This window comes from Micropterus salmoides, unplaced genomic scaffold (assembly GCF_014851395.1).
Source record: "Micropterus salmoides isolate LMB-PRFRI ecotype aquatic unplaced genomic scaffold, ASM1485139v1 Ms_hic_scaffold_1, whole genome shotgun sequence".
NCBI lineage: Eukaryota > Metazoa > Chordata > Actinopteri > Centrarchiformes > Centrarchidae > Micropterus > Micropterus salmoides.
Genome location: NW_024040040.1, coordinates 1909305 through 2053483, shown reverse-complemented (window position 1 = coordinate 2053483; position 144179 = coordinate 1909305). Strand labels below are relative to the sequence as shown.

Genomic DNA, 144179 nt, shown 5'->3' with positions numbered 1-144179 from the left:
CAACACATTAAAAAGCAAGACATGCTTCTCAGAGCAACACAGCACTTTGTTGATCTGCCGCCATCTTGGATTGCCAGGGAAGTTTGAGTCCCTCGACTGTGATTTTTTTCCCCCTGAGAGGATATGTGATCCTAGAGGACTTCAGAGGTGGTTGCAAAGCACCAACAGGCCAGAAAGCCTGCATCCGCTTATCTGTTAGAGGCAAACCAACAGTTGCAATGGAGATGGACTTTCGTTTGGCACAGAGGAGTGTCTGGAAAACTGGCCGCCACCCCAGGGGGGGGAAACTGAGGAGGTAATTGGACGATGGAAGGAACACTTTGAGGAACTCCTGTATCCCATTAACCTGCCCTCTTTGATAGAGGCAGAGCTGGAAGCTGATGGGGGATCATCATCAATTTCCCTGGAGGAAGTCACTGAGGTAGTCAAACAACTCCACAGTGGCAAAGCCCCGGGGATTGATGAGGTCCGTCCAGAAATGGATGAGGAGGGGATGCCTTAGATGACACACTTCTTCAACACTTTGTGGAAATCAGTGCTTAAAGAGTGGCAGACTGGGGTAGCCTCCCTAGGGAGGGGTTTCAGGCACGTCCAGCTGGGAGGAGTCCTCGGGGAAGACTCAGGACTAGGTGGAGAGATTATATCTCCACACTGGCCTGGGAACGCCTCGGGATCCCCCAGTCAGAGCTGGTTAATGTGGCTTAGGAAAGAGAAGTTTGGGGTCCCCTGCTGGAGCTGCTGCCCCCGCGACCCAACACCAGATAAGCAGATGAAGAAGGATGGATGGATGGATGGACTATTTTAATTTTCAGAAATGTATCGTAGCATGATCATGATGTGATGATGAAGAATTTTTAAATTGGTCAAGAAAACTGATAAACTTTTCCCGAGGATCCTTAGCTGTCCCATGACCTTTGCAGGTCTCAAGAGGTCACTAATGGGAAAGTTGGAAGAAAATTTCTCAATGTACTATAGGCCTGCAATAACTCCTAGCACATGAAAAACAAGGGATTAAGTAACCTAAGTTTAGTAAATTACAATTGCTTAGCCTGACCATGTCATGAAGACACTCATACCCCATATTTTAAAGGACATCAAATGACCTCTGAGTTCACTTACGTGGAACTCGAATACAATTCTGACAACAAAGGACAGAAAGACTGACTCTGCAATGTCAATTTAAAATGCACTTAAATTTATAGATTAAGTGTCTAGGCAAACTGGTTATAAGGGGACTGGCTACATCTGTGTATAAGAGTTCATCAGTATTCAGTTTTCTATACATTGAAGCAGCAACACTCAGCAAACCCTTTGGAACAGGCACTGCACGATAGGGTTTTCAAATCCTGACCTGAGTTTTTCCAGTGTACAGTGTGGACTCTCCAATCCAGCAGACAGCAGATTTACTCCTGAATCTTGCAAGTTGTTGTTATTCAGATCCAGCTCTCTCAGACTAGAGGACTTGGAGTTTAGAACTAAGGACAGAGCTTCACAGCTTCTCTCTGAAAGGTTACAGCAGCTCAGTCTAATGAGGAAATAATGAACAAGGAAATATATCATTAGTGTTAAAATGTTGTGTAATTCAACATGTTGTAGATGTAACAATTAATCATGACTAAATCAGGAATTAACCGCTTTACCCAAACAAAAAGTAACTTGATTTGATCTGAGGGTTTCCAGTGTACAATGTGGACTCTCCAGCCCAGCAGACAGCAGCTTAAAACTTGAATCCTGCAGGTTGTTGTTACTCAGGTCCAGCTCTCTCAGACTAGAGGACTCTGAGCTGAGAACTGGGGACAGAACTTCAAGACTTCTCTCAGTGAGGTCACAGCCACTCATTCTGGAAAGAAAATAATGCACAAAATTGAAATAAACATGTGTTATAGGGTATACAGTAGGGCTGACTGTCAAAGCTCATAGACAACAGTTTTTATACACTGTGTCATGTTGTGTAAGAACTTTATTTTAACTTTTAGTTAATTTTTCCCCCTAAAGGTCATCTGGGAGTAATTCATTATGTTCATGTATAATCCTTACATTGTATTCAGTTTTTTTTTTGTCACATGATGCAGTCTGATCGGGAAATCCATTAGTAGTTACATGCCATGCGGTCAGCTTACAGCTCCAGTCACCTTATCCTTTCCCCACTCTGTGCTTTGGGAAAGCATCACTTTTAAGTTATATTTGAATTTATAGTTAAATATATTGGTTCACAAATGTCATGTAAGACATTCTGTGATGTTACTTGAATATGTAATGTGTTCACATGTGAATACTGCCAATGTTAAACTAGCTATTGTATAGCCTTTCTGCAAAGAAGTCATCCATAGTTTCTGTTGGTTATAGCTGTTGGGTTGCACTTACTAGCTATTTACAGATATAAATGTACCAGCTGTAATATGTTTATGTTACAACTTTGTAGCTGTCATTTACATTACTTTATGTATGTTGATGTGTTTGAATAGCATTCAGTGATTGGTGCTATATTTCTGTATAATTTTAGTTTTACAAAATTCCTTCATGAGAAGTATGACAACAGTAAAGAGCTTTGAACTTCATTCCACCCTCTGAATTTCTTGTAGCCACTTAGCTATCTGCCTAGGCCAGAATACACTGCATAACTTATCCTAGGGGATGGCAGACATTTCTTTTCAATTTAAACATGTTGGAGACATGGCAATTAATCAGGATGGAATCAGGAATAAACATGCAACCACTAATAAGTTACTAATTTTCTTCTCCAGTTAACCATGTGGTACAGCGGTTGTTTGTGTCAACACGTAAGAGCTACACAGACATGCAGGATATCAATCAATTTGTCTCTTCAATACGAAGAGAAACAGCCTTTGTAGGATGTTCTGTTCTCAAGCTGTGGCCTGTAAAGCATCGGAGTGCTTTTGGTCATAGGAATATTGACTGCTTTTATCAATATTTCAATGTTTTGGAAGCTTTATGTTATTTGGAAAGTAACTGTATGGAGAGAAATAACATTTTGAAGATGACTCCCAATAAAAGTGAACATATAAAGAGTAAATATGGCCAAAACATTCGCCTGGTATATTTTTGAAAGATTGTGTAACTGTTGTATATCAAATTTTTTAATTCATCAAATTTACCGTTACAGTTGTATTCCAGGTGTATTAGAAGATATTCTTTTGATGGTTTTGATGGTTTATTGCAGAGGTCACTAATAGGCGGACCGCGGTCCGGATCCGGACCCAGCCGCCGTCCTCTCCGGACCGCCGACCTACAGCACATTTATTATTGAGACTTACTACCTCGTGACGGAGCGTTTCTATTTTAACCCGCGCAGCTTTTCTAGCATTTACTGTACTGGTTTAGAGGACCAGGAAACTCTCAGACCAATCGCATGTGCTCCAATCGTCTCATGTGACGCTGCTCAGCCAATCAAATCTGTGCATACCGATGCTTGCGAGTCGAGTCCGCGAGATTCACCAGAGACGTTTTGGAAACACACCCGAATTGAGGAGACGAAAGATAAAAGAGATTTCACATGACTTTTAATCAAGAATGTACAGATTTTTACATGTACATTCCTCCCACGGGCAGTTCAAAACCAGAATATCTCATAGATCTCCAATATGCCAGCTGGAGCTCACGTTTCTCACTGAACAACAGAAAGTAGGAAAGTGGTAGCTCTGTAAGAGGAAATGAAAGAGAAGAGGAGGCATTACAGCTGTTCATTTGTGTGTTTATTATAAAATTGGTTAAGACTTCACTTCATCACTTCAAGCTACACTTTTTATTAAATTTTTTCTAAAAATTAGGCACTTTAATTTAGTTTACTTAAATTTAGAATTTATTATTTGAATAGTTATTATTTATTATCCTTCCAGTTTGATGTGAAAACTGGGAGTAATATTATTTGATTTGATAGTCCGTTGTTGACTAAAAACATGTGTTGATACAACTATAGGTTATGTTACTGAATGATAACGCAAGTTCATCGTTTTGATGTTCCGGACCTTTGCTTCGGGAAATTTTCTCTAACTAGACCTCTTTGAAATCTAATTGAATACCCCTGGTTTATTGCATTAAAATATAGCTTTTTTTTATTAGGTGAGGATGAAAATCTATTTTTTCTGTATTGCATCTCCATGTAGTCTGTAATGGTAAAATAAATATGTTAATGTACAATGGATTTATATTTCTTAGCTTCTGACCTTTCAAAGGAGACCAGAATTATGCATCTAGGCCTAATGGTTGAGGAGATATTACTGATTTATTTTGGGCGTCTTTCCTGGAAATAGGTGGCAGGTACCATGTGGTTAAAAAAAGATTATTAAAAAAGACATTTATTGATGAATAAATCCCACTTACAGAGCTTTCTTGGAGGCTTTGACCACTGGCAGCAGCCTCAGAAGAGCCTCCTCTGAAGCAGAGTATTTCTTCAGGTCAAACACGTCCAGATCTTTTTCTGATGACAGTAAGATGAAGACCAGAGCTGACCACTGAGCAGGAGAGAGTTTATCTGTGGAGAGACTTCCTGAACTCAGGGACTGTTGGATCTTCTCAACTAGAGAACGATCCTTCAGTTCATTCAGACAGTGGAACAGATTGATGCTTTTCTCTGCAGAGTGAGTCTCTTCGATCTTCTTCTTGATGTACTCGACTGCTACCTGGTTAGTTTCTGAGCCACTTCCTGTCTGTGTCAGCAGGCCTCTTAGGAGAGTCTGATTGGTCTGCAGTGAAAGTCCCAGGATGAAACGGACGAACAAGTCCAGGTGTCCATTTGGACTCTGTAAGGCCTTGTCCACAGCACTCTGGTAGAACTGTATCACTGCAGATTCATCATTTCTTGTTTCAGACTTCTGGGAGGTTGATTGTTCTTCTACCAACAGATTAACACCAGAGTTGATGAAGGTCAGATGGACATGAAGAGCAGCCAGAAACTCCTGAACGCTCAGATGGACGAAGCAGAACACCTTGTCCTGGTACAGCCCTCTCTCCTCTTTAAAGATCTGTGTGAACACTCCTGAGTACACTGAGGCTGCTCTGATATCGATGCCACACTCTGTCAGGTCTGATTCATAGAAGATCAGGTTTCCTTTCTGCAGCTGCTCAAAAGCCAGTTTTCCCAGAGACTCAATCATCTTCCTGCTCTCTGGACTCCAGTGTGGATCTGTCTCAGCTCCTCCATCATACTTGGTGTTCTTCAGTTTGGACTGAACCACCAGAAAGTGGATGTACATCTCAGTCAGGGTCTTGGGCAGCTCTCCTCCCTCTCTGGTCTTCAACACCTCCTCCAGAACTGTAGCAGTGATCCAGCAGAAGACTGGGATGTGGCACATGATGTGGAGGCTTCGTGATGTCTTGATGTGGGAGATGATTCTGCTGGCCTGCTCCTCATCTCTGAACCTCTTCCTGAAGTACTCCTCCTTCTGTGGGTCAGTGAACCCTCTGACCTCTGTCACCATGTCAACACACCCAGGAGGGATCTGATTGGCTGCTGCAGGTCGTGTGGTTATCCAGAGGCGAGCAGAGGGAAGCAGGTTCCCCCTGATGAGGTTTGTCAGCAGCACATCCACTGAGGTGGACTCTGTAACATCAGTCAGGACCTCATTGTTGTGGAAGTCCAGAGGAAGTCGACACTCATCCAGACCGTCAAAGATGAACACAACCTGGAACTCTTCAAAGCTGCAGATTCCTGCTTCTTTGGTTTCAGTAAAGAAGTGATGAACAAGTTCCACCAAGCTGTACTTTTCCTCTTTCAGCACATTCAGCTCTCTGAAAGTGAATGGAAATGTGAACTGGATGTCCTGGTTGGCTTTGCCTTCAGCCCAGTCCAGAGTGAACTTCTGTGTTAAGACTGTTTTCCCAATGCCAGCCACTCCCTTTGTCATCACTGTTCTGATTGGTTCATCTCTTCCAGGTGAGGCTTTAAAGATGTCTTCTTGTCTGATGGTTGTTTCTGGTCTGGCTGGTTTCCTGGATGCTGTTTCAATCTGTCTGACCTCATGTTCATCATTGACCTCTGCAGTCCCTCCCTCTGTGATGTAGAGCTCTGTGTAGATCTGGTTCAGAAGGGTTGGGTTTCCTGCTTTAGCAATCCCCTCAAACACACACTGGAACTTCTTCTGCAGCTTAGATTTAAGTTTACACTGACAGACTGCAGCAGGAGGTCTTGAATGAACACACAAAACATTTGATCAATTAATAAAACTAAATCACAAAGTCACTATTTCACCATTTCCTTACCCTCAACAATGCACATATTTACAAATTACGCTCCGTCCCTTGAGCCATCAGTAAATGTCCCGTTTATCCAGCAGCTTAAATCTTTAGAGAAATCCTCTTACTGCTCTGCAGACGCTCAGCCAGCTCCTCCTGCTTCATTCTCCTCAGGAAGTGCAGTGTGATCTTCAGAAATGCCTCTCTGCTGCTCCTCCTCTGCTCTTCCTCCTTACCCTCCAACACCTCCTCATCCTCCCTCTGACTCTTTAAGCATTCTGGGTAATCTGAACTCAGACCCTTCTGGATCTTCTTCAGCTCGTTCTTCACAAAAGTGACAATGTTCTCCTCCAGCAGCTGGAACAGAATATTATATGAAGGACACAATCAAAGTCAAATCATGGAACCAAACATCAGATCCATGTTGGACAGACTGACAATCCACTGGTCTAAAAAGTGCAGCGTGGAGATTATTGTGAACAGAATAGATGGAAAAGTAGTTGTTGTACATGTACAGACCATAAATATGGAGTCCAGGTGTGTTTGATCCTGCTGGGCAGACTGACCACTGGGAACCTCTGAGCTCTCCTGGTGGACTCTGTGGAGGAATCATGAAGAGTTAGCTCACATTATGTCTGTCCACACAGAGACAGACACAAGGTAAAGTCCTCTGAGTTAAATTGTTCATAACAACACTGCATAAGATGGTTTCCCCTGATATTAAAGCATTGGTGGTACTGTTGACACCACTATGACTGAACAGTCCAGTCTTCCTTTCTGTGCACTTTTCAGCTTGTCTGGTTTAGTTTAGCTCAACCGGCCCCCTTATAATTCTGTGGACAGATACGCACAACTCACACAAGCAAACAGGATTTTTTTCCAGCGCAAATTCGTAGTGAGTCACAATAATTAAACTTGTAGCAGATGAAGTCAGTTAAACATTAGGAAGATCAAAGAGAAAACCAGAGAATACTGGATCAAACCAAAAGTAACAATAATTTCACTCCCAACTCTGTGTCAAATAAAAGCTAGAATGTACTTCTCTGGGCTACATGTAAGCAAACAGGCACGGATGATGGTCATAGAAGTTGGTATGCCTGTTTTCTTTTCCACTTGTCTGACACGTTTTTGAGCTTTTTAGAGGTAACATTGCCTCCTCTCTGAGCGTCTGCAGCCTGTAGTTATCCATAACACCCACCTCTGCATTGTGAATGAAGAGCAGTGACAGGCAAGATAAGATAAGATAACTTTATTGTCTGTCACAAGTGACTGAAATTTGTCTTTGACAAGATAGGCTCAAAAGACATAAAAACACATATAAAGCATAGATACACTGAAGACAATTTAGCCACATTAGTTGTACAGACAATTCGTAATCCATAAAATCAGAATTGGGTGAACCTGAAGCTCAACTAGATGTTTCAGAAGTGTATATATGTGTACAGTATTAAAAGCAGATGAAAAGTCTATAAATAAAATCCTTGTGTGAGTGTGTAATGAGTCCAGCTGTCTGGTCACAGTCTCCAAGAAAGTTGCATCCTCCACTCCACATTTGGCTTCATAAGCAAACTGGAGTGGGTCCAGTCTTCCTGTCACAGAACTGTTACCTACCACTCTTTCCATACATTTGCAGAGTACCGATGTCAGGGCAACTGGCCTAAAATCCTTGGGGTCCTTGGCATGTGTCTTTTTAGGAATCGGGATGATGGTTGACTCTTTCCACTGGTGAGGAATACAGCTTGAATCCAGGAACATATGTTAAAATCTAGATCTATTCAGTGAATCACTACCTGATTGTGAAAAGTGGGACCATGCTGCATGGTGATTTTATACTGTAAATAAATATGATTTGTAACTACAGCCTTGCGACTTTGTCCTGTGACTGTTTTGTGAGATGGTAATGTAGGTATTCTTTAGTAGTATTCTCTGACATGACTGTTCTCTGGGATTTCCAGACTTGCAAATAGTTCCCAAGGGTCTTGAAAAGGTTCAGAGGTGACCGGAAAAACACTTGAAGAAAAACACTAGTGTAAGCTGGCCCAATTGATTAAATTTGGTTCGCTTTAGTAGAACGCAGCGTTGTTTGAGGAATGAGTCTCAATTGCAGGTATAACACAAAAGAGGACGGTGGGAATGGAGCAGGGTGGGACAGGGTACCATGTGGGGAGCATGTTAGGGTTGCATGGTCGAATTTGCCCCGGTATGGGAGGTCAGTGTAGTAGGTGTCAGTAAAAAGAACTCAAAATGCAGATCACTCACTGTTCTTACTAAAACAAATTTTAATTCATTTCAAAACATTATTATATTATAGCATTATTTATATATATATATACACAGTGGGTACGGAAAGTATTCAGACCCCTTTAAATTTTTCACTCTTTGTTTCATTGCAGCCATTTTCCAAAAATCAAAAAAGTTCATTTTATTTCTCAGTAATGTACACTCAGCACCCCATCTTGACAGAAAAAAACAGAAATGTAGAAATTTTTGCAAATTTATTAAAAAAGAAAAACTGAAATATCACATGGTCATAAGTATTCAGACCCTTTGCTCAGTATTTAGTAGAAGCACCCTTTTGATCTAATACAGCCATGAGTCGTTTTGGGAAAGATGCAACAAGTTTTTCACATCTGGATTTGGGTATCCTCTGCCATTCCTCCTTGCAGATCCTCTCCAGTTCTGTCAGGTTGGATGGTAAACGTTGGTGGACAGCCATTTTCAGGTCTCTCCAGAGATGCTCAATTGGGTTTAAGTCAGGGCTCTGGCTGGGCCATTCAAGAACAGCCACGGAGTTGTTGTGAAGCCACTCCTTCGTTATTTTAGCGGTGCGCTTAGGGTCATTGTCTTGTTGGAAGGTAAACCTTCGGCCCAGTCTGAGGTCCAGAGCACTCTGGAAAAGGTTTTCGTCCAGGATATCCCTGTACTTGGCCGCATTCATCTTTCCCTCGATTGCAACCAGTCGTCCTGTCCCTGCAGCTGAAAAACACCCCCAGCATGATGCTGCCACCACCATGCTTCACTGTTGAGACTGTATTGGACAGGTGATGAGCAGTGCCTGGTTTTCTCCACACATACCGCTTAGAATTAAGGCCAAAAAGTTCTATCTTGGTCTCATCAGACCAGAGGATCTTATTTATCACCATCTTGGAGTCCTTCAGGTGTTTTTTAGCAAACTCCATGCGGGCTTTCATGTGTCTTGCACTGAGGAGAGGCTTCCGTCGGGCCGCTCTGCCATAAAGCCCCGACTGGTGGATTGCTGCAGTGATGGTTGACTTACTACAACTTTCTCCCATCTCCCGACTGCATCTCTGGAGCTCAGCCACAGTGACCTTTGGGTTCTTCTTTACCTCTCTCACCAAGGCTCTTCTCCCCCGATAGCTCAGTTTGGCCGGACGGCCAGCTCTAGGAAGGGTTCTGGTCGTCCCAAACGTCTTCCATTTGAGGATTATGGAGGCCACTGTGCTCTTAGGAACCTTAAGTGCAGCAGAAGTTTTTTGTAACCTTGGCCAGATCTGTGCCTTGCCACAATTCTGTCTCTGAGCTCTTCAGGCAGTTCCTTTGACCTCATGATTCTCATTTGCTCTGACATGCACTGTGAGCTGTAAGGTCTTATATAGACAGGTGTGTGGCTTTCCTAATCAAGTCCAATCAGTATAATCAAACACAGCTGGACTCAAATGAAGGTGTAGAACCATCTCAAGGATGATCAGAAGAAATAGACAGCACCTGAGTTAAATATGAGTGTCACGGCAAAGGGTCTGAATACTTATGACCATGTGAAATTTCAGTTTTTCTTGTTTAATAAATTTGCAAAAATTTCTACATTTCTGTTTTTTTTTCTGTCAAGATGGGGTGCTGAGTGTACATTACTGAGAAATAAAATGAACTTTTTTGATTTTTGGAAAATGGCTGCAATGAAACAAAGAGTGAAAAATTTAAAGGGGTCTGAATACTTTCCGTACCCACTGTACATATATGAAATATTCTAAACAATTCAAGTTTGTTTAAAATAAAAAATATAAATGCAACTTAATTTTTTTTTTAACTTAAAGAACAAAAGATGTTTGCAGTTACACATTAATTAAGGATCACAGTCATGTTTATTTATTAAATACAAGTGTAACACAAAAAATCTAGCTTGTATTGTTGTGTTACTTTTGTCCCAGCTGACAGGGTCGAAACTAACAATGTGCCACATATGTTTAAAGTGAAATTATACGGAAGTAGTTCTATTATATATATTACATTTGTACAAAATACCACCTGATAATGATAGACCACACCTGTGAGTTAGTGACCACTGCAAAAATATATCACTGTCTGAAACATTATCTTTTCAAATCAGGTTTTTCTGAAAAATGGTACTTTCCCCCCCTCTCTCCCTACTTGAAACCAGTAGTATAGAAAACATGCACATTGTGACATAGTTTGCTTTGCTGTCGCCTGCTCCTGTGATAAACCCAGTGAATACTAAAGAAGACCGTGGTCTCTGTGTGAACTGATTATTTTGTAGAAAAGTATCATGATTGATTGTAGAGTTGAAGGCTAGCCAAATTAATCCTCAGCTGAAAATGTGAACACGTGTTTGTTGTTCTGTTGTTTGTTGTAGATAACTAAAATCATCATTAGCTGCTGTTTAAACAAAATGCCCTTTTTTTCACTTGAGCCTCTGCCTACCAAAATGTCTGTGCACGTCCCTGTTAATAATATTATATTTTATACAGCATTGCTCATTCATCATTTACCAGACTGGGATTTCCTTAATGAATGAAAAAGTGCCGGAATTCTCCTACAGCCCATTACATTCGTTTTAAATAGGAAGGCTATATTTAATAAGCTGTAACCTGACAGGACTAAATGCCAGTGGCAATAACTGAAGATGAAAATATTAATCAAACAGATTAGACATAGTTTAGGCTACTCACGGACCTGTAATTGTAAAGCCGCAGTCCGACTCAGAAGGTTAGCCAATTAATGATTTTTTGGCAATGGAATACTATGTATCAGGTATCTAGATACAAAAATCCCTTTTAAACTATCTACTACTAACTAATACTGACTAACTATTTGTTTCAGCTGCACCACAGTCATCCTCACTTTTTAACTATTGTTCTTTTTTTGCTTTAACAAGGCATTTAGTGTAAAAGCATTACAAAATTAACCTGCGATAACCAGCAACAAAGCACACAAAATATATACATACATACACACAAATACCTATAAGGAAATATATCCTTTAAGATAGAACAGAAGAGATGCTAGGCACGCACGCACAGAAAAACAAAACAAAGAAAAGAAAAGAAGTGCCTTTCACAGTAGTCTGAGCCATTAGGATAGATCTGATGGGAAAGGTGATAATTGGGACAACTTTCAGATGACCCACAGCATCATAAGACAGTCCAGTAACTCCCGCCTGCACCTCAAGCCAAGTAAATACGGCCAACCAGTGTCCCATTAATTAGCTAATATGTCACCCACCACACTTCGCTCAATCAAATCCAACAATGGTCCCCAAACCTTAGCAAAAGTGTTTTGTTTACCCTTAACCATGCATGTAATCTTTTCCATTGTTATACAGGAAGACATCTCTCTGAGCCAATGAGCAATGCTCGGCCTGTTCATACTTTTCCAGGCGAGAGCTATTAAGCATTTTGCTTGCAGTAAACACCTATTTATAAGTGTTAGTACCTGAGTATTCAAATGTAGGTTGGTTGAGTACAACCCCAAAATAAACACTTTTGGATGGAAAGGTAGCTTCACTGATACCATTTGGAATATCATATGTGATACCTCCTTCCAGAATTCTTTAATTTTTCCACAATTCCACAGGCAATGAAACATGGTCCCTTTAGAATGATTACATTTGTAGCAAGTATCTGGAATAATGTTATTAAATAAATTTAACTTGTAGCGGGCGCTACATATGTTCGCATTAACCAATTGTATTGTAGAAGCTTCAGCTGAGTATTAACAGTCTGAGTATGAGCTTTAGTTCAAATACTACTCCATTCTTCCAAGGAATTGGGAAAGACAAGGTAATTTGGGAAAGACTGAGGACATTTCAAGCTCCAGCCAGGAAGCTGTGCTGCCCGGTAGAACCACTGGATATTTGGCAGATGGGGACCCCCCCCCCCGTCATACGGTAGGTACAACAAGGACAAACGTATTATGGGACGTCTATTATTCCAAATAAAAGAAGTGAACGACTTATTGAGCCTTGCCAAAAGGGATGGTGGTGGTGGCAGAGGTAAACACTCAAACAGATACAACAGTTTTGGGAGGACGGTCATTTTCAGAATGTTTATCCGGCAAATTAAAGATATAGGTAGACATGACAATCTTTCAATCAATTGAAGTACTGAGTCTACAACAGGGTCATAGTTGGTTTAGACTATTCGATCGATCTCCAGCCAGATACGAATGCCGAGGTATGTAAAAAAATCTGTTACGTTAAAAACGGAAGTAAGAGATGTAGGCATACATCTTTAAATTTGTTAATTTGTCATTACAGATAACTGCTAACTGTCTGCTAAACATTTATTCATACAGTAATGTTGCCTAAGCACTCACACTTCTTTCCATCTTTTAGAGACTGCTGTTCAATCTCATAGTTGTTTTGGTAGCTGACGCTACAGTACTTTAGCTTAGCCGTTAGTGACTTTAGCTTAGCAGCTAGCGATGGCTTCTCCTTCTCGCTCTCCTACTTTCTACTGCTCGGTACGTGAGTGGTATGTGAGTGGTATAATGGTACCTTTAACAAAATGTAGTTTATTTATAGACATGGAGGCGAGGCTCAGTGATTTAGAAGTCCGGTTCCGCACCTTGGTAGATCAGTCTTTAGCTACTGTAGCTAGCCAGTCCCCGGTAGTCGGTGCGGAACGGCCTGAGTTAGCCTCTGGTAGACGTCCCCCGGCATCTCCTGAACAGCCAGGAAAGGGGGGCTGGGTGACTGTCCAAAGGAGGAATAGTCGTAAGCATTCAAAGCCCATCCTCTACAATTCCAGATTAGATTATCCCAATATGCCATATGCATAACAGACCATGTTAAAGAAAACTTTATATGTGGACTCTTCTTTAGCGTTGCTCCATTTTTACCCCTAGGTCAAGCTTCACAAGGAAGATCTCTGAATCAGCTGGTGTTTCAAAAACATAGGAACGATTGTCATGGGAGACCCTCAGGCGTGCTGGATACAGGATTCCATACAGAATAGCTTTAACACATAGCTGCTGCTTGACACTGTTGTAGCGTTTCTACTGCTTGTGCTTATGGGAAAAACATAACCTGCTGATTCTTGTAGAGTACTCCCCCTTTCGCCCTGGCTGCATTCATCACATGATCCTTGTCTTTATAGTTTAAGAACTTCATTATCAGAGCTCTCAGGGGTGCGTTGGGGTCGGACCTTGGGCCAGAAATGTGATGTGCTCTCTCAATAATCAAGGGAGAACGGAGTGGCTCCATCTCCAGAGCCTCAAGAAGCCACTGCACTGTTCGATCTCCTGCTGCGTCCCTCCAAATCCACATAGTCTAGCCGTAAGTGATTAGACCCTTTCTTCGAAGGTGGTGGTTGTGGCCTGTATGGCAACGTTGTTATCTTCAGCTCCAGATATACGTGCCTCAGCGTGAGCGATTCACCCAGCACAGTCCTTGACATCCTTTTTTACGTTGTCCACAGCAGCCAGCACATTTTCGAATTTTATAGAATATTCCACCTTCATATCATTGATGGCCTTGAGAATATCTTCAGGGCTAACTGCACTGCTTGTGTTCATCACCTCTACTCTGCTAGCACCACTAGTACATGGGGGCAACGTCAGCCCGGCACCTTGGTAACTCCGACTTTTTGATGTGATTCTTCTTTGGCGACATCGGGAAATTCCAAAGCTCATACGCTATTGTCAACTTTTCTGGTATAATAAGCACAATGATGAAATTATTTCAGGATTTATTCCAGGCTTGTGACGGAGCAGAAATAGACACAACCGCTCAGCACCGCACCATACCGGAAGCCCCCACTCATATTCACAACATATCCAGTTGATAACTATGATAGGAATGTTCCAGCCAGTGCGACTACAATATGAAAGGTTACTGTTCACTGATCTTGTTGTATTATACAGATTAGTTTAAACAGTAGGTATACTGCAGCACTGTAAGTGTTTTTGTGCAACTGTTGCCAACATGACAGCTGCCTTAATGTCCACAGAGTCACTGTGTTGTAAAGCTTATCGATTTTATTCTGTGCTGAGGATAAATCCAGGATGTCCAAAGATAACTCTCTGTCCTTACATCGATGACAGATTGATCATAAAAGTGGTCATGTTCAAGTTCATTTTTGGGTAAAAAAAACTAATTGCCTATTTAACTGTGATTTCGATGTTTCTAAAGACGTAACTGTGCCCAATATGTGGTTTGATATCGACAATATGAATGAAGAAATGTGAGACTGCCACTTCAGGCTCCACAGAAGGCGGGGTCAGAGAGAAACTCATCGTTTGTTGAAGTAAACCTCCTCCCGAGCAGGGTAGATTCACAGCGTAAGTTTCCGGGTTTACTAACCTAGAGCTTATCTGATTTCGCCCTCTGAAACCGAAAAGCCAGAGTCTTAACTTACTCAGAGTTTTCACTAAACCCGCATTCTGAAACAGGGCCCTGGTGCTGTAGTGTCTCAGTACCATTGTTTAGCTTTTCACACTGCCTTGCTAAACCTGTAATTTTTTTGCGCAAATCCACGGCGGTGAAGACACACAAGCACATTAGCTTTTCCCTCTTCTCCTGCGTTTCAGTGCATGAGCAAAAGTGAGAGCATCTTTGACCAGCATGCCCAATAATTACACTTTACAAACAAAACAAGACAAAACAACGTGGACCAAAATGTCCGTGCCATCTGTTTTATACTCAAGCAGACATTGCTACAGAAAACCTGGGTTCGAGTCTGTCCTGCAGCCCTTTTCTGTATGTTGTCCCCTCTCCCTTCCACATTTCCTGTCACTCTCCAGCTGTCCTATCATGAATGAAGCCAAGAGCTGAAGACTGGTTATACTGGGCAGCTTCACATGTGACAATATAAATGTATGGAAAGAATAACGATGATGAAAATAAACACACAGGTTTAATAAAAATTCCCACGAAAAATAATTCTCTTTGCAGCAGCCGGTAGTTATTTTTTTCTGTTTCCTTGTTCTCCACCTCCCATGCGGAGGAGAATGTGGATTACCATTCTAGGCATCTGGCATATCAAGTCACCTGAATCCAATCACCTCATCTACTTCCTTCTTTAATTCCCGTGTTTTCCTGCCACTCTGTCACGTTAAGCCTAGTCAACACATTCCTACCACGAACCCTGGATACTTCATCGTTGCCTAGTGCTTTTTTGCTTAGATGAGTTTTCTTGTGCTGCAGGATTCCTGTGCCTTTTGTTCACCACTCACCTCAAGCCACCTCTGCAAATACCTGCCATACCTTGGAATCTCCAACCTGCCTGCCTCCTGTCATCATCAGCTGTTTGTTCATTAAGGATTTTTATTTACACTACTACTGTTGTCTTCACTGTCCACATCTGAGTCTGCCCAAACTGAAATGTAACAACTTTCATGAATTCTATGCTGTGAAAGACACTGAATGCTGACGTGGAAAATTAGACGTGTGTTGGCTGTAAAGCTCACTGTGACATATTCAGAACATGCACCGCTGTAGCTACCACTGAGGTCTGGACCTCTCTATTGCTTTTGTAAATGGTCTGCATAGTGTTAGCATTCTCTCCAGAAGTTATTTCAGCTGTTACACAAACCAACAAACACAAGGTGAAATAGAAGTGACTTGTATTTGCTGCAGCGTCGACTGTTAGCTGACTTCTCTGTTAAAAAACAGCATTTGCTGTTCAAGTTGGCCCTAAAACTTTTCATGTAGTTTAGTCGATGAGCCCTCGCTATCCATGACAACCAGCACGCCAGACTGGTCCTCGCGACGCTTAGACTACTTTCTGAAGAGCAGAATGTGTTTTTAGTAGAATTCTTTCTTTGAGAGTGAACATGTGGAGGTGGATCACACTGAGATTATTCCTCTTGTTTTACTGACATATCGCTGCTGCTGCCACTCAGACAGCAATTGGCCATAGTCCTTGATTCTTGTTCAAATAAGCCAATGAGAAAGTAATGGGAAGTTTCAAATCCTGTGCTTCTTGTTAATAAGGAAGGAATTTGTTCCTCCAAATGTTCTGTAATGTTGGTGACATTATGAAGTTACGTGATGTTGACTTACTCTGTAAGTGATCCTTTGAAAATTAGTGGTGTGTGCATGGACTCGTCACTCTTGAAGGACACACAGCTGGGCTCTGGTCCAGGTCCAGGTCCAGGTCCAGCAGAGTCTGGTCCCTGCTGCTGCTCTGGGCTTCAACACAACACACACAGAGCTTTGAGAGTGAATAATGATGGTGGAGTGATTTGAGTCCTGGACAGTTAGAGATCCTCATCTCACCTCTGAGCTTTGGTCTGGCTGTCATGTTCCCCACACAGAGTGCTTTTAGAGGGAGGGACTCCCTCCTCTCTGTCCTCACACTGACTCATGCTGCTCAACTCACATCCACTTTCACCTGGAGAGGAAACACAAATCATTCATCTCACACAGACGCTAAACATAGCCTTTAGCTTCTGTGTGAGGTGAATATTAGATCAAATAACTATGCTTTGTCACTTTTTCTGAAAGCTTTGGTATTTGATGCCCTGAGATGAGAACCGTCTGGCATGGCAGACCAACACATTCTCACTCCCAACTTGTCATATATACACGATTGTTCAACACCCTTTACTGACTTTTTTCGACAGGTAGGGCTCTGCGGTCAAGTGAGCAACAAAATGCAACAGGGATTATACTTTCAAAATAAAACTACAATTTGGTTAGGTTTAGGAAACAAAACTACTTGGTCAGGGTTATGGCTTAACATTACATTTAACTGACGCTTTTATGCAAAGCGACTTACAATTGCTACACATATCAGAGGTCGCTTGCTTCTGGAGCAACGAGGGGTTAAGTGTCTTGCTCAGGGACACAATGGTGGATGGGTCACAGTGGGAATTAAACCCAGGTCTCCCACACCAAAGGCAGGCATTTTATCTATGCGCCATCACCACCCACTAAAGAGAGGAAACGTACCTCAAAGCCTGTTTCACACCACTTTAATAAAATTAGTTGCTTAACTCAGAAAGCGCTCTGTTTTTCAGAGTGAACATGCTCTGGATAACCCTCAGGGATAAGCTAGTTACTTACTGTTACTGTTAAGAGTCACCAGTTTATTCTACATCTCCTCCTCTATTGCTCCTCCACCCTCCTCTCTGCTCCTCTTTCAATCCTCCCCCTCTCTACCAGCAGCTGGCAGCAAACAGAGACCTGAAAATTGGTTTTCCTTCGTTCCACAGCTGATGACAAGTTAACAAACCTTTATCTGAAGCAGAGAGAGGCTTGGTTTGTTGGCACCTCTTAAGTTTTGACTTCAGTTGTTGTTTTTACAGTGAATGTGACTCAAAGTACACAAGGAAACATGCAGATTATCTGTATTAGTGTGCAAAGAGCAGATTTTGCATCTGAGTTTCGTAAAGTTATTCCAGAGCTGTTGCTGTTTATAAAGAGAAAACTGCTTAGCTGAGTTTGTCCTGAACCACAGCTCACCACCATATCATACCTCTTACACAGGGGGCGTCAAACAGGTAATTCATTTTCAAATAGTAATGTTACATTCAATGGTCCGATTCCTTTTATCAGCTCTTTGGTACAAATGAAGGAACCAAATCGTACTTGGTGAGAGACGTTCTTTTTATAAATGTGCCAAAATGTCCCTGCCTGTGCTAAAAACAGAGATTATGGTGACTTTTATCAAAGCATGCAGTCTGACTGACTGAAGGCAATGACAAGGAACATTTCTGCTAACATGTACTACTCTACAACAGGTGTGTCATACATTCCTTGTGTTGTCTCTCTGACGGAATCACTTCTGTAACCTGGTTACTTTTGTTCTTTGTCTTTCTTTTTACAGTGTATCGCGTTTTCTTTTGTTTTGTGTTTTTTTTACAGTGTATCACTTGTTGGGCAGCACAGTGGTGCAATGGTTAGCACTGTCGCCTCACAGCAAGAAGGTACACAGGACCCTGTACACAGGACAAGCAGTTGACGATGGATGAATGTATCGCTTGTTGTTTTTTATACACTCATCTCAGGTGGGAGATTGACCATGAAGGTGACTGTTGTTCTGAATGCACCAGCACTGGTGTCCTGGTGCATTCAGAACAACAGTCACCTTCATTTCAAACCACATTTCACAGAAAAATCAGGCCCTACCTCACTCAGTACGCCACCCAGCTTCTGGTACAGGCCGTGGTTATCTCTCTGCCCTCCTAGCAGGTCTTCTAGCTTGTGCGGTGAAACCCCTACAAATGGTTCAGAACGCAGCAGCGCGTCTGGTTTTTGATCAGCCCAAAAGGACTCATGTCACTCCATTACTCAGTGACCTCCACTGGCTCCCCGTGGCCTCCAGAATCAAATTCAAGTCACTAATGCTGCATACAGAGTGACTACTGGGTCTGCACCATCTACCTAAACTCCATAATACAAACTTACGTTCCTTCTCGGCCGCTACGCTCCTCCAACGAACGCCGCCTGGCTCTGCCGTCCCTTCACACAAAGCAATCCCAGTCCCTGTTCTCATCTGTGACACCATGATGGTGGAACGAGCTACCGCACGCCATCAGAGCAGGGGCGTCTTCTTCCTCTGATAACACCTCTAACTCCTAACCTCTAACATGCACTTCCTGTGCTCTTCTTCTTCTATCCCCTACAATGATCTTGTATTGATTGCACTTTTTGTTAACTCTTACTTCCTTCCCTCGGTATTTACCCCATTGATGTGATATGTACTGTGAGCTCTACTAGTATTTATTGCTGCTCTTACTAGTATGTTTTGTCAGTTGTAGATCTGTAGTTGATGCTCTGTTGATGCTTGTATGTTGTTCCTCAAATGTAAGTCGCTTTGGATAAAAGCGTCTGCCACATGAGGAAATGTAAATGACCTTACCTGCTGTTTGTTTGGAGTTTTGTTTTTGTAGTTCAGTTTGAAGGTTTGTCATGTACCTCAAGCAGAGCCGAGGTTTGAACACACGTCTCCAGGTCACCGGTCGGCGTCCTTCTCCACTGGATCTGTCACGCCCCCCCTGCTGTGACCTAACCCTGACTTGTGGAAGACTGCCTTGTGTTTGTGTGTTTTTTTCCCCCTGGGTGTGGCTGCAGTTTTGGTTTTGGGCCCTTTTGTCTTGGCTACCAGCTCGTTTGGTTAGGAATGTGGTGGGAATTGCGTGTTTAAATAAACAGCTCAGGCAAACACTTGTCTTTTTGTGAAATTTATTCAAGTCTTCTGCAGAAGGACTCACAGCAAAACAAATACGCCGTGTACATGTGTGCTGGAATGAGTGAGCAGAGCTCCGTGAGCCTGTTATTTATCCAGTTTTAGGGTCAATCTTATCATCCCACAGAGACACGTTGTCCCTGAAGTCTGGATACCACAGAGAACAGAGATATTTGACTGTTACGTTTACACAGATTCAGATGAGTCTCTGTGAGTCCAGGGTTACATGCAATATGTTTGGAATTCCCATTACAGGAACTATACCTGTACTCTGTTTGTTAAGCTGACAACTAACCTGTTTTTCCTGTGCTCAGGATCTCTACCGGACCCGTCTGTGACCAACTCACCTTCCCCGCCTCCTGGATCTCACTCTCCTGCCAGTTACCCGTCCGCCTCTCTGCCTGAACCCCATCAGCTTCCTCGCCTGCCAGCTCTGCCTGCCCCGATCCCCGCAGCCACCGCCAGCTCCTTGACTCAATAAATCTCTGAGAACCAGCTTTTGTCTCCAGTCTATTCCTGGGTCTTATCTGAAGCGTGACAGTATCATCTTCAGCACTGACGAAGATGAACAACCAGAGAGAGGAAGAAGATCAGACTGAGGAAGGAACCTGCAGAAACTTCACCTTCATCAGACTGAAGATGAAACTCTGGATGGATGAACTTTCTGACTCATTAGTTTATAATAAGTCTGTTGAGCAAAAATTAAGGTGTTTGAAAGACGAACCTGCCATTTATCGGTGTCTGCAGCAGAAATGACGGAGGTCTTGTTTGCACTACAGCGGATAGAGGAAGTCAAACCAATGAGAATGATCATTTGTTCAGATTCAAGCGCAGCTCTGGGTCGTCTCAAAAGTACAATGTCAAAATGTAGGGAGGATATATTGTTTGAAATATTGATATCTTTATACAGAGTGAGTAGTCTGGGGACCGATGTTCAGTTTCTATGGGTCCCGGCACACATTAGCTAAAAACAGGTAGAAAGTAAATCAGGCAGAGGCGGCAGGACCAGTTAGCAAAGAGGAGATCAAAGCAAAGTTAAGATGCAGCGCAGAGTTTATGGGATAATAGAAATAAAGGAAGATATTTAGATTCAGCAGAAAGTGAGGAGGAACAGTCAATTCAGCAGAACTGGGTCACACAAAGTTAAATGCATCTCTGCACCTTGTTGGAAAACATCCATCTGGAACTTGTGAGTGCTGCAGTCAAGACAGTAGGTGGCGATAATGCTGCTCCATCTGGGTACAAGTCGCCAGAAATAGAAGAAGAAGAAGAATCGTGGTCTCGGAGCGCCATTGATGAGCTTTGTTTCATCGCCACGCACGTGCTTCCATCAGGCTCAACATACTCAGAGTGAACTGGTTCTGATCAGCTGTTCTGGAACCGAAAACTCAGAGTTTCAGGTCAGAGTTTGTTAAACCTGCTTTCTGAAACAGCTAATGAAGTTAGAGTAGCTTGTTAGCAGGAAGTAGCCGGAGCTCAGTATTTTATCAGAGTGAGCTGCGTGTCTGTAACGGAGTGTGTCTGGAGGAAAAGCTGCTGTAAACATGTCTAAAGTCCAAACGCTGAGAGCTTTTGTCCAGCAGCGACTAAGTGCGGCTGCTGAAGAGATATTTGAGCTGTTTGAAAGAACGATAGCAGAGTACGAGGAGGAACTTTGTGGACAACGCAAACTACTGGACGCTGTTTTCAAGCCTGAAGCAGGTTTGTACACTTTACTGCTTATTCTCACTGTAAACTGCCTTTACTGCAGTAAAAGTACTCACAGTGCAGTAAAATGTTCCTGTAAGTGTTTCTCTGTTATATCTGATGTTTCTGGATTAATATTCCTGCTGCATTTTACTGTTGGACCGTGGTTTTTTGTAGTACTGTGATTTTTGTCCTCCCGTCCCAGAGGGACGTCCAGTAAGCAGCACTGCACTCAGTAATACATGCAGCAGGAGTTCCTTTGTGTTGAACAGTGGTGGGGACATTTCAGGGCTCAGATTAAAGTTGTGATTAAACACTTAGCATAAGCGATTGATAATCCAGAATATTGGGGTCACGAGAACAAGGCTGGAAGATATTTTTAATACTATTTAAAGAAATATTCGTGATTAAAATATACGATTGGGGGGCTGGGGCTCCTCCCCTGAAGATTTTGAGTTTTAAACACTTAATTTCCTGCATTCTGGAGACATTTTCTGCACCAATTTATGGAGGAAATGTCTTTATCTATACTGCACAATTAATCTAACAGCAATCGCGATGTCTCATGAATACATAACGTGCACGTTTTAATAAAACAGAGAAGGTGTGTGTGATGTGCTCAGTATCTCCGCCCATACAGATGAGCCTATGCACTAATTGTTTAAAACATAGTCAGTCGGACTCGCCACGGAGAGAAATGCAGCTGAAGGTCAGACAAAAGAGAACTGGGAGAAGATCAGGAAGGTTTGAGTTTGGCTCGCTGCCATTTAACCTTTGCTGTATCGGTGCCTTTTTTTTCACGGATGTGCATGTCACTCGCTTCAGTCAACAGACCAATCGCAGCCGATTATTTTTCAAGTCAATTAATCTAAGGACAATTTTGTGTATTCTACAGCAAAGAAAGTTGCCTGTTACGAGGTTGTTTATTACTCATTATACAGCATGGCGCTAAAAGTGCAGTGAAAATTTTTTTTTTACATTTTGTAGCGGTGCACCTAGATTTTTCATTTAGGCCAGTGCAACCAATGCAAGAAGTTAGTTGTAAGGAGTTAAAATAACCTTAAACATCTCCAGCAGCAGTGGTGTAGTCTATGTGAAATTGGCTAATTTAAATCACCTAAAGGGATATAAAAACTTTCGTTATATTACTGGCTTATCCAGGTAACTTCAGGACTAACTTTATGATGTCGGGTGTAACTTCCTGGTTAACCCGTACTACGAAAGGTGTTACCCGAGGTCTGTTGCCATGGCAATTTACACCGCATCTCTGAACTGCTCCAGGCAGGTTTTGTTCGTGGTTAACTTGAGGTTACCCTGCACGTGGACTACACACCACATCTGTACTCAGTGTTAATGATGAGAAGTAGATATTAATTCAATTAAATTTTTTTTTTATATAGCGCCAAATCACAACAACAGTTATCTCACAGCGCTTTTCATAAAAGAGCAGGTCTAGACCGTACTCTATGATGCTATTTACAGAAGCCCAACAATTCCCATTTTAGACAGCTGAACGCTCTGGCTCCTAGTCTACTTTTGGAGACTCTAGGAACCACAAGTAACCCTGCATTCTGGGAGCGCAGTGCTCTGGTGGGGTAGTAAGGTACTATGAGCTCTTTAAGATAAGATGGTGCCTGACCATTAAGAGCTTTGTAGGTGAGAAGAATGATTTTAAATTCTATTCTGGATTTTACTGGAAGCCAATGCAAAGAAGCTAAAACAGGAGAAAAGTGATCTCTTTTCCTGGTTCCTGTCAGAACACGTGCTGCAGCATTCTGGATCAGCTGAAGAGTCTTAATGGACTTTTTCGAGCAGCCTGATAATAAGGAATTGCAGTAATCCAGCCTAGAAGTAACAAATGCATGGACTAGTTTTTCTGCATCATTTTTAGACAGGATGTTCCTGATTTTCGCAATATTACGTAGGTGAAAAAAGGCGGTCCTTGAAATTTGCTTAATGTGAGACTTAAACGACATGTCCTGATCAAAGATAACTCCAAGATTCCTCACAGTGGTGCTGGAGGCCAGGCGATGCCATCAGGGAAACTATATCTTTAGATAATGCGTCACGGAGGTGCTTAGGCCCCGAGCAATAACTTCAGTTTTATCTGAGTTTAACATGAGAAAATTACAGGTCATCCAGGTTTTAACATCCTGAAGGCACATTTGAAGTTTAGCTAACTGATGAGTTTCATCTGGCTTGATCGATAGATATAACTGAGTATCATCTGCATAACAATGAAAGTTTATGGAGTGTTTCCTGATAATATTGCCTAAAGGAAGCATATATAAAGTGAAGAGGATTGGTCCGAGGACAGATCCTTGAGGAACTCCATGACTAACTTTGGCATGCATGGAGGACCCATCGTTAACATGTACAAACTGAAATCGATCTGATAAATAGGACTTAAACCAGCTTAGAGCGGTTCCTTTAATGCCAATGAAATGTTCCAGTCTCTGCAATAGGATCTGATGGTCAATGGTATCAAATGCAGCACTAAGATCTAATAAAACCAGTACAGAGACAAGTCCTTTGTCTGATGCAATAAGGAGGTTGTTAGTAATTTTCACCAGTGCTGTCTCTGTGCTATGATGAGCTCTAAATCCTGACTGAAAATCCTCAAATAAACTATTGCTCTGTAGAAAGTCACACAGCTGTTTAGCAACTGCTTTCTCCAGAACCTTAGAGAGAAATGGAAGGTTAGATATAGGTCTATAGTTGGCTAAAACATCCGGATCAAGTTTGGGCTTTTTCAGAAGAGGTTTAATTACAGCTACTTTAAAGTACTGTGGTACATAGCCTGTTGATAAGATAGATTGATCATATCTAGTATAGAAGTGCTGACTAAGGGTAAAACATCTTTAAGCAGCCTAGTCAGGATGGGGTCTAAGAGGCAGGTTGATGGTTTAGATGAAGAAATTATTGAAGTTAGTTGGTATAGATTGAGGGAAGCAAAACAGTCTAAACATGTATCTGGTTCTACAGCTGTTTCTAAGGTTCCTGAGTTTAGAGATAAGTTGGTGCCAGTTGAGGGCAGGTCTTGGTGAATTTTGTCTCTAATAGCTAGAATTTTATCATTAAAGAAGCTCATGAAGTCGTAACTACTGAGAGCTATGGGAATACTTGGCTCAATAGAGCTGTGACTCTCTGTCAGCCTGGCTACAGTGCTGAAAAGAAACTTTGGGTTGTTCCTATTTTCCTCTATTAATGACGAGTAGTACGCTGCTCTGGCATTACGGAGGGCCTTCCTATAAGTTTTAAGACTATCTTGCCAAATTAAACGAGAATTTTCCAGTTTGGTGGAACGCCAATTCCTCTCAAGTTTCCGTGATATTTGCTTTAATTTTCTTTTTTAGAGGGGCTACAGAGTCGAGTGTCATTCGCAGCGAACCTGCAGCACTTTCAACAAGATGATCGATTTTTGGAGGGACTGAAACTAGCATAGGAGTCCTCTGTTACTTTGTGACTAGATAATGAATACACACCGCTTCATAAAATATGTTTAGATTTCATCCTGATTTGTTCCACTGCGGCTGCAATGAAGTTCTGAACACAACAGCATCACGTTCAGACAGCGAGCCCTGCAGCCTCTGGGATTTTAGAGAGGATTCTTAATTAACAGGATCCTTTCTGTAGTCTATAACTGAATTCTCCAAAGTGTTTTCACATATTTAGATTATTTTATGTGTGGATTATGTGAGGGTTAATAACCAAGGAAAAAAAATCTAGATTAAAGTAGGAAATTTACAAGAAGAAAAATTGGAAATTTCCTGAAATTAATGTAATAAAAAATGGAAAATCACTGTTGTGAATACGTCCAATCCAAAGTCTCTAAGGTGCATGATGGTGATTGTGGGCTAAAGTATTTCCTCACTGCTAAATTCGATTGCAAAGTTTAATATAACTTTTCAGGGAGTGCATGTCGTCCGCCACGACATTAGATTCAGCCGTTAACGTGTCTTTACATTCACAATTTCCTGACACTACCAACGTGCGTTCCTCTGGAGAAATAAGGAGCATGCGGCGTTGCAAAAAACTGCCTGCACGGCCGAACACGCCGCTTTTACGCGAACGTGCACCAACACCGAGTTAACGCAAACTCAACTAACCAACATCTTATCCACCTTCGTAGTACCGTTTAACTCCAGTGTAGGCAGTCTGAGTTTGCCTGATGACCCCGAGTTAACTCTGAGTAGGTTGAACTCCTTTCGTAGTCCAGGCCACAGGTCTCTATAACGATGAGGGCACAACAGTCTCTGGTTTCTGTTATCTGGTCAGTATGAGTCCCATTTTACTATTACTCAGTTAACAAACCAATTTATCCAAAATAAATATCAAAAACATGTCTAATCAATAAATCGATATTTTATTTAATCATCCTGATGAAGCACATTAGAATAATGACAATAGCAGCAAATCTTAAATGAATCAAATTTCCACGTCACTGATGTTGTGACAATAACCGACATTAATTAGGCTACTTTACTTAAAGCTTTTAAATGTTTCTGATTTTATTTCATTATTGAGTAATGCAGTATGATCATCAGATGGATTTCTGCATCAGTGTGGAGCAAAGAAAACAACTCAAACGACTCTCAGACTGTGCTGCTGTTGGTTGTAATGTTACTGTCAGCTGTTTTCTCGCTCAGACGTGGCCGTTAAATAAACAGAAAATATGAAACGGCCGAATGTTAGATGACATGCGGCGTAGCGTTACGTTACCATGACAGCAGGGGGGCTGCAGCCCTACACCGGATGCAACGACGCTTTAACGCACTTAATGCGAGTCGACATTTTGCCACGCCCATGTGCGAAACTTGTAGAATACGAAATTTTTCACCGGTTCTGACATGTTTGCAAATTTTGGTGAGTTTTCGAGTATGTTTAGGCCATGTCAGTTGGCCTACTTTGCAGCAGAAAAAAAAAAAAAAAAAAGCAAATTCAATAGGGACCTCGCACGGTCGTGCTCGGGCCCTAAATATAATCCGAGCAAATTCAATAGGGACCTCGCACGGTCGTGCTCGGGCCCTAAATATAATCCGAGCAAATTCAATAGGGACCTCGCACGGTCGTGCTCGGGCCCTAAATATAATCCGAGCAAATTCAATAGGGACTTTCAGTGTGTAGTTTGAGTTTGCTCTCGTTTCATATCCCTTTTGGTGATTTACATTAGCCAATTTCACAGACTACACCACTGCTGCTGGAGATGTTTAAGGTTATTTTTAACTCCTCACAACTAACTTCTTGCATTGGTTGCACCGCTACAAAATGTAGGTGCAACCAAATTTTTCACTGCACCTTTGGTGCCACGACAGCATATTCTAAATATTATAATATTATATATATTCTGTATTCTATTCTGTCAAACTAAAAGCCTTTTCAGAGTCGTGTAATTACGACATTTCATACAATTCTGAAGCAGCGGCGGGAATAAGCAGCGGAAACCCTGTACGTAGATGTAAACTGCAAGAAACCCGTAAAAGTAGTATAAAGGTAAAGTGACCGTGAGGTGCAGTAAAGTGACATAGTGACGAGCTCAATGGTCTGAGAGATGAAGCTATTCTCGAGCCTGGTGGTGTGGGGACAGATGCTGCAGTACTGCTATTTAGGGCCCGAGCACGACCGTGCGCGGTCCCTATAGAATTTGCTCAGATTTTTATTTATTTTTTTAGGGCCCGAGCACGACCGTGCGAGGTCCCTATTGAATTTGCTCGGATTATTATAGGGCCCGAGCACGACCGTGCGAGGTCCCTATTGAATTTGCTCGGATTATTATTAGGGCCCGAGCACGACCGTGCGAGGTCCCTATTGAATTTGCTCGGATTATTATGAGGGCCCGAGCACGACCGTGCGAGGTCCCTATTGAATTTGCTTTTTTTTTTTTTTTTTTTTTTTTCTGCTGCAAAGTAGGCTCAAATGACATGGCCTAAACATACTCGAAAACTCACCAAAATTTGCAAACATGTCAGAACCGGTGAAAAATTTCGTATTCTACAAGTTTCGCACATGGGCGTGGCAAAATATAATATCTATTAAAAGTAAAGTAACACAAATGTCAGGGAAATTACTTTACTTAGATTTCAGGACTGCAGTTGTACATTTGAAATACCTTCCTACCTTTCTGATAGAAGCCTTCTTGAGGTGGTATAAAACATTTCTTCTTATATTCTGATTTGAGTTGTGGACAACTATGACCACATGAATTAAAAAAATTAAACATTTCACTGCCCAAGTCAGCTATAACACAAGTCTTGATCATCAGACTACATGCTGTACAGTATTTGTGGACAGATTTTGTCCCAGGATTTATTATGCATTTCTTCTTCTTCGTTGCATGATTTAGAATAATAAGGTGAGAAATGGGTCTATTCTGAGTTCATCCTGCACTGCAGCAGCTAATAAAGTCCATTTAATCCCAAAAACGCTTTTCTTTTAGGCAGGCTGGAGCAGAAAACAACTCACCTTTCTCAAGTTGTACAGTAATGTCACGTGTATGAAGGTGGATCAAACCAGCTAATCTTAAATGTCAAAGTAGAGAGGAGCCTAGTAGGCCTATTTATTTTCATTCATTACACAATATGAATAAGCTATGCAGACAGTTGTAAAGAAAGAACATGACATATAGCACCTTCATGCGGCGTCATAACTGCGTAGCAAATTCACAGCAGCACCGGCAGAGCTCCAGAATATGCAACTCGGCCGGCTCACACCCCGATGCGCTACAAGTGCGAGGGCCCGCCCAACGCTGCTTGCAGCTTTAATTTAATTTTTTATTTTTCATAGCTTTACAAAAAAGTCATTGAAAGTGTTCTAATCGGCTGACGGAAGTGACCAGTGTAGTCAGTTTGTTGTGTAGAGAAGGAAAAAGGCACATTTTCTCACTTTTGACTTCAATAAGTTTTTTTATGTATGAGTTTGATAACCCTTTGTTCATTGAACTTTCACTTGATTGCCCCAGGTATAGAATAGAAATGAACATACAACATAAAAACATATAAAGACCAATTCTAAACTCTGTATGATATGCTTGCAGTTTTCGTTTGAATTCCAAATAAGTTGTACAAAATGTGCAGCGTTTCTCCACACGTTTAAGAAAGTAGTGGTGTCAGTAGTTTAAATGTTACCAGGAAGTTAGTTTTCTAAGACATAGGGATATTCACTAGTCTCACGATTGGATTCGATATCTTGATGCATCACCTATGCAACATTACGTAGCATAATTACATTATTACAGCGTTATCACTGACCTCTGCTGCTATTTTTATCTCGCACTTTACAACGTTCCAGCCAAACCACGTCACTCCACCTTTCTGTTCCTTTTTGTGTCTCGTATAGTGTAATTACATGTTTGTTTCTTGTAAGTTGATTATTGTGATCTTGTATTGAGCATCATGGGCCTTGAGAAACGGCATTTCGTTCATTTGTGTGTTTGATTTGTGGATGAATGACAACAAACCTGAACTAGCAGCCATAAAGCATCCTGCTCAGCTTCCAGACCGCAGCCTTCAGTAGTTGGAAAGCAGACAGACTTTAATTAACGGACACGCTGTGACCTGCACTGTACATTTACTTTCAAACTGAAACGTAGCGCTTATGTTTTCCTCTGCTCCGCTCGCTTCACGTCACCTACTGCCACCTGTCCTTTGAGAATGAGGAGAGGACACTAGCTAAGGGCTACCGTGCTGCACAGAAGGTGCGGAGCTTCCACATTTGAGTTCCGAGCTTATTTGGTTCTGTCAACATTATGTTATCAATTAACTTCTAGATAATTGATTATTGACATTTGTCAATCGATTCAGAATCGCCCAAGTCCGCATCACGATGCATCTAAAAATCAATTATTTTCCACACCCTTACTAAGACGTATGTATTTAATTATTCTCCACAGGCGTCCAGCTGCTGCTGGTGAGTGAAGACGTGGTTCCCCCTGAGCAGCAGGACTCGAGCCCCAGTCTGGACCAGGAGGACCCACCAGAGCCCCCACACATTAAGGAGGAACAGGAAGAACTCTTCACCACTCAGGAGGGAGAGCAGCTTCGAGGGCTGGAGAATGCTGATATCACCAAGTTCACATTCACTCCTGTGAAGAGTGAAGAAGACGATGAAGAGAAACCTCAGTCCTCACAGCTTCATCAAAGACTCACTGAACAGATGGAAACAGAAGCTAATGGAGAGGACTGTGGAGGACCAGAACCAGCCAGGAACTCGGATCCAGATAGACCTTCACATTCAGCTGCTGATGACAAGATGTTACCCTCATCTGAACCCCGGACCAGTTGGGAAGGAGAGCCGCTTCGAGGGCTGGAGGAGGCTGATATCATCAAGTTCCCATTTAGTCCTGTCTCTGTGAAGAGTGAAGAAGATGAAGAAGAGAAACCTCAGTCCTCACAGCTTCATCAAAGACTCACTGAACAGATGGAAACAGAAGCTGATGGAGAGGACTGTGGAGGACCAGAACCAGCCAGGAACTCCGATCTAGATAGACATTTACAACCAGCTGCTGGGGACAAGACTTCAGACTCTTCTGAACCTGAGACTGGTGTCAGTTATGATAGGGAGGAGACCAGGGAACCTCAGTCAGGTTTAAACCCTCTGCAAAACAAAGAAGTACCTGGAAGTGATGTGGAATATAATAATGGAAAAACATCAAGTTGCTCCTCTGAATATGCTGCAAGCTTTGGCCACAAGGGACTCCAAACAGGAGAGAAACAGTTTAGATGTCCAGTTTGTGACAAAAGATATTTTTGTAAGGAGTCCTTAATGTCTCATATGAGACTTCATTCAGAAGGAAAACCTTACAGCTGCTCAGATTGTAAAAAAACTTTTAATCACAGACTAGATCTTGTGAAGCACATGAGAACCCACACAGGAGAGAAACCCTTCAGTTGTTCTGTCTGTGGTAGAGGATTTGCACAAAGCTCAGGTTTGACCACACATTTTAGAGTTCATACAGGAGAAAAACCTTTCACATGCTCAGTTTGTAAAGGAAGTTTCAGGAGTAGAGGCAATTTGACCGAACACATGAGAGTACATACTGGGGAGAAACCCTATATTTGTTCAATTTGTGGAAAAGGATTTGGACATAAGAAAAATCTTAATCAACATTTGAGTGTTCACACAGGGGAGAAACCATTCAGTTGTTCAGTTTGTGATAATAAATTTGCATGGAAATCCCAACTGAGAAAACACATGAAAATCCATACAGTTGAGGAAACGGTGGAAGAAGAAGTACTTCATCACTGCTCTTTGCCTCTGCTGTGATGTCCGTAAAAACCGCTGAGCCCGGTTACGTTGCCGCTCACTGCTCCTGCAGTGCTTTAGAATGTTTTTTCCTCTCGTGATGTTGTAGTTTTTCTTCCACTAGTCCAAATATAATTGACTATTTTATGACTACAAAGACCAGCTTGCAGCTGTCGTGTTATTGCCGCCAGTCTCTTTCGGGTTGTACCACAGATATAAAACAGATTTATTCTTCAGCTGTGCGAAAGTGCAACCTTATCAACTCTTGCTTGAAAGAAACAGAACTTGGTTAAAAACAGTTGATAGCAACGTATTTGAAGCCTACTGCCGCTACTTAATGAATGAGCGCAGCTACTAAAATTTCACATGATCACTGATGACCCCAAACAAAATACCATCTTAATTTTTTACATTATACCGCCCTGTGAAAGCATGTTTTAATCCCTATGGAAATTAACTACAACTTTTTTATTAACATGTTTTAATCCCTACTTAAATCAACTTCTCCCTGCGCTCATTCACACACACCTTTACCTCTGGTCTATAACTGCAACACACGGACTTTCCCCGCCTCTCTCTGTCTGCCTGTCTGCTCCCCTGAGTTTCTCCATCAGCAGTAGGGTATGTTTTATAAACTCGCCAAAAAGACACAGAACTTGTTTTTTGTTTTTGTTCTGGACTTTTAATTACTTGTTGATGTCCAATGCCAGTTTTGTAGACGTCACTCAAACCTAATTTGAATAAATTTATTTACTCAGTTATTCTTTTTTTTTAATGTCGTGATAGGTCTTAAATTTCATTGATGGTGTCTCAAATTTGACTAGATGAAACCTGCAGAAACTAAAGACTCATTTGTGTTTATATGATTATGCATGGGGTAATTGCATTACTTATATAAAATATTACATCTTTAATGATAATGAAGGCAAACATGAACAGTGTTATGATTCTGAGGTCATTAACAGTGTTTTCCTGCCATTATAAAGCGTTGACGCCCGATAACAATTAATATTACATCTTAAATGACAATGCACACTTGGATGGTTTTCATGTTTACATAAGCTATTGGCTGTTATTATATTTTTATGCAAACAAAATGTACAAAACATTGTATTTGTGGTTTTCAAAATAAAACTTTTAAAAATGGTGTGTGTATCAGTACATTTTAATCTGTATCAACAGAAGGCGCTTTTGCCAGGTATTGCCAAGTAGTGTTTTACACATAAGAGGAATTTGCTTTGGTGATACGGTGCTACAGGAAGACAGACATACAGATGACATAAATAGATGTATAAATAAGGAATGGTAAATGCAAGTTATATAAGAATAGAGAAAAATAATACAAGACTGTTAGAGAAAGAACAATGCAGATATTTACATGTGCATTATTCAGGGTTTGTGTTGCAATGGTGATTATATGGCGGGCCAGAACACAGTCAAATTATTTCAAATCCTTGTATACTCATGTGCATGTTCAGCTCAGTAGGTACTGTGCGGGTCTCCTGTTAAGATGATTGGAAGATAAATTCCAATTAACTGCGTATATTTTATTTTATTATTTTATCTTATTACTTGATTATGAGGACACGTTTGCACATGCTCACAGTAAGGCACGTGCTGCAGTGTGTGTGTGTGTGCCCGGCGTTTCAGCACATTCACAAACCTATGGGCGCTTATTTTCATTTCCCTAATAAGACGTCAGCTCCCCGAAAAGCATGATTTGTGATATTTTGAGTGGTCTCTCTCTAAAATATTGAAAGCATGCTGTATTGACATTAATCTTATCATGGATCATGCAGAGCGTCAGACTTCATCCCGCCAGAGGAAACGATCACTGACCGCGGTCGGTCGCTCTGCGATTTCCTGTCCCTGTTCTTGGTGATGATGTCAGAGAAGAAGGACCGCCTTGCATTTCTCAGTTCTAAATTATAAATGCCTCTCTTTATAGATGTCATAATGAACCTGGAGATTTGTTTTCCACCACCTGCGTTCAGCTTTTCGACACTCTCTTTTCTGAGTTCTAACCAGCGTAGCATTTCTCCATGGAGATCTTCTCTTACCAGAGACCACCTTCACCTTGGCTGCTGCAATGGCATCAATAACATTTGTAATTTTAGAACTGAAATTATCTACAAGCTCATTGACTGAGATTATGAAAAACAACAATATGTTACCATAATTATGCAGATGACACACAGGATTTACATAACCATTTCACCAGGGGACTATGATCCCATACAGGCGCTGAGTAACTGTATTGAGCATCTTGGTGTAGTCATGGACTCAGACCTGAATTTGAGGAGCCACATTAAGACAATTACAAAGTCAGCCTACTATCAGCTGAAGAATATATCAAGGATTAAAGGACTTATGTCTCAGCAGGACCTGGAAAAACATATCCATGCATTTATCTTCAGTCGACTTGACTACTGTAACAGCGTCCTTACAGGCTCCCTAAGAAATCCATCAGACAGCTGCAGCTGATTCAGAACGCTGCTGCTCGAGTCCTCACTAAGACCAAAAAGGTGGATCACATCACTCCAGTTCTGAGGTCTTTACATTGGCTTCCTGTATGTCAAAGAATTGATTTGAAAATCCTGCTGTTAGTTTATAAAGCACTAAATGGTTTAGGGCAAAAATACATTTCTGATCTTCTGCTTCGTTACGAACCATCCAGACCTCTCAGGTCGTCTGGGATCAGGTCTGCTTTCTGTCCCCAGAGTCAAAACTAAACAAGGAGAAGCAGCGTTCAGTTATTATGCTCCGTATATCTGGAATAAACTCCCAGATAACTGCAGGTCTTACACTGCACTGTAACTTTTGCTGTCCTGTTTTCTTTGTCTTTAGCTTTTTATCATTGCTTATATCCATTTAACTCTTTTAACCCTGATTGCAACACTATAACTTTTATTATATTTTATGTGTCTTTTAAACTTTTTTTATATTTCCCTGTTGCTTTTATGTTTTATGTAAAGCACTTTGAATTACCTTGTTGTTAAAATGTGCTATACAAATAAACGTGCCTTGCCTTGCCCAACAGAGAGAGAGCCCTTCACCAAAATGTCTAATAATTCCACTAATGACGCGAGAAAAGTGGGAAATAAATTAGCTGGAGTTGTTCCCCTGATGTTCATGAGCTCTTCTCTCGTGAAAGAGTTCCGGGAATCACAGCCGAAAACTGAGTTAACACATAAAAAAAAACAAAGCGCACTGAACACCGGACAGCTATACTTTGATGAGCCATCTTAGATGATGATTCAAAGATTGCGAAAAAATTTATGGACATATTGTGTTGATTTTTGATATTTGACTATTTTATTTCACAGATGGATGGATGTATAGCCTATATAAAGGACATTTGTAGGTGACTTATCTTAATAACAGATGTGAAATATTCCGTTTGTGACATTTAATTAACTCAGTCTGTTTTATTCATAAAGGTGTGTAGGTGTGGATACCTTCCAGCAACTAATGAGATCGTGTTTTTAAATATGGAGGATATAAATGTGTAAAAATATTAAACCGTCAAACGGGTCAAATTTGATGTGACCTAAATTGTATTATTTAATGTTGTAGTGAACACAAGGGTGTCTCCTACATTTCACAGGCACACTGCAGAGGTTACAACTCTGGAATTCCATAGGTGGATTCTATTAAGCCTTTCTGAGACTCTTTAGATCTTGCCAGACTAACATCTCCTTTCTCTGATTGGGGCGGCTGTGGCTAGAGCGGTTGTCCAAAGAATATCAGTGGTGAATGTGAGGTATATTTACATTAAAATAGATGGATAAAATAGTAAAGATAAAATACATAAATAAAAACACATAAAAGCAGGGTTCCATAAAACTACCAAATATCAGCAGGTGAAATGTAATATTATTTGAGTTTGAAGGCTAATCTAAGGAGATGGGTTTTGATAAGGGATTTGAAAGTGTCAAGGTGCTACGTTCACGGATGTGTATGATGGGTAGGGAACTCCAGAGGGAGGGGGTTGTGATGGTGAAGGTGCTCTGTCAACAAGTCAAGAAGGGAGTATTATAATTGCAGTTAGGATGTACTAGATAGCAGCATTGATAAAAACTTTAAAAGTGTTGTATTAGAGCTGCAAAACAAGAATTCAAAAACTCTGCACCATTTCATAAAGGTGTAGACCACACAAACACTTTAAGGGCAAAACACATTCAATAAATTTAAAGACAGCAGCTTTGTCTCAGGCTGTAATTCACTATATGGCCAAAGTATGTGCACAGCTGACAGTGGAACAGCATGACAGCATGCTCATTAATGTGCTGCTATAACAGCTTCCACTCTTCTGCTTTCAGTCTTTCTAGCAGATGTTGAAACTGCTGCAGGGATTTACTCCCATTCAGACACCAGAGAATCAGTGAGGTCCAAGACTGATGTTGGTGAGCAGGACTGAGATCACAGGTCAGCGTTCCACGATATCCAAAAGGTTGTTGAATGGGGTTCAGGTCTGGGTTCTGACAGACAGTATACAGCCACAAACTTTTGGCCGTATACTGTATCTTCCAGCTGAATCCTGTCAGTAGTCCTGAGCTGAGAAAGACAACAAACGCACTCACAGTAACATTCTGCTTTTATTGGAACAAGAGCCAGAATTCAAAGCAACACATGACAGAAGGTCCAAGTCAACGGCATTTCCACCATTTAATGATCAGAGCTTCCATCTTTAAAGAGGTGATATTATGCTTTTTAGGCTTTTCCCCTCTCCTTTATTGAGTTATAAAGCCCTAAGTCCAGCCCAAAGGAAGTTCCCATCTATGGCGTTTATTTTTAGTCATAAGTTGTGAGTGTGCCCTCCTTGCTTTCCGCCCCCAAATTGTCAAATGTCATGTAGACTCGAGCAAGCAGAAATCCACTGGGCGAGCAAAACACCACTCCGCGCGAGCAGAAGCACACTGTGCAAGCAGAGTTATCCTTTGAGAGCAAACCGGGCGCTCGCTCGCAGAAACCTGTACAATGGTTGTTGAATTTGTGCGCAAGTACTGTATTGTGTGCACGGGAAGGTTAATTTTTGCACGTGTGGAATAACATAATTTGAGTATGTTTTACACGCTCACAACTTATGACTAAATATAAACGCCACACCCATCTCCCACAGAGAGCTCTGCTCTGAACCGCTTGAAAATAGCTCATTTGTAATCCAGCCCTTGACTTCCTTGACTTATGACATCACAATGAAAACGCGTCATAAAGCTTGCCAAGCGGCTAGCAGGTCAGGCACGCCCTCAAAACCAAGCTAGTTTGAGCGGAGGCCCTTTGGCACAACTCGGCTTTGTTTGGTTTTCCATTGTAGAAATGTTGTACCTGTACCTGCTTCCAGGTACTATTTTTCGTATCACCTCACCTCCGTCGAGGGTCCAAGCGAACCGAGGGATATCAAAATGTAACGGGAAAACACGACAGACATTGGTCAGAGAGAATATTCACTATTCACTGCATCATCATTGTGTGCGCCAGACAGAGGCCAGCAACAGAAAGTTTTATATTTTACAGTTTTCGTATGGAATTTCATCACTAAATCCACTTCTGAGAAGCTTTGAGGTGAGAAATCAGCTGTGTAGATTTCCAATATTGACAGTTTTGCGAGAAGTGATGGCGGAACAAAAATGTGCCTGAATATTTTCGGAGTTGAGGAGCTCTGCAAGTGGCTGCGGGGGAAGCCTGCTGTGACCCGCGGGAGGAGCGTGTGAGGCCGGCCAGCCGCCCGCTCACAGAGCCCTCTGCTCCCACCGTCACACAGACCGCTGCAGCAACAACGGCAGAGGAAAACACAGCTGGAAGGTTTTCATACCGCTTATCTGTCTTTACATTCTGAGGAACGTTGAAATGTTTTAACTTAAAAAAGAGAAAGCTGTGTGGATCGCTGGGTTGTGTGTCACACTGCATATTACGTCGCAGCAGTTGTGTTTGGCGTCGCTATGACGACAAGCTACGTACTATCTCTGGTTACTATCTGCAATGGAAAACGAAGCAGGGCCGAGTAGAGTCGAGTCTATCGATTTGCGCTATGGTAGCATTTTTCGGCAAGGCAGCATAGATCGTCAGAACACCGGCAACAGTTCAACGTTCAGTCATAAAAGACGATGCAACTCCGACTCTGTTTGCTTTATTGGTTGTGAATTATATTTAAAATAAACACGGCAATGTGACTTCACAGACTGTTCAAGTGCTAAAGTTAAAGTTACAGCTATAATAATAATGTTACACCCGATGTGAAAGCTACTGAGCAAACGTTCAAATTGTTTGGCCAATTTTTATGTAAAATTGAGTTGAAATATGGTGATTTTTGTAGTGGTTTATGGTAAGATGTGGAACAATGATGTTGTGTGGTTGTGGACTTGTGAGTAACTTCTACCACCTGCTAGGTTACAGTCGCAGTCTGAAGCAGCTTTGATTTGGATCACACTACCTTGTTTCTTATGACCTTGTACAAAGTTCATTGATGAATTTATTACAAGAAGCTGAAAGATTTCTGTGATCCTGTACAGACTCAACTGATCTGTTCTCTACCAGGAGGAGACTCTCCCTCCTACAGAGACACTGAGGAGGTACCTGAACCAGACCAGAGCCCAAATCCAGGATAAAGAGGTTCAGTGAATGTGGTGTTGAAGGTGTGGAGGTGGATCAGTGTGTCAGAGGAGACTCTGTAGAAGGACAGAGAGCCAGCAGGACAGTCCACATACACTGCTACTTTGTCAGAGATATAGGAGGAGGGGGAGAGGGAAGTTCCTATCTTATTGTGCCAGATATAGCAACCACCATCATCAGAACACCTCAGACTCCAAGACTGATCATTCTGTCCAAACCTGCAGTCTTCTCTGTCACTACTCCTTCTGATTCCTCTGTAACTCACTGATATATAAACTCTTCCTCTCCACTCGACCTCCCAGTAACAGCGACCAGTCAGACCATCTCTACACAGCAGCTGAGGCCAGTAGTCAAACCTGTCTGGATGATCAGGATATGACTGAACCTCCTTCACAAGTGTCGCCTTCCTGTTGTTGTCAGACACTTTGATGTATCTGTTTACTGTGTTTGTGTCGAGTGTGAGTTCACAGGAATCTGATGAGAGAACGAGACACAATCCAGCTGCAGTTATTGATCTATCATCTGTTCATTGATTGGCACTTTGAATGAGTGATGTCACAGTCTGAAGATGGTTGAATGTTTTCATGAATCAAATGAAAAACACACTTACACTTCCTCAGCCCTGGTCTCAACCATCGGACTCCAGCAGGCTCCACCCTGAAAGGAGGAGGGGGGTCAGAGCAGCATCAAACATGGACATTACATTCCTCTCATACACATATACACAATATGTGGATCCGGCCTGCTTCTCCCTGCCCCCCATAAAGCTCTTCGCCTATGTCACTCTCCTCGTACACTCAGAGTGACCCACAGGATGTTGGTGTGTGAGAAAGAGGAGGAAAACATCTGATCACACACACAAAACTCTTTCTGATCGAAACCGCATCATTTCATGTGTTGGGATGTTTTGTGCATGTTCATGTTCCTATGGTTTGGAGTTGAAACGTTCTCTATGATGTATATTACAACAATAATAATTACTGTCTGTATCATTTCTGTCTCCACTGTGCTGCACGTCATGTTTGATGGCATCAAAAGCAGAAATAATGACAGTTTGGTGAAAACGACTTTCATATTTATATATGCTATGACTAACATGATATGTCCAAATGTGTGTCCAGGAACATCTGTAAAAAGAGGTTACTGTTGGCATCAGGACTTCCCTTGGTGAGAGATGACACAGTGAGCATTTGTGTAATCTTGTGAGACTTGGTGCAATTCAAACATGGCGGTGTGCAGCTCAACAAACATTTACCAAAAACTAGGTATTAAAACAATGTGAAGCACAGAGACAGGTTGGGTGAGATATCAATGAGCCTATTAAACACACACTAGCTGACATGCAGTAAATATAATGACCAGCAGTCACATTAACCCAGTGCAAGGGGAGATCACAGTCTACTTGTCTGTACTAGGGGCAAGTTTATCCTGCATGCAGGATGAGCTCTAAGCCAGACAATCAGAACGGAACAGAACAGAACAAAACAACAAAAAGAAAACCACCAATAAAGTGACTGACTACCTGCAACCCAAACTAAACAAAACACAACTCTACACAGTTGTTGCATTTATATTTTTTGTACACATGTATGCATCAAAGATAATAGAAAACCTGTTCAAACCCCACCAACTACGCAGCTGATCCCTTCCTGGGTCTCCCCGACGAAGTTAGCCTCCCCTCATGTTACATAAATAAATAAACAAAAACTAAGGACATTTACTCTTTCATTTTAGTTAGTTGTAGTTTGTTCTGCAAACCCATAATACAGTTGTAGTTAGTTATTGTTTTTTTGTAAAGCCTCGTTTTTATTTTTATTTCAGTTAACCACAATGTTTTTTCACATCTAGCTTTCGTTATTTTGTTCGTCTTTGTTAACGATAACAACCTTGGCTTATGCACACAGATTCACCCACACGTACACACTCTCACATATAGACACACACACACACACATACACATTTAGGTTATACCTGGTTGTCACAGGTAGAATAACTCTTGATGCTTTTCATTAAGTTATTTAATTTATTTTGCTTGGCTGTTTCTCCTGTTCATTCTCCCTCTGTTTGGCTGGTTGTCTCTCTATTTTTGTCTGTTTGTTTTTTCTCCACCCCAAGCCCCCCTCCCCGTTATCTTGCAGGGTCTGTTGCTTTCTGCAATTGGTGTTTTCTCCCCCCCCATCCCTGTTCTCTTGCAGGTGTTGTCCTTTCTATGTGTTGTCTGTTTGTGCGGTGTTTGTGCCCCGATCCCCATTTGCCCCCCTGTCCAGCCCGGTGTCAAATCAATACATATTTAAATAAATAATAAAAGGAGTATATTATTATTCTCTTGTTTAAGTAAAATCTGTCTGGCACAACACGGTATCCAGCTCCTCATACCTATACCAGTCTGCTGTGCAGGACAGGTAAAAAATTAAAATGAAAAAATAAGACTTCCCTCTCTGTCCCTTTAACCCAAAACTAGAATTGGTTTGGATGTCCTTTGTTTTTTAACTTGATTACAGTGAGACAACACTGCCATCTACTAACCAATGTTGAGAATTATTTTAGAACATTGCAGCCTAAATTGTTATCATTCATTGCTAGAGTGAAGGTGGTCTGCATTGGCATCATTTAAAGTATTATTTTAGAGTGTAAAGTTAAGATCACAGTGTCAAAACTCTATAGCTATTGTCATCATTTAGAGTGCTATTTTATAGTGTAAAGTTAAGATCACAACGCTGAAACTCCATAGCTCTGAGAGTGTGTGGTCCTCTCTGTGTCTAGCTGCCCGGGTGCAGTAACAGTAGCACATGTGTGTGTCAGCAGGCACGTGTGCTCTGGAAGCAGGATGAGACAGCAAGGCATCATCAAAACCATAGAAAAATGTAGAAGCAGAATTAGTGAAAATTGTGTTACAAAACAGACGTCAATACAGTAAGAATGTCTTGTCTATAGCACACAGCACAGGAAACACCAGCTTATTCCACAAAGTCAGGTATTTGGTTAACATAGCGTGATCAACAGAGGGCATGCCTTGGACACAGAAAGGAGGAGCATTGCAGACAAAAAGTTAGACATCAGTCAAGAAACAGTCATCAGTGATTATCCTTAATTGATAATAATAATCTTTGTTAATCATTCTAATCAGTTTTATTATCATTAATCAGTATGTAATCATTCTTGTATCATCATTTCTTTAGTATTAATCATTAATCATTCTTAATCATTTTTACCTAGATGTGCTTTGGTTTTTCTTATAAGTAGTGAACTGTAGTCATGAACACAGAAACAAGCTCACTGTGGTTAGATCCTTGAGTGGGAGGAATGACTGCAGGAAGTGGCTGCAGATGTTTCGCCTTGTCCAGCTGTCATCTACTGTAGATTATGACCATAGGAGAGGCTGCAGGTGTGAAAGATCTGCTGACACTGTGTCAGTGCATGCTTTGGTCTACTGTTATCTACTGTTATCTACTGTTATCTACTGTTGTTGTGACAACACGAGGAACTGCTGAGGTGTTAATCTGCTAACATTAAGACTACATGCTTAATTACTGATTAAGGGGGTTTGATTGTCAACTTCCAACCTCTGGTTATTATAGCCAGTGTGAGCTTTGAGTGAACTTGCTGAAGGAATTCATGCTTTGCAAAAACACGACAGAGGATGACCAAAAAACTGTCAGATGCTTGGTAAAAACACAACAGACAGATGAAAAGCAGAAAGCAGAAAGCATAACATCAAGAATGCTGTAAGAAACCAAGCATTAATGGGAAATGCTACTTTACTTATGTTATTCTTATATTAACTGTTTAAAAAATACGATTGTGTGTGATATTAAGCATGCATAACCTTTAAAAAACATGGTGAGACTGAAGTTGAAATGTAAATGATGAACTTCTTATCCAGTAGTATAAAGATGTAGAAAGTCTACAATACAGTAATAACTGACAGCTGGGGAACAGTGTTAGTTGGTACAAACAACACAAAAACAGAGGAAAAGAAGTTCATCATGAGAAAGGAGGGCAAACCAGCCCAGAAGAGATGTATATAAGGCTGTCTGCAGACCACAGGATGGACTTCATCCTCCAGCCTGCTGGGATGTTGTACGGGTTTATTTGTCCTGTTTTGGAATAAACTCTTGACCGCCTCCAGAGAAGTTTTTTGACTACTGTGGGGATTATTTTTTGACGAAGTTTTATTAAGTTGGTGAAGGTGGGGACCAGGCTTAACTGGCCCAGCCTGGTCATACATCTGACCCAACACCAACAGACAGAAATCTCTGTAACTACACTGTTAGGAATCGGTATAGAAGTGTAGCTATTACACTGTTTTATATGAGCAACACTGTGTTTTTAAGACTAATACTACTGTAAGTGTGTATAATGTAACTGTAGTGTAAAATGTGTTTGACAGTACAATTAATTTAACCAGCTAACTGAGACTATAACTACTAGTCTCAGGTAGCTAGTTAAATGCTTTGCTGAAATAGCTGTTGGTTACAGTATGTTTCCCTGAATGTTTTCTTAGAATAATAATTATTTAATAATAATTAAATAATCAATATGTAGTTAATAGTTAATTATAATAGTTTTAAGCGAGAAAACCTTCCTCCAAAACCAAAACTCTGCCGCCTTTGGCTAAAGAGTTTACCATCATTTTAGCTTTAGGCTTTCTTCAAGTTTATTTGTGCCTCACCTAAAGTCAGAACATAATTAGTATTTTTCAACCAAGCCTTTATGTTAGGGCTCAAAGTGTGGGTTCTGGCCGTCCAACCACCACAAACTCCTTATTCAGTCTTTTTTGTTAAATATCATATACATATCACCTACACCAAGCTTTACAGTAAAAAACTGGCGCTACATGGCTCGCCCACTGTGTTGAACTATGATGCTAAAAAGATCCTCAGTGCGTTACAAACTGATGCCGAGGGGTCTTGATCGTGTGTCCATATGTGACGAGTCGGGGAGTGAGAATGGGTTTCCAATTCTGATCTGACCAAACTGCATGAATTATTACTAACAGCAATTATCATGGTTGTTCCTGGAGATATTTTCCTTGGAGACCTCCTACACAAATCTTTTTTTTTTGGTTTAACCAGTGTTTCTGTTCTTATCAAAGGAAAAAAGCTTCCTACAAGTGTGATTAACCAAAAAGACCTCTTCTATCAGACTTTAGCTGCAGCAGGCCTCTTCATACCTCAGAGTCTCCAATCTCCAGTGTGGATCCTCCAGTCCAGCAGACAGCAGCTTCACTCCTGAGTCTCCTGGATGATTGTAGCTCAGGTCCAGCTCTCTCAGATGGGAGGGGTTGGAGCACAGAGCTGAGGCCAGAGAAACACAGCCTTCCTCTGTTATCAGACAGCCTGATAGCCTGCAAACACACAAAAAAATCACAATCCATCCAAAAGTTGTTCTTTCAGACTGAATTGTTGGACCAGCTGACAGTTCCACATTACCATCCACAGAGCCACTCTGCTAGCATGGCTAAAATATTACTTTGAACTTTTTATCACTAACAAACAAAAAATATGACTTAAAGAAGAAACATTTTAAACTTTTTAAATGGCCATCAGTTGAATTGGTTTACGGAATCCTGACCTGAGCATTTTCAGTGTACAGTGTGGACTCTTCAGTCCAGCAGACAGCAGCTTCACTCCTGAGTCCTGCAGGTTGTTGTTACTCAGGTCCAGCTCTCTCAGACTAGAGGACTGGGAGCTGAGAACTGAGGACAGAGATTCACAGCTTCTCTCTGAGAGGTTACAGCCACTCAGCCTGGAAAGACAGTAGTAATAACTTTTAAATTTTTGTCTCTTGTTGAAAGATAGCAGAGTTTTGAATGATGAATAAATCCCACTTACAGAGCTTTCTTGGAGGCTTTGACCACTGGCAGCAGCCTCAGAAGAGCCTTCTCTGAAGCAGAGTATTTCTTCAGGTCAAACACATCCAGGACTTTTTCTGATGACAGTAAAATGAAGACCAGAGCTGACCACTGAGCAGGAGAGAGTTTATCTGTGGAGAGTTTTCCTGAACTCAGGGACTGTTGGATCTGATCCACTAGAGAACGATCCTTCAGTTCATTCAGACAGTGGAACAGATTGATGCTTTTCTCCACAGAGGGAGTCTCTTCGATCTTCTTTTTCATGTACTCGACCGTCACCTGATTGGTTTCTGAGCCACTTCCTGTCTCTGTCAGCAGGCCTAGTAAGAGAGTCTGATTGGTCTGCAGTGAAAGTCCCAGGAGGAACCGGAGGAACAAGTCTAGGTGTCCATTTGGACTCTGTAAGGCCTGGTCCACAGCACTCTGGTAGAACTGTGTCACAGAAGATTCATCTTTACTTGTTTCAGACTTCCGGGAGGTTGATTGTTCTTCTGCCAGCAGATCGACACCAGAGTTGATGAAGGTCAGATGGACATGAAGAGCAGCCAGAAACTCCTGAACGCTCAGATGGACGAAGCAGAACACCTTGTCCTGGTACAACCCTCTCTCCTCTTTAAAGATCTGTGTGAACACTCCTGAGTACACTGAGGCTGCTCTGATATCGATGCCACACTCTGTCAGGTCTGATTCATAGAAGATCAGGTTGCCTTTCTGCAGCTGCTCAAAAGCCAGTTTTCCCAGAGACTCAATCATCTTCCTGCTCTCTGGACTCCAGTGTGGATCTGTCTCAGATCCTCCATCATACTTGGTGTTCTTCAGTTTGGACTGAACCACCAGGAAGTGGATGTACATCTCAGTCAGGGTCTTGGGCAGCTCTCCTCCCTCTCTGGTCTTCAACACCTCCTCCAGAACTGTAGCAGTGATCCAGCAGAAGACTGGGATGTGGCACATGATGTGGAGGCTTCGTGATGTCTTGATGTGGGAGATTATGCTGCTAGCCTGCTTCTTATCTCTGGATCTCTTCCTGAAGTACTCCTTCTTCTGTGGGTCAGTGAACCCTCTAACCTCTGTCACCATGTCAACACACCCAGGAGGGATCTGATTGGCTGCTGCAGGTCGTGTGGTTATCCAGAGGCGAGCAGAGGGAAGCAGGTTCCCCCTGATGAGGTTTGTCAGCAGCACATCCACTGAGGTGGACTCTGTAACATCAGTCAGGACCTCATTGTTGTGGAAGTCCAGAGGAAGTCGACACTCATCCAGACCGTCAAAGATGAACACAATCTGGAACTCTTCAAACCTGCAGATTCCTGCTTCTTTGGTTTCAGGAAAGAAGTGATGAACAAGTTCCACCAAGCTGTACTTTTTCTCTTTCAGCACATTCAGCTCTCTGAAAGTGAATGGAAATGTGAACTGTATGTCCTGGTTGGCTTTGTCTTCAGCCCAGTCCAGAGTGAACTTCTGTGTTAAGACTGTTTTCCCAATGCCAGCCACTCCCTTTGTCATCACTGTTCTGATTGGTTCATCTCTTCCAGGTGAGGGTTTAAAGATGTCTTCTTGTCTGATGGTTGTTTCTGGTCTGGCTGGTTTCCTGGATGCTGTTTCAATCTGTCTGACCTCATGTTCATTATTGACCTCTGCAGTCCCTCCCTCTGTGATGTAGAGCTCTGTGTAGATCTGGTTCAGAAGGGTTGGGTTTCCTGCTTTAGCAATCCCCTCAAACACACACTGGAACTTCTCCTTCAGCTTAGATTTAAGTTTACGCTGACAGACTGCAAAAGGAGGTTCTGTATGAGCAAACGAGATAAAAGATAAAATTTTTGTCAACATTTCACCATTTTGTAATAAGGAAAATATGACAATTTAATTCCTTTAAAGAATGCATATGTAACCACGTTTCCCTCCATCTGCTGAGCCATCAGTAAATGTCCCGTTTATCCAGCAGTTTAAATCTTTAGAGAAATCCTCTTACCGCTCTGCAGACGCTCAGCCAGCTCCTCCTGCTTCATTCTCCTCAGGAAGTGCACTGTGATCTTCAGAAATGCCTCTCTGCTGCTCCTCCTCTGCTCTTCCTCCTCACCGTCCAACACCTCCTCATCCTCCCTCTGACTCTCTAAGCATTCTGGGTAATCTGAACTCAGAGCCTTCTGGATCTTCTTCAGCTCGTTCTTCACAAAAGTGACAATGTTGTCCTCCAGCAGCTGGAACAGAATATTATATGAAGGACACAATCAAAGTCAAATCATGGAACCAAACATCAGATCCATGTTGGACAGACTGACAATCCACTGGTCTAAAAAGTGCAGCGTGGAGATTATTGTGAACAGAATAGACGGAAAAGTAGTTGTTGTACATGTACAGACCATAAATATGGAGTCCAGGTGTGTTTGATGCTGCTGGGCAGACTGACCACTAGGAACTTCTGAGCTCTCCTGGTGGACTCTGTGGAGGAATCATGAAGAGTTAGATCACATTATGTCTGTCCACACAGATCCAAAAAAAGGGTAAAGGCCATTTGACCTAAAGTGTTGATTAAAATAATGACTCGGATGGTTTCCCCTGACATTAAAGTGTTGGTCGTACTGCTGATCACGCTGTGAATCAACAGTCCAGTGTATATTTCTGTGCAGCTTTCAGTTTTCTTTTTTTCTTTTACCAGCTTGTTAGGTTTTGTCACTCCTGCTCTTGGAAGTTATCTGGACGCTACCTGTTTGTAGTAATCACTGTATACCTGTAACAGGTGAAATGAGTGAATCATCAGGAAAATAAAGTTTTTATGCTGTTTGTTTTATGCATATACATGTATGTATTTGTTATTTTCTGCTTGTTTGACATACAACAACTAAAACCAACTGATGGGTTTTGCCAGGTTAGTTTGTTTCATTCAAACTGTATTGTGGACCAAACAATGCCTGAAAAGGAGGATGTTGGTCTGCTTTCAGGATCATTCTGGTGAACATCTGTGCTGTTTAAGCTAAACTAACAACCTACTACAGTTAATGTAACCAGATGATTTCTCCTCTTGGTTTTCTTGTAAAAACAAAGTTGGAAGGGAAATAAGAATAAGAATAAGAATAATGGGCATAAACAAAGTAAAACACCAGGGAACATTGTACAATGTACAAGCTAAAAAGAACATTTAAACTACATCACAACCCTAACTACCGTTTGATTTTCATTTATAGGTCAGAGCAACTTCAGAGGGAAAAGCTGTATGGTATAAACGCAGGTTGATCATTCACTGACAAAGTAAAGTTGATACATGTGTCAAGAAGGGGGTATGGTGGGACAGAGAGAGAGATTCTCAAGAGATACTCTAGTTTTTTCCTCTGTTGTGACAAAAGCCTATAAAATGAAACTAACAGAAGTTATTTCCTGAGTGAGTAGCCTGGTGTCATCAAAAGGAACAACACTCCGATTTCTTAAGTCATTTGGCGTGGTATTCCATTTTTTGCATTTCACGTGTAATTTCACGCCGTTTAGACTGCACTGACTTCTATTGTGCAGAAACAGCTGGCTGCTGCTGCTGCATCGCTCTGTATTAGCCGGTAGCTTGACGCAGATGTGTTTTTTTGCCGGTAGATCATGAACTTACTTCTTAAAGCTGGATATTGCTATTTTCTGAGTTTTATTGGCTACATGAAGTGCCAGCCATCGGCACAATTGGTTGCAATTGACTGTCGCTTGGGATTTATTGATGGAATATTGGACTAACTAGTTTTGGACTTAATATTTTTACTGGATTGGATCGTCTGTACCCTTGACAACGTAACAATACCGTTTTTGATGGAATATAATTGATCAGTGGATTAGGCTTCATATGTGATTCGCGTCAATTTGGATTGTACTGGCTGGTCTGACAGAGGCTCTGATTGTACCCGCTGTGGTGATTGTATCTTGGAATGGTTTGCATTGGTCGAATCACGAGGATTTTAGCTTTCAAATGGTGGATCATATGAGTATGAAGTTACCATAGCAGCTGTGTGCACATACCAAAAGCTGCCGCCAGGACCTGACGGACCATGGAATGGAATGTTAAGAGGTTAAATGCCTGTCGCCCTGACATCTGTAGTCATGTCCTTTGAAAGACTGGTGTTGGCCCACCTGAAGGACATTACAGGCCCCTTGCTGGACCCCCTGCAGTTTGCCTACAGGGCTAACAGGTCAGATGCAGTCAACCTTGGTCTGCATCACATCCTGCAACCCCTCGACTCTCCAGGGACATATGCAAGGATCCTGTTTGTGGACTTCCTGTTCGGCGTTAGGCACCATCATTCCGAACATCCTCAGCTCACTGTGCCAACCTCCACCTGTCAGTGCATTACAAACTTCCTGACTGACAGGAGTCAGCAGGTGAGGCTGGGGAACATCACATCCAGAACCATCAGCACTGGCATCCCCCAGGGGTGTGTGCTCTCATCACTGAACTTCTCCCTCTAAAACAACAACTGCACCTTAGGAGACCCATCTGGCAAACTCCTGAAGTTTGCTGACGACATAACGGTCATCGGCCTCATCCGGGACGGTGACGGGTCAGCCTACAGACGGGAGGTTGATCAGCTGGCTCTCTGTTGCGGTCAGAACAACCTGGAGCTTAACACGCTCAAAACTGTGGAGATGATCGTGGACTTCAGGAGGAGCCCCCCCACTTTGCCCCCCTCACCATACTCAACAGCCCTGTGTCTGCTGTGGAATCCTTCAAATTTATGGGTTCCCTGTACATCCCAGGACCTGAAGTGGGAGCCCAACACGGACACCATCATCAAGAAGGCCCAGCAGAGGATGTACTTCCTGCGCCAGCTCAGGAAGCTCAACCTGCCCAAGGAGCTGCTGATCCACTTCTACACAGACATCATCCAGTCTGTTCTCTGCACCTCCATCACTGTCTGGTTTGGATCTGCCACCAAAAAGGACAGGAGCAGACTGCAATGGACAGTCAGGACTGCAGAAAAGATCATCTGTGCCAACCTGCCCTCCATTCAGGATTTAACATTTCAAGTTACGAAACGGGCAGAAACACTGCAGATCCATCTCACCCCGGACACAACCTGTTCCAGCTCCTCCCCTCTGGTAGGCGCTACAGAGCAGTGTACGCCAAAACCAACAGACTCAGGAACAGTTTCTTCCCACAAGCCATCACTCTGATGAACAGCTGACTCTGACTCTCAGTGTCAGGAACCATTGCTGTGCAATAATTCCTGTTTAGTGGCTACCACATGCCATTTCTTAATTCACCGTTCTCCATTTCAGAGCTGTTCTTACTGTTCGTATTGTCATATTGTATATACTGTATACCAAATCTTATTTACATAACACCTGCACATAATATTGATTTATTCCAGCATTTTTTGCACTCATCACACTGTGTACATGTGTACATTTATGTGTATGTACACCTGTTTAACACTTTGCACTTTGCTCATGGCACTATTGAACTACTGTCTCAATCTGTCTGTTCTGCTTATAGTGTGTATATATTCATTATAGTGTTCTCTATACTATAGCCTGTTTTTGATTTTATTACTATATTATTGCAAAAGTACAATGATGGTGCACTTCTACACCGCCATCACCTCCTCCATCACCATCTGGTATGCTGCTGCCACTGCCAGGAACAAGGGCAGGATGCATCATATCATTCACTCTGCAGAGAAGGTGGTTGGCTGCAATCTTCCATCACTTCAGGACCTGTACGCCTCCAGGTCTCTGAGGCGAGCAGGAAAGATCGCAGCTGACTCCTCCCACCCCGGACACAAACTGTTTCAGACTCTCCCCTTGGCAGGAGGCTGCGGTCCATCAGGACCAAAACCTCTTGCCACAAAAACAGCTTCTTCCCGTCTCCAGCTAGCCTCATCAACAAGGCCTCTGCACATATAAATATCACTTCATTTCATGTCATGCATGAACCTGGCACATAGCACATATTTGTTGTTAATTGTTGTTACTCTATATATTTATGTACACAATATTTTCTTCCGTTGCAATACGTCTGCACAACACAAACCGGAGTAATGAGCATGTAAATATCTGCTTCGTTGTTCTTTCTTTGCAAATAGCTGTGTTATTTTTCTCTATTCTTTTATATAGCATCTGTTTATTCCATATTTATATATTTCTACATTTATTTATGTCAACTGTATGTTTGTCTACGTGTAGCACCTTATACCAAAGCAAATTCCTCATATGTGTGATACACTACTTGGCAAAAAAGCTCCTTCTAATTCTGATATACTGCATTTAGCCGAAGTGCTACATCGGCATTAGCTCGCCTGTCAGCTTTTCAGTAACTATCTTTATTATCTGTGTATCTTTCACAGGAGGCTCAGCATTGTGAGCACAGCATAATGTGTTGGATGATAAAAAAATGGTTAGTGAGCTGGACTGAGAATGTTACAGTTAGGCCGCAGTAAGTAACATTACTGTGACATTAGTAGATGGGTCTTCCTCTGTGTTGTTATCGCTGTTTTGACTTATTTGCACATACTCTGGTATATGTGTGTCGCAATGATTGCATCTGCAGATGTTTAAATAAACCTACAGAAAAACATGTGCGTCCCTCAAATGTTTATTTCAACAACAACTGCCATCATAGCGTCATAGTAATGTCTCATTGATAGTCTAATTGTCAGCTACCTTGTTTGCAACTGTTATGACAGCACAGACCAGCTATGCGGGATCCTACACCACGTCTTCAATCTTAGCCTGAGCCAGGAGAACGTTCCATTGCTATGGAAGACATCATGCCTTGTTCCGGAAACCAAAGAAGACGTCTCCATCTGTCCTCAAACATTATAGAGCGGTGGCATTATTATCCCACATAATGAAAGTCCTGGAAAGGCCTCAGGTGACCACCTCCCTACACCCATTGCAGTTTGCTTACTGTGCTGAAGTGGGTGTCGAGGATAGGGGTGTGGAAAATAATTGCATACATTGCAATGCGGATTTGGACGATTCTGAATCGATTAACAAATAATCCATAATCAATTATCTACAGGTTAATTGATAATGTAAAGAAAAGGGAGGAACTCGGAAACGCCGAAGGGCAGCGGAGACGTGTGGTTCTCCCTGTTCGGCACAGACAGACAGCTGTTGAGTGAATGATGATACTTTTACTTGAGTACTTTTTATGGGAGTAGTTGTACTTTTACTTAAGTAAAGATTTTCAGTTCTCTGTTTACCTGCCTGAAATAAACACACAGCTTTAATAAAACTTTTCTGGATAAATAACATTAAACATGAATCAGTCAGAGTTTAATGGGATTAACAGCTGACCTCTCTGCAGCAGACGGTTGTCCTTTAAATTCAATAATAATATCCTTTGACCGGTCACTCTTGAAGGACACACAGCTGGGCTCAGGTCCAGGTCCAGGTCCAGGTCCAGCAGAGTCTGGTCCCTGCTGCTGCTCTGGGCTTCAACACAACACACACAGAGCTTTGAGAGTGAATAATGATGGTGGAGTGATTTGAGTCCTGGACAGTTAGAGATCCTCATCTCACCTCTGAGCTTTGGTCTGGCTGTCATGTTCCCCACACAGAGTGCTTTTAGAGGGAGGGACTCCCTCCTCTCTGTCCTCACACTGACTCATGCTGCTCAACTCACATCCACTTTCACCTGGAGAGGAAACACAAATCATTCATCTGCACATCAACTCAAATCCTCCTTTCCATCATTTCTCCTGGAAAAAGATCAGCTGCTCCTCCACTGATTGGCTGCTAGTTTCTGTTTCATATCAGTGGCAGCTGAATGCAGTCAGACAGCAGCGTGAGGCAGAGGAAGCTGCCATCAGCTGCTGGACTTCTACTATCAGTCCACTAGATGGAGGCATGAAGCTGCAGCCCAGCACACACACCTGCATGGAGGACCAGGAGCAGATTTTCATAATAAGAGAACAGGATGTTTTATTTGGTGGTGTTGATGCTTTCTCACAGTTTAACTCTTGTTGACAGTTTTATAGTTTGTGAACGAGTCCAGAGACAAAAACAAGGCGTCAGACTGGAAACAAGGCAATAGTGGGATTACAACTTTGTGCAGCTGGAAAAAAGCAACTGCGGCCGCCAGACTCGGCCCCTGCAGCCCCCTTGCTCCCGCAAGGTTTTAATGTCAAGTGACATAGTGACGTTTTGCTTAATCTGTCAGACTACCCTTCCACAAGGGACTTCAACACTGCAAGTTCCCATGAATCCATCATGGTGACATACGGGCCTTTCTCATTTCCCAAATTTGTGCCGAGGAAACAGGCATTTAATGAAATGAGATGTCCTCTCGTCCTTATGCTTTTGTCCTCCGCGTAAAGAGCTGGCACGCTGATTGTGCCCGGGGTCAGGGTGCCGTCTGGCCGCAGCGCAGCAGGTGGCGACCGCTGCTACAAGGAGGGCCCCATGTAACGTTAGAGGGAGGCTAAAGTAGTCGGGGGGACCCAGGTAGGGATCGGCTGCGTAGTTGGTGGGATTTGAACATGTTTTCTATTATCTTTACGTGTAGGGTGGCGTGGTAGTGCAGTGGTTAGCGCGGTTGCCTCACAGCAATAAGGTCACAGGTTTGAACCCTAGTGGTCCAGGCCTTTCTGTGTGGCGTTCGTATGTTCTCCCCAGGTACTCGGGCTTCCTCCCACCATCCTCTAAATTATCCTTGGTGTGAGTGTAACTGGTTGTTTGTCTATGTGGTGACCTGTCCAGGCTGCCTTTTGTCAGCTGGGACTGGCTCCAGCCCCCCTGTCTTGGTGGTTTTCTTTTGCTTGTTTTGTTCTGTTCTGATGGTCTGGCTTAGAGCTCATCCTGCCTGTGGGATAAACTTCCAACTCTGGGTTAACGTGTCTGCTGGTCATTATATTTACTGCATGTCAGCTAGTGTGTGTTTTATGGGCTCTGATCTCTCAGCCAGTGTGTCTCTTTGTGCTTCACATTGTTTTACTGCCTCTTTTTGATTAATAAAGGTTTAGATTTTAATATAGCTGCTTTCCAGTCAGACTTGCCTTCAGGGTGCTAGGGACCTGCTGTTTGTGGCTGTGAGCTGTCCCTCACCTCCATTTATTGTATTTCAACTATTTAACCAAGAATGATGATAATGAAATCTGCATTATTTCTAATGATTTTACTTGTATTTTAATGTTTTGTGGAAAAACTAAACTTAAACTAGCAAACCCACGTTAAAAACTAATTCAAACTAAACTGAAAACAAAAAGTCAAGACTAAATAAAATTAAAAACTAATGAAAAATCCTAAACTATAACAACCTTGTTTTCCTCTGAGCCGTCATTTTAAAGCGACGTCAGTTAAAGATGACGTGTTGCACAGCTGCGTCATCTGACCACTGTTTGAGCTGTGATCTCCAAAGGCTGCAGATCAGATCTTCAGAAACACATTATAGCATCTGCAGATTCCTGCAGCCTGATCACTGACTACACAGAAACACAGCCTAACACTATTATTAAAACATGAAACAGGTCAGTGCTGAAAGCTCTGGTTCATATTACAGCCCAATAATCTGACGTCAGCAGCTGTTTGCACTGTTTGTCACGATTATAGCAGCCAGCGCTCCCTGAAATTCTGCAAAATAAAGTGATCAGTGAGCAAAGTGTCTGAAAAGGACCAGAACATGTGGATGTATAATCCAGCAGAAGAGATGATGGAGGCTACCTGCAGAGATTTCTCAGTATATGTGAGTGTTAGCTCCTGCGAGGATCTGCTGGACTCTGGTGGACTCTGGTGGACTCTGCTGGACTCTGCTGGACTCTGCTGGACTCTGGTGTTACCGGCCGAGCCGCAGTTAGTGGCTCAGACAGCGGGAGAGCAGCGGCTCGTCTCCGCCTCCTCCACAGGCCGCTTCAGACATCAGGAAGAGAAGCTGCACGGAAACAACGACTCTGTGTTCAACTCCTGAGGAGAAAGGAGCTCAACAGCTGCTCTTATTCCACCGCTTAGCCCAGATATCCACAACATGGAGGACCCCAGTTAGTTTGTTAAAGTTCAGAGTTACTTTACTAAAACAAGCTAACAGCAGTTAGTTTGAAACATGTCGGTTACATTTACCTCACACGGAGAAAAGAAGCTGCGTCATGAACAAAGTGAAAGTAAAGTGTGAACAGGAAACAAGGGGCGAGCTGCTGCTCACAAGAAATGTTACCATGGTAACTCTTTAAATAACCCCACTGATACCAACAGAGTTCAACACAAACTGGACCCTTAAAGCCCTCAGCCAGTTTTAACTGCCGTTTAGGGTTAATGTTCTTTCTCAAACAGAGAATCCGGAGTGGTTAAAAGCATCAATTACCATGACAACCAGAAACTATTATATATATACATATATTATAATACCAACCAGTGCTATTTTGTCTACAGTTAGAAAAAAAAACATATACTTGATCTTCTGCATGTAAATTTGACTTGTTATGAACTTTACTAAGAAGAGAGATTAAAACTAACGAGTTATTTCTGTTTATGTAGGCTGTAAGAAACACTGTATGTACTACAAACTACTTACATCACACACAATAATTTTTCATCAGCTGTAGCTGTAGATGTTGTGTCCTTATATTACCAAGCTTACCATCCAGCTCACAGGCTGTCTGCTGGGCCACGTTATGAAGTCCTTACCTTTACGTGTTGTATCCTGTCTACACCTTTTATACAGCCTCATTAGGTTGACAATACAGTGAATCACATTTTATGCGGTTGCAATCATATATATATTGAACAGATGCATAGTGCATTAATGGTTAAACATATTTTATATAAAGCTATAAATGTATTCTAATATTTATAAATTGCAATTAACAATAACACAAACAAGAGTGGAACTTTTTAAAACGTGTGGATGCACCAAATGGGTCAAAATGAAACAACATTTTAAACTAGAAAAGACTCATGAGCAAACAAAAGTGCTATTCTCAAGATTTTATTTATAGAAAATATTTTAAATAACATCTACATGAAAATACACACAGACCATTCTTTTAACTGAGCGCATTGACAAAACAAAACACTTTCTTGCAATGTTGAGAACAACAAAAGTCACTCCTCAAGCGTTGGCTGAGACATTTGTCTACCAGATTTCATCTAAATCTCTCTTTTAGAGATATTTACAAATAGGCTACCTAAGTTCTAAGTAATTACATGATAAATTGGTTAGCTCGCTCACAACGATGTTTATGAGTTTGATGCTCTGACTTAACGAGAAATGACAGTGCGCCTGCGCAAGCTTGGAGAATGACGTATGACTTATGGAATCACTATAGTCATACGTCACCACCCCGTTTTAGCAACTAAGCAATTTTTGCAACTTTGAGCACAAAATTAAGCTATTTGGCAAAAAATATTTGGCGATATGTGGGTAATCAATATTGTACGGAAATGACACAGAAAAATATGAAATATCATAGAAATGTCAAAATACAGTGGAGGGGGGATTTAAAGAGACTCACAGAGAAACTAGCATGAATCCTCATATTGATACTGACACTCATACTGATGTGGACTCTGTCACCAATCCTCATCACCTCATCAGTACTGATTAGTACGTAAGAAGTAAGAGTCCTGTTGGCCACACCTCAGTGTAATGTAGTGTTGTAGTGACTCAGAGTGACCACTGGAGGGCAGTAACTCCTCTGCTTCTGCCTCTAGGAGTCCACATCAGTCAGTCCTCATGTTCACATCTCTTTGTGTCTTTCAGAGCACATTTGGAAACTCTGAGCTTCAAACATCCAAAGGAAACAGGAGCGTAGCTCCCACTGAGGACGCTGAAACAAATTTGGAATTTAGATCCCCTTAACATGAGATGGAAAGTAGTATTAATTTGGTTAAGTTGTTTTAACTCAAACTATTAAGTTCATTTAACTTCACTAACTTCAAAAACATTGTTGAAACAAAATGCCTCATACAGGCCCCTGACACAGAGCCAGGGAATATCCAGGTAGGCTATAAACCACACCGCATTTAAATTAATTATTTTAATGGAAATGGAAAAAATACGCCTCAAACATGAAATATTAAATTAGTTGAATATAATATATTAGTGGCATGTTGTCAGGCTCCGGGGCTTTGACTATCTTACACCGACTAACACAACTGAATATCAGTGTCAAAACAGGTTAATATTTTCTGCCAATCAGAACTGCATTCTACATTAACATTTACAATTACTGATTTTAACATTACTTCTCAGTGAACTACGCAGAGGTCTAAGAGCATTTTCTAGTTATAAACATTAACAATAATTTTATGAAAGTGAAAATATTAAACAATATGTTTATTAAGCCTAAACATCCTTTTTTATTTGCCCCAACAGTGTCTGCTTGGAAACATTCTGGCCCTTGAACGAATGTAGTTGAGCTCCTGTAAATTTAAGGTTGGTCACTTTTATTTTGAAAAAAGAATACTGTTACCGGAATATGTACTTCCGGTGGCTAACATGCTAACTTTTCCTTCACGTTACCGTTAGATGCAGCCGGAGTTCAGCAGCAGAGCCTGCATGTGAGGATCAACGTGTTTAAGTGGACTCTGTTTAAACTTTCGGGATGTTTCACCTCAGACTCATCTCCTGTTAGCCAAGAATGCTAAAGGAAGTTAGCTTGTCAGCAGGAAGTAGCCGGAGCCGGAGCTCGGCCTCACAGTGTGTATTTTATCAGAGTGAGCTGCGTGTCTGTAACGGAGTGTGTCTGGAGGAAAAGCTGCTGTAAACATGTCTAAAGTCGAGAACGAGGAGGAACTTTGTGGACAACGCAAACTGCTGGACACAAAGCCTGAAGCAGGTTTGTACACTTTACGGCTGGAACGTCACATTTCTGTAGCTGAGGTCACATTTGAGTTAGATGCAATAAAACTATAATGAAACAGTGATATCATTTTCCTGAAGAACATTGTAACAAATGTTCAATAAATGTTTCATTTAAATCTCAAATTAATTAGCACTTATTTTTTCTATTACAGTTTTTCACAATTGTTCAGGTAGTTGAGACAAAACTCTAAACACATTCTCACTCACTGAAACACGTGTTGCAAAATGGTAAATACATGCGACAACAGTTAAACACAACTACAACACAGCTGTCTAACATTGCTAACAGTTTTGGACATACCGCCCAGCCCTACTTGTAACGTTACTTGAGTAACAATTTATTCGCCTGAGCTTTGTTCCTTTCTAGCCTATTTGAATTATGTAAAGTGGTTGAAAGTTATCACAAAAAGGAGTGTTAGTTTTACAGTCTCAAAATCAATTTCCCGACCGTAACGGGATCAGCTGTGCACGTTTATAGGTGATAGATATTTACTAGTCCTTTCGGGAATTCATAGTGTGTCATACAGCAAACATCAGACCAACAACCTGACAGCTGCTTTACAAACAAACATCACCTGAGTGCTCTACAAGTTATACTAAAGGCTCATGCAGACTACACGACGTGCCGTTCACACAACGGGGGTTACGTACTGTAACCCGGATTCTATTTCGTATAGGCTTCGCCCTCTAAGGCTATCGCTATTGGTTTAGAGGCGAAGCAGGATGAGTCAACGCCTCACTGGCCCATTCGGTACCACCAAGCACAACTCGGAGGCCGAGGGCCATAATGAGCCACCCAGTCGCACGCTGACTGTGGCATTGGTGTCGGTGTGCGCATGAGCACCGATGGCACGGCATGGGAGGCCGAGGGCCGACCCATGCGTACGTTGGGAAACTGGGTGGGGGCCCCCGCAGCCGTACAGACGCAGGCGGGGTCACGACAGCAACCGCATCAGCTGCGCACAATCCAGGGCCACGTAAGCAGCGGCCGCCCCCCCCACACCGTCACGTGGGAGAGGGCGCACCGCATGCTCACAAGGACAATCACTCAACCAAAACACTCAGTACTGAGTGAGTCAGAGGGAAAAGGGAGACATCCCGCAGGTAGAAACGGACGAAAGAGCATGGGGACGACCAGGAGGTCGCCGTGCAGATGTCGTCCACTGTCATCCCACCGTGCAACACCACTGAGGAGGAGACACCTCTCGTGGAGTGCGCTCTGATGCCATCCGGGGGAGATTCACCGGCAGACACGTAAGCCTGGGAAATGGCATTGCACAGCCAGTGACACAGGCGCTACGCCGACAGAGGAAAGGAGTTCGTAATGCTTTTAGGCATGAACGCTGAGTTAGGGCGCAGAACAGCCAATCTGCTGTCGCCCTGAATCTTCACAAATGGCGGAACCACAGAGAGGGCAGCCAGATCGCTGACCCTCTTGGCCGATGTCAGAGCCAGGAGCAAGGCAACCTTAGCCAAAAGGAATCTCAGGTCCGCTGTCAGCTTTATGTGGAGAGGCCTGTGGTCCGCCACAGACCGCCCACTACCTGAGAAAGGCAGGTCCCGCCCCAGCCCATCAGGGAGGCGTCTGTGAAGACTGAGATATGGGACGTGACCCTGCCCAGGGGCAACCCCGACCGAAGAGAGAGGGGGTCCCGCCAGTAGGCCAGATCAGGGGCCTCTGGCGCCAGCAGCAGCAAGTCATTCAGATAAAACCGGACCCCAATGCCGCAGCAGCTCCAGGGCTGTCTCGACACACTTGGAAAAAGTGCGTGGGGCCAAGGAGTTACCGAAGGGCAGGCAGTTGTGTTGGTACTGGGCACCCTGGAATGAAAACCGTAGAAACTTCCTGTGTCAGGGAATGACGGACACAGGAAAGTATGCATCCTTCAGGTCGATGGAGGAGAGCCTGAGTCCCTGGCGCACACACTCCATCACCTGTTTCACTGTTAACATGCAAAAAGGTCTCACCATAATCGCCATGTTGAACAGCGACAGGTCCAGGATGGGCCTCTCACACAATGTGGGGAAGTGAGAAAGTGCGTAATATGTGGAGCAGCGATAGGGTAACCAAGGGGGAACCCCTGGACGCACATAAGGACCATTGATGCCGTGATTATGCACGAGCTCGCAGCTGGGCACTGCCGGGGGAAACGTGCATGATGTCAACAGCATCACACGCTGCCCGACAGATTTCTTCCATCAGAAAAATGTTCTGTCCACACAAAGCGAATTTCTGCTGTCGTGCACTCATATAGTTTCCGTGGGGACGGGTGTGAAGGGACCTCTGATCGTGAACAGAGTGTACTGCTTGTTGCTTTTAGCTTCAAGCTGCAGGTTAGCCACTTGGCTAACGGCAGCTGGCTCACACCGTGTGGGAAATGTGTGCTTGGTGTGGCTGGTTCGACTGAGGCAGGCACAGACAGCATTTCTTCAACAACTTCCACAAAAAGGAGCAACAAGATTTCACACAGCTTTTTTCGACCCATAGCTTAGCAGTGGTCCGCTCTGACCGACGAGGGTCGGCCAGCAGCAATGAAACGTGTTGCTAAATGTCATTAGCCGCAGCTAATGTGGAGCAGCGTGGGCTCACGGAATCTCCCTGGTCGGCTGATCCAGGCAGGCCGCATGTGAGCGTCACGTTAGCTAATCGTTAGCTCAACGTTAGCTTACCTGGCCAGCCTGGCGCTGCCACTCTTCGGGGGGAGAAGGGCGCAGAATGGTCAGTCCGAACCGAGAGTGAGCGCTCGGCTGGCGTGCTCCGGTCATATGATGGCAGTCTTGAAAATGTGGCGTTCACACTACGTGACTGATCGGTGACAGGGACACACACACTACAGGAGCTGACAGCAGTGTTGGGCAGTAACTGTAATATTACTTTTCCCAGCAGTGTTTTCCATAATTAACCTATAATTTGGATAATTATCAACACGGACTGCCACATATTGATTTTCCAAATTCTTACTAGGCGTAGGCTATTTAAAATAATTTTTGACTAAAGAGCTGTATTGAGGAGGATATATTCGTGCAGCACCTCCTGGCTCGCTCCCTCTTTCTCTCTCTCTCTCTCTCTCTCATGAACACCGCTGCACAAACCTGTCCAACGTTGCCCAACACTGGCTGACAACAGCTCCGTCACAGGACGCTGGTCTCCAAACCACATTTTCTCAGGAAAAAACACGTGAAATGTGAAACGGGAAATGAGCGATCCTGCACACTAAACAGCTGTTTGTTATTATAAAGATGGCGATAATAAAGACAAAGAATCTGGGTGAAAGGATGGATTAGCACACGCAGGTAGCAGGGATTGTCTGAGCTACAGACAGAGCTGCAGGTGAGTTAAAAGGTGAAGCTCCCGACACCCAGTTAACTCCTGACTGTGAGGTCACAACTCACGGCCCAAAAAGGAGAACAACAAACGCACGTGTGCACATTTTCAGCTGAGGACTGTGGCATACTTTGGTTTCAACTCAACAATCAATCATGATTTCAATTAAATGCTAAAGTTGCTCTTACTGTTACCTTGTTTGTGGTCCGCTGGCAGAACACTGGCTGCTTTCTGATCGTCGTACTGTTGCACACAGTGGATGGATGGTAACATTAAAGAGTGTTGTTTTCTGTAGCTTGAAATAATCCCATACTTTAGACACTTTCTTCTTTGTCCCTCGCTATTTTCTCTCTCTTCCTCCACTTTGCAAACAGTGCCATCATAATCGCCTTGTGTTCACAGCGTAAGCGTGACCTGCGACAGCAATAAATGTCCCTGCGAAACACTGTGGTATATTGTTAAATGGATTAAACAAAACAATGATGTAAAGAATTTGTTTCAGCCCTAATTATATCTATGTCAGGTAGTTATCAACTGGTCAGCGTTTGCAGGCAAGCTAACATCATCTATTTTGAACCAACTAAAACACAAAATTTTTCACATGATTTGCAATAATGTTGCGCACATAAACATCAGACAGTAGGTCTATACAGGCTGTTATTTAAGCAACTGTGAAAGTTGGTGAATGCCTCCATTTTTACATTTACATTTACTCATTTGGCAGACTCTTTTATCCAAAGCGACTTACAACATACAAGCATCAACAGAGCATCAACTACAGATCTACAACTGACAATATATACTAGTAAGAGCAATTTTGAGGTTACAACCTGGTCACATATAGGCAATAAAAATGTTATAAATATATTTAAATTCCTTTTAAAAACTCCACAATCCCCCCTTTAAAGGTGTGTTGCTGACTTAACAGGTTAAAGCTCAAAGTGGCGCTGCAGTCATATGTTGAAAAGGTCTTGAAAAAAGTCTTAAAAAGTGTGAATTTTACTTCAGGATTCCTGTATTCTGTCCCAACCATGACATGGGTGTGTGCCTGAACCTAGGTCAGTGATTGTAAGTCAACCTCCTTTTAGTCCTTTTCCACTGCACAGTACCAGCTCAACTCGCCTCGACTTTTTTGGTTTTCCATCGGGAAAAGTTTTACCTGCTATCTGGTACTTTTTTTGTATCACCTCCGTTGAGGTTCCAGGCGAGCTGAGGCGACACTAAGGAACTCCTCTTTTTAGTCTCTTCACTTCTGCTATTACTTAACGTTAGGGATATAGTTAATGTTTCTGTTAAGTCCTGCCAGCGTTTCCTCCTTTCTGGCTCCCTTCCCACGCAGCCCCGCGCCTCCCTCTGCATCTGCACGCAGGCCAGAGCCCTTTAGAGCAAGAAAGATGTGTCAAATCAATCCCAGCCCTAATTCCAAATATGTTGTACTGAATCTGAATTGTTTCCCCATATGTTAAAGAATATAGTGGTGTTATTGGTTTTGTATGGTAAAAGGAAGTTAGTTTTTTTAAAATGTGTATGTATTTCATTATTCTCCACAGACTTCCAGCTGCTGTTGGTGAGTAAAGAAGAGGTTCCCCCTGAGCAGCAGGAGTCGCGCCCCAGTCTGGACCAGGAGGACCCACCAGAGCCCCCGCACATTAAGGAGGAGTGGAGCCCCAGTCTGGACCAGGAGGACCCACCAGAGCCCCCGCACATTAAGGAGGAGTGGAGCCCCAGTCTGGACCAGGAGGACCCACCAGAGCCCCCACACATTAAAGAGGAGTGGAGCCCCAGTCTGGACCAGGAGGACCCACCAGAGCCCCCACACATTAAAGAGGAGATGAGCCCCAGTCTGGACCAGGAGGACCCACCAGAGCCCCCGCACATTAAAGAGGAGTGGAGCCCCAGTCTGGACCAGGAGGACCCACCAGAGCCCCCACACATTAAAGAGGAGATGAGCCCCAGTCTGGACCAGGAGGACCCACCAGAGCCCCCGCACATTAAAGAGGAGTGGAGCCCCAGTCTGGACCAGGAGGACCCACCAGAGCCCCCACACATTAAAGAGGAGTGGAGCCCCAGTCTGGACCAGGAGGACCCACCAGAGCCCCCACACATTAAAGAGGAGAGGAGCCCCAGTCTGGACCAGGAGGACCCACCAGAGACACCGCACATTAAAGAGGAGTGGAGCCCCAGTCTGGACCAGGAGGACCCACCAGAGCCCCCGCACATTAAAGAGGAGTGGAGCCCCAGTCTGGACCAGGAGGACCCACCAGAGCCCCCGCACATTAAAGAGGAGAGGAGCCCCAGTCTGGACCAGGAGGACCCACCAGAGCCCCCGCACATTAAAGATGAGTGGAGCCCCAGTCTGGACCAGGAGGACCCACCAGAGCCCCCGCACATTAAAGAGGAGTGGAGCCCCTGTCTGGACCAGGAGGACCCACCAGAGCCCCCGCACATTAAAGATGAGTGGAGCCCCTGTCTGGACCAGGAGGACCCACCAGAGCCCCCACACATTAAAGAGGAAGAGGAGGAACTCTGGACCAGTCAGGAGGGAGAGCAGCTTCAAGGGCTGGAGAAGGCTGATATCACCAAGTACACATTCCCAGTCCCAGTGAAGTGTGAAGAAGACGATGAAGAGAAACATCTGTCCTCACAGCTTCATCAAAGATTAACTGAACAGATGGAAACAGAAGCTGATGAAGAACCAGAACCAGGCAGGAATTTGGATCCAGACAGACATTTACAACCCGATACTGATGACAAGACTTCTGACTCCTCTGAACCTGAAACAGATGACAGTTGTGATTGGGAGGAGACCTGGGAACCTCAGTCAGGTTCAACCCCTCTGCAAAATAACAGACATAATACTGATGAGAAATTATTTAGCTGCTCTGAGTGTGGTAAACGATTCAGCCGGAACTCAAATCTGAAGAGACACATGAGCATCCACACAGGGGAGAAACCATTCAGTTGCTCTGTTTGCAGTAAAACATTTTCACGACATGTGTATCTGATAAACCACATGGTGCTCCACACAAGGGAGAAACGATACAGCTGCACTGTTTGTGGCAAACGATTCACTTGGCCTTATCAGCTCAAAAACCATCAGTGTGTTGGTCGTCAGTCCTCAGAGCTTCATCACAGACAAACTGAAGAGAACAGAGATGCAGAGCATTTGAAAACAGAAGCTGATGGAGAGGACTGTGGAGGACCAGAACCAGCCAAGGACTCCGATCCAGATAGACATTCACAACCAGATACTCAAGACAAGACGTCAGACTCTGAACCTATGACTGATGACAGTTGTGGTTGGCAGGAGACCAGGGAACCTCAGTCAGCTTCAAACCTTCTGAAAAATAACAGACATAATACTGGTGAGAAGTCGTTTAGCTGCTCTGAGTGTGGTAAACTGTTCAGTCGAAACTCAGATCTGAAGAGACATACGAGAATCCACACAGGAGAGAAACCATTTAACTGCTCATTTTGCAGTAAAAAATTTATACAAAAGGTTTATCTGACAAACCACATAGCACTCCACACTGGAAAGAAACGATACAGCTGCAGTGTTTGTGGCAGAGGATTCACTTGGCCTTATCAGCTCAAAAAACATTGTTCTCTTTGTCATCAGTCCTCAGAGCATCAAAGACTAACTGAACAGATGGAAACAAAAAGTGATGGAGAGGACTGTGGAGGACCAGAACCAGCCAGGAACTCTGATCCAGACAGACATTTACAACCCGATACTCATGACAAGACGTCACACTCCTCTGAACCTGAGGCAGATGACAGTTGTGATTGGGAGGAGACCAGGGAACCTCAGTCAGGTTCAAACTCTCTGCAAAACAATGAAGTACCTGGAATTGATGTGGAATTTAATACTGGAAAAACATCAAGTAGCTTCTCTGAATGTGCTACAAGCTCTAGCCACAGAGGACATCTGCAGGAACACAATGGACTCCAAACAGGAGAGAAACCATTTAGTTGTTCAGTTTGTAATAAAAGATACTTAGGGAAGAACTCTTTAGCAAATCATATGAGACTTCATTCAGAAGGGAAACATTTCAGCTGTTCAGATTGTAAAAAAACATATCAATGGAGGGTAGAGTTTCTGAGGCACATGAGAACCCACACGGGCGAGAAACCCTTTAGTTGTTCTGTCTGTGGTAAAGGATTTTCACAAAAGGAACATCTGAGACAACATATGAGAATCCACACAGGGGAGAAACCCTTAAGTTGTTCAGTTTGTGGTAAAAGATTTGCACGAAGCTCAAATTTGATCTCACACTTACGAATTCATACAGGAGAAAAACCTTTCACATGCTCAGTTTGTGAAGCAAATTTCAGTCACAGAAGTGCTTTGTCCAGACACACTAGAATCCACACAGGGGAGAAACCCTTTAGTTGTTCAGTTTGTTATAAAAGGTTCACTCGGCTCAGTCTTCTCAAAAAGCACAAATGTGCTGGTGAGAGCAATGAAACTAAATGAAGCTGCAGAGATGTTTGTTGGATCTACACTAGTTTAATTCCATTTATTTATATAGCACACAACAGTTATCTCATTTCACTTTTCATATAGAGCAGGTCTACACTCTATATTATTGTGATATTCTTTACAGAGACTCAACAGTCCCAACTGTCCCATCGTGAGTAAGCACTTGGCAACAGTGATAATGAAAACTTTCTTTTAACCGGCAGAAACCTCACACACAACCTAGACATAGGGTGGATGGCCATCTGCCTTGAACGCCTGCGTTTAGAGAGAAGGGGGTGTTAGAGGGTCCACATTGTGCCTGTCAACCCATAGCAGCACATAAAAGGTCTGCGTGTCCTTTAAATCCAGCTTTATTCAGCTAACTGTCCGGATATCAACCTGGCCATCTGTTCTGTGACTGTGACTGTGGGGTAGTGCTGAATGATTAATTGTATTTGCAATAATATCTTGATATGATAAAACGAGATTGTGTAATCACAAATGCTGCGATTATGGTCACATGACGCGGAAGTCCAGCAGTCTGCAGAGGAAGCATCAACTTCTCACGTTATGCTGGACCGTGACGTGTTGTACAATGTCCGCAGGATTGACAGAAGCTGATACTGCAGAAGCTTTAGTGTCAAACATACCCGCCACCCGCGGGTGAAATGCACAACAGAAAGACACTTGTAGTACAGTTAGCGTATTATGGCGGTCGGCACATGCGCCTGCATGAATTGAACCTTAAACTGACTAATTTTTGTTGTTTGCTGGGATCCACAAAAGAGTTTTTTGTTGAGATATGGACTCATGTTGATTGTAGAATAGTGGGTTTTGTAATAAGCACTTACTGTAATGTTATAATGCACTCTGTTGATCTTGTTTTTCTTGTGGTCTGTAGTTACGCCTACCTGATGATATTATTTATTGCAATGACTTGACTCTCAAATTATTATAATTTGAACTACTTCTCCAGCATTGCTCATAATGCACTGTCACTGCTTTTTTTTTTTTAGCTTGCTGTCTTCTGTGTGTGCTGATAATTCAATGAGTTGCTGGCTGTAAATCATAAAGTGTATTTTGTCAGACTGAGACAATGACTGGCGCCTCGTTTAAATACCAGCGACTGCTGCATAAAAGCTGGATTTGTTTTCTCTCTCCTGGGATGCATTTCCCTCTGCTGGTCATGAGGACCTATTACAACATTTTGCTCGCCGTAAGCCGGCAGTAAGTCTCGTCCTGTGCTGGGCAACAGGAGAATCCAAATTCTGGACGTGGGAATGGAAAGGATAAAAAATGTGTAGCATTACTGGAACAAAATCTCTGAACAACCTTAATTGTAATCGAGTAGTGACAAAACCTTCAGGACTTTAGAACAGACACTACCAACCCCTTTAAACGAGCCTTATTGAGACAGATGGTTCAATAAAATGCAGAAGAGACTATTGTTTAAGGACTGTATTGTTTGAAAGGATTTATTCCTAAAAGGGAGTTTTTCTTGCTACTGTTGCCAGGTGCTTGGTCATGGTGAGTTAATAATATTACAAAGACTACGGTGTAGACCTGCTCTATATAAAAGGTGGTGCTATATAAATAAAATTGAATTGATTCCAGGGGTTGAATCATAGTTATTAAAAGATGTTTGATGTGTTGTTGGGTTATTAATGTGAACTGTCGGGATGGTGGCCTTCAGTTGGCTTCTGTTTCTGCTCTTTTATCTGTAAGAAGAAATGCCCTCTTATTTATCTGCAGATTGACCCGTTTGTTTCTGGTAATTTTGGTCCTGTGTCGGTGTTGATCAGGTGCAGCTTGTTTAATTTCATGATAAAATAATGTCACATTTTGTAGGAACCAGAACTGAACAATGGGAAACGTCTATGTCTTCATTTATTAATTTCGATATTTTATAATTTCTATGCTTTATTTATTCATTTGGGCACTTTATACTTTATATATTTTGTTTATTTTAACCTGTGTTGTCACAGTAGCACATTTTCCAGCATAAGAAAAACTATTCTGATATTTTACAAAACTACTAATGGTAATATGTAAAAATACTCAATCGTAAGTGAAAGCCCTGTATTTGAAGTTGAATTCGGTCTTGACCCGGTTTCTCCCACTCTGTGAGATGGTAATTAGTTTGTGGTAACGTGATTAAAGGCTCATTTTGTTGAAACCTGGTACATGGACTGATCTTTCAGTAGAGTTTTCTGGATATTTTAGAAACAGTAAAGATGCTTTTTGGAACCACTGTTATTCAGAGGAGCCTGTCTGTTTCTGATCTGCTCTGTTTGGATGAAAAACACTCGCTCTGTACTTCCTGTGTCTGCAGTTTCTCCAGCAGCTGCTTCAGAGGTGACTTTTACTTTGAAACACTGCAGGAACTGTAAAGTATTGAGAGCTCATCACATTGTAAAGGAAAACTGTTGGTTTAATTCACTGGGGAAAAGAACACACTGCAGCACTATGCAAGTTCCTGCAGATGTGAAATAATAGTGATGATGATGATCATAATGAAAATATTGATAAGAATATTATTATAATCATAACTGTACTAATAATTGTAGCTGCGTGTGTCGAGCAGGAACGTGGACTACCATTGGTACTTCATCGCAAAGAGATGTAGGCCTGTGAATAAAAGGTTACTCACTTTTATTTTGTAGATCAGCACGGAAGCAGATATACTTCCGGTGGCTAACATGCTAACTTTTCCCGTTACGTACCACGTGCGTCGCCGTGAGATGCAGCCGGAGTTCAGCAGCAGAGCCTGCATGTGAGGATCAACGTGTTTAAGTGGACTCTGTTTAAACTTTCGGGATGTTTCACCTCAGACTCATCTCCTGTTAGCCAAGAATGCTAAAGGAAGTTAGCTTGTTAGCAGGAAGTAGCCGGAGCCGGAGCTCGGCCTCACAGTCGGAGCAGCTTCCATAGAGACCAAACTGTATTTTTCACGGAGCCCAAATGTCCAAATGTCCAGATAGAGCTGTCTGAATAGACTCTGTGCTGTTCCCTTTATCTGAACATGTTTAACATCTGAATTATCTCCCGCTGTCCTACGAAGCTAATGCAGTTAGCTTAGCTTGTTAGCTGGAAGTAGACGGAGCCGAACGTGACGTCAGAGTGAGCCGCGTGTTTGAAAATGTCTGAAGTCGTGAACGAGGACGAACATCGCAAACTGCTGGACGCTGTTTTGAAGCCCGTTGTCCGGTTACAGAGAGCAGGTTTGTGCCCTTCACTGGTTCTCAGTCGTTTCTGTTGCTGTTATTACTCACGTGAGTCTGTTCACTTGCTGCTACTCGGTTGTTTTAGACTACAAATGTAGTTTTGGGTTAGAGATTCTTCCCTCCTAAGAAGTATAAATATATATCTTCCTTCTTTAGTAAGGTGACCAGATTTCTGAAATGAAAACCGGGGACATTTTGGGTTTGGTCAGTACGTCATTAAAAACATTTAATCTTATATATGTGAAATAATAAAATCAATTGCATTTTATGTGTTGTTTTGGCCATTTAAAGGTATTTCAACAGGTACAGAGGACTGGATTTGTTGGTACACAGCAAGTCATGAGGATAATCGCAAAAGAGATCATGTCTTTATTTTATATGTTACTTAGTAGAAAGTCATGTTAATTATAGGCTACAGCCTGATTTCCAAATATAAACAAGGATGTTAGACACACGCCTGCCAAACACATAATTCATCGGCAACAACAGGCTTCTGTTATTGCCTATAATAAACGTCAGGCCTGACTATAAACTGCAAACACTTAGTTGGCCACACTTGTGATTATTCCGGTAAAAGAAACGTTAAAGTATCACAAAGACAAACCTTTGCTGTTACCACGGACATAAAGTGATGTTTGTTTGCACATTATGCTAATAAATGTATCCTAGGTAAAAAACGTACTTTCTCTATCTCAAAGACATCATTATTTATTTTCTTTGAAAGAAAACGTGACCCTATTTCTAGCTGGTTATTTCTTATCTCACCATTTTAATTCTCCACCTTATTTTAGTCATATTAATTACAAAGACCCAACAGTTCCCACCATGAGCAAACACAGGCAAGGAAGAACTTCCTGTCAGCTGGTGGAAACTTGAGGTGGACTGATTAATCGTTGGCTTACGCCTCTGGTTAGCAGGTAGGTTAACTTCTTCGTTTACTTGAAGCTCCGGTTTCTGTATTAACATGAAGTCGCTGCAGCCGACAGTTGACAAACGAGACTTAAGTTAAATTCACATTTTAATCCACATAACAAAATTAGAAAGTTAATAAAATAAATTAACTCGAGTTCCTCCGGCCAGTAAACAGCTAGGTACGTCTTGAGCAGAATCTGGCGCGACTGCGGTATCTAAAAAGCTCACTCCTCTCCACACATGTAATGTAAACGGATTATTCACTAAAGCTGAAGATTTTCTAAAAGTCACTACTGGCTTGTGAAATGCCAATATTGAAGACATTACACGTGGCTGCTAACTAGGGCTGCAACTAATGGTTATTTTTGTCCCTAACTAAACCATTTAACTAAATATCTTTCAAGTGAATTACTGATCTCCATTCACAGCCCAACTACAGTGCCTTGCAAAAGTATTGGGCCCCCTCGAACTTTTCAACCTTTTGCCACTGATTTCGCCATCAACTTTAGTAAAACTGCCAATGTTCAAGTACACAATCGCCTCAAAAGTGTATTTAGTGATGAAATAGCGGACAAAACTAAAAACAAAAAAAAAACGTTCTGCTGTTCGCCTCTTTCTTCGCTGCTTTACGCTTCTCACATGAAAGCTTCTTCTTCATGAGTCTTACAGTCACGATGCGTCGACACTGAAATTTCACGATCTTTATAATCGACGTCGTCTGTTAAGTCGACTAATCGTTGCAGCCCTACTGTTGCACTGCTTTTGTTTTCCAATGTAAAATATTAGCCACACTACAGACATTTTAGCTGCTTCCTGTCACAAACTGCTCTCCGGTTACAACACAAAACGCTAAAGCACAGCAGTTTGGGAGATAATGTAAAGGTTGTTTTATTATGAACATAAAATTGAATAGACCCCAGGAAGAGTAGCCCATGCCCCTGATGGTGCTAATTGAGTTTTGAAAACAGAAATACATTTCCATTTAAGAAAAGTTACAAAAATGTTTGTGTATTCTGTCAATTGTAGTTTTTAGAAAGAGCGAGCATAATCAAAATGACCTGATCAGACCTTCTGAAGTAAGAGGTAATCCAGTCGGTGCATCCCTAGTTTTAGGTAGCCTTCCACAAGCTTCTCACTTGGGCTGCATGATTAATCTAATCGCAATTGCGATGTCATCTTGTGCGATTACATAATCAAGCAATTACACCCCAAATGCTAGTTGGCAGTAGCGCTACAGCGTACAACTTCCGCTAACGTGAATGGGGTAAAATTGTAAACATGCGGCTGGTGTAGCCTTTTCAAATGTTACCGACCGAATGGATCACATTCTGATGGTGAAACGAGTCATTTCGCTCAGGTTGTGACGGTCAAATATATGGATCCACTGTGTTACAGCCGCCGGTTTGGCCGCTAGTAAAAGTTTTTTCAAAGCGCGGGGCACTTCCTGTCGGCTTGGAAGCATTGCGAGGCTACCCAACCGACCAATCACAGAGCTTATGGTCCGCGTAGACTCGACGTGTAGTTAAATTTTTTGAGGAGGTGCATGTTTAACTTACAGTCAGACTGGTTCACTTTCCATGTCAGGTGGTACAACTAATGTAATACTGGAAAATGATTAATTTATCATGAAACCTTTTTATTTAATCAAAACAATATATGTATGACCTTGAAGTTTTATACTATAAACCTGTTTCATTTGAAATATGTTGTAAAGTCAGGTGGCGCAACTGCAAGGAAAGTTATTCTAAAGTGAGTAATGTTTGGATTGATCATTTAAATTAAAAAATTTGTTTTAAATTAATAATGTTGCACTCTATTTCATGAGAATAGGTTGTGCTTACTAGCTTCAGAAGAGCTGCGTTCAATACTACCAATTTAATAAGGCACCTAAAAAATTATACCTAAACAGAATACAGTGAGGTCACTCAGGTAACTCAATCCAAAGATGCCCCGAAGCAACACAACGACTCGGATCGGGGGCAAAAAAAAAGTCATTGGAACATCCCTATTTATATTTATCAGAGGAGGAAGATAGAGGGAAAACTGAAACTCCCAGTTAGCCAGCGATCCCGAATAGAACAGCAAAGAGTGAGGCAACAGTGGAAGCAAAACCAGTGAAAGCACAGGGAGAGGAACATTGCAATGAGCCTGTTCCAGTTGTTTTACTAAATGTGATATCATGTATCCTGTTTTTAATCACTTCATTACTTTTACTTCAATAGACTGACTAAAACACCTTTTTCATTACTATGTATTTCATTATCCTCCACAGACATCCAGCTGCTGTTGGTGAGCAAAAAAATGGTTCCCCCTGAACAGCAGGAGTGGAAACCCAGTCTGGACCACAAGGACCCACCGAAGTCTATGCACATTAAAGAGGAGTGGAAACCCAGTCTGGACCAGGAGGACCCACCAGATCCACCACACATTAAGGAGGAGTGGAGCCCTAGTCAGGACCTGGAGGACCCACAAGAGCCCCCATACATTAAAGAGAAGCAGGAAGAACTCTGGATGACTCAGGAGGGAGAGCAGCTTCAAGGGCTTGAAATTATCAAGTTCACATTCATTCCTGTCCCTGTGAAGAGTGAAAAAGATGAAGAGAAACCTATGTCCTCAAAGCGTCATCAAAGACTAACTGAACAGATGGAGAAAGAAGCTGATGGAGAGGACTGTGGAGGACCAGCCAGTAACTTAGATCCAGATAGATATTTACAACCAGATACTCATGACAAGAGGTCAGACTCCTCTGAACAATACAGCAGCAGTTTTTCATCATCTACTGATGAAACAACGTCAGACTCTGAATCTGAAACTGATGACAATTGTGTCTGGGAGGACACTGATAAACCTCAGTCAGGTTCAAACTCTCCAAAAAACACCAGATGTTTCATTGGTTTGGATTCAATTAGCTGCTCTGAGTGTGGGAAAGAACTCAGTCGAAAATCAGATCTGAAGAGGCACATGAGAATCCACACAGGAGAGAAACCATTTAATTGCTCAGTTTGCGGTGAAAGATTTATACAACAGGTTTCTCTGACAAACCACATGGTTCACCACACAGGGAAGAAACGATACAGCTGCAGTTTTTGTGGCAGAGGATTCACTTGGCCTTATCAGCTCAAAAAACATTGGTCTCTTTGTCATCAGTCCTCAAGCCTTCAGAGACTAACTGAACAGATAGAAACTGATGGAGAGGACTGTGGAGGACCAGAACCAGCCAGGAACTCTGATCCAGATAGACATTCACAACCAGATACTCATGACAAGACATCAGACTCTTCTGAATCTGAGACTGATGACAGTTGTGATTGGGAGGACACTGCTAAACCTCAGTCAGGTTCAAACTCTCCGAAAAACACCAGATGTTACATTGGTTTGGATTCAATTAGCTGCTCTGAGTGTGGGAAAGAACTCAGTCGAAAATCAGATCTAAAGAGGCACATGAGAATCCACACAGGAGAGAAACCATTTATTTGCTCAGTTTGCGGTGAAAGATTTATACAACAGGTTTCTCTGACAAACCACATGGTTCACCACACAGGGAAGAAACGATACAGCTGCAGTGTTTGTGGCAGAGGATTCACTTGGCCTTATCAGCTCAAAAAACATTGGTCTCTTTGTCATCAGTCCTCAAGCCTTCAGAGACTAACTGAACACATGGAAACAGAAGCTTATGGAGAGGACTGTGGAGGACCAGAACCAGCCAGGAACTCTGATCCAGATAGACATTCACAACCAGATACTCATGACAAGACGTCAGACTCTGAACCTGAGATAGATGACAGTTGTGATTGGGAGGAGACCAGGGAACCTCGGTCAAGTTCAACCCCTCGGCAAAAAAACAGACGTAACACTGGTGAGAAGTCGTTTAGCTGCCTTGAGTGTGGTAAACAACTCAGCCAAAGCTCAAATCTGAAGAGACACATGAGAATTCACACAGGAGAGAAACCATTCAGTTGCTCAGTTTGCGGTAAAAGATTTATACAACAGGTTTCTCTGACAAACCACATAGCGCTCCACACAGGGAAAAAACGATACAGCTGCAGTGTTTGTGGCAAAGGATTCACTTGGCCTTTTCAGCTCAAAAACCATCGGTGTGGTGGTCGAAAAAGTGTAACTTTACAAATAAAGACAAAAACTGAGGGAGAGGACTGTGGAGGACCAGAACCAGCCAGGAACTCAGATTCAGAAAAACATTTACAACCAGATACTCATGACAAGACTTCAGACTCCTCTGAATCTGAGACTGATGACAGTTGTAATTGGAAGTAGGGCTGCAACCAATAATTGTTTTTGTTGTTTTTGTCACCCCTAAACCTAATGAATCCATTTTAACAAATGAAATATCTTTCAAGTAAATTACTGATCTCCAACACACAGCCTAACTAACGTTACCGTGAAGTGAACAAGGTTTACTATTCAGAATGAACACTAGGGGGAACATATGGAAGAAGAGAAGACAGGGTAGGATATTCCCATAATTCACTAAAAGAGCGTTCTCTTAGCCAGCATCATCACTGAGACCCCAAAACCAAAAATGCGAAGAACTAGGGAGAGGCTGCTCCAAGATAACAGCCAGGTTTTATCACCCAAAACAATGAGCTCACAATCTGATTTATTGCCAAGTAGGTTTAACTTTAAAACTTTTAACTAAAATAAAAGCAAGTACTATAACCACAGCTGTACACTAACAATGAGATGTCTATTTAGAATAACAAAGCAACAGACACCTTTGATAATACTTGGTAGTTTATTTGTCCAAAGTGCTTAAACATTTTGTTCTATAGGCTACATTTGCGCACATTTTCAATTCACCATCAACCTTCGTAAGACTGCCAATATTCAAGTTCTACACTAATGTCAACTAACCTTTGCAGCCCTAATTTGGAGGAGATCAAGGAACCTCAGTCAGGTTCAAACCTTATGGAAAAACAATGAAGTGCCTGTAAGTGATATTGAATGTTAACTGGAAAATCATTTGCTGCAAGCTTTAACCACAAGGGATATCTGCAGGAAGACAGTGGAAACCCAACCAGTCAATGTCCCCGAGCCAAAAAGTTTGCCCACCCCTGATTTTGGAGATAGCTGTTTAGCTACACTTTTTGTATTTGATCTTTTTTTTTTGTATTTTTTGACAGAAAGAGAAGAAGTTTTTGTAACCAGTTAGCATAGCATGCTAAGTAGCTATTAGCTAAAACAGTCCCTGTAAGGCTCGTCTCTCGTATTTGATCTTTTGTTACAGTTATTGATTTAACTTTAATTGATTGATTGAGGTGTTTAAGTGTAGTTGAGTTCTTGCTATTATGTGAAATGAGGATTTCCTTTATGGGGAGTTGGAGCTTTGGTTAAACATTATGAGCATTTAGTTTGGTAGGCCTATTTCAGTTAAGTTTCAAATGAATGTGTTTAGTTTAGTAGCTATCTTTTATTATAGATACTGGTCATGTAATACCACACCTTTCGTTAGAGTTGCAGAAGAAAGTATGTGAATTACCTGGATATTGGTCATTGGTGACCAAGGGCCTGCACCACGAAGCCAGTTCAACATACCCAGGATATCTTTTTGTTATCTGGCTTCACTGACCCTGAAAATTACTATCGGGATACTGTTAAAAAGATGAATCAAATAGGATGATGTTGCTACAAAAGTTTCTCTGTATCGTCGTGGTACTAACCACAAAGTTACCTGGATAAGCTGAAATGATACAGGCCCCTGATCTTCATCTACCTCATGACAATAGACAAACTATGTGGACATAAACATTAACGTTACCGTTAATCAGCATTTATGTTATGGCTACTTGACATTTGACAGCTAATATATTACATTGTCTGTCTTCAAAGACCCTGTCCTTCTACTGGGCTTTAAAACTAACTAACCCAACCCTATAATACCACCTTAATATTTTCATTTACAGCTGTTTCTGTATACACTAACATATGTTATATACACTGTATTCAATTAACATAAGACACTGATGAATGAAGAATGTGATTTCCAAAGGGTTCACATACTACACATGAGAATTGTTACCTATACCCTCAGGTAAATAAAATCACTTACCTCCCAAATTGAATGGACTTTGTGTTTGAATGGTATCTTGTGGTGGAGACTGACCAGGTCTTTGATAAGTAACTTCCTTTTAGAATCACACCAAGCTCAAATTTGATCTCTCACATTCTCTGAATTGTAGCTTCATATGAAAATTTCAGAACCATCTTGTCTTCGAGACTGCTGAAATATTTTTAAATCCATCACATTTACAAGTAAAATTCTACTTCCTGATGTTTTTCTGTACCATAACCCCCTGCGTATATCTCTCAGAAATGCCGGGGGGAGACACAGCCCCCCCCCAACCCTGTTACTTCAGGAATGTCTCTGGTGATCCAGGTACCGGCAACGGATGGGACTTGAACCCGGAGACGCTGCACCACAGGCACAGACAATCTCACCTCGCCACCAAATACCCTTCACGATTGTTCCTTTTCTCCGGGTGCTTTTATTTCTTCACTTTGGAAGTTGCGCCTCAAAATTCACTTTGCCTTCGATAAGGATCGAACTCCCAACCTCTGGGCTGCAAGATGACCCGTGTCCCACCGAGCTACAGGGATAGACAGTTTGGGGCTCCTTCTTTGAGCTTTTGATTCTTCCTTCTTAGAGTTGCGCCTCAAAATTCACTTTGCCTTCGATAGGGATCGAACTCCCAACCTCTGGCCTTCAAAGCAGACCCCTAACTCACGCTTTTGCTTTCTGTCTTTGAGCTCTTGACTTTTTCTTTTGGGAGCTAGATGAGGATTAAACACACAACCTCTGATCCTCCAGGAAGTCCTACCAGCTTGAGCTTTAGGAGCACATAGACAAACTGTTTTTTGGTGCTTTTCACGCTTTCCTTTAAACATCAGCTTTCAAAATACATCAGCTGAGAACTGAACATGTGTCTGAACATTTACATTAAGAGTGTGTGAATGTTTTGACTCTCTGTTCACATGTGGACTGGCCAGACGTAATAAATCCCTAATAAATATTAAAAGACAATGTCTTGTTTTAATTGTTATTTGTTCAATTCTGCAACGTGAAACGTACAAAGGAGTGTAACTGAATATATAGAGACGGGTCTTTGGTAGCTGATATTCTACTTTGGTACAAAAGTCACATATAAAACAACATATGCATATTTATGTGTTAAATAAGAAAACATAATAATAAATAGGTACTTAAACGGATTCTCCATAACTAGTACAAGCCCTGTCATTGCTAAGGGGAAGAATCCTAAAGTCAGTAGTTTTAAAATGTACCGTTTTTAGATCTGTAACATTCACAATCAAATTCAACATTAGTCTGACAAACAGCACACACAGAAGTGATGCGTCAGTCCACTTTAGTTCAGCTTTGTAGTGTTGCAGTACTCGAGTCCGTTTCTTTTTGACGGTCTCGTCTCAGACTCGAACGCATTTGTACTCGGTCTTGAATGTGTGTGCAAACTCTTCCTCCATTGGCTGGCTGCTGAAGCCGCTGTCGACCGGAGCGTCTGACTGGACAGAAAAACAGGATTATGGTCAGTTTGGCTGCAGTTTGAATCGTCCACTGAGCATGTTTACAGGTACGTAACTTTATTTTAATGGGTTGTGTTATAGTTTTATTTCTGACATTGAAGCCATGTTTCATGTACAGTTTTAGAGGCAAAAGGACACAACGCATGTGCAGTAAGAAAAGTTTAACAGCTGCTGAACAAAGACAAACTTGGAAGAACCAACCTGCTGATCGGCCTTCACATCTCACAGGCAGAATGCTGACGGTTTGTTTAGGAGAGGAGACGTTGCCACCGTCAGAACTTCAGCAGCACCTCAGTAAATGCAGAAAGGCTCAAAAGAAGTTGAACTTTAACCCTGCTTAAATACGAAAACCTGTTTCTTCCAACCATGTTACATTCATGTGAGTTTTAAATAAAGACACGGTCTCTGGTGGAGGCCTTACCTGGCTCAGTAGTGCTGAGGTGAGTCCTGCAGCATTACTGGACTAGAGATGTGTTACTAGTGGTGAACACAAAGAACTGAAGCTTTATTTACTGCTGTGTGTCACAGAATACACAAACCAGATTATTAAAGTATCAAAGGTCCCTTCCAGACATGTTTTCAGCACTTGTTGTACTCTATACAAGTACTGTACTGAAGTACAAATTAGAGGTATTTGTAATTTACTTCAGTATTTTCTTTTCTACTCCAATACATTTTAATTTGTACTAAATTCATCTGACAGCTTAAATTACTTTACAAATTAAGATTTTTGCAGACTTAATCAAATGTTTTGTTATAAATTAAACTACCCAACAGTTTATACAGGTAGAGCTGAAAGATTAGCTGACTGAATTTTATTTTCAGTTATTCTAATGATCTTTTATTAAATCTGTCATGTAAAACACAACCATAGTACTTTTTACTTTTAATACTTAAGTATTAAGTACTTCAACCCAAGTACAAATTTAACTTGATTAAATGTATTAATATTTAGCAATATTTATTTATTTGTACTTTTAATCAAGTACAGAATTTGTGGTACAACTGGTTTCAAGGTGTAGAAAAATACATTGGGTATTTTGTGGCGGATGTTTTTCACTCATAAAAAAAGAAACTGAATATGTTTTACTACTTTTATTTTATTTATTGTTTGTTCTTGAATTTGTAGTTTTATTTATTTTGTGTATTTTATTTTGATTCTATTATATATTGTTGATTATTTCATTTCTGGTTTGTAATAAATAAAGATGTGGTGCGCCGCCAGGGGAAGCTCGCCCAGAGCACCAAATGAGCATTAACCCGGTTGTTCATGAGGTTTAACCAGGATACGAGCCATGAAAGGACTTGAGGTGCTGAAGTATCTGCACATGTGAGACACGGTTTAAGGTCTCGGCTCTCACTTCCTTCACCTTCTCTTCGTCTCTGGACGGTTGTCTGGAGGAACGTGTGCGCGTGGCCGTCAGAGCTTACAGTGAAAACAAAGTGCACTTTGCGGAGTCCATCAATGACGTGGCGGAGGACGAGCTTCTGGTCCATCACAGCGTAGTAAGTGCTGAAGGCCGGCGGCCTCCCTCCTGGTCTTGTTCTTCTAGGCTCCTGCATCAGACTGTTATACAACATCAAGGAAAGGATCCCTACCAGGGACTCCCAGTGACCCCCTTTGTTTTTAACAGGAAACTGAATCTCGCTCTGAAATCTCAGAGAGGCGAGTTGTTGCAGGAAGACGACGGATTGTAGCGATAAATCGTATCTTCAACGTCATCACAATGAACACAAAAGACTGCCCGAAACTCGATGAATCTATTAGATCATATTTATCTGAATATGTTTGGAAGATACAATGAACAAAGGGGAATAAAGAGAAAGAGAAAAGTACTGCGACAGTTAATAAAAAAGCTCTCTTGATCTGGATTTTCGGTATAAATAGAGAATTGACAACAGGCTAATTATTATAATACCTAATATTTATTTTTGGTGAAAGGGGGGAACCTTTGATTTATAGAAAACTTGCGTGAAGGTTTGTGTCTGCATTGACACACGAGCTGCTTCAGTCAAACATGTTGTGTTATCGTCTGTGATAAGACTATCTGACGCAGAGTTTCTCCCTCTAAATGCCTGCATTACTACGATGTTACCCGACACCGCTTCAAGATGATATCGTTAGACGTTTGGAAGCGTTTGTTGTCTTTTCCCTGCTGACTGTATAATCAACATTTCCACCACAGGCTTCTTTTCTTTTACACCATTGAGTTTTTGCCCTTAAAGTCACATTTTATACGAGACGCTTATAAAATGCAGTTTATACAAGTACAGCTGAGTTGACGTGAAGATTTTAATGTCATTTTGGAGGTTTGGACTGTTTGTTGGACTATTTTCAGAACTTTAAATGATTAAAGGAGAAAAGAATCAGCAGATTGATCCATAGTGAATGTAGTCCTTTGTCATCAATACTGATTAGTACATAATAAGAAGTAAACAGATTGTGGATGATATAGTACGGAAGAAATGCGGCTTCTACCTAATCACCAATTAATACATAAATTCTATCCAGCTAAAAAATACATTAAGTACAGATTTAGGACAGATATTGAACTGAATTGTAGTTTCTGTGGTGGATGTCCAGGAACTGTTACACATCTGTTCTGGCACTGTCCTATTGCGAAAAATGTCTGGAATAAAATATGTGCCTTCAGAAAATATCTAAGTTTTGCTTTTAAGGAATGTTTTCTGATTTTGAATAATCTCATTATTATTATTATTATGGCCAAATTTCATATTCACATCTCATGAATTCAGGGCTCTCTGAAGCAAAAGGCAAGTAAAACTGTATCAGCTTGTGTTATTTTTGAAGTTTTTAATATGGTCCCCCCCCCCTTAGCAGGCAGCTCCTGTACGCATTGTTCTGTTACAATTGTTTTTATACTTTTGTAAGATTTGCAAATTCAAATAAATTTGATTAAAAAAAGTCAACATAATAAGAAGTGAGAGTCCTGTTGGCCACATCTCAGTGTAACGTAGTGACTCAGAGTGACCACTGGAGGGCAGTAAGTCCTCTGCTCATTCCTCTAGGAGTCCACATCAGTCAGTCCTACAGCTGTTTAATTATTGTTATTGTTTAATTAGTAATAATATCAGTATAGGTGTCAGCATTATTATTATGTTGGTATCAGTGTGGCTAACAGCACTCATCAATACAATTCTAATAACAGACATTTACAAACACTGACACCCTGCAGTTCATCTTGTCACCACCGGAGGCGCCACATCATCACCACTGATGCTCCTGATTTAAAGGATCTAACAGAGGGCTGCTGTTTCTGAATCAGCTGTTAGCAGATCCTCTGAAATCACTACCTACGTTTACTTAGCTCAACATGAACCTCAATATTTTAAGAAGCCCCTGCTGCCGAATGAAAAGTGAATCCACGCACGACAGAAACTTTTCATTTGACTTTTCCTGACCTGAAGAAGACGAACTGTGTTTTCTGTCCCTCGCCTGTAAGGAGGTCACGCTGCTCTGGTTTCAGTCTCGGAGGCACAGCGAGGGCTTCAGCAACCTTTCCTGCAGCCGGGACAAAAGGAAAAAGAAAAAGGCATCAAATTTCAGCAGGAAGGCAGCGATCAGCCGTCCGGAACGAACCCACTTTACCCCCCGTACGGATTTCAACAAGCCACAGGGGAACATGTGCATCAATGATTCTTCTTTTAATGCAGCTTTTTAAAAACCTTTTATTCTGAAAAACTGTACAAGTACACGCCGTGTAGCATCAAACACACGTTTAAAACACTCATAAATACATACGTTCCTCTCAGAGTATATTTACATGGATGAATGAATGAGGCAGTTCTGCTCTAAACTGGGAAACATGGATTCAACAGACGGACAAATAAAGACATGGAAATACATAACGCTTCATCCTACGGGTCAGAAAAAACTTAATTTAATCACAACTGTGAGGAAGATCAGGAACTTTAAATCCACACTGAGGATTTCTGAGGCTGACGTCGTTACTGATATCTGAGAGTTTACAAAAACAGAACGTAATTCTTAAAGTTACCGTGGATTTAAGTGACTTATATCTGTTCCCATTCAAAGCAGCTGAATTCTCAGCATTTCTGACACAAATCGCAGCAGTCGGATGTTAAAGGCTAAAGAACATTTATTACCTCCACGAGTCAAACTACAACAATCTGTGCGAGACACACTTGAACTGAACAGGGATTTAAAAAAGTAAATGTGCGTTCATTATTCCTCTAATTGTAAACAGCATGATGGGTTTATGTTGCCAAATGAGTAAATGTAAAAGGTGAAATGTAAATGTTCAGCTGGCTCAAAGTGTTTATAGGTTTTTTGTGTTTGTTTTATTCCAAGCTGAAACTCTTTTAAACTTTGGTCGGACACCTGAAGACGTCACCTTCCACTCTGGCATGGACATCGTAAAGACTGAAGAATTAACAGATAATGAAATTAGTTCATTTAGTATCAGATTGTTTTTCTCCCAGGTAACGTCAAACTTCAGACCCGTAAAATAAAATGTTACCCAACTTCCTCAAAAGACTCTAAATCCTGTTTCAGTTACAAGAAAAATTAAAGAGCTACAAGTGGAAAAGTCATTTGTGGCAGAATCAAAGACGCTGTGACCGCAGCTGAAGGATATAACGAGTGGTCCTCGAGTGTTCATGACTGAGCTCTTCTCTCGTGTCAGAGCAGCCAGACTTCCATCTGTCCTCTGAACAAATGGCTCAGTCAGATCTGAGCACAAGACAACTGTCTGTTTTTACTTCCCAGAGTCAAATGTCCGAGTAAACACACCCCTCCTCCTCCTCCGGCTCTACACCGTCGTCTCTCCCTGGTTGCCGTTAGTCAGTCTCTTATAAAACCTGCGCCACGACTGCAGCGTCTTCCCAGACCAGATCCAGAAGCCAGACGTGATCCCCACGATCATGGTCATCAGGTACTTGATCATGAACACGGTGAAGTCCGGCGTCAACGGTGCGAAGTTTCCGGACGGGCACGGCACGGCGAAGCGCTTGCACGTCTGCATGTGCCACGTCCTCTCCCACTGCGGCCGGAAAGCCTGCTCGTAGAAGTAGCAGGCGATGACGATGGTGGCGGGCACCGTGTACAGCACGCTGAACACGCCGATGCGCACCATCAGCTTCTCCAGCTTCTCCGTCTTGGTGCCGTCGTGCTTCATGATCGTGCGGATGCGGAAGAGCGAGACGAAGCCCGCCAACAGGAAGGAAGTGCCGATGAAGAGGTAGACGAACAGCGGCGCCAGGACGAAGCCCCGGAGGGCGTCCACGTTGTAGATCCCCACGTAGCAGACACCGGTGAGAAGGTCGCCGTCCACCTGCCCCATAGCCAGGATGGTGATGGTTTTAACTGCGGGCACCGCCCAGGCTGCCAGGTGGAAGTACTGCGAGTTGGCCTCAATGGCCTCGTGGCCCCACTTCATCCCGGCTGACAGAAACCAGGTGAGGGACAGGATCACCCACCAGATGGAGCTGGCCATGCCAAAGAAGTAGAGGATCATGAAGAGAATGGTGCAGCCTTCTTTTTTGGTGCCCTGGGCCACCATCTTGTAGCTGTCCGTACCGAACTTATCGATACACACTACTTTGTCCTCCAACAGGAAGCCGGCGGCGTAGGCCACCGCCACCATGAAGTAGCAGCCGGACAGGAAGATGATCGGTCTCTCTGGGTACCGAAACCGCCTCATGTCCACCAGATACGTGAGCACGGTGAAGAGGGTGCTCACGCAACACAGAACGGACCAGATACCGACCCAGAGCCGGCCAAACTTTAACTCTTCCTCACGGAAATACATCAGTCCGTTGGGCTTGGAGACCTCGCAGGGCGCACCGCAGTCCTTTGCCCCCAGAAAGTGGTAGTTGAGGTAGGTGGGCACCTGGAGCTGCAGGGGGCAGGAGAAGGGCTGCGTGGTCCTGACATACGGCGGGAGGGTCACAAGCTCAGGGAGCTTGGGGGTCGGGTCGGATGTGGGGCCGTCGGCGTCAGTCGTGTTCTGACCCACGCAGATCTCTCCTGCTCCGTGGACCGGGAAGTTCTCGCAGCGCAGCCTCTCCGGCCACTGGAAGCCGAATTTATTCATGAGCGCCTCGCAGCCCTGCCGTGCCCGCTCACACAGCGACCTGCAGGGCGGTATGGCCTGCTCCAGAACCGTGCAAACGGGCGCGTACATGGAGCACAGGAAGAACTTCAGGTCCACAGAGCACTGGACTTTAACCAGCGGGTAAAACTGGTGGACCTCCAGCCCGGCGTCCTCCTGGTTGGTGTGCCCCAGCAGGTTGGGCATGATGGTCTGGTTGTAGGCGATGTCCGTGCAGAGGGGGATGGAGATGGGCTGGCAGAAGCCGTGCTCCGGTATGGAAATCCCCTTCTCATACTGAGCGGCACACGGCTGGAAGAGGAGCGCAAAGACCAGAGACAGACCCGTTATCCAAACCCACCGCCAGCTTCTCTCTACCGCCATGATGGCAAACAAACCCCTGATAAATGAGACAAAAAGTAGTTTCCACAAAGTAGAAGTCTTTCCAAAAAGCTCCAACTGTTCACCGGCGGCAGAAAAAGATAAAGAACAACTAAAGTCCAGCAGCTGAGTCAAAGCAGTGTGGGAGTCTCTACTGCTGCATTCCTTTATTAGTCCACAGCAATGTCCACAACTCTGCAAGAAAATGGTGGAAAACGGGATTTATTCACACCCCGAAACGCTCGTAGTCTGGATCCAGTCAATCAAATCAGTTCCACTTCACAGATTTAAAAACGCTCTGTCCTTCTTCTTCAGCCGCACGGTCTTTTCCTCCAGATGTCCCGGTCGGGCTGCGCCGCATGTACAGAAATCCAAGTGTGCACAAAAACTCCTCAGCACTTTCTCCTCCGTCAGAGTGTCCGCAGACGCGCGATGAAAAGTTTTCTTTGTTAATGAAACGCTCGTCTTCAGCCTGCAGCTCTCTGCGCTCCGTGGAGCTCTGTTCCCTCCGTGAGGTCTGCAGGAGCCTCATCACTCTGCCCGGGCCGGTTTCCAGGCCTCCCCCCTGCTATTCGACGCCTTCTCCTGCAGGAGGGGGCGCCTTGAAACTCGGCTGCCGTCTCTCCTCCAATCAGACGCTTTGTTTTATCGCTCTTGACGCCGCTGATTGGTCGGCGGAGGTGGAATGGGCGGGGCGCTGCGTTTGGGCCTCAGCGACAAAAGATCCTTCACATCTTTAATATTCCTGCTGAAACACCTCAGTGTGCGTTTTATATACATTTACTTTACTAAACGCACCAATACCACAAAGTACAAATACCACAAAGAGTAAAAGTGCTGCGCTCAAAGTGTTCAAACTCTGAAGCAACAAGTATTAAAAAAACAATGTGGCCTACTGAAAGGTAAAAGTACCCTAATGTACTATACTGAACTCTTTACTACTTTAAAGTACTTTGTAGTTATATTGCAGATTAATGGAATGCATTTGTTTTCTGATTTCTACTGAGTAAAAAACCTTTTAATAAAATATTAGTACTCTTATTTAAGTTTTGCTTTAAAGTTTTTACCCCTCAAATGAACCTAAATACCAGAAAATATTTATATTCCTTCTGTTTTTACTCTAAAGAAAAACCTATGAATAAATGATGGGTTATACTTTAATCATTTTAAACTAACAGCACTCTGTGATTTTATGGAAAATCTGACTTAATGTCTTGTTTTTTGTTAAACCTTCTTTTCTGTGTCTGTTTTTACTAAAACTACCAAAGAAAAATAAGATCAAGTTTCCTCAAAATGTGTTTTTGTGTAGAAAAACAGGAAGGTCAATTATCCCATTTATTACAAATGACAGTGGTAAGTTATAATTACATTTCAGTTTAACTAGATTTCTCCAGACTGTAACCTTGTGATGCAGGTACTAATGAATATCTACCAGAATAATCACAGACTGTAGAGGGCTGTGTGTTGCAGTGTGAGGGCAACACAAGAAACTCATGAAAGTCACACTATATATATATAGTGTGTGTGTGTGTGTATAAAAAGAACTGATCCTCACAGAGTAAATGCAAACAGTCTGACAAGGAAACAGATTCCTTTAAAATTATAAATAGAATGACAACATTAATTAATGACATTCAAAAACTATTTAAATAACAATAACTGGACATTTATATAACATGACATGAACAATGTGTCTCATGACTCTGAAGTGTTGTATCATTCATCATGTAAATGTAGTTGTATAGATAGAATGAAAACAAAGTATACATTAGTGTTAGATATATATACTTTTACTCAAGTGAAGGATCTGAATACAGCCATCTCTCCCAGCAACGCCGTGTCTGTCTAATGTAAACACATTCCCTTCAGCACACTCACACTCCAACAGCTGAGGCGTTTCAGCTCTGTTTGCAGGGCGGACATGTTGGATCTCTGACAGTCTCCACATACCTCTGCAGTGACTGCAGGCCAGGCCGACATTCTCCACTACACAGAGAGAAATACGACCATCTATTACTCTGCAGCTCAGAGGTCACGGGGACAAACATGGCTTCATTAAAACCCCAAAGGGTTCTCGCTGAGGATTTTCTTTTCTTCTACATAAGGGAATATTCCAACATCATGTACCTCAGCCACGTTACATCTCGTTTCTTTCAAAACTGAAGAGTAAAAACAACAGTTGGGAGCATGGAGTTTGGCAAATGCTCAGAGTCAAGAAGACATGTCCGCTCAGCATGAGTGGACCATAAAGACACGTCAGAGATACACAAAACGATTACGGAGAGCCACAAAACAGCTACAGATCCAAGACAACTACAAAGAGACGCTAAATTACTACAAAGATACGCATAATAACAACAAAGATCCCCAAACGATTACAGATACAAGACAACTACAAAGAGACGCTAAATTACTACAAAGATATGCATAATAACAACAAAGATCCCCAAAACGATTACAGATACAAGACAACTACAAAGAGACGCTAAATTACTACAAAGATACGCATAATAACAACAAAGATCCCCAAAACGATTACAGATACAAGACAACTACAAAGAGACGCTAAATTACTACAAAGATACGCATAATAACAACAAAGATCCCCAAAACGATTACAGATACAAGACAACTACAAAGAGACGCTAAATTACTACAAAGATATGCATAATAACAACAAAGATCCCCAAAACGATTACAGATACAAGACAACTACAAAGAGACGCTAAATTACTACAAAGATACGCATAATAACAACAAAGATCCCCAAAACGATTACAGATACAAGACAACTACAAAGAGACGCTAAATTACTACAAAGATACGCATAATAACAACAAAGATACACAAAACAATTACAGATACAAGACAACTACAAAGAGACGCTATATTACTACAAAGATACGCATAATAACAACAAAGATACACAAAACAATTACAGATACAAGACAACTACAAAGAGACGCTAAATTACTACAAAGATACGCATAATAACAACAAAGATACACAAAACGATTACAGATCCAAGACAACTACAAAGAGACGCTAAATTACTACAAAGATACGCATAATAACAACAAGATACACAAAACGATTACAGATACAAGACAACTACAAAGAGACGCTAAATTACTACAAAGATACGCATAATAACAACAAAGATACACAAAACGATTACAGATCCAAGACAACTACAAAGAGACGCTAAATTACTACAAAGATACGCATAATAACAACAAAGATACACAAAACAATTACAGATACAAGACAACTACAAAGCGACACTATATTACTACAAAGATACGCATAATAACAACAAAGATACACAAAACAATTACAGATACAAGACAACTACAAAGAGACGCTAAATTACTACAAAGATACGCATAATAACAACAAAGATACACAAAACGATTACAGATACAAGACAACTACAAAGAGACGCTAAATTACTACAAAGATACGCATAATAACAACAAAGATACACAAAACAATTACAGATACAAGACAACTACAAAGAGACGCTAAATTACTACAAAGATACGCATAATAACAACAAAGATACACAAAACGATTACAGATACAAGACAACTACAAAGAGACGCTAAATTACTACAGAGAGATGCAAAGCAAGTGCAAAGACACGGAAAATGACTACAAAGGGACACAAAATGACAATAAAGACACCACAACAACTACATGGAGATGCCAAATGTCTACAAGAGACGCTGCTGTGTAGGAGCGTGTGGGCATTTTTCTCAATATCTACAGGAAGAGCAGATCTCCTCCACACGTTCTTCTCTTCTCTCTTTCCCTTCTTCATCCTCCTCCTCTGCCTCCTCTTCATCAAGGCCCCTGAGGGCCGCCGATACAAAGCATGTATTTATAACACGTGTGTGGTCCTGGCTGCAGAGAACCAGGTCACATGACTGAGTTGGTGTTTTAAATAGGCTCTCTGGATGAGTCTACCTGAGAGTTCATGAACACACATACAGCAGATTGAATCAAACATGACTCACGCTGCTGTTTGACATGCAGCAGCAGCAGCAGCAGCAGCAGCAGCAGCAGCTGAGCCCTCTGCACATCCTCCCTCTGAAATCAGCCTCTCTTACAACATTAAATGCTCATTTATTTCAAACCTCTTCTCCACACGGTTCTTCAGATTGAACATGTTGCAGTTGTTCAGAGCAGCTCACAAGCTGCTGGAAACACCGGCTGGGTTTTATAAACCTGCAGGCTCATGGATCTGTTACCTAAACTTCATGTTGTTGTTTTAGCACAGGCCTGTTTTCTGCGTGAACGCTGGCGAACAGCAGCTCAGTGTCAGAGTTAACACTGCTGTGGTAACATCTGCACAGGACGGGGGAGGTTTACTGAGTTTACCCAGAGGAGACGACCTGCTGAGCGCTAATTTCAATCATCTCCCAAACCTTTTCACTTGTGTCTCCTTAAAAAACACGTTTATTTTGTCACAGGCTGCAGAGTGATGTTCCCTCGTCAGATCATTTCATTATAATAATTATAGAAACCTCGAGGGATAAAACTACCAGTATGTCACAGAAAACATTTTTATTTTATTTTAATCATTTCTAGTTAATCATTTGATGATCAGATTTATTAAAACCTCTTTGGGGTCCTGCACCTTTACCACCATCAGGACGTTTTCCATAAACAAAACAAACGTTTCTCCTTAAAAGCAGCCATTAAAACAGTTTCTATATTTAGAGGCATCATCACACTGTAAAAAAACACAGCAAATCTTCAGGGTCTGCAGCTGATTTCTGGACATTTGTTCTGGATGGAGAGATCAGGATTTCCTCGGGAGGTGGAAGTCACACATGTTGAATCATTCAACATGTGTTTGACTCTGAGAGGAAGGAGCGCGACTTTTGACGCAAACTGCAGCAATCAAAGTTTTAAGTAAACAAAATGGCGGCGCTGACTTTTGGGCGCAGGATGCTGACAGACCGAAACTTAGGGATGGACTGAAGGATGTGTGGGAGAGAAGCTGTGAAGACCGAGGACCGAAATCAAACAGTAGATGTTATGAGTGAGAAAAATAAAACGTCATCAAACGCAACATTTCTATTTATGTGAATCTGACTGAAAAGCAGGAAAAAATGTATTAAACACATTAAAACTTCATCATTCAGTTTTATTTAAATCTCTCTGCAGGCGGCCGTTGCTGGATGAGTTGGACCCCCCCACTCTGCCTCATCTCCATATGAAGATGAGGGTTCAGGCTCTGATCTATTTTTAAAACCCTCTGACATAAAGAAGAAGAAGAGGGGGATGCGTTTCTTTCTTTAAACTTAAATCAGTCGATAACTGAAGCCTGAACATTGACTCACTGATCGCTCGCCGGCTTCAGACAGAACAGGAGCTTTCTGATGGTCGACGTCGGATTTAATGCGCCTTCAGATTCGTCTATCGGTTCGCGTTTATAACTGAGTGTCCTCCGAGTTTAGATTTCCCTTCTGAACGTGTGGACGACGACAAAATGAATTCAAACGATGCAGGTTTTTGTCTCTACCCGCCTGGTTCCTGCCCAAATCGGCCCCCCGAGTCCAAGACGATAAGAAAGTCTGGAGAGGAAGATCTGATGTCAGATAAACACGTTCTGTTCTTGATGAACTCGTTTTTATCTTCCCTCTCCATCAGCTGTTGGCAGAAAACTCGCCGTCCTGTGGGACTCAGATCCAGGACCAGATCCACCACACCCTGAGGAGGTCAGGGGGAGGTCACCAGTCCCTCAGAGATTTTAAAGTTTGTTTAATTTATCCAAAGACATTTTTAAAAAGCAACAGAACGACATGGAGATAAAATGTAAACAAAAACAGAAATATGGTTGAGATGAACCTTCCAGCTTCCTGTTTCTGATCCGGAGATAAAAACCCAAACGTTCCTGAGAGTCTCACTCTGACAGCTTTTCCACTGACTGAATCTCTCCGTTATTTATCTGACAGACGAGTTTCCATCGTTCCTCAGAGCCGAGAGAGGAGGAGTGGACGGAGTGTAAACACACACGGCGTTAACCAAAACACCACCGACGCCACACGGCCTTTTTAGGCCTGAGCTTTTCAAAATAAAAGACGCCATCCACTCTCCTTCTAATGTTTACCTCTCAGGGGTTTCTGCCTATACGTTTCACTTATATGAACATAAACTGTAGGGGGGGGGGGGTAAAAGAGGATTTTGTTTTCTGTCAGTACGGCTGAAAAAGCAGATTAAAGACAATTTGACTTGGTCTCACTGCAGAAACTTGATGATCATCTTTAGATCACCGCACTGTGTCCAGCTCCGAGTAAAGCTCATGTAAATGTGAGCGGGGAGGACGGAGCTTCATGTTTCATTCATTAGCTCACAAAGAATAGTTTAACATTCACAAACACAAAATCGATCAGTATTAACGCGTCCTGGCTTCCTGCTTCTCTCAGCCGTTGAGTTTCTGCTGCAGTGTGTTCGGCTCCCCTCCCCCCATCTTTTCATCTCCTCTTACATTCCTGAGAAAGTGCTGCTGAAGAAAACCAGAGACAGAGGTGAGGGGCTTCGCCTCCCCCTCCTCTCTGGGGATTCGGAGCCCAGCTCGTATCACGTCAGCCTGGAGCAGAGAACAAGCTTAGCTTAGCACAAAGAGTGGAAGCGAGGGGAACCTGTTAGCCTAGCTCCATCTAAAAGCTAGTACTTGTGACATAGCCAGGCTAATGGAGCGTTACATTTGTACTGTGAAGTCGGAAAATTTCAAATGGACGCCGCCTGAAGTCGGATTTCCGACTCAGAAAGTCGGGAGAACCGCTCCACCTCTGACTTCATAATCCGACATGGCTGCTCTGAGTATCAACAGTTAGTAACAAGCTGTAGTTTATTAGCACTTCTGTGTCTCAACGTGTTGTCTAGCTGCTGTCTGTGGACGTGTTGCTACTGCGTTTAGTACGCGTTAATACAGAGAAATGTGCTTTTATAAACCGGAGTTGGACAATTTCCGACATGTTAACTGGAACGTGGTCAACTGGGGCATGACATCATTCCCAGCTCCGACTTCCGAGCTAAGAGGAACCCATGCTAACATGCTAAAGATGACGATAAAAACATGCTACGTTGCTATTGCCACCGACAGTTTGTAGAAGCAGCAGCCGATAGCTCCTTCAACTTGTTTTTTAATCTTTTTTTCTGGCTTTATTACTAAAACATGTGTTACCTCTGACATAAATACAGTCATTGGTCATATTTTAATATAGACCTACAAACACTTGATTATATGTTGTGTGTGTAGCATGAAGGAACTACACATTTTGTTTCGTTATGCAGCCTTGTGCTGGTCAATGACTAATAAACAACCTTGTAAGAAGCAAGAAACCAGCGGGCTAAATAATTTCCTAATAATCCCACAGACTATAGTTTGGCTAACATTTGTTAGCAAGAGAGCAGACTTATTCAGCTGACAATCAGACGGGGAAATATTAAATATTAAATCATTATTTGAGTCAGATGAATCAGTTTCATCTTTGTGTGTCCAGTGCAAAGATTATTGCAGGGTGCACGTAGCCTAGCTTAGCACAAAGATTTACAGAACAGAAAAATCTGCTAAAAATGTAGTCACAAAAGAACCATGCTATCAAGCTGCCGGTGAGGTATAGCCATGCTAACAAGATAAAGAGCAAGTAAAACCGAACAATAGCTTCCAAGCTAACTAATGCTAGCTAACACATTATGCACACTTTGTTCAGAGCTGTTTGATTCAATCGAAACCGAATTAAAAGTCTACTTTTCCAGTGTAGCTAGAAAGCAGCGAGCATCATTGAATGTGTTTAAAGTCAGATGTTAAAGGAGCTGCATGTTCAACATTATGTTAGCAGTTTGTAGTTAGCTAATGCAGCTATACATCCAGTGCTGTTTACATTTACTCAGTGTTATAACAGGATGTGTTTAGCCTAGCTTAGCACGTTAAATAGTGGCTTTAGGGAGAATCTCTTCTACTCTGATGGACTGACAGCAGTTAAAACATTTCCTGTCTTCAGATCTCAACACTTTTCTCTTTAAAGAAAACGTGCAGACTGAACGAGGCCTCACAGATGACTCCGTTTGACCTCCTGGCAGATGATCAGATTAACGAGCTGCAGAGGCTCTCAGCTGTATCGAGTATCAGTTCAGGCTGGATGGGATCCATTGTCCTCCTGATACGTAAACCAGATGTGAAACCGCCCCCCCCCAACGACTCCCCCGTCCTCTCAGAAAACTTTCTCTGCTGGAAAAAGCACAAAGACTGCTGCTCTGAGTCGTCTGATGTCAGACTCGGAGGTGGAGTCGGGATCGCTCGCTCTGATCGCACTTAATGCGTCCGGCAGTTTCCCATGGAGGCTGTTTCTGTTGTGTTGCAGGCGGTTTGCGTCTGATGCAACTGTTGGTTTACATGATGAATGTGTTGACAGAAAGACGAGGCTTTGTGTGCAGTTTGATCTGACTGGGATGAAGGAAGGTGATGTTGCAACAGATCAATAGCTGAGTTTCGCCTCAGAGCGTCCGAAATAAAGAATATTTAGGTTTTTATTTGAGGTTGTGTTTTCATCGCTGATCCACGTCCTGTTTAGTCTCTCATGAAGTCAAATGGTATCAGAAAGAAAACTTCACACTGACTGTGCTGCATTTGATCTGACAGAAGTTTCTTTAACTTCACCAGCAGAAGAGATGTCGTTTCACACGGTGCTAAAAACAAAGTCACAATAATACAACTTACAACACGACACTGTAACTGACATTAGACGAGACTAAAGCGTAGAGAGCGCAGTGTGACCGAAGCATTAAAGTGCTAATAATTATACACACAATCTAAGTGCATTCAGCGCATACTCAAATATTAGCAGCATCAGAAGTAGTTCACAGCAGCAGTATGTAAACATTTACACTGAGTGGATAGCGTGTGTGTAATAGATGCTGAAATAAAGTACTGACTGTCACAACTTCCTACAACTTAATCTGTCAACATCATATGGACTCGGTCTCCCATCCTAAAGAACGTATGGTGAACTAGCAGCTTACAAGCTCTTGGCCAGAAATCTAGGGGTAGTTTTGACCAGGACTTAAATACACTCCAGGTTTAGTCTTTTATTTCACTATAGTCCTGTCTCAGTCAATTAATCGCCTACAATTAGTCCAAAATGCTGCAGAATTTGGAACCACATTAGCGTCCTGCCTTTTAGGATTTAATATAAAATTCTTCTAATTACTTTTAAGGCCAGACACCTTCACGTATCTCTAGATCCAACTATTCAAAGGTCTAGGCTAAAAACCAAAGGAGACAGGGCCTCTGCTGTCGGGCCCCTACACTGTGGGGCCAGAGGAGATCAGGCTCAAAGTCCTGGTTTCACTTCCTAAGACTCATTTACACCAAACAGCTTTCAATGTGTAATTTATTCCTCTATTATTTTATCGACCGATTTACGTTTTATTTAATTAATTGAAACCACTGTGTGGTGACTGCTTTCACATTGATCGCAGTAAAGCACCAATATGTTGTTATAGATATGGACAGTAAAGCATGAACGTGATGTGCATAGTATGCAGTGGAATGTGGTGCTGGTTTGGGGCCCCCGGGGAGGTGGGGGCGCTCCTGCAGTGGATGTCAGCAGGGTGTTTGAAAGTCTGACAGATCGGGGGAAGAAGCTGCTGCAGAGCTGCCTGAAGGGTGAACGGACTTCCAGAAGCTCCTGGTAGCAGTCCTGGATCAAGGGGAGAGAGACCCCTACGATCCTCTCGGCTGTTCTCACATCTCGCTGCAAGTTCTCCAGTTCTGGTTCTCTGCGGTTTTTTCCATCCACATGGTGAAAAGCAGGAAGTGGAGGCACCAGACGAGGTCGTGAACGCCAAGGAACTTTGTGTTTCTGTTGTAAATATTAGCTTAAGCACACATACTGTACAAATAAGCATGCTGAGGCTAAAGTGGGTGGGGCCCTCAGTGGCCAGGGGCCCCTAAGCAACTGGTCATACCACTGAATGGGCTTCTGGTTTCTGGTCCACAGCTCTTAGATTTTTACAGGATTTGTTTCATTCAGGAGTAAAACATGTTGAGAAAATGTTCAAAACACTCAGACTCTGCTCAGCTTTTTGGCTTCGAGGATCGATGCCCTCAAGTGGAACCACCCCCCCCCCCCCCCGCCTCCCTCGGCCTCCCCCACTGAAACAAGATGAGAAGCCGCCATGTGAAGGGGGTCCGGGGGGGATTCCTGCACAGTGGAAGCTATGTTAAAGAGCAGATGATATTAACATCCTATTACCATCCCATTCACACACATTAACATGACAAGCCGCCCGGAGGGGGGCCCAGATGCACTCTGGGACGGCGGGGACAAAGGAGCTCCGCCCACAGGTCAGAGCAGAGAAGAAGAGCGGAGAGAGAGGCAGAAGAAGAAGAAGAAGAAGAAGAGGAGAGGGTGAAAAGAGGACAAAGAGGGTCTTTTGAGGGGGCGGGGCGGGCTGAGAAAAAAGTTTTAACCCTTCGAACACAGTCCAGACCAAGTCCACCGGGTTCAGGGACGTTCAGTCACTACAAGCAGCTTCATGACGACGGCGGTGAAGGAAATTCTTTGCAGCCGTGAGACAGACAGCCTGTTGTTGTTAACACCTGCATGCGGCGACAGGTGTCAACAACAACAGGAAGTCAGGTCCTGTGAAACCTCCTCCTCCTCCAGGGTCAGAGCTCACAGACCTGAGACATGCTGAATCTTTCAGTCGTGATCCAGAGCACACGTCCAGAAACCAGCTCAGAGAGCAGAGGAACAGATTCCTGAGAATGTTTCTTCAGCTGTCTGTGCATGGGGGTAAAATACCATTTCTGTCCCAACAACAACAACAACAACAGCAACAACAGAAACAACAGCAACATTTACCTTCATATATAAAAAAAGAAATGAACAGAAGTAAAACAGTGACGCAGCGAGCGCAGTAAACATCATGTGCAGCTCATCAGACTCAATTCAATCACCGTCTTATTGCATTTTGGGCTCAAAACAACACCGTCAGCTGTGTGTCGTCATGACGACGAGGCAGCTGAGGTGTTACAGAGTCGGTTTAAATGCAGATCACATGCTGACCAACTGCAAAGGTTCACCCTGAAACAGACTCCTTAAACGAACCGTGTGAACGAGAAGACGCAGTGAGAAGAGCAAGCTTCTAACTCAGCGACAAAATCATCTACATCAACAGATGCAGGAAGAAATCTCCAAGAACTGCAGTAGTTGTAGTATTTATGCTCCAGTGTGTATTTGTGTGTGTGTTTTCAGAGCGAAATCACCTCGCCGTGTCTGAAGATAAACCCTGAGCTGAACAGGAAGCGTCGCTCACACATGCTGTGATTCCTCAAGTCTGAGTGAAGAAGAAGAGAAACACGTTCACCCTGCTGAAGAACAGCAGACTGTTCTGTTCTGCGTCGTCGTGTTTGCTGGTGAAAAGTAAAACACAGCAGGGCTGCAGTGATAAACAGAAACCCAACATGTAGTTTGATCAGTCACAGTGTGCAGAGCTTCTTCCCTTCCTCCATGTTTCCAGACTAAATCAGCTGTAGAAACTTCCAGCTGGTTGATTTATTTTTATTCTAAATATCCTGCCAAGAGTTTCTCTATTTTTCTGCAGGGATACACTGAACTCTGTGTGCGGCAGACAGGGAGAGTCCACCGGAGTGTGAATGAGGAGACAGTTTTGTCCGACAGACTCCTGCATGTCAGGGATGTCAGAAAGACGTTAGCGGTTTCCAGCAGGTTTGTTGCTGCAGCGTCAGACGTGAACTCTATTGTCTGGACGTTGATTTACAGCTCACCTACCTGACGTGTTTACTCGCCCCGAGCGGCTTCCTGTGGAGAGGTCGATGAGAGGTCAGCGCTGTGACAGCGTGTTTGTCTCCAGGTGATTTACTGATGGAGGATGTGTGTTATATTTACCTGACAGCCTGCAGCTCCCACTCACCACACTGCATTCAGATACGTCTGAAATAACAAGCATGGAACAGATTCAGATTCATTCAAAGATTTATCCATTCAAGTCTAATTTTATTAGCTCACTTTTTACAGGCAAGACAGTTTGTTATGTTTGGTGCTCGGAAATGCTGTTGGGTAAAAGTGTGTTGATAAAGTTATATTGTATATGGAATTTTGTGAGTTATTTTACATATTTTTCTTTTGTATCTACAAACTAAATGTCTTCTCTTAGCTTTTTAATTTATAATTCAGAATTAAAACATCTTTAATTAATACATTTCTTTTACGTTACACATTTAAATATCTATTAAATATTTAAATAAATCCAAAATTCTGAAGTCTTAATGCCAGACGTTAGACCAGCCCGTTCTCAGTCCCAGGTCGTCAGGAAGCTGTTAGGAAATCATATAAAGAGTGAACAAACACGAAAGTCAACATTTTACATTTTTAAAGTTACATAACATCACTTACATAGCATACTTATTTTAGGCCAAACATAAACCTTTTCTGAAACCTAACAAATAAACTAAACTTTTCCAAACACATGTTACAGATGTTAAAGATCTAACGACCTAGTGAACGTGTTGCAATTAATAGCCGGCCGGAGCATCTAGTTTTAGCCATCGCTATCTCAGCAGCTAGCGTTCTTTTGATGGGCTAGCTCTCTGACTTTAGCTTTCTAATTTCTCGGTTTGGTTGTTGCTAATTTTGTAGAAATTTTGTGGAATTAGCGTAAGTTTGTGATTAAACAGACAACAGCAAAAAGATGTTGGTCTTAACTAAGTTTTAAACAATTTTATTGTGTTATTAGCGTTGTAGAGCAGAATAACTCTTATTACTGTCTGTTTTTATTTTTTTAAACGTATTAGCTGTAACACGACGGCCTGGTGAAAGTTGAGGAACTCCGCTCCCTGAAATAAAAAGTTAAAGAGAGAAAACAACAACTGTTTTTCAGATCAAAGATAACATCAAACTTCTGATTCTTCTGAGGCCAGATATCAAAGGCTGCTGCATTTTGATTTATTTATGATGATATTTGTTCGTGAATGAATTTTCTCATCAAACGTATGCCAAAAACAAAAACAGAGTTAAATATGCACAAACACCTTCTTCTTTCTCTTTTATGTCTCCAATCAATCAAACTTCCACATTAAATTGACATTTGATTTCCCTGCCAATCAAAAGAATACGACAAATATTAATACGGGAACTTGTTCAAAATGTCTCAACGGGACGAGTTTTTGTGGAACTTCTTGTTTTGTTGTTTTATTAGCGGCGTTTCTGAAGTCATGCTAATATGCAGCTTCTGATAAACAAATCAGACAAACACACAAAAAACAAGTAAACGAGGGCAAACAGATGGACGTGAAATTCCCAAATTTGTGAAATGAACCAGAACTTTAAAACAAAACGGTGATTCTGTGCCTTCGCAGCATCTAGAAGCAGCGATACAGCGTCCAACTAAAGAACGTAAGAAATCCATAAAGAACAAAAATAATAATCAACAGCAGGTCAAATAAAGTCAGAGTACAGCTAACTAACGCTAGCACCATACTCAAATTATATCTGCTGCGAAAACTTTACAGTATTGTAAAGATTAAACCGCTAGCTACTAGCTGCTAGATGCTAGCTGCGTGTCTGTTGTTTGCATTAAAACTGGACTTCACGCTTCATATTTGTGTTTCGGTCTTTAAAAACCCCAAAACACAAGAGCAGAAGCGTAAGAAAAAGGAGTAAACACTGTATTTATCTGCTCTAACGTTAGCCTGTCCGGCTAACTAGCTTATTACGTACAGTGCTAACTTACTGTTACCAAGACCAAGTGTTAGCATGTCATTAGCGAACTACATTAGAAGAAGCTCCAATCAGAACAACTGCTGTGTGGAAGCCGGTTCTGGATGCTGTCTGAGCTCTCGGTCCAGCAGAGGCAGCTAATTCATTGACTACTAGGGGTCCATAAATAATGTGGATCCACTGGTCCTGTTCTTCAAAGTAGATCTACATCCCTCGGCCAGGTAACTGCAACTGGTCACCAGATTTAGGTCATGATGTCTGTGTAAGCTGATCAAACACACTTATTCACCTCTGACTGTGATAACTGATCCATTCATGCTTTAAAATCTGGCTGCTAAACTTTTTAAACTGAAAGCCTGAGGGGGGATGACCCCGAACCCCGTGGTGGGGACTGGTCCCACTGGTCGGACTGGTCTTTGTGTCTGGGAGTTAAACTGCGGGGCTTCAGGTCAAGCAGCAGGAAGCCAGATTACACAGCGAGACTCTGAGATTAGATTTGGAGCTCTTAACCCTCAGAGGAAACCTGGATCTGAGGAGATTTAGGGATTATTTGGATTTCCCTGTTTCTCTGTTTGACGTTTTCTTCCTCGTTTGTTCTCTTGTTCATCTTTCTCTTCTTCTTGCTGGAAGTTCGGAAGGTTATATGTTTCATAAACTCTCATCGGCACATAAATTATTTAATTTCAGTTAATGTGTAAATTGATCAGTGATCTGACGTAATGTTTTTAAAGTTACACGTATAAACTTTTACTTGATACTCCAGAAATAAACTGCTAGACGACTGAAGTTTGTCGTGATCAACAGATTTGTTTCTCATTTAAATGTTTCATGTGTGACTCCATCCATATTTATAAAATGTGTTTGAAGTTCTCAGTGAACAAGCATCGTCCTGAATTTGTTGGTTTCAGTGTGACCTTTTAAAACCGGGTTTAGAGCCGGATGTTCCCCTGAATTCACTTCTTAATTAAAAGTGGGGATCAGAAGATTTCACACAGTTCAAATTAAAGCAAATGTCCAAAACTGAAGTCTTCATAAAAGACGGCTGAGTGTGTTTCTGCTCTGTGAAAACCTCCAAATGAGTTCCTCTGACTCACCGAGGGCGGGGACGGCCCCCTGATGGGCCCCATCGGGTTCAGTTTCGCTGTGTGTGTGTGTTGGGGGTGCTAATGGGACCTGCAGGCTAAAATAGGGAGGTGGGGGGGGTCCTTTCCAACCAGAGCCCCCCCCCCCACCTCGCTCTGCTATAGTTAGAAAAACTCCACTGCAAAGAAAATCCACCTCCTGTTTTGTCCCCATGAAGAAGTCAGAGGCACGCTGTAAAAAATGTCGCTGTCAGCGCTCTGAGATTTTTACAGCAGACAGATGTTGAGGTGTCGGAGGAGGAGGAGGAGGAAGAGGAGCAGAGCGAAGGAGGAAACAGCTGAAGGTTGTTTGTGGAGGTTTACAAGTCAGCTGTGCTCAGACCAGCAGAGTCCTGAGACCAGAACAGTCCGGGTCCTGGTGATTTATGGGACACTGTGAGGCATTCAGGGTCACCTTCTTCACTGCAGGAGGACACTATGAAAGCTGGTCAGACACGTTCCGACGCCGCGTTGGAATTTAGACTAACCATCATTTTAATTCGCATTAATCTGCCCGTGTCTTTCTCCCTTTATAAATGAAATGCGACACAGAGAAGTTTGACTTGTTTTAGGACTTTTATTTAAAACATCAGGAACTGTAATAGGACAGGAAATAAGAAGCTGCTTGTTTCTATAAACTTTAGATGGTAAATCTTGATAAAAACGACTCACAGGAGGTTTTTAAATGACAAGAAGCTTCATTATAAACTGACCACATTAGTTACTGACGACGACTTTAGATAAACACACAAGCTGAGAGGTGCCAGGACGGGTGATAAAGATGCCACAGATGGAGACAGAGGAAGCAGCTTTATTGTCAACAGGGAGCTTTGGTACAAGAACAAATAAAGATTCACTCATTATTCATGAACAGTTTCAGGGGACTTCATCAGCCAGAACACATGAATAAATCCTGATGAATCTGCAGCAGCGCTGCTAACGAATGCTAACGAATGCTAACAGGACGTCCTGAAGGACTAAACCTCATGAAGGGAACATTTTATATTTAAATCAACTAATACGGAGATTAAATCAGATTTACATGTGAGCAACCATCAGCTCTGCACTCGCAGCCAATCTGAGGGCTGTTCACCAGCACTTGGCCGATGGCAGTAGGGACGGCTTGACCCTCCGTCCCGGGTTGAAGATGTCTCTGACCTCCGTCTCCAGACGAACGCCGGGCACCTTGAAAATGGACACGGCTGAAAAACACAGAAGATGAATGAATCAAAAGTTTCATGTTAGTTATTAAATACAATAAATACATAACTAAATATGACAACATCATTACAGCAGAAATACAAACATGTTTTAACACTTATTCACCTCCAACCTCTGGTTACCAGAGTTACATCGATAATAACAAAAAAAATGATTCAGAACAGGTTCAGCAAACAATAACTGAATAAACACATGAAACAAATACAGAGACACAAGAACTAATAAAAAACAGACAAACGAATTATGCTATAAATAAATTAAAAACTAAATAAATCCTTCATTTATCAGAAATAGTAAATAAATATGTAAAACACAAAAACGTAAAATATGTGAAGAAATAAACTGTTTTAAAACCTTGTTTTTATTGAGATGTTAGAGCGAATTTACCTGACAGACAGGTGTGTGGCTGCAATAATAGTTTACATTTTATTTAGTTCATATGTTTACAAGATGAGACATCAGATTATTTTACAGGAACACAAAAGAGACAGTTTTTGATATATATAAAAAAAACACATAACAGGAAACAGTCAAACTACGGCCTCTTTTCTTATTTGTGATAATGAAATAGATATTTTGGGGATAAAAATCCCAGATGGTGTAGCTTTAACAAATTTACTACCAAAACAGATACTAAATTTGAGTCCTGAGCGTCGCCTGTCAGGCAGGTCACAGAGAACCAAGATACCCATGTCACTGTGTTTGTCCTCCAGCAGACAGACAGTTTAACTTACTCAGATTTTACTTATCAGGGTGGACAAACTCTGGCTCCTGCTCCGTGTTTCCCCAGAAGAACACGTGTTCAGAGTGTCAGGATTTCAGGAGTGTAGAGAAACGTACACGGCCGAAGCTGCTAACAAAGCCAGGAGGGCGAATCTGTAACTATCCTCACAGAGTTCTTGATTCAGTTTTCTAGTTGTATGATGTGAAGGTACAACTGCATCTGAGGTCCATTGTAATTGTTAGAAATGGAGCCTGAGGAGAGGGTTAATAATCCCCAAAGACTAAAGTGTTGAATTTATGAGGGGGAAATTTATCACAAATCTACAAGTAAAAAACTTGAATATTCTCTGACATTATAGTCAAAACATTTATGAGAAACTCTCAGTTTTTTGTCATGACTTCATTTTTCAAGGCTGCAACATCACACATACTTCTGCCGTGTGTCATCCATGCACTGGAGAATTATAGGTTACATTCAGCAGTGATTTCAGACTTTAGAGACTTCACCGTGAATTGGACGTATTCAGATATAAACACCAGAGTGATTTGATGTTTCTGTTTCATTTCAGGGAATTTTAAAGTTTTGTTCTTGTGAATTTAACACTTTTATCGAGGAAATGTTATCTACTACTAACCTGAATGAGCCTCTGTTAGCCTGTAGCTCTGTTAGCATGAGCCTGCGTTAGCTTGTCGCTCTGTTAGCATGAGCCTCTGTTAGCTTGTAGCTCTGTTAGAATGAGCCTCCGTTAGCTTGTATCTGTTAGAATGAGCCTCTGTTAGCTTGTAGCTCTGTTAGCATGAGCCTCTGTTAGCTTGTAGCTCTGTTAGAATGAGCCTCCGTTAGCTTGTATCTGTTAGAATGAGCCTCCGTTAGCTTGTATCTGTTAGAATGAGCCTCTGTTAGCTTGTAGCTCTGTTAGAATGAGCCTCCGTTAGCTTGTATCTGTTAGAATGAGCCTCTGTTAGCTTGTAGCTCTGTTAGAATGAGCCTCCGTTAGCTTGTATCTGTTAGCATGAGCCTCCGTTAGCTTGTAGCTCTGTTAGAATGAGCCTCCGTTAGCTTGTATCTGTTAGAATGAGCCTCCGTTAGCTTGTATCTGTTAGAATGAGCCTCTGTTAGCTTGTAGCTCTGTTAGAATGAGCCTCCGTTAGCTTGTATCTGTTAGAATGAGCCTCTGTTAGCTTGTAGCTCTGTTAGAATGAGCCTCCGTTAGCTTGTATCTGTTAGAATGAACCTCCGTTAGCTTGTAGCTCTGTTAGCATGAGCCTGCGTTAGCTTGTCGCTCTGTTAACATGAGCCTCTGTTAGCTTGTAGCTCTGTTAGCTTGTCGCTCTGTTAGCCTGTAGCTCTGTTAGCCTGTAGCTCTGTTAGCATGAGCCTCTGTTAGCTTGTAGCTCTGTTAGAATGAGCCTCTGTTAGCCTGTAGCTCTGTTAGCTTGTCGCTCTGTTAGCATGAGCCTCTGTTAGCTTGTCGCTCTGTTAGCATGAGCCTCTGTTAGCCTGTAGCTCTGTTAGCATGAGCCTCTGTTAGCCTGTAGCTCTGTTAGCATGAGCCTCTGTTAGCATGAGCCTCTGTTAGCTTGTCGCTCTGTTAGCATGAGCCTCTGTTAGCTTGTAGCTCTGTTAGCATGTACAAGGTGTTTTGGCAGGAGTTCTTACTGTCTCTGAGGTGCATGATGGGAGGAGGCAGCGTGCTGAAGTACGGGTGCTGCAGAGAGTCCTGCGCCGAGATCCGGTCTGTAGGGACCCCTTTCAACATCCTCTGGACCAGGTCCTCGGTCTTATAGGGCAGCTGGTTCAACCTGATCCACATCAACACAAACAGGCTTATGCAGGGCTACAGAGAGTCCTTTTCTAACTAATCCAGATCTAGGCTGAGCAGCAGTAGACTCCATGCTAACACTTTAGCCTTAATAAAAGTAAGTTAATAAAGTATTGAAACTGTTTTCTTACCTTTTCCAAACGGTCCTAAACGGCTTCGGCTCGCAGTGAACAAACCGCTCTGTGCAAAGAAAGAAAGTGAAGTTCATAAATGTGGTTCTGACCTTCGTGTCCCCCTCAGGATGAGCTGTAATAAGTTTGATGATGCTCTAACTTTACATCCAGCACCACCATCAGGTCAGCGTGTTAATGTGTCCAACACTTTGCTTTATGACCAAATACCTGCAGAACTGAAGATGCTTATGTTAGCATGCTAACGAGCTAAGCTTACTTTAGAATATTGCAAGACATCTTAACGCTTTGGAGGAGGTAAACAGGAAGTATAACAGTACCATGGAGTCAGGGAGTTACACTGTGGGCGACAACTTGAGCCATGTTTTCTTTTAAGTAGCCGAATTAGCTGTTAGCGGCTCCTGTTAGCGACTCCTATTAGCAGTGTACCCATGAATGTACAGACAGATTTCACTGGATTACTGTGATACTGAAGGAAACTTCCTTCATTCAGGTCCTGCAGCTTCTTTGGATTTCTGCACGTCTGTTCTGCCATCAGAGATACTGATATAGAATGAACCAGTGCAACGTTAGTCTGGAGCCCTGAGAAAAACCTAAACCGTGACCCACTGAGGAACAGATGAAGAGCCCACTGAAGGTCTCACATGGACCTGGACCGATTCCCCGACCTTAAAGAATGTGAATCTTTGAGCCCTGTGGGTGGAGGCCCTGAGCTGAGTAATCACACCTCATTATCCTCAGGTTGAACTCTCCAGCTGCGAGAGGCGATCTCCTCTGAGCCGTTTACTGTAAAAACACGGTTTATGTTCGATGATTAATGTTTAGGTCAGCTGCTGATCTCACTCTTCCCTCCCTTTGTTCTGACTTTCACACAGCCCGATCTCTGAGAAAGTATTTTCAAATTTAGAGCATTAACCCCGTCAGACCCGACTGATTTTCTGCCCTCTGGTTGTTTTTGGTGAGGCACAAGGAAATATTGGGTCCCCAATAAAATAATTTGAAGTGATCAGGGCTCCAGTTTTACTTCTGGGCTGGTTGTTTTGTGTCATGTGACAGAGCTGAACTACTTGGTTTCTACGCCTGTTAAACGAAAGGCGACTAAATGTCCATTTACTGAAACCAGATCATGTCTCAGATACAACAGAGTCTGAGGACAAGTGATAACATTACTGAAATACTTTGACTGTCTCATTACGGATCATGTCAGGACTTTAAATTGTTTTCAGTCTGCAGGCTGGACTCCTGCGCACAGAGGGCCGTGACAGCCGATCACAGATTACCACCTGCTGCGCTCTAACTATATAAGCCCGTGCAAGGGCGTCAATTTCTGTTGGAAAGTGGAGGGGACATTTAAGGGCTCAGATAAGGAGCGAGCAGTCAGGGTTTGACGAAACACTTCCAGTCCACCAGACGAGACATTGCACAAGATTAGAGTCACGGGAACAAAACATCTTAAAACTATTTAGAATAAATGGCCACTGATGAAATATACGACTGGGGGACCTGAGGGTCCTTTCCCAGAAGATGTTGAGCGTAAAATAGTCAATTTGCACCATTTTATGGTGGAAATGTCTTAAAATGTACTGGAATATAATACAGTAATCAGTGGCTTGTTTTTTTAGCTTAGGTAACTGTTTTGGACAACGCAGATCCATTTATTCTATATTTACAGTGCCTTGCAAAAGTATTCGGCCCCCTCGAACTTTTCGACCTTTTGCCACATTTCAGGCTTTAAACATAAAGATATAAAACTGTAATTTTTTGTGAAGAATCAACAACAAGTGGGACACAATTATGAAGTGGAACAAATTTATTGGATATTTCAAACCTTTTTAACAAATAAAAAACTGAAAAATTGGGCGTGCAAAATTATTCAGCCCCTTTACTTTCAGTGCAGCAAACTCTCTCCAGAAGTTCAGTGAGGATCTCTGAATGATCCAATGTTGACCTAAATGACTAATGATGATAAATAGAATCCACCTGTGTGAAATCAAGTCTCCGTATAAATGCACCTGCTCTGTGATAGTCTCAGAGGTCCGTTTAAAGCGCAGAGAGCATCATGAAGAACAAGGAACACACCAGGCAGGTCCGAGATACTGTTGTGGAGACGTTTAAAGCCGGATTTGGATACAAAGAGATTTCCCAAGCTTTAAACATCCCAAGGAGCACTGTGCAAGCGATAATATTGAAATGGAAGGAGTATCAGACCACTGCAAATCTACGAAGACCCGGCTGTCCCTCTAAACTTTCAGCTCATACAAGGAGAAGACTGATCAGAGATGCAGCCAAGAGGCCCATGATCACTCTGGATGAACTGCAGAGATCTACAGCTGAGGTGGGAGACTCAACAATCAGTCGTATACTGCACAAATCTGGCCTTTATGGAAGAGTGGCAAGAAGAAATCCATTTCTTAAAGATAAAAAGTTTAAAGTTTGCCACAAGCCACCTGGGAGACACACCAAACATGTGGAAGAAGGTGCTCTGGTCAGATGAAACCAAAATCAAACTTTTTGGCAACAATGCAAAACGTTCTGTTTGGCGTAAAAGCAACACACCATCCCCACTGTCAAACATGGTGGTGGCAGCATCATGGTTTGGGCCTGCTTTTCTTCAGCAGGGACAGGGAAGATGGTTAAAATTGATGGGAAGATGGATGGAGCCAAATACAGGACCATTCTGGAAGAAAACCTGATGGAGTCTGCAAAAGACCTGAGACTGGGACGGAGATTTGTCTTCCAACAAGACAATGATCCAAAACATAAAGCAAAATCTACACTGGAATGGTTCACAAATAAACATCTCCAGGTGTTAGAATGGCCAAGTCAAAGTCAAGACCTGAATCCAATCGAGAATCTGTGGAAAGAACTGAAAACTGCTGTTTACAAACTCTCTCCATCCAACCTCACTGAGCTCGAGCTGTTTTGCAAGGAGGAATGGGCAAAAATTTCAGTCTCTCGATGTGCAAAACTGATGGCGACGTACCCCAAGCGACTTACAGCTGTAATCGCAGCAAAAGGTGGCGCTACAAAGTATTAACATAAAGGGGCTGAATAATTTTGCACGCCTAATTTTTCAGTTTTTTATTTGTTAAAGTTTGAAATATCCAATAAATTTCATTCCACTTCATGATTGTGTCCCACTTGTTGATTCTTCACAAAAAATTACAGTTTTATATCTTTATATTTGAAGCCTGAAAAGTGGCAAAAGGTCCGAATACTTTCGCAAGGCACTGTACGTTGCCCTGCAATTCTTTTTCAATTCTTGTTGTGCAAAAATACCTTTCTTAAGCATTTTCATGTTGCAAGAACGTTTTTTACAAACGCCATGAGCTTGTGCATTCAGTCTCTCCCTCTCTCTGAGGATCGTATTCGTTCAGTTTTAAAACAATACAATCTCCGTCCACAGCAGCGTTTTAGCTGCGTATCAGTAGATCTCCGTCTGTATTAAAACGACTGAAAACGCACAGCTGGCGGCCGTTCACGTACACTAGGCGTGCGTGTGCCGATTTAAACATGAAGCAGATGGTCTGTTCCGCAGTTACAGAAGATTTGGTAAAAGAATAAAGAAATGCAGACGACAAACCAGATTTTATTTTGCATGGACCAATAACGAGCTGGGACTGTTACTGAATGAGCCCGGGAGTTTAAAGCGGCTGTGGTGGCGGGAAACAGTACAAGTGTCGGCTGTACCTGTTATTTGAACGGTACAAAATATTTTAATAGAAATACTAAATCAAAAACTCTGTCAGCAGCATCGTGTTTCTGCTTTGCACGACTTATAAGACCCAATCAGAGAGCGTGAGCGTCTTGTTTTCACTCGTCTGCACTAAAAACGCCCTCCAAGGTTTTAAAATGAACTTCTCCGATTTAGGTCTTTGTTTTCGCCGTTTTAGTCTGGACGACTTGCAGACGTAACAAAAGGTCTCCGTTTTAAAACCAAAAAGCAGCGTTGTGGGCGGGGCCTGAGATTATGGTTTGTGGTTAGGTTATTGTTCCCGCCACTTCACCGTACACACATGCAGACAATCAACACACTGCTGCTGTTTCTGATCTACATACTTTAGTTTGCTAAATAAATCTGTAGCTAAAAATTGTCCTCTGCTCTTTGTCTCTTCTTCTGAGCCGGACTGTCAATATTCACTGTTTGGTTTTTGCACCAATAATAATGACAATTAAAAAGAATCTGTTTATCGTCTTCATGTGACACAAACTTTGAACTCCTTCAGTGTCCAGTGAGCTGCAGTTTTTGGGGTGACGTCGCCTCCTGGTGGAAACTCTGACACACTGCAGAGAAAAAGTTTCTAGCCGCTGAACCAGACTGACTGAGGGCTGATCATCAATCAGTGATCAGTGATCAATCAGTCTGAGGAAACACGTCTGGAATATTTGATTAACTGTAAAAATAAACAAGAGGATTTTCTCTGATTGAAGAAATAAACAGCAAAACAATCTGACAAAGATAAAATAATAAGATTCAGTCTGCACGTCGCTGTGTGGAGAGAAAACTACATATGTTCATCAGCGTGTCATTTCCTGTCTTATGATTGGCTGCTGGGACAGGAAGTGTGCGGAGTAAACTGACCCAGTTTATAGTTGGACAGCTGACTGACTCCAGGCCAGCTGTCCTCAGAGGGGACACCCAGGACCTGCAGGGACACATGAGATGCTGAGTTAGACTCTTAGGCTTCGTTCAGAACGCATCAAACAGATCAGATCTTTAAACCCGACTGTTAAATGATCGGACCAGACATCCCAAACATCTCTGCATGAGATCAGCTCTATAAAAACAGCAGCACTGTTCTGCAGCTGCATGTCAAGCTACCTCCAGATGTGGCTTCGATCTGATTTCATGTTTTTTTTTGTAGTCCAGACTTTTTGGTTGGCAGTCTGAACACGCTTACTCTTCTGTTGTCCTACACGCATTTCTAAATAAAAGACTTCCAGCAGCTCAAAGGGCCTGCTTTTAATGTGAAACATCTGCGCAGGAAGTTCCTTTAGCAGTGTTAAAAACAGCTGCAGTTAACAGGATGGAGTTCTTTTTTATTTTTCAGTCTGAAAAACCCAAAAATGAGGATTAGTTTTTTGTTTGTTTGTCAAACAAGTTAAATATGTATTTTCTGTTTTTATATCACAGCGTGTCGTTTAATAAACCAGTCCGCTTTCTCTTTTGTGGATTTGGAGCGTGATTAAGTGGAAAACCATCAGACGTGAATGAATCCAGAGCAGATTTAGTGGGACCTTAATTATCAGGTTCAACCTCAGAACAGCGCTATAATGCTAATGAACCAAGTTAAACAGATTCTGTTGGACTTGATTCAGGAAGCTTTCCACATTTCTGTCAGCAGGAAACTCAGTTTATAGAGTCTAATAATATTTATAGGAGTCTAATAACCTCGGATATACACTAATATAATGATAATATAATCCTCACCATCCAGATCTTCTGCAGCTGTTCAAACACATCAGTGACCCCCGGGAACGCCGGTGCCCCCTGCAGCATCTCTATGAAGATACACCCAGCTCCCCTGATTCAAACACAGAAAACTTTACGTAAAACAGCTTCTTCTGAATCTGAACATTTCAGCAGCTACACAGAAAGAAAGAAAGATTTACAACCACTGAAAATCCTTCATTCTGGTAGAAAACATGAACTGTTTCTATTTTATATTTAATTTATTCATCTGTTCAGGTCTTAGTTTGTCTGCAGCACTGACCAGATGTCCAGAGCTGTGGAGTAATCTGTGGATCCCAGCAGGACGTCGGGGGGCCGGTACCAAAGCGTCACCACCTCAGAGGAGAAGGTCTGACTGGGGATGGACTTGGACCGAGCCAGACCTGAACCCGGAACCAGACACAAAAGTCCAGTCAGTATACCAACAGAATGAAAAACATCAGTACAGAAGAGCTGCATGTCGGTCCTCCGCCCCAAAACTTTATAAATTGTCTCTGAGCAATGAAAAAGTATCACAAACCTGAGATGCATCTTGAATTTTTAAAATCTATTTTAAAATGACAACGACGTCTTAAAAAGTAAATTTCACCAGCCGAAACACTAAACCTTCAATGCACGTCTCTGTTGGTGCTAAATAGGATTAGCTTAGCTGCTAACTAGCAACTTAATTTAACATTTACTCTCAGTGAAATCTTTTTTTTGTTCTCATATGAAGCAAAATGTTCTCTGTAAAGCAATTAAAGTTTCTGAAAACATCAAGAAACAACTTTACCAATACATCAGAGTACCAATAACCTGCATGTCAATAAGTTTAGTCTGTTTTGTATTGATGCGAGACGCCTGAAAAAGCTCCGTGTGGTGGCTCTCAGCGAGGGCTCCTGACCAAAGTCGGCCATCTTGAGTTCTCCCAGGTAGCTGATGAGCAGGTTCTGGGGCTTCAGGTCTCTGTGGAGGATTCTCCGGCTGTGGATGTAGCAGAGAGCTCGCAGCAGCTGGAACATGAAGATCTGCAACAGCAGGCGGAGGTGTTTAGATTGAGTTCTGTTATTTCCTGTTTTATTTTGAAAGTTTTCTGGCCTCTTGTTATACTTTTTTCCTGTCTGTGTATTCCTTGTTACTTCATCCTGCCCTCTCTGTTGTACAGTATAAGAAGCTGAACTAAATTCCCTGATGTCTTAATTGTGTTTCAGGGGTGAACGAACCCGGACGTTGTGTGAGTGCAGTCCTCCGGGGTGTTGGCTCATGTACTGGGCCAGGTCTGTCTGCTGCAACAACACAAGAAGAAGAAAGAAGAGTCCACGTGTCATCACCTGCAGCCTCGTCAGCCTAAACCAAACTCACGTAAAGACCCTAAGTACATCTTTTCACCAAATGTTTGTTTGGTTTGAAGTTCATGTGATGCAACTGAAAGCTCCAGAAAAGCTGCTAAATAGACCTGACGATGATGATGTGTGTTTTCTAAACTATCAAATGACGTTTAAATTTCACTGTAATTTAGATTTTCTTAGAAATACTTGAGTGTTGTGTGTGTATATGATATCTTTCAAATTAAAAGAAGGCCAAGACACTTAAAACTCAACGTTTCTCACCACGTATTCAAAGACGAAGGTCAGTGACTCTCTGGTGTGGATGATGTCATGGAGGACGACGATGTTGGCGTGTTTCAGACCTTTGAGCAGAGAGGCTGCGCGCACACACACACACACACTTATTAAAAATACACCAGGGTAAGTGCCACATTTAAAATCCTAATTACACCAAAATAAAAATAGACCACCTTTAAATAATGTAAAAGCAAAATGTTGGTTTAAAATATTACAAACATGAATTACACGATCAAGACAATGTGAAGAAAGTTGGTACGTCATGTTATGTGCTAAAATATCTACTGAAGTTAGCATGCTAAAAGCTAGTCCTGGCCCGTCTTGTCATACCACCTTGTACCTGGAGATGTGAGAGTTCGATGCTACAGCTCAGGCCTCCCCGTAGTTTCAGTTGTGTGCGAACAGCAAGTTTGCTACGTTACACAAGCTCACCAAGCTTTTTTACTCTAATAAATAAACAATATAAACATCTATAATGTCAAGAAAGGAAATGTTCTTACACCTACAGAAACAAAACTACTCTTATAACACCTTCAGGAGGAATGTGTGTGTTGGTCACCTTCTCTGATGGCGGTGAACGGGATGCCCTCCTCCGTCTTCATACGAATCACCTTCAGAGCCACCAGCTGCCCGTTTATCCTCAACAGGCAACATTTAGAGCAAATAAAGCAAAAGACACACTCAATATTTGTTTTCAGTGCAGGAAGAAGTATTCACATCCTGTGCTGAAGTAAAAGGACACATAGTGTAGTGAACAAATACAAATCCTGTCTGTAGTTTTTGTGCAGCAGATGAAATGGATGAAGACAGTTGGATGGAGACTGACCTGCTGACTCCTTTGTAGACAGAGGCGTAGGCGCCTTCACCCAGTTTCTCCAGACTCACGTAGGAATGAGCTGCTCCAAACTGAAGACCTGGTTTCTAAACAGAGGGCCCACATATACAACTGTATGTTTATTTATTCCCACAACATGGTTTTATTGACCTGCTATTAAATGATTGACAGGTGTGACATTTTTCTGACCCAGGTGAAGTGGTCCTGGCAGCTTTTCTCTCCCATAGGATCACTGTTGCTGCGCCCTCGCTGCACTCGTAGCCTTCGGACCTGCAGGGTGTGGAACCAGTGAGGCTGGGATCCAGAGGGGGACAGGCTAGACTGGTCCGGATCCAGCTGAGACAGACAGAGACCAGGTCAACAGGAGCACCTCAAAACATATAAACCCATCTTAAGAACCTGTAAACCCATGGCAAAAAACACCATAAAAATGTACCTTAAAGTTTAAAAATCTCCATACCACTTTAAACATCCTAATACCACCTTAAACTCTAAAACCACCTTTAATCTAATTTCCACCTTGAAAACCTTAATAACAAGTTAAAGTTTTGGAACAACTTCAGGAAGTTCTGTCGTCAGAACCGTAAAAAGGAAAAACAATGCAACTTAACAAAATGAGGAGACCTCATAAAGAGTCAGCTGGAATCAACACATTTATTTTACGAGACAAACCAATCAACTGGCAGTAAGTACAAAAGTGTACAACCCAAAAACACATAGTAAAATGTAATATCCAGGTGAAAACAGTAACTAAACTTAAAAACCAAAGACACTCTGTAAAAAGTTGGACTACAAACAGAGAGGGTACGCTGTGAAAAACAAAAGCTGACAAGCAGAGAAAGACATGTAAAAAAGTAACTCCTGTTTGTCCTATTTTCACTCAGTCTTTATCAAATACCTCAGCAGGCGGGAGGGAAGTCGAACTCCTGCTCTTTCTGAAGCGGAGCTCCTCCATCTTCACCTCCTCCTCCTCATCTTCTTCTTCCCCCTCCCTTTCTCCTCCTCATTGTCCTGCACCTCGCCACAGCAGCACCTCCTTACCCACCACCCGGCCTCCCTCGCCCACCGGGACAAATCCTCCATCTTTAAGTCCACTCCTCTTCGTCTCCTCTCTCTGTCTCATATGACTCACATGTTTCAGGACGAGCAAACAGGGTCCCATGACTCTCAGTGGAGAACAACAGTGTCCATTCAATACAGTGAGTGGGCTGCCCTCCAGTGGTCACTGTCAGTAACTACAGCACTGTGTATACTGTTCATGTATATTTGCAGTTATAAATGTAGCTATACTGTATGTAAATGTATTTGCTTCCATCCTGATTTTTTCTTTTTTGCATTTTTGTCTGGTTTATAGTTCATTGTTTATGTTAAAAATGAAATCATTATTATTATTGACTTTATTTAGTTATAAGTTTTAAGCCCCCTGAGGACGCTCACTCCTAAAGAAAGCGAACAAGAAGATTGCTGACCTTATGGAAGATATCCGACGACTTTCAGAGGAACTCAAAGAGAAAGATTCCCTGCTGACTGGCTTTATGGATGTGGCTTCAGTACAAGCCAAACAGATTGTTTCTCTTAGCGCAACCGCTAACATCCAGGACACCGTGTTTTGGGACCCCTCTAGTCTTCCCAGGCTTTCATCCTGCTCGACTCCAAAGCATCAGTCAACCTGGGCTGAAGTGGTGGTCCGTGGCTTTAAGAGAGGCTCGGATGGGGCTGCCTCTCCTCCGCACATCAGCCTCTCCAACCGCTATGCAGCCCTTTCTGAAAACACTCCGGTCCATCCAGCGGATGCACCTGCGGCTTCGAGTCTCCCTGATACGGATCTCTTTCGGCGCACAGTGCCTGCCGACACTGTTGCATCTCCGCCACCGGCTACATCTCCCGCACTGGGCCGCCGGTCTGCCGCCGGACTTGATCGGCGGCCGTCATCTCGGTCAAAAACCTCCGCTTCCCGACGTAGGATCCTGAAGGAGGCTGTGCTCAGACGCTCCGGAGGCCGTCTCTACCCTGCACCGTCGGGTAGCCCTTCTCTCAGGTCTGTCACTGCTACTCCAACACAACACTCGGCAGCTCACACACTCCATCCTCAGTCCGCACGCAGTGTTGAAGCAGATTCTGCTCAGTCCTGCTCTGGATCCCCACAACCGGCATCTCCTCGTCCCCTTTTCTCCCCAACCACACTAATAATTGGTGACTCCATAACCAGAAACATCCGTTTCTTTAACGCTACCACTCACTGCTTCCCCGGTGCCACCACGGCTGACATTTTAAAAAAACTCCAGGACCTGATGCCGTCGCTCCCGTCCTCCATCACAAGAGTGATAGTCCATGTCGGAACAAATGACACAGCTCTTCAGCAGTCTGAGCTGACAAAATCAGATTTTAACCGCCTTTTTAACTTTTTAAAGCAGTGTGGGAAGTCCGTTTTTATCTCTGGTCCCATTCCCACAGTCGGTCGCGGTGCTGGCCGCTTCAGTAGAATCCTTGGCCTCCACGACTGGCTCCAGTCCGCCTGCAGGGCTCACCGTGTGTTTTATGTGGATAATTTTAATATTTTCTGGCAAAGAATGTCTCTTTTTAAGACAGACGGACTTCACCCAAACAAACGGGGCTCAGAAATGTTAGCTGCTCACATACAGCATGTGGTGCGGTCCACACATGACTTACGTGAATGACTATCATTCATGCAGCACACCTGGACACACCGCTCACTGAACAGATCTCTGCCTCACTGCCACAAACAACTGTCTCCACCTGCTGGCATGTAAAGCCGTCTGCTCCCAGCGCTGTTCCACAGACTTCTATTCCTGTCATCATCACGCATAGACCAGTAAACCGAAATGTGCACATCCCACACAGAAATATTAGTAATCTCTTAAGGATTAGGACAACTGCACCAACTCCAGCACCCAGAACAAACTCATTTAAAATGGCTCTCTTCAATGTGAGATCACTGTCAAGTAAGACTTTTATCTTAAATGATTTTATCTTGTCTGCAAATCTAGATTTTATGTTTTTAACTGAATCCTGGTTGCAGATGAATGACTATAGCCAGCTAGCTGAACTGTGTCCGCCTCAATATGATTGCTTTAGTCAACCGAGGGTCAGTGGTCGTGGTGGTGGGCTAGTGAGCGTGTATAGGAAAAATTTAAATGTCATCAAGTACGCTGTGATGAATTTAACTCCTTTGAAGTTCTCACTCTTAAAGTTGGAGGGCTGCATCATATTTGTTATAATTTATCGCCCCCCAAAACCGCCTGGAGGATTTTTATCAGAACTTCCTGAATTTTTATCTACTCTGGTTTTAAATTATGAAAGAATTGTTCTTTGTGGCGATTTTAATATTCATGTTGATGACCCCAACAATGTTAATGCAACTGACTTTTTAAATATGGCCACTTCTTTTAACTTCAAACAACATGTCAAAGGGCAAACACATAACCGTGGTCATACACTGGACTTGGTTTTTACCCTGGGTGTCAGCATTTCCTCTGTGGAATTAGTGGACATGACCATATCTGACCACAGATGTATTGTTTTTAACTGCGATTCGCCTGTTACTCATGCCGCCTCACCAAGCTCCGTGTGTTCTCGCATCTTTAATGAACAAAGTGTTTCAAATACAACGAAGGTTAAAATCAAGGGCAACTGGACTTTGTTGAAGATACTGGAAGACGTTTCGTCCCTCATCCAAAGGACTTCTTCAGTTCTGACTGACTGGCAGGGAAACTCAGCTATTTAACCTCAGTGGGGTCGTTGGTCCGAGTCATCGATACCGCTGGTTCGTTAGTGTTCCTTGTTGCTGTGACGACAGTCGTTACAGTCGTTAAGACTACCTGTGGCCAAGACTGAACGACCATCGTTGGTGTCTTCACCTGAGGCCAATAGGTTACGTTTGTTGAGTTTCCTGGGAAGTGATGAAAGGACAGCATTGTAAGTGGGGGATAAGTGGTGGGAAGTTTTGCGCATTCTTTCAGAGCCAAAGCCAACACCTGTCTGATTCCAACACCAACAATCTGGTCGATCACTTCAATCATATCTGCTTGTCGTCACTCAATATTACTGCTCCTCTAAAGGGAAATGCTAAAAAGGGAATGCAGGAAAGCAGAACGCAGATGGAAAAAAGTCTCCAAGTCCATTACCTCAGTCTGAAGGATTTATTAATTAAGTACAATAACATGGTTAAGGATGCGAGAACACACTATTTTTCTGAACTCATTACTACACATAAACACAATCCCAGGTTTCTGTTTAAGACTGTGGATCAGCTGGTAAACCCAACCCCTCCTTGTGCCTCAGCTGGAAGTAATGATGACTGAATTGTTTTTATTTTATTTTACCAATAAGGTGGTGTCAATCAGAGCCTCTATTACCCCTGCGGCCTCTTACTCAGAGGTTCCTCACCAGCAACAAGAGAGTTTTAACCAGTTTTATCCCATCGACTTGTCTGAGCTTTTAAAAACAGTATCAAAAATGAGAGTGTCTTCCAGCCCACTTGATGTAATACCTACAAAATTACTATTACTGAAAGTAATGGATTCTGTTGGGCCCCATTTGATCTCTGTTTTCAACAGCTCCCTATCTACTGGTTGTGTCCCTGGTTATTTTAAAACGGCTTGCATGAACCCACTTTTAAAGAAACCTGGTTTAGATCCCTCCCTCCCACATAATTTTAGACCAATTTCAAAACTGCCTTTTATTGCAAAGATTCTAGAAAGAATTGTGTCCAAACAGCTGCTCACTGTGCTGGAAAATAACAAATTATTTGAAAAGTTTCAGTCTGGTTTTAGGAAGTACCACAGCACTGAGACTGCCCTGCTTAAAGTCACCAATGACCTTTTAATGTCTGCTGATGAAGGTATGTGCTCAGTCCTGGTACTCCTGGACCTTAGCGCTGCTTTTGACACCATTGATCACAACATCATGTTAGACAGACTGAGGCACTGGGTGGGGATCTCTGGTACTGCCCTAGAATGGTTTTCATCCTACCTGTCAAATAGGAAGTTTTGCGTGTCTGTAAACAACTATGTCTCTTCGTTCTGTCCAGTTAAATATGGTGTGCCTCAGGGGTCGGTCTTAGGACCCATTTTGTTTTCCTTGTATCTGCTTCCCCTTGGACATATTATCCATAAACATGGCATTTCTTTTCATATTTATGCTGATGACACACAAATATACTTGCCCGTCAGATCCACAGACCCTGGAATGCTGAGTTCACTTAACAACTGCCTTTGTGAAGTAAAAAATGGATGTCAAATAATTTCCTCCAGCTGAACTCAGACAAAACAGAAATCCTGGTCATCGGGTCCAGCAGATGGCAGATATACTGCCATCTGCTGGTTCCCTAGTAAATCACATTAAGCCTGTGCAAAGAACCTTGGTGTCTGGTTTGATAGTAATTTAAATTTCGAGCAGCACACCACAAAGCTTGTTCAATCATGTTTTTATCAATTTAGAAATATAGCAAAAATCTGATCTATGTTAACTTTTAAGGACACCAAGACCATTTTACACGCCTTCATCTCATCACGCCTGGATTATTGCAACAGCCTTTTCACCTGTTTAACCCAAAAATCTATTGATCGACTCCAGACTGTCCAGAACTCAGCTGCCAGGCTTTTAACCAGAACAAAGAAATATGACCACATTACTCCTATTTTAGCTTCATTACACTGGCTCCCAGTATGTTTTAGAATTGACTTTAAAATTCTATTGATCACTTTTAAAGCTCTTCATGGCCTCTCGCCTGTTATATTTCTGACTTTTAGTCCCATACGCACCAGCACGTACCTTGAGATCCTCGGGCAGAGGTCTGTTGTCTGTTCCAGAGTCTCGACTGAAAACTAAAGGGGACAGAGCGTTTGCTGTCAGGGCCCCGAGGCTCTGGAACAGCCTGCCCGAGGAAATCAGGTCGGCTGAGTCAGTGAACTCTTTTAAGTCCCTTCTTAAAACATACTTTTGTAGGAGAGCCTTTCCCGATCTTATTTGACTTTATTTTATATTTATCTTAAACGTTTTAGTCTTTTCAATATTTTCATGCTTTTATCTTGTATTGTTTTTTGTATTATTGTCTTTACACGCTCTACAAATAAAGATTATTATTATTAAAGTATGCTGTAAAACATGACACAGGATTTATTTTAAAGTATTTGGCAACCACCAGAGATAAACTGTAAAAAGCTCAGAGTAATAAAAAAGGGGACGTACTGTAAAAAAAAAAAATCAAAAATTTGGGCTTATAGTTTCAAAAGTCTTTCAACGTTTAAAAAAAATCATGTTTCATATTTCTGCTTGTGGTATTCTAAAGTTAGCTTGTGGTTTCATGGCTAGGTGTGTATTTCATGTTCCGTAAGGTGAGTGCAGCTCATGAGAGATAAAAAGACATCCTGCTTACCAGTAGCTCCTTTGATTTCTGCAGTTGGTGAGGGGAGACATTGGACCCAACTGCACTTCATCCTGGGCAGGTTCTTTCAGCTCTCTGGATGTAGACAATTGAACAATGTGTTTCGGTTGGGCCATTTCGTTAATAGGCGAACATGATGACTTAAAATCTCTTTTAGTATGAAAGTGTGGGGGGTTTTAGACCAAACCCAAATTTTCAAATGGGGTTTCCATGTTAGGTGACATGGGCAGATTTGATATACTGTATCTTCCAGCTGAATGGTGTCAGTAGTCCTGAGCTGAGAAAGACAACAAACACATTCACAGTAACATTCTGCTTTTATTGGAACAAGAGCCAGAATTCAAAGCAACACATGACAGAAGGTCCAAGTCAACGGCATTTCCACCATTTAATGATCAGAGCTTCCATCTTTAAAGGACTGGAAGTGGAAGAAGTTTACATGGAAATGAGGAATCTGTTCAATCACTTTGAATCACTATGTACAAAGTTCATTGATGGATTTATTACAAGAAGCTGAAAGATTTCTGTGATCCTGTACAGACTCAGCTGATCTGTTCTCTACCAGGAGGAGACTCTCCCTCCTACACAGAACACAGACTCACTGAGGAACCAGACCAGGACCTCCAGAACCCAAATCCAGGATAAAGAGGTTCAGTGAATGTGGTGTTGAAGGTGTGGAGGTGGATCAGTGTGTCGGAGGAGACTCTGAAGAAGGACAGAGAGCCAGCAGGACAGTCCACATACACTGCTACTCTGTCAGAGACAGAGGAGGAGGAAGAAGAGGAAATGAGGTCTGTTCTTTGGTTATTGTGTCTGACATAGTAACGGCCATCAGAGCAGAACAGACTCCAGGACTGATCATTCCCTCCAAGCTCACAGTCTTTACTGTCTCCTCTCCTGCTAATTCCTCTGTAACTCACTGATATATAAACTCCTCCTCTCCACTCGACCTCCCAGTAACAGCGACCAGTCAGACCATCTCTACACAGCAGCTGCTTCCAGTAGTCAAACCTGTCTGGATGTTCAGGATATGACTGATCCTCCTTCACATATGTCGCCTTCCTGTTGTTGTCAGACAGTTTGATCTTTCTGTTTACTGTGTTTGTGTTGATTGTGAGTTCACAGGAATCTGATGAGAGAACGAGACACAATCCAGCTGCAGTTATTGATCTATCATCTGTTCATTGATTGGCACTTTGAATGAGTGATGTCACAGTCTGAAGATGGTTGAATGTTTTCATGAATCAACTGAAAAACACACTTACACTTCCTCAGACCTGGTCTCAACCATCGGACTCCAGCAGGCTCCACCCTGAAAGGAGGAGGGGGGTCAGAGCAGCATCAAACATGGACATTACATTCCTCTCACACACATATACACAATTTGTGCATCTGGCCTGCTTCTCCCTGCTGCCCTGAAACCTCTTCACCTCTGCCACTCTGTAAACCCAGATTGTTGAATTCAACTTGTGAGTGGACAATATTTATTATTATTTTTTCAGGCGACATGCACTTGTTCCTGTCATCACTACAGCCCCACAACCACTGTCTCTGTCCTGCCAAGATGCAGACTCACACTGCACACATTAAGGCAGAGAAGACCATTATCATGTTCTCCATTCTGTTTTGTTAAAAAAGTGACTGATATTGGTCCATTTTTAACATGCAGATATACGTAGGTCAAACCTATATACTAATTATTAACTATCTACCATATTCATTTATATTCAAATGAGAGAGATTGTATTAGGAATTGAGTGTTCAACATAAACTGTTTTGCATTGGACATAGAAACTATTTACAGTACAGGTGTGTAGAAAATATCCTTCAGCTGAACAGAATAATCTTAAATTACAGTGGGTTCTGGCTGCATTAACATTCAATCCAACCACACTAGTGGAACAACATCAGCCTACCGAGCCCTGAATGCCAAACCAACAACAAATTCCATTTGTAAACAGATTCTGCAGCCTGTGGATACCACTGATTCTCAATCATAAATATACATACGTCTTCCTCTGTATAGCCTCTCTGCAATTAACCAAAAAAGAGACAAAGTCAGACAATTAAACACAAATGGCCTACAATAAATACAAAAATTGTTTTGCCTCTGATTGGCTGGTACTCCTTTCCTCCATTGCTTTGGTTGGTTAAGGTCAATAAATGAAGTCACAAATGACAGCAGCAGTTTCAGACAGACAGATCCGCTGCTGGTTTAACAACAAAGTTCCATTCTCACATAGTTATGACATTCCTGAGTTGACGGTTACCCTGAATAATAATGAATAACTTCAGGTGGAAGAAATATCCATTCATTTTCCAATAGCATACTCAGACTCAGGTACATCCCAGCTATTTTCGGTGTGGACATTTTCGTTCTGGTCCCAGAGTTGGTCTCTGTCCTGCACCTGATCTGAAACATTCTTGGATGTGTGTTACTTTGTTGCTACTCCCACCGTACAAAACATCATGTTAACTATTTTGTAGTACAAATGATAGTATAAAAATCTGAGAGAGTGTCTGCCTTGGTGGAAAACCCACACATTGGTGATAATTCCTCCCTGTTAGACAGGTTCTTTAAAATAATTATTTGAAAATATGTTATTCATGTGGAGGTGGATCAGTGTGTCGGAGGAGACACTGCCAAGACACTGCCACTCTGTCAGTGTATGTGGTCATGAGTATGTTTTTCATGTCTGTGTTAAAGTGAAGAGATGAAGTGTGTAAATATTTTAATATCAAAGACCCTGAAGTTCCCAAGAACTAGAAGAGCCACTTACAGTCTGCACATTTCATGTATTTACAATCCATGTTTGCTGTGAAGACTATGTTCACTTGGTACGGAAGAACAGAAAATCATAAGAAAACTATTTCTCTGAGTGTACTCTCAAAGCGTAATTCAATATCCTTGAGAAATCATATTATCAGAAACAATCATTTTAAAGGTCATCAACCCAGTGGGTAAATGAATCCTGACCTGAGGGTTTCCAGTGTACAGTGTGGACTCTCCAGTCCAGCAGACAACAGCTTTAATCCTGAATCCTGCAGGTTGTTGTTACTAAGGTCCAGCATTCTCAGAGTAGAGGACTGGGAACTGAGAACTGAGGACAGAGCTTCACAGCTTCTTTCTGAGAGGTTACAGCCACTCAGTCTGGAGAGGAAATAGTCAACAAGAACACAAATAGAAAATTGTTTTAAAATATTGTGTTTGGTCTTTTGCTGATACAATGCATTCAGAACATCAAGTCAGCACATGTTCAAATCAGTGCTGCTTTATTCTAAACATCATGACCGAATCAGCAATAAACTAACATGTAAACCACATAGTTTTAAACATAAATGAGGATTCCTTTCCTAGTGAGACTTCATATTTCATCATATGAAGAGTTTCTATACTGTGAAATGAGAGAGGCTGTTTCAATTAAATGGTTCTTTATCTTTATATTTAGATAAATAAATGAAATAAAGTTATATATATATTTTTTTGGCATCTAGCGGTGAGGGCTGCAAATTGCAATGAATTGCAAAAAAGCTCCTCAGTAAATGCACCCCCCCCCCCATCCAAGCGCGTAAGATAGCTACAGTGACCAACACAAGACAAGTTTTTTTAGATAGATATGTAAAGAAATTATATTTTACTTAATTATTCAGTAAAACTAAATGATTTTATGAAAATCTTCTAATTCTAATCTTCTAATCTAATTGTTCATGAAACAACAGCAACATCAATAATTGAATTGCTACATGATGTGGTATAATCATGTGATACATTATATTACTGTATTGTTATCATGAATTTTGTTATTCTTATTTTGTTATCTCAAAAACCATTTCATCTAGTGAAAGTATGACCACTGACAGATAACAGGAAAAAGTAAGCTTACTGTTCCTGCACCACAGTCCATAATAAACCACATGAAGTTTACAAAGGCAGGTGAGGATCAAGGCTCCTCTCCACACAGTCTTGTTGTGTTTTCCACAGGGCAGTAATGTAGACGTTTAGCTGTCTGATCTGAACTTCCATGCTGTACTGTTTTATTTTCAATAATAATCAGCCGATTGTCTCACGAACATAAGCGGCACATTTCTGTCGACAGCAAATGTAAAACACACATTGAAGACAATGTTAATGAAATTAAAATCCAACTTTATATTTCACAACACTGGCAAGGGGAAGACTACTCTTGGTGTGTCTGGCCAGCTTCTAACGTTAGCTAAAGCTATCGAACAACAGCTTTCATTTGCATCGCTAACATTGGACTAACTTAACTACTAACTTCAGCGCCACTTTAAAAACATTTGTCCTGCATCAGCTCCTTCCATCTGGAAAAATCCACACACATAATAACCTTTATTTCTGCTGTCATCTTTCTGAATCTGCCCCATCATGTTTTCGCTTCTTTAACGACAAAGATCCACACGCTGTCGACTTGTGTTAAGTGATAGGTGTAGTCATTCATTTGTCCAAATTTCACTTCTCTTCTTACTTCTAATTAACCAGAGGACTACTCAGAGACTGTATATTATTGTTATTATTTCCTCTTGACTTTCTCTGTACGCATTCAATGTAGTGACGAGCATCTACACTGCCAGAATTATACAAGCAGAAGAAAAACACTGTGGTGACGAAACGCGCTCTGTGGCACTTTTAGGCTACTGTAGGAACATGGTGACGCAACAGACCAACCCGCGGTTATGTAGATAGAAATGGCTCATTCTAAGGTAATAGAAATGTAAAGGTTCATTATGTAAGGTCTTTATACACCACTAAAAACATAGTTATGGATCCTATATTGCATTTTTGTCAATAAATCTTAATTAATCAGAAATATTACACACTGGACCTTTAAGACAAAGTGTAACTTGATCTGACCTCAGGGTTTCCAGTGTACAGTGTGGATTCTCCAATCCAGCAGACAGCAGCTTCGCTCCTGAATCCTGCAGGTTGTTGTTACTCAGGTCCAGCTCTCTCAGACTAGAGAACTGGTAGCTGAGAACTGAGGACAGAGCTTCACAGCTTCTCTCTGAGAGGTTACAGTCACTCAGTCTGGAGAGGACATAATCAATAAGAAGACAAGTAACATTTGTCTTAAACTGTTGAGTCTGAGATTTTAGTGATGCACTGCACTGTATATAATCTCTTATTTGCTGGTTTACATTAAACCAGCATGTTTGATATGTGGCAACTAATCATGACTGAATCAGGAATAAACAGGCAACCAGTAATTAAAAGGACATGATATCAAAACATATTAAGGTTCTCCATCTCTGCCAAAGTTCATATATTGTGCTGAACATCATGTGAATATGAATTAGAACAAAATACAGGCCACACATGATCACAGCTTCTCTCTGAGAGGTTACACAGACTCAGTCTGGAGAGACAACAGGAGGCAAACAAGTAATAACACATGTAGTTTTTCTCCAGTTGAAAGATAGCAGAGTATTTATTGATGAATAAATCCCACTTACAGAGCTTTCTTGGAGGCTTTGACCACTGGCAGCAGCCTCAGAAGAGCCTCCTCTGAAGCAGAGTATTTCTTCAGGTCAAACACGTCCAGATCTTTTTCTGATGACAGTAAGATGAAGACCAGAGCTGACCACTGAGCAGGAGAGAGTTTATCTGTGGAGAGACTTCCTGAACTCAGGGACTGTTGGATCTGATCCACTAGAGAACGATCCTTCAGTTCATTCAGACAGTGGAACAGATTGATGCTTCTCTCTGCAGAGGGAGTCTTTTTGATCTTCTTCTTGATGTACTTGGCTGCTACCTGATTGGTTTTTGATCCACTTCCTGTCTGTGTCAGCAGGCCTCGTAGGAGAGTCTGATTGGTCTTTGAGTCACTTCCTGTCTGTGTCAGCAGGCCTCGTAAGAGAGTCTGATTGGTCTGCAGTGAAAGTCCCAGGAGAAAGCGGAGGGACAAGTCCAGGTGTCCATTTAGACTCTGTAAGGCCTTGTTCACAGCACTCTGGTAGAAACATGCTGATGTGCACCTGAACAGTTTAGACCTCCAGGAGGTTGATTGTTTCTCTACCAGCAGATTAACACCAGAGTTGATGAAGGTCAGATGGACATGAAGAGCAGCCAGAAACTCCTGAATGCTCAGATGGACGAAGCAGAACACCTTGTCCTGGTACAGCCCTCTCTCCTCTTTAAAGATCTGTGTGAACACTCCTGAGTACACTGAGGCTGCTCTGATATCGATGCCACACTCTGTCAGGTCTGATTCATAGAAGATCAGGTTGCCTTTCTGCAGCTGCTCAAAAGCCAGTTTTCCCAGAGACTCAATCATCTTCCTGCTCTCTGGACTCCAGTGTGGATCTGTCTCAGCTCCTCCATCATACTTGATGTTCTTCAGTTTGGACTGAACCACCAGGAAGTGGATGTACATCTCAGTCAGGGTCTTGGGCAGCTCTCCTCCCTCTCTGGTCTTCAACACCTCCTCCAGAACTGTAGCAGTGATCCAGCAGAAGACTGGGATGTGGCACATGATGTGGAGGCTTCGTGATGTCTTGATGTGGGAGATGATTCTGCTGGCCTGCTCCTTATCTCTGAACCTCTTCCTGAAGTACTCCTCCTTCTGTGGGTCAGTGAACCCTCTGACCTCTGTCACCATGTCAACACACCCAGGAAGGATCTGATTGGCTGCTGCAGGTCGTGTGGTTATCCAGAGGCGAGCAGAGGGAAGCAGGTTCCCCCTGATGAGGTTTGTCAGCAGCACATCCACTGAGGTGGACTCTGTAACATCAGTCAGGACCTCATTGTTGTGGAAGTCCAGAGGAAGTCGACACTCATCCAGACCGTCAAAGATGAACACAACCTGGAACTCTTCAAACCTGCAGATTCCTGCTTCTTTGGTTTCAGGAAAGAAGTGATGAACAAGTTCCACCAAGCTGTACTTTTCCTCTTTCAGCACATTCAGCTCTCTGAAAGTGAATGGAAATGTGAACTGTATGTCCTGGTTGGCTTTGTCTTCAGCCCAGTCCAGAGTGAACTTCTGTGTTAAGACTGTTTTCCCAATGCCAGCCACTCCCTTTGTCATCACTGTTCTGATTGGTTCATCTCTTCCAGGTGAGGCTTTAAAGATGTCTTCTTGTCTGATGGTTGTTTCTGGTCTGTCTGGTTTCCTGGATGCTGTTTCAATCTGTCTGACCTCATGTTCATCATTGACCTCTGCAGTCCCTCCCTCTGTGATGTAGAGCTCTGTGTAGATCTGGTTCAGAAGGGTTGGGTTTCCTGCTTTAGCAATCCCCTCAAACACACACTGGAACTTCTTCTTCAGCTTAGATTTCAGCTTACGCTGACAGACTGGAGTAAGAGGTCCTGAAGGAAGATGCACCAAACCAGATCATTAAGGGGTTGATAAAGTCCATATGACAGTTTCATTTCCTCATACAGTATCTCACAAAAGTAATTACACCCCTCACATTTTTGTAAATACTTTCATACTTTTCATGTGACAACACTGAAGATTGACACTTGATACACTACTGACAATGTATAGTAGTGAGTGTACCGTTTGTATAACAGTGTAAATTTGCTGTCCCCTCAAAATAACACATCACACAGCCATTAATGTCTAAACCGCTGGCAGCAAAAGTGAGGACACCCTCAAGTGAAAATGTCCAGATTGGGCCCAATTAGCCATTTTCCCTCCCTGGTGTCATGTGACTCATTAGTGTTACAAGGTCTCAGGAGTGAATGGGGAGCAGGTGTGTTAAATTTGGTATTGTCGCTCTCACACTGCCTAATACTCGTCACTGGCATTTCAACATGGCACCTCATGGCAAAGAACTCACTGAGGATCTGAAAAAAGAATGGTTGCGCTACTTAAAGATGGCCTAGGCTGTAAGAAGATTGCCAAGACCCTGAAACTGAGCTGCAGGCACAGTGTCAACAGGACAGGTTCCACTCAGAACAGGCCTTGCCATGGTCGACCAAAGAAGTTGAGCACACGTGCTCATATCCAAAGGCTGTCTTTTGGAAATAGACGTATAAGTGCTGGCAGCATTGCTGCAGAGGTTGAAGGGGTGGGGGGGTCAGCCTATCAGTGATCTGAGCCTATCAGATCACTGATAGGCTGACCATATCAGTATGGTCTGAGCCTATGCTCAGACCATACACCACACACTGCATCAAACTGGTCTGCATGGCTGTCGTCCCAGAAGGAAGCCTCTTCTAAAGATGACGCACAAGAAAGCCCGCAAACAGTTTGCTGAAGACAAGCAGACTGAGGACATGGTTTACTGGGTCCATGTCCTGTGATCTGATGAGACAAAGATAAACTTATTTGGTTCAGATGGTGTCAGGCGTGTGTGGCAGCTACCAGCTGAGGAGTACAAAGTTTAGTGTGTCTTGCCTACAGTCAAGCATGGTGGTGGGAGTGTCCTGGTCTGGGGCTGCATAAATGCTGCCGGCACTGAGGAGCTACAGTTCATTGAGGGAACCGTGAAAGCCAAAATATACTATGACATAATGAAGCAGAGCAGGATCATCTCCCTTCGGAGACTGGGCCGCAGGGTAGTATTCCAAAATGATAATGACGCCAAACCTCCACCACCTCCAAGACGACCACTGCCTTGCTAAAGAAGCTGAGGGTTAAGGTGACCTAAACCCTCTTTAGCATCTGTGGGGCTCCTCAAACGGAAGGTGGAGGAGTGCAAGGTCTCTAACATCCACCAGCTCAGTGATGTTGTCATGGAAGAGTGGAAGACGACTCCAGTGGCAACCTGTGAAGCTCAGGTGAACTCAATGCCCAAGAGGCTTAAGGCAGTGCTGGAAAATAACGGTGGTCACAGAAAATATTGACAATTTGGACATTTTCAATTAGGGTGTCCTCACTTTTGTTGCCAGTGGTTTAGACATTAATGGCTGTGTTGTACACAGCTGCACACTCACTACTTTACATTGTAGCAAAGTGTCATTTCTTCAGTGTTGTCACATGAAAAGATTAGGGCTGGGCAACGCATTAATTCATTAATGCCGACAATTATTTTATCACACGTTAGCGCAGTTTTAAAAAAATTATTATTTTGAAAGTCTGTTGCTCACTGGCTCTGAATACACATACAGTCAAACAGGTCACAGGAGGGGGGATGTTGATCAGCCTGCAAATCATCCACCCAAACAAGCAGACTATGCTGTCATCTTTTTTCCGCGATCCGTTATCACGGCAGCAGCTCAGCCGCTTGCCTGTTAATGACGCAGCCTATCAAAAAACACAAACAACCGAAACCAACACCTGCACCCTGTGTTCAATGCTGCTTTAATGTTCTAACCTGCTAACGTTACTGCTCCCTGATAAAAGAAAAATGTTTCTGCTGATACATGTTCAGAAAACCCCCCAAAGAAAACTGGACTCTGATGGGTACTTGTTTTAACAAGCTAGATAAAGGGTAATGCCCTGGCAATGGCAAATAGCTTTGGTTTAATATTTGATTTGATTACATTAATGTTTAAGTTGAGATTTACAATATTATTATTGTCAAGTGTTTCTTTTAACTGTGAGGTGTCCACACTTGAAAAGGACCAGGCTTCGGATTTCACTCAGAATAATTTATTTGAATAATTGAACAGGAGTTGAACAGTATAGGTGAAAAACCTTTAAACACAGAAATAAAAAGCATTTTGAATAAACAGGTATTTCCACAGTAAACACAAGTCAAGGTAAATATTTCAAAAACGGTAAGTATATTTAAATTCAATATTATTCTTCACATTTCACCAAACTAATTATGCATTTTAATTAATCTTTAACAAAACAATTTTGGCTTACTATTTAAGCATTCTTTTACACAAATTAGGTAGAAAACCCACACATTTTAACCATATATATCCATGCATTTGAACATAGTTTCTCCCTCTCTTCAACCATGCAGCGACAACTTTAACACACCCATATTAACACCTAAACAGAAAAGATTTAAACAACATTCAAGTGAGCTTACCGATAGCCCGTCAAATCAAAAGTCTCATTCCCCGCAGTGGATGTGTGCTGCTCATTCCGTCGTGTCAGTCCCTTTCCACCAGCCAAATGACTGCGTTATATGCTCCCGCTGATTGAAGTGTGTGCGAGCTTCTGATTGCTCAATCTAATTCACCTGGTCGAGGGTGCGCCAGGGCGCGCACGCACGGTCACACGCGGCTGCCGATGCAGAGCGGGGCGGCACGCAGGTGAGACGGCATGCAGGAGGAGGCGGGCACACGGGAGACAGGCGCACCTCTGCCAGATCAGCGCGACACCTCCCACTCGATCTTTACGTGGCGGCGCCCGGAAAGATCGTACTCTCAGGTGGGCTGGTCTCTGACTTGATCCTCCCATGGTATGAGGACCACAAGGCGCCGGACGTCCGATGCAGTATGGTACTTGATCCAGGATCTGTGGCACCAGGTCTTGAGCTTCTCACAGAGATGCTGGAACTTGGGGAGACTCTCACATGAACATCTCGAACGACACCTCTGAAATCAGGATTTGCGCCGATGACTCTTGCAAGCCTGAACTGCCCTCTCAGTGCATTTTGGTCGCAGAGCCAAACTATGTCTCCAATGGTAACGTTCCTTTCAGCAGTATGCCACTTACTGCGAATGAACAGGTTCGGGCCAGCAAGTTGGCTCCAGGACTTCCAGAAGTTGTTTACTATCGTTTGCACTTCTTTGAGCCTCTTGAATGGGTAGGTGGTGTAGTCGACAGTTTTGAAGTCTCCACTTTGTGTAGCTCGACCAAGCAATAAGTTGTTCGGCGTGATGTACTGGATGCCCTCTTCTCGGCTTTGGACTCTGGCGTCAATGGGTCTCTCATTGGCAAGATTAGCAGCTAGCTGGAGCACTGTCAGGAACTCACTGAAGGTAAGACCTTCTACATTGCCAAGGCTTTGGAGGGCTCTCTTGGTGACTCTGACAGCAGCTTCGGCGGCTCCGTTTCGGTGAGGTGAATCGGCCGGGAGGATTTTCCACATCCAGGTCGTCTCATTTTTGGCAGCATACTCTTCAAGTGACTCTTTGCTCTGTTGATTCAGGTAAGTGTACATCTCTTCTAGGACAGGTCTCGCTCCGACAAAGTTCGTACCAGGATCAGACCAGATTTTACGGGGATGGCCTCGGACAGCGGTGAATCTCTGGTAGGTAAGCAGGAAGCTCTCTGTTGATAGTGTGTTTGCCAGCTCGACATGAATGGCTCGGCTGGACATACAGCAAAACACGACGCCCCATACTTTCATGGTCACTCTCTTTTTGACATCATCCTTAACATGGTAAGGTCCAAACAGGTCAACGGACGTAAACTCGAATGGTGCAGCAGGACTAGACCTCTCATCAGGTAAGTTTCCCATTATTTGCTTGCAGGTTCTTGCTTTTGCTTTCTTGCAGACGATACACTTGTCAACGACTTTTTGGGCAATGACCCTTCCTCTGATGACCCACGCCTTTATCCTCATCCGCAGCAGGGTTCCCGCCACACCTTCATGTCCCTTACTGTGTGCTTCTCTGGCTAGCAGGGTAGATAACCAGGCTTGGAAAGGTAGGAGGGGAACAGCCTGCGGTCTTCTTTGAAGGTCTGGATTCTCCCACCACAAACTAGAAGTCCACTTGTTTGGTCTCTGTAGACGACTAATCTGTCTGTTGTGGTGCCTGGGAAGTTGACGCCCTCTTGTGCTGCTAGGCAAAGGTCTCGAAACACGTCCCGTCTCTCTCTGACTGTAAGGATACCCGAGGATGGTACTGCCTCCCACTTTTCTTGGTCTCTGGTTTCGGCACTTAAGAACTTTTTAGCTGCTCTCCAGATCCAAGCCACAGTCCCAATCAGCCTTCTCAGGTTGCTGAAGCGCTTTCCATCGACTAGATGCCGGACTGCTGCTCCTGCTGGTGGTCTTTCATACTCTAGCTGGGCTGGATTTTGTGCCGTTTTCAGGCGACATCTGGAGAGTAGTGCTACGAATGTTTTTTTCTGGATCCTTGTGACTTTGTCCCGAGCTTGGGCTGCGACGTCTCTGGCGGATTTCTTTGGCCACTCATCGTCAGGAAGTTGGAGGAACTTTGGACCCGACTGCCACTCGGAGTCCTCAGTTAGGGCATCTGGACTGGCCCCTCTAGTGATGATATCTGCGATGTTTGCTGGCCCTGGAATCCACCACCAGTCTTGGACGTCGGTACTGCTCTGGATCTCACCAACGCGATTTGCGAAGAAAGTCTGGTAGCCATAACTCTCACGCTGTATTGCACCCAGGACTGTTTGACTGTCGACAAGATGATACCATTTCTTGACCTGGAGTCGGCAGTGTCTCTGGAAGTAGGTCTTGAGGCGGGCTGCGAAGACTGCTCCGCATATCTCAGCTTTTACAGGATCCCCTTTGTGGTCAAGGGGGGTCAGCTTGGATTTGGATTCGACCAGTCTCACAACGACACCACGGCTGCAACTCCAGCGAAGATACATCACTGCGCCATATGCGTGTTGGCTGCCATCAGAGAATGTGATTGCACTGGGCTCTGCGCAGAGATCTGGTGGAGTCAGGGATCTGGTGAAACGAAGTTGGCTCAGGTCAGCATATTCTTCCAATAGCTTTATAGCGTCTTCTCTGAGACCTTCAGACAAAGCAGCATCCCACGAGTCTTCTAGCCAGTATTTTACCTTGGCTTCTTGAAAAGCTCTCCTGACCAGATGGCACCCTTTTGTTTGACAGGAGTCACAAGGCCGAGTGGGTCATACAGGCTAGAAACCTGGCTTAGCAGCTCTCGTCTGGTGAGTGGATCAGGTGTTTGATTTCTGACCTCCTGTCTGAGCAGGTTTTGACCAAGGCGCATCTTTCTCTTTTTCTTTGAGAAGTTAACTGCAACCATGACATGGAGTTTGTCGTCATTGATGGTGTAACCAAGGCCAAGGGCTTTGTTGTCGTCTTTTGTCAGCTGGTTTGGTAGGATCATAGTCTTTGGTATCTCATCCTTGGGTTCTTTCCTCCCACCTTGAATGGAGTAAACCCAGGGCTTTATGTGGAATCCTCCAGCTTTCAGGATGTGTTTGATGTTGGCTGTGAGGCATTTCAGATGGTCAAGGTCGTTATGTGAAGTCAGGATGTCGTCGACGTATACATCTTCTCCCAGCACGCGTCTCTCTTCCTTGAAGTGACTGAATGAAGGTAAGTTCGCAGTTTCTCGCATGGCGACTTGGGCTATGCAACCGGCAGGTTTGTCTCCGATGTTGACTCTTGTTATGGCAAAATCTTCTATTTCGGCATCTTCACTGTCACGCCACAGGAATCTGTGCAGGTGGACCTCTCGATCTTCCAGCCAGACAGAGTTGTACATCTTCCGGATGTCTCCAAGGGCAGCGTAGACACCAGTTCGGAACCTCAATAAGACAGCTCGGATTGGGTTCAGGACATCAGGACCTTTGATGAGGATGTCGTTCAGACTGAGACCTCTGCACTTTTGGCTGCTGTTCCACACTAGTCTGACTGGGGTGGAGACTGAGTGTGGGTTTAGTGCAATGAGATGACTTATGTACCACACTGGCCCGGTCCAACTCTGCAGAATGTCTTTGGACAGCTTCATTGCGGCCCTGCGGTTCACCATCTCATGGATCTGTGCAGCGTAGGCCGCCTTCCACTCAGGTTCTTTTGATAGCTGCTTCTCAGTTCTGAGGAATGTTGCCTCTACTGCTTTCCTGTTGTTTGGCAGGGTTGCTGGATCTTCTGTCCACGGATACTTAGCATGCCAGTGTGGTTCGGTGCTGTGTACATCCCAGTCGTGTATGTCAAACCATTTCTTATGATCTCCATCTCCCTTTCTTCTGCAAGAGTTATCTCCTTTCCCCCTGGCTGGCAGTTCCCGCAGCGACACCCTCCACATCTCGGCTGACAGGCGGCTCCGATGCTCTCCCACCTCCACCACTTCAGAAAGTCTTTGCTGCTGGTGGCTGTGTTAGACTGGGTCTCGGGGTGGTCGGGATACTGGCAGGAAATTGGGTCTGTCTTGAATTCGAGATATTTGACTGCTGAAGTTCTCATTGATCTGGCGAAGTGAGTCTTGGACGAATGGGCCATCAGGGTGACTTCCTCAAAGAGGTCTGGATGCATGCCCCCGACTGTCTTGCCTAGTGGACCCTCCCAGAGCACCAGGTCACCAATTGAACGGATTTTTTGGGGCACCAGCTGGCCTTCTTTGTGGCTGATCAGAAGCTGGATTTCTCTGGGTCTGATGAAGTCTTTGAGGGGAACATCAGGAAAGATTTTCTGCAGCTTGTCAGGTTGAACATGTCGGTGCACCTCTGCAATTTTGTCAAGTCCGTAGCAGATCAGTTGGTGAGACTTCAGAGTTCCTTTTGGAGTCCTGACTCTGATCTTGAGGAGGTAGCGCTTTGTAGCGACAGATACTTTCATCCCTCCGACGCCATGGACGACTAGTGCGACATCTTCACTGCGAAGGTTCAGCTTGCTTGCAGCTCTGTGGGTTATGTAATTTGTGTCAGACGCCAGGTCAATAAGTGTTCCGATTCTTTGCCCGTCATTGGCAGTGACGTTAAGGAGCATCAGGATCACAGGGTACTCGTGCAGACCAGTCTCCTCCAGAAGGCCTCTCTCTCCCTCTCTGCTGCAGTGGAGTTGTATGCTCGAGATGCGATGTTGCAGAAAGCATTGCGACACTGCTGCGCTAGCTCAGGTGAAAGTTTGGAAAGAAACTCTTCCTGGGCCTCGGTGTAATTTTTCCCCTCAGCTCTCACCGGACCAAACTTGGGTCTTTGGGACAGCTGTCTGGGTAAGGGACAGAGAAGGTAGTGGTGTTGGTCTCTGCACTCTGGATTCCCACACAGGTAAGTAGTTTTTCTGCAGGGTTCATTGTGGATTTCGAGGCACCTCTTGCAGGCTCCGAGCTGTTGCACTGCGTCCCTCTTTTCCTGGAGCTTTGTGGTGGTTCTAAACCTCCTGCAGATGTAGAGCTTTCTTTTGTGTTTTGGATCCCGCAGATGATGCAGCCTCCTAATTCACTGCTGGATTTAGTTGTCCTTGTTCGGGCATACTTTTTTGAAACCTGGTCTTCTCCTTGGCAGGGTCGATGTCTCTCAGCTGTTCTAACTGCTCGTAGATAGACTCTTGGGATTGGAGGTATGCCAGTAGCTTGTCAAAGCGGTTCTGGTGGCTTACAGCATTTCTTGGGTCAGCAGCGTGGGTAAGCCAGTCTTTCTTCAGGGACTCTGGCAGCTTGCTCTCGATGGATTTTATTACTAGTGGGTTTTTTATGGCATCTGCATTCTTAGTTCATTTAAATCATAGAGGGCCTTTTCCACTGCTTGGATGAGCTCTACGATTCTTCTTGGGTGGTTACCACGAACAGGTGGGATAGCTTGTAGCTCCTCGACAATCTCAATAGCGATGGTGGCTTGTTTCCGTAGCGGTTCTCTAGGACTCTGAAGATCTCGTCTGCTGAGGTGTAAGTAGAGAGCCGTAGATCCTTGGCCACTCTTTGTCGAGGCTATCAAGTAGTTGAAATTTCTTCACCTCTTTGGATCCGGTTGGTTCGCCTTGCTTCTGTAGAGCCTCCCATTCTTTCCTCCATCTGTAATACTCACGCTGGCTGCCGGTAAACTTTGGTAAAGCTGTGGCTTTTAGCTTTATGGCTGCAACAGGGGCTGCGCTGTGGGCTGTGACAGGTACTCTGTTGCTGTCCTCTTTAATACTTGCTGCTCCAATCAGGGCGGCTTTCCTCGACACCAGCTTGGGAAGGAGGGTTTCGAGCTCCGTTAGCCGACGATTGAAATCTTGCTTCTCGGCTCGTGGAGCCCAGCGGTTCCAGGTCTGGTGCGCTTCTTTGGCTTTGTGCACCAGGCTCTCTAAATGGCGGAGCATAAAGTCATATGCCTCCAGGGGTGTGTCAGGCTGAGTGGAGGAGACGTTCTCGCACTCTGCCTCTGCAGCTTTTAGAGCAAGGGTCAGTTCTCTTTCACCACATGAGGCCCATAATGTCTCCTGGACAAGGTGCTTTACCTCTTTTAACTTCTGCTCACACTCTTTCTCCGTCTTCTCTATGTCAGCTCTCTGTTGGTCGCTTAACTCAGGTGCGCCCTCTGCTTCGGTTCCTTTGCCCTGTGCAATGTAAGCAGCCTCAAGCTCCTCATTTGCATCCATCACTTTAGCGCCCTCTGCTGTGAGTCTTTTGAAGTTATCTTGCAGCTCCTCCACAGACATCTCCATGTGGGTCCTCGTTATATGGTTGGTGAGTCGGGAAAAAAGTCTCTTTACTGTAGTTCGCTCTGTTTCAGCTCTTCGAGTGACTTGGACTCGGCCATGTTGCCTTTTTTGGCTGTTGGACTGACAGGTGAACGGCAGGTAGTTGATTTCCTCCAGGCCCCCAGGTGGAGTCTTCTCCCTCTTTGTGGTGGGCTCTTGTGGAGTCTTCACTTGTCACGGCCGGTTTCCTACTGTCAGGCCGGTTTTTCACTGTCAAGTGTTTCTTTTAACTGTGAGGTGTCCACACTTGAAAAGGACCAGGCTTCGGATTTCACTCAGAATAATTTATTTGAATAATTGAACAGGAGTTGAACAGTATAGGTGAAAAACCTTTAAACACAGAAATAAAAAGCATTTTGAATAAACAGGTATTTCCACAGTAAACACAAGTCAAGGTAAATATTTCAAAAACGGTAAGTATATTTAAATTCAATATTATTCTTCACATTTCACCAAACTAATTATGCATTTTAATTAATCTTTAACAAAACAATTTTGGCTTACTATTTAAGCATTCTTTTACACAAATTAGGTAGAAAACCCACACATTTTAACCATATATATCCATGCATTTGAACATAGTTTCTCCCTCTCTTCAACCATGCAGCGACAACTTTAACACACCCATATTAACACCTAAACAGAAAAGATTTAAACAACATTCAAGTGAGCTTACCGATAGCCCGTCAAAATCAAAAGTCTCATTCCCCGCAGTGGATGTGTGCTGCTCATTCCGTCGTGTCAGTCCCATAATATTATAATATTTTATTGCTACTGTGTAAAGGGAATACTGCTGGTAAAAAGCTCCTTATTTGTTAAGTTGTTAAGTGTTTGCAAACCACATTATTGCACTTGTGTATATAGCAGTACACTTAAATTAAAACTGCACAATAAACTACTTTAGAATTCATTATTAAATTTTGCGAGTAACAATGCCATTAATCGCAATTAATCGCAAGAAAATCATGCGATTAAAAATATTAATCGTTGCCCAGCACTAGAAAAGATATAATCAAATATTTACAAAAATGTCAGGGGTGTACTCTCTTTTGTGAGACACTAACACATTTTGATACATCTTGAAAAGGTCATTCATTCATTAGACTGGTCTTTGTGGACTTCTACCATTGTGCAACCTTACCTGATGGGACAAAAATTGCTCCAAATGGATGTGAACCTGCACCTTATTCTCTGGATCCTGTCTTTTCTGACAGATAGACACCAGAGGTCACCTCAGTTCTTCCAATGCTCTGTAATCACACTGATTCTGTATACACTATATACTAACGACTGCAGGACCATTAATATTAAATATTCTGACGACACCGTGATCATGGAAACCACTAATTCACTAGTTACAGAGTTACAGACTGAGATGGACATTTTTGTGGAGTGGTGCAAGTAGAACAGTCTTGACCTCAACCCCTCTAAAACAAAGGAACTGGTTGTTGACTTCCGCAAAGATGTTTTCATCCCCCTCTGTTAGTCAACAACCAGCCAATAGAAAGGGTTGAATCATACAGATACCTCAGGATACACACACATTTTCTCCAAGTGTCAGCAGTGCCTCTTTTTCTTGAGGAAGCTCCGCAGAGTTCAGGTTCACCAGTCAGTCCTGATAGCTTTCTACAAATGCTTCATTGAATCTGTAATAATCTTTAATATATCAGCCTGGTTTGGATCATTATCCAACATCCATCGCAACACACTAAACAAAATCATAACAATGAGCAGTAAAATAAGCGGACATGTGCAGGAACCACTTATTGGTATTTACAACAGGAGGACTAAAATAAAAGGAACTCAACCAGCCTCACACACTGCACAGCCACCACAGTCTTCTACCCTCAGGCCAGAAATCCAGATCACTCACATTCAGGACTAAGAAAGCCATGACAAGTTTTGTGCCCATCTCCATCACAAACGGTGATGAATGGTGGACTAACTTCTTCATGTGTACAGTGGGTACGGAAAGTATTCAGACCCCTTTAAATTTTTCACTCTTTGTTTCATTGCAGCCATTTTCCAAAAATCAAAAAAGTTCATTTTATTTCTCAGTAATGTACACTCAGCACCCCATCTTGACAGAAAAAAACAGAAATGTAGAAATTTTTGCTAATTTATTAAAAAAGAAAAACTGAAATATCACATGGTCATAAGTATTCAGACCCTTTGCTCAGTATTTAGTAGAAGCACCCTTTTGATCTAATACAGCCATGAGTCGTTTTGGGAAAGCAACAAGTTTTTCACATCTGGATTTGGGTATCCTCTGCCATTCCTCCTTGCAGATCCTCTCCAGTTCTGTCAGGTTGGATGGTAAACGTTGGTGGACAGCCATTTTCAGGTCTCTCCAGAGATGCTCAATTGGGTTTAAGTCAGGGCTCTGGCTGGGCCATTCAAGAACAGCCACGGAGTTGTTGTGAAGCCACTCCTTCGTTATTTTAGCGGTGCGCTTAGGGTCATTGTCTTGTTGGAAGGTAAACCTTCGGCCCAGTCTGAGGTCCAGAGCACTCTGGAAAAGGTTTTCGTCCAGGATATCCCTGTACTTGGCCGCATTCATCTTTCCCTCGATTGCAACCAGTCGTCCTGTCCCTGCAGCTGAAAAACACCCCCACAGCATGATGCTGCCACCACCATGCTTCACTGTTGAGACTGTATTGGACAGGTGATGAGCAGTGCCTGGTTTTCTCCACACATACCGCTTAGAATTAAGGCCAAAAAGTTCTATCTTGGTCTCATCAGACCAGAGGATCTTATTTATCACCATCTTGGAGTCCTTTTTAGCAAACTCCATGCGGGCTTTCATGTGTCTTGCACTGAGGAGAGGCTTCCGTCGGGCCACTCTGCCATAAAGCCCCGACTGGTGGATTGCTGCAGTGATGGTTGACTTACTACAACTTTCTCCCATCTCCCGACTGCATCTCTGGAGCTCAGCCACAGTGACCTTTGGGTTCTTCTTTACCTCTCTCACCAAGGCTCTTCTCCCCCGATAGCTCAGTTTGGCCGGACGGCCAGCTCTAGGAAGGGTTCTGGTCGTCCCAAACGTCTTCCATTTGAGGATTATGGAGGCCACTGTGCTCTTAGGAACCTTAAGTGCAGCAGAAATGTCTTTGTAACCTTGGCCAGATCTGTGCCTTGCCACAATTCTGTCTCTGAGCTCTTCAGGCAGTTCCTTTGACCTCATGATTCTCATTTGCTCTGACATGCACTGTGAGCTGTAAGGTCTTATATAGACAGGTGTGTGGCTTTCCTAATCAAGTCCAATCAGTATAATCAAACACAGCTGGACTCAAATGAAGGTGTAGAACCATCTCAAGGATGATCAGAAGAAATAGACAGCACCTGAGTTAAATATGAGTGTCACGGCAAAGGGTCTGAATACTTATGACCATGTGATATTTCAGTTTTTCTTTTTTAATAAATTAGCAAAAATTTCTACATTTCTGTTTTTTTCTGTCAAGATGGGGTGCTGAGTGTACATTACTGAGAAATAAAATGAACTTTTTTGATTTTTGTAAAATGGCTGCAATGAAACAAAGAGTGACAAATTTAAAGGGGTCTGAATACTTTCCGTACCCACTGTATGTCCATGTGTGTGCGGATTGAAGATTTATTTGATTTCTTTATTTATCTATTTTTAACTCCATCGTCTTAGTGCTTACTGCCTATTTATCATATATTTATTGTGCCTTTGAAGCTTTACTTATTTACTTACAATCTTCTGTCTATATGTAATGTGTGATGTAAATTATATGTAAATTGTGCTGCGTTTGTGGAACGGTACACGCACTGATGCCCAGCTCAAATCAAGTTGCCAACGGATAAATAATGTTCTTTTAATTGAATTAAATTGAATTTCCCTCCATCTGCTGAGCCATCAGTAAATGTCCCGTTTATCCAGCAGCTTAAATCTTTAGAGAAATCCTCTTACTGCTCTGCAGACGCTCAGCCAGCTCCTCCTGCTTCATTCTCCTCAGGAAGTGCAGTGTGATCTTCAGAAATGCCTCTCTGCTGCTCCTCCTCTGCTCTTCCTCCTCACCGTCCAACACCTCCTCATCCTCCCTCTGACTCTCTAAGCATTCTGGGTAATCTGAACTCAGAGCCTTCTGGATCTTCTTCAGCTCGTTCTTCACAAAAGTGACAATGTTCTCCTCCAGCAGCTGGAACAGAATATTATATGAAGGACACAATCAAAGTCAAATCATGGAACCAAACATCAGATCCATGTTGGACAGACTGACAATCCACTGGTCTAAAAAGTGCAGCGTGGAGATTATTGTGAACAGAATAGATGGAAAAGTAGTTGTTGTACATGTACAGACCATAATATGGAGTCCAGGTGTGTTTGATCCTGCTGGGCAGACTGACCACTGGGAACCTCTGAGCTCTCCTGGTGGACTCTGTGGAGGAATCATGAAGAGTTAGCTCACATTATGTCTGTCCACACAGAGACAGACACAAGGTAAAGGCAGTCGCTTTGGAGCTGCTCAACAGTCAGAACGTGTGTGTGGAGAAAATGTTCAACTGAAGCCAAGAGCTGAAGACTGCTTCTACTGATTCTACTGGTTCTACTGGTTCTACTGCTTCTACTGATTCTACTGGTTCTACTGCTTCTACTGGTTCTACTGGTTCTACTGCTTCTACTGGTTCTACTGGTTCTACTGGTTCTACTGGCTCTACTGGGCAGCTTAATATAAATAATATAAATGTATGTGAAGAAGAACGATGCTGAAAATAAACACACAGCTTTAATAAAACTTCTCTGGATAAATAACATTAAACATGAATCAGTCAGAGTTTAATGGGATTAACAGCTGACCTCTCTGCAGCAGACGGCCGGTCTCTTTTAAAATTAATGAGGTGATTATTTGACCGGTCACTCTTGAAGGACACACAGCTGGGCTCAGGTTCAGGAGAATTGTGTCTCTGATGGATCCTGATAGAAAACCGAATGAATATCTTCAGTATATGGGCCGGTATGAGACTTCCACAGTATGATAATCTTAAGCAAATATATTAAGGTTTCACGGTATCACTTGCTGCAATTTCAGCTCCAAAATGTAATATTTTTTAAATGTCTGGATAAAAAAAAAAAAAAAAATTCATTAAACACAATACATTTTATTTTTAAGCAACGACATATACTTATTCTGGAGAAACTGAATAATGATCTTATTACATCAGACAAAGGAATTGTCTCTGTACAGATCTTAGTTCATATCCTATTACAGAGACTGGAACACACTTAATTGGTGGCTGGTTTAAAGGTTCTGTGTGTAATATTTCTGAGGATCTCTTGACAGAAATACAAGATCCATAACTATGTTTTCATAGGTGTGTAAAGACCTTATACAATGAACCGTTATGTTTTTATTACCTTAGATCGAGACATTTCTATCTACATACAAAGCAGGTCCTCTGACATTGAAGTCACCATGTCGCACCTCCATGTTTCTACAGTAGCCTGGGCTACTGTAGAAACATGGAGTGTTAAGCTCAAGTTCAGTGAACGTTTTTGATATGATTGAAGATGCTTGAATATAATCACTTAAACATTTGATCTAACTCTGTATATCTCATTCTCTTTTTAAAAGATCATGTTCTGACCATGTTCTCATCTGTGACACCACGATGGTGGAACGAGCTACCGCACGCCATCAGAGCAGGGGCGTCCCTCTCTGACTTCAAGAAGCTCTTGAAAACTCCTCTCTTCAGAGAACACTTCCTCTTATAACACCTCTAACTCCTAACCTCTAAAATGCACTTCCTGTGCTCTTCTTCTTCTATCCCCTACAATGATCTTGTATTGATTGCACTTTTTGTTAACCTAGGTATTTACCCCATTGATGTGATATGTGCCGTTAGCGCTTACTAGAATGTATTAGTGCTCTTACTAGTGTGTATTGCTGCTTTTATAATATGTATTGTCAGTCATAGATCTCATGCTGTATTTTATGCTCTGTTAATGATTGTATGTTGTTCCTCAAATGTAAGTCGCTTTAGTTAAAAGCGTCTGCCAAATGAGTAAATGTAATGTAATGTAATATAAAAGGCAATTTTTTGTGACTAGCCTAGCCTATGATTGGTGTAGGCTATTTCTTGGGAGTTTCTGAGGGTGCACTCACAGCCATGTTCAAAAACTCAGTGTTAATGGTCAGTCCCAAATGCTTGTATTTTGTAATGTGGATAAAATCTATACCTAGTTTGGTACCGTTTCATCAACAAATAAGGTTAGTCTACAAGATGAACGGTCCGGTGGTTTGCATGAACAGGTTGTCCTGGGATTGAGTCAAATTTCTGGCCTGAATTACTGGGCCAGTCCGCCCCTGACTGAGAGAGTGTACATGGCTTAGATTTAGCAAAAACCCAAACACCATGGACTGTATCTGCTGCTCTATATGTGGTCCACAACATGCAGGGACAACCAAATTTGCTGAGGCAACGTTCACCTTAATGAAGCACCACAGCAGCTTTAGATACTCAAATGAAACAGCACTGCCACTTCCAGCATTTACATTTGTTTAAGCAACCTTCAGTAAAAATGTGACTATAAACTAAAATAAAACAGCACATTGTAGTTTCTGTGTTTATTATGAAAGCATTTACCAGTAATCCAGTTCAAATGAGGAAAATGTGAAAAATTGCGTTGCAGGTGGATTTAAGGTGTGCGCCCCTACATTTTCTGCCTGTGACCCTATGTTCAGTTAGGCGCCACAATGCTCCTAGTAAGAAAAGTTAGTCTGGAGCCCTGCAGGTGTTCCTGGCTCTGGAGTCTGGACCTGTGGGGGGGAACACCCTGGACAGGTCGGCAGTCCATCACAGGGCCACACATAGACAGACAACCACTCACACCTAAGGACAATTTAGGGTCACCAGTTAACTTAGGAGGAAGCCAGAGCACCCGGAGAGAACCCACGCAGACATGGGGAGAACATGCAAACTCCACACAGAAAGCCTGGGACAAACGGGGACACATAAATCAGTCAGAGTTTAATGGGATTAACAGCTGACCTCTCTGCAGCAGACGGTCGGCCTCCTTTAAAATCAAAGAGGCGACCCTTTGACTGGTCACTCTTGAAGGACACACAGCTGGGCTCAGGTCCAGGTCCAGCAGAGGCTGGTCTCCCATAGATCCTGTTAGACAGAGAGGAAATGTCATTTTTAGCCTTCAGCCACAGACGCTTCTGGAGAAACTGGCAGCTCTCAACAAGAAAAGGATCAAAGTTCACTAAAAGCTGAAGCTGAATGATGTCAGTCTGTGTATCATCGCTTCATTTCCAGCAAATATTGGACCAAACCAGGACTAAATGTTCTGATCTCTGAGCAGATCTTACTGTTCCTGACAGATACCAAACTTAACTGTGGCTCCATCAGCAGCAGCTCTGTTGGCCTGTATTCTAACGTTTGCATTACTAGACTCACCACAAATATCCTGACTGCTATTTACAGACTTTGGTAGGTGAAGCATTTTAGGACAAAATCCAAAGAGGAACTTTCAGACTAAAGTTGTTGTTGTTGTTTAGGGACAGACTGGAAAACATGTGGACCTGTCCTTTAATCCTAATCTGGCTCTGACCTTCATCATCATTCTAGGAGAACATGGACATTAGAAGGACAACTGGTCAGACTGGATTTAATGAGGACAAACATCAGCAGGGGAGCAACATGAGGAGGGAGACATGAACATTTAGCTCTGATTGGCCAACGCTGTTTAATACTGACACATACTCACTGTCTGTCAGACACATGTCCTCGCTTAAAAGTCATGCTGTGTTCCATTGACCGGTCACTCTTGAAGGAGACACAGCTGGGCTCAGGTCCAGGTCCAGGTCCAGGTCCAGGTCCAGCAGAGTCTGGTCCCTGCTGCTGCTCTGGGCTTCAACACAACACACACACAGAGCTTTGAGAGTGAATAATGATGGTGGAGTGATTTGAGTCCTGGACAGTTAGAGATCCTCATCTCACCTCTGAGCTTTGGTCTGGCTGTCATGTTCCCCACACAGAGTGCTTTTAGAGGGAGGGACTCCCTCCTCTCTGTCCTCACACTGACTCATGCTGCTCAACTCACATCCACTTTCACCTGGAGAGGAAACACAAATCATTCATCTGCACATCAACTCAAATCCTCCTTTCCATCATTTCTCCTGGAAAAAGATCAGCTGCTCCTCCACTGATTGGCTGCTAGTTTCTGTTTCATATCAGTGGCAGCTGAATGCAGTCAGACAGCAGCGTGAGGCAGAGGAAGCTGCCATCAGCTGCTGGACTTCTACTATCAGTCCACTAGATGGAGGCATGAAGCTGCAGCCCAGCACACACACCTGCATGGAGGAGCGGATACATTCATTGTGAATTTTAATTTTTTTTAGTAAGATATTGTGTTAGAGATGCTAAATCTTAACTATTTCTATGTCTGTTTGTTTTTTAATTTGTCCTTAAAATGCCATGTCCATAATTATTCATACCCCCTAACAAAAGTCTCAGTAATCAATCAAGGCTTTCTTTGCCATCACAACGGTTCATATGATTGCAAGGCTTTTTGCATGTCTCCACTGGGATTTTGGACCTCTCCTGTAGTGCGATGATCTTCATGTCTCTGAGGTTGGAAGGCCTCCTCTCCATCACTCGGGTCTGTAGATTCGGGATGGGATTCAGGTCTGGACTCTGGCTGGGCCCCTTCAACAGGTTCTTATTGTTGTCTGTTAAACATTTCTTGACCACTCTGGCTGCATGTTTCCAAACATTGTCTTGTTGGAAGATCCAAAGCTGCCCAAGGCCAAGATCTTCTGCAGACTGACGTTTTCCTCCAGAATCTTAATGTAGTGCTCTGTTTTCATGATGCCATTTACTTCAATAAGTTTGTCTGGTACATTGGCTGAAAAACACCCCCAAAGTACTACTCCACCATGCTTGACTGTGGGGACGGTGTTCTTGGGGTAGAATGCTTCTCCTTTCTTTCACCAAACAAAAGCCACATCCCTCTGTCCAAACAACTCAACATTCGTCTCATCCGACCACAGAACTGATGACCAAAAGCTTTCTAATTTGTCCAGGCGAGCTGTTGTGTGCCTGTCTTGGAGAAGTGGAGTCCTCCGTGGTTGGCGTCAATACAGACCAGCCTTGTGCAGTGTACGCTGGGTTGTTTGCCTTTAGATGTTGGTACCAGAGTTGCTCAGATTCATCAGGATGGCCTTGGTGGGGATCCTTGGATTCTTCTTGGCCTCTCGCACTACAATTCTTGCCAGCGCAGAGTTCCTACAAAACCCTTTACATTAGATTTATTAATGACACTTTTATACAAAGCGACCTGCACGCCTCTGGAAAAACTGTCTTGCTCAGGGACACAATCAAAGGCAGGCGTTTTATCCACTGAGCCATCACCACCCTCTGTAGGTGATTTATAGGTGATAAGAAACTCTCTCACAGTAGAACTTACAAGACCATTACAGATGGTATAGAAACTTGCATTTTCTCAAAACTTTGCAAAAATATCAAGGGGTATAATTTTGATTACAAATTTTGAAAACATAGAAATAGTTCAGATGTATCATTAACATCTCTAACACATTATCTTACGGTCTATGTCATTTCCAGCTATATGAAACTCATTAGTAAAATTAAAACTCACTATGAATCAAAATTTGGGAATGAATAATTGTTCTGGGTTTTATTTCTCCCTTTAAGTTTAATGCATCTGAATTTACAGGTGAATCTTTAAGTCAAAAATTTAAAAGTTCATACTGTAAAACTTCAATTAATAGCCGCCTACCCTGTTTCGTGGCCTGGTGTGGGAACACATTTTGACAAATAAACGCAGCTCTCCATTAAATGTCTGGTCTGGTTTTTATAGAAGTTCTTTGGATGTATGAAACCTCTAAACCCCGCGGGGTCGCCTGCTATAGCTGCTTCTCAGCTGCTTAGATTGTTAATATAAATATAATGTTTAAACGTATGATCAATGTGTCAGTATGGACATGCTGCACAGCATTAAATCAGTTAGATTCTCCACAATTCAATCGTTCAGTTCTTTTAACAGAAACAACGAGCCCCTAATTCTTATAGATTTACCGGTGTAACCTACATTGTACAAGAAATAAAAAAAGAAAAATGCCGACTCCCGTTACCTTTGAAGCGCTCGTTAAGTCCGAATGTGTCCGTTCTTTGATTATTTATCTTCCCTTAGTCTGTAAGGGTCAAAACAGCTTTTCATAAAAATGAATCCAAGTTGTGAATCCTACCAAAAACTATGAAAATCTTTCTCTCTAAACAATTGCATAACTTCTCTTAAGCCTCCCCTTATAGTTTTTCTCAATTGCTGTGACACATTTCTTGAAATTATGCCTCTTTTTCTCAAAACTCTAAAGAGAAATCCACAACTTTTCACCCACTTCCCCAGACATCCTATTTTCAGGTCAGAATGAAGCTCTCCGGCCCTCAGACATGACACATAAGCCATCAAACACTCACACTACAACACAGCCTGACACACTTTCTGGTTGTATCCATGTGTATTCCAATGTTGAGAGCAGACAGTGGGAAAACATTTTGCTGTTTACATCCTACACTGTAACTAGGATGTTGTCTTCTAGCACCAGAGTTGTGAGGAAGGATGCTGCTGTAGGCCCAGTAGAGACAGAGAGGAGGAGGGGAGTAAGAAGAAAACAGCGACACAAATGTACTTTGGCTTTGTAAGTCTACAGCACACAGACTCTAACCTATAAGAAATTTTACATCGTACATCTGCCATGGTATTTTAAATAGTACAATGGTACGTGTACCATGGTATATGTGTGTGTATATATATATATATATACATAAATAGGCTGTTAGAGTCCGGCTGATATTATTTCACCATCTGTATACAAGTAAGTAGTGATTGCGCCTGTCAGTGTCCACCCCTACACATGGGGAAGACTTCAGACTTAAAGAACTGGTAATGTTTAACAACATTAGGCTATATCATTGCCCCGTCACTCACAATAAGGTTTAGCCTTCAGGAAGCTGGGGGCCCCTCTGGCTCCAGCAGCTGTTCTGCAGCCGCAGTTAGTGGCTCAGACAGCGGGAGAGCAGCGGCTCGTCTGCGCCTCCTCCACACTTCAGGCAGGAAGAGAAAGGAGCTCTGCTGCTGCTCTTATTTCATATCTCCACAACACGGAGGACAAAGTAACGACGGCTGTTTCTCCTCCTTCGGCCCGAGTTCACAGTAAAACTCAGAGAAAAGAAGCGGAGCTGATCTAAGCGCAGAAAACGATTCGAGCTGGTTACATTAGGCCTACCTTTAGATGGAGGTCAGGTGGAGAAAAGTATGTGCGACACAACTTTCAGAGAAAGTGAAAAACGTCCAGCAGGGAGGAGCCGCGGGGGGGGGGGGGGGTCCTGGAGCGGTGCCGTCTGGTTCACGGCTTCATTATTTCCATTAACGAATCAACAGCAGAAAGTCAGCGGAGGGAGAAAGTAGTCCTCAGTGAACTATCAGGAGGGAACTAGGTGATGTCAGGGGGTGGCAACAACAGCTCTTACCGTCCAGCTGTTCTCCATCAAAAACAGCTGCTTTTTCTTACGACAATAAATATGTGGAAAACTCCCATCAGGGAGAGTCAGGGCCAAGTGAGACACAGGAATATCTCAGAGTGCTCACAAGTGCATGAGGACAACTAAACACACTTGGACTGGAAAAATGCATGAAATGTCTCCAGAATTCAGAAAATTACCCCCCCCCCCCCCCCTCATACTGTTAACAGGAAATGGGTGGGGATCAAATATTTGTCCAGTTCTCGTGTATCGTCACCTAATCTGAGTCCTTATGTCCCCACCACTTCACCTCAAAGTGACGCCATTGGGTATAATTAACAAAATGAAATTTTCTCCTCTGCTTTCCCTTTTCACAGCAACCACTGCGAGTTGGTTCCAGAACTGAGCAACAATTACGGGCAGGACGCACTGCAAACCCCAAACTGAGGACACGCCTGGACAGCCTGCTGTAGTTTAAAGCCACGTCACTCCAACTCGACTGGGGACATCAAAGAATTCTTGAGTCCAGCCCTCACATTGTCGTAAATATGTGATTATCTCATTTCATGAGGGGCGGCAGGTGGTCCGGTGGATAGTGCCGTCTGACAGACAGACCGGCTCACAGCAAGCTCGTCCCGGCCTTTCTGCTGGAGTTTGCATGTTGTCCCCGGTCCCACCGTCCAAAGACATGCAGCTTAGGTTGACTGGTGACCCTAAATTCCTGCGTTTGAATCAAGTCTCTGTTGATGATGGTGGATCCTTTTATTGAAATCAACAGTCAAAGCTAGAGACAGATAAATGTTGAGATGGACTAACTGAATTAATTTGAGAGAATTCATTTACAGATAAAGAGCAAAGTCTTTATTATCAGTTTCTTTCCAGTGACAGAGCCACACACTTTTCTCTGATGGGTCCAGGTCTTTTTCCAGGATGAGGATTTTTTGACCCCTGCTTGCTCAAAACTCAACAATGTCTATTTTCTGCAAAACGCTAAAGCTCAGTCACTATTGTCAATTTTTATATTTCATATGTCCATTTATGGCCAGAGGGAGGATTGTGATGTCAGAAAACATTTTAGGCATGTTCTTCTATTATTACTATTACTGTTTACGTCCTCTCCTTGAATGTTCATTCAAGGCCTGGAAAGATTCTCTGTTCCCCAAAACATAGAAACCTGGACGGGGTAAATGATTATGCAGCCCTTTGCTCTGGGCCAGACGCCGAAGCAGATCTAGGCGGCATTCATTCATTAATTATCAATCCCTCAGCGGCAATATACAATTTCCACGACACAAATCATAAATCAACAAGGGCATCGTTCAACCTGGGGAGATCACTCAGCTGTTTCATCTTCGACTTCAATGAAGCGTCTCAGGTTGAAGTGGACACAGAGAGGAGTGTCAGTCGTGTCTGGGTCATCTGTACACTGCAAGTTTTATGATTTTAATAATATTATTATAGTTGGTTTTATAAAGGTTTCTGGCCACGGGAGACTCCTTTACTTACCCGTTCTCATCTCAGGCGTCATATAAACACACTTTGACAAAGTTCTGGCTATTGTATGAAAACGTCGATTTTGTGAGTGTATGATACGCCAAGGAGCTACGGGGCAGCTTAGCTCCCCTAAAGAGGACATCAGCTCCCCTAAAAGCATGATTTGTGATATATTGGGGGGTCTCTAAAATACTGACAGCATGCTTTATTGAC

General features: G+C 42.7%; 6 protein-coding genes and 1 long non-coding RNA gene across 7 annotated transcripts in view; 2 read left to right on the top strand and 5 right to left on the bottom strand.

Annotated features, from left to right (window-relative positions):
• The window catches only part of LOC119905743 (zinc finger protein 771-like), a 137264-nt gene extending 105611 nt beyond the window's left edge, over positions 1–31653 (top strand). Inside the window, exons 3-4 of the mRNA XM_038723068.1 lie at positions 21061–21281; positions 29155–31653. Coding sequence (XP_038578996.1) covers positions 21125–21281; positions 29155–30527 — 1530 coding nt within the window. The 5' untranslated portion in view covers positions 21061–21124 and the 3' untranslated portion in view covers positions 30528–31653. The remainder of the gene's footprint in view (positions 1–21060; positions 21282–29154) is intronic.
• The window catches only part of LOC119902295, a 91397-nt gene extending 38222 nt beyond the window's left edge, over positions 1–53175 (bottom strand). Inside the window, exons 1-11 of the mRNA XM_038718810.1 lie at positions 52606–53175; positions 50467–50581; positions 50242–50379; positions 45333–45411; positions 44942–45170; positions 42953–44756; positions 42693–42866; positions 42292–42465; positions 6712–6775; positions 6321–6549; positions 4342–6130 (exon numbers count right to left, since the gene is read on the bottom strand). Of these exons, the coding sequence (XP_038574738.1) occupies positions 4342–6130; positions 6321–6549; positions 6712–6775; positions 42292–42465; positions 42693–42866; positions 42953–44756; positions 44942–45170; positions 45333–45411; positions 50242–50379; positions 50467–50555 (4769 nt within the window). The 5' untranslated portion in view covers positions 50556–50581; positions 52606–53175. The remainder of the gene's footprint in view (positions 1–4341; positions 6131–6320; positions 6550–6711; positions 6776–42291; positions 42466–42692; positions 42867–42952; positions 44757–44941; positions 45171–45332; positions 45412–50241; positions 50380–50466; positions 50582–52605) is intronic.
• Positions 53176–66240: 13065 nt separating this feature from the next.
• On the top strand, positions 66241–73736 carry LOC119899728 (oocyte zinc finger protein XlCOF6-like). The gene is made up of 2 exons (XM_038714445.1): positions 66241–66749; positions 69937–73736. Exons 1-2 carry the CDS (start codon positions 66668–66670, stop codon positions 71934–71936), a joined length of 2082 nt encoding a protein of 693 aa, XP_038570373.1. The 5' UTR covers positions 66241–66667; the 3' UTR covers positions 71937–73736.
• Positions 73737–74704: 968 nt separating this feature from the next.
• On the bottom strand, positions 74705–76385 carry LOC119918188. The gene is made up of 2 exons (XR_005447408.1): positions 75420–76385; positions 74705–75197 (listed from the first exon to the last, which is right to left on the bottom strand). It is a non-coding gene; the product is annotated as an uncharacterized LOC119918188 (long non-coding RNA).
• A 2503-nt stretch (positions 76386–78888) lies between these two features.
• Positions 78889–82309, bottom strand: LOC119904907 (frizzled-7-like). The gene has a single exon (XM_038721558.1). The coding sequence runs from the start codon at positions 81674–81676 to the stop codon at positions 80012–80014; it is 1665 nt and encodes a 554-aa protein (XP_038577486.1). The 5' UTR covers positions 81677–82309; the 3' UTR covers positions 78889–80011.
• A 15036-nt stretch (positions 82310–97345) lies between these two features.
• On the bottom strand, positions 97346–109475 carry cdk15 (cyclin-dependent kinase 15). Its single transcript, XM_038725916.1, has 13 exons — positions 109242–109475; positions 108533–108679; positions 108335–108429; positions 108068–108147; positions 107494–107588; positions 107107–107169; positions 106788–106911; positions 106167–106287; positions 105884–105977; positions 105035–105098; positions 100453–100501; positions 100159–100301; positions 97346–97756 (listed from the first exon to the last, which is right to left on the bottom strand). The coding sequence occupies exons 1-13, from the start codon at positions 109296–109298 to the stop codon at positions 97644–97646; spliced, it is 1245 nt and encodes a 414-aa protein (XP_038581844.1). The 5' UTR covers positions 109299–109475; the 3' UTR covers positions 97346–97643.
• A 5572-nt stretch (positions 109476–115047) lies between these two features.
• On the bottom strand, positions 115048–142430 carry LOC119886741 (NLR family CARD domain-containing protein 3-like). The gene is made up of 13 exons (XM_038698023.1): positions 141940–142430; positions 138930–139044; positions 138697–138840; positions 137976–138098; positions 135784–135900; positions 135283–135364; positions 134896–135124; positions 120595–122073; positions 120222–120543; positions 119623–119796; positions 117727–117900; positions 116015–116061; positions 115048–115878 (listed from the first exon to the last, which is right to left on the bottom strand). Exons 2-13 carry the CDS (start codon positions 139016–139018, stop codon positions 115331–115333), a joined length of 3528 nt encoding a protein of 1175 aa, XP_038553951.1. The 5' UTR covers positions 139019–139044; positions 141940–142430; the 3' UTR covers positions 115048–115330.
• Positions 142431–144179: the final 1749 nt, after the last annotated feature.

Coding starts and splice junctions, on each gene's coding strand:
- LOC119899728 (XM_038714445.1), top strand. CDS start 66,668: ATGTCTGAAGTCGTGAACGAGGACGAACATCGCAAACTGCTGGACGCT. Junction 66,750..69,936: donor TGTCCGGTTACAGAGAGCAG/GTTTGTGCCCTT, acceptor TATCCTCCACAG/ACATCCAGCTGCTGTTGGTG.
- LOC119904907 (XM_038721558.1), bottom strand. CDS start 81,676: ATGGCGGTAGAGAGAAGCTGGCGGTGGGTTTGGATAACGGGTCTGTCT.
- cdk15 (XM_038725916.1), bottom strand. CDS start 109,298: ATGGAGGAGCTCCGCTTCAGAAAGAGCAGGAGTTCGACTTCCCTCCCG. Junction 108,680..109,241: donor CTTCCCTCCCGCCTGCTGAG/GTATTTGATAAA, acceptor TGTCTGTCTCAG/CTGGATCCGGACCAGTCTAG. Junction 107,589..108,067: donor GTTCACCGCCATCAGAGAAG/GTGACCAACACA, acceptor GTGTGCGCGCAG/CCTCTCTGCTCAAAGGTCTG.
- LOC119886741 (XM_038698023.1), bottom strand. CDS start 139,018: ATGAGTCAGTGTGAGGACAGAGAGGAGGGAGTCCCTCCCTCTAAAAGC. Junction 135,125..135,282: donor TGGACTCCATATTATGGTCT/GTACATGTACAA, acceptor ATTCTGTTCCAG/CTGCTGGAGGAGAACATTGT. Junction 117,901..119,622: donor TGTACACTGGAAACCCTGAG/GTCAGATCAAGT, acceptor TTTCCTCTCCAG/ACTGAGTGGCTGTAACCTCT.